Source organism: Amphiura filiformis, chromosome 10, assembly GCF_039555335.1.
Source record: "Amphiura filiformis chromosome 10, Afil_fr2py, whole genome shotgun sequence".
Taxonomy (NCBI): domain Eukaryota; kingdom Metazoa; phylum Echinodermata; class Ophiuroidea; order Amphilepidida; family Amphiuridae; genus Amphiura; species Amphiura filiformis.
Genome location: NC_092637.1, coordinates 21,250,709 through 21,372,604, shown reverse-complemented (window position 1 = coordinate 21,372,604; position 121,896 = coordinate 21,250,709). Strand labels below are relative to the sequence as shown.

Sequence of the window (121,896 nt, the reverse complement as noted above, 5' to 3'; positions counted from 1 at the left end):
AAAAAAGTGACAATCATCAAAATGCAGGGTGTTTTGCCACTTGTTAGTAGTATAGATGTGCTAATAGTTATAGTCTGCTAGTAGTTAAGCCGAAAGTAAAGATAAAATATTACATGTAATTGTAATATCTCAATTTAAGTAGATAAATTAACTTCATATGTGTCAATAGGGCTTCAACTTTATCAATACACTGCTTTTTTTTCTTCTTTTTTGTCACATCCTTCATTTCCAAAATGCCTAATGACAATTTTAATGACTTATCCTTTACTTTTAAGCAAAATAAATTGATATTTTTGTGCACTTTTGCTGTGATAGGGATTTAAATTCCCAATACTATTTAGTTTTATATGATACCAACCAGTCATTTAACCCCTCCCACTCCCCCACCCCCCACCCCAGAAATTTTCACGGATAAAAACCAGTAAATTGTCCTTCAGATGGCTAAAAATGGGACCAAAATGACCACAAAGGATGGTTCTACGATTGACAAAAGTAATTTGTGATGGGTTTAACATGTCAGATGAAACACCCGTATAGGGTAACCCTCGTCAGTAGCGTAGCAAGGATTTAAGTAAAGCCAAATTTTCGTCTCCATTTGCCAAAAATTATGCTGTTACATACCTGTATTTAAAAAGTGCTAATGTGAATGAACTCCGTGATTACTTGCTATATCTATGCATTATTATTTAGCGGCATCTATACGATGTATGTGTTGGGGTTTTCTCTCCTGTTGGGCTTTCTGCTGTCTGGTTCCTTATACGGTGTTCGAGGACAAGCAGGTATTTCTATTGTTAGTCTGTTACCGTAAAAACTCGCTAGCTATCATTATATATGCTTACATCGAGCGCTTTTAAAACATGCATATGAAGAGCCCCATCCACAAAAGTGTAAAGGGTTTTAAGCAAATCACCGATACACATAGTTATATGTGACCCCTCGGCACAACTGAGCCAGGATGTCGCCAGTGCCACTATTGAGATATGCTCCATCGAACTTAACAATAAACAATAGGAAACAAAGGATTTATTGACTGTTTTATTAATTTTTCACTATTTAAATGTCAAGTACTATAGACATGATATACATCATTTTAAAGCTAATTTCAAGCAGAATATTTTGGTTGAATATCTCAAAAATGATGATTTGCGACTTCAGGGCTCAGTTGTGCCGAGGGGTCACATATACGAACATGTAAACCTGCAAATGTGTGTCTCAAGCCCATTAGCTCAATTGGTAAAGCGCCGGACTTTGGTACAATTTCATGTTTTCAAAAGCGCTCGACAGTAAGCACATATGCTAAGTATCGAATTTTTACGGTATATCGGCTTCAATTATTATACATTTAGCCCAATAAAACTAAGAAAAATAACGGAATCCTTTTAATCACCATTAATTTCAGGAAAGCATATTAGACAACACATCAAAAGTCCATTATAATCTAAGTAGTGGAGCAGTTCCTAATTTGCATAAATCCAAAATGGCGGCTTATACAGGGGGTAAAATTTCAAAGTTGTTCAAACCATACCAATGTATGAATCATAAAAATTCAGAAAAAGTAAAGTTTGATCTATCTCTGATATGTATAAATATGATACAGTTCTTGTATAACTTTGGTGTCCACATTCGTCTACAATTGAACAATGCTCCAATTTTAATCCACCCGGTCTCAAAATTGTTCCCTTATTGGCAAAAATAAATCAAAATCCGAAAAGAAGCATTGTTTTGGTAAAAAACCACCTGAGATATGGCAAACTATTCTTTTTTAAATGTTTTTGAAAACGGAGCAATCTGAGGCCATTTAAAAAAAATCCAAATCAGAGAATTTTACAATTTTTGTCCACTTAGAATCCAAATTTTGACATTTCACTTTTCCCATCACTCAAGAAATGTACATCGGATAAGTCAATGTTTTTGTATCAGCTTTTGGGAGATGTGTGCATGTGAAATGGATTCTGTTGCAATTAGTGGTGGGTGATTCATAATTTGACTGGACTAATTGTAAATTTCTTGTTTGACCTGCCTTTTACGAATACACATGTACACGTTAAGCAGCACTGGTTAATCTGAATTATCAAACGTGCAGTGTAATCGATCATATTTTTTACTATTAATAGTTTTCAATTATTCGTTCAGAAACGCATAATCTAGAGTTAAATATCAACAATAGTAGAAAGCAGGAGACAGCAACCGTAGTCAAAACAAGAAGCTAGTAGGTCAAAAATGCTATGAATATAGTAAACAACTCCATTTCATAATATGCACGCAGATTGAGCATAATTGTATTGGTGAAGTGGCAACTAAAGTACTAAAAGCTAGCTTTAGTGATTTTTGTGACTATTAGTATAGGCAAAAACCTCAATTCTGTGACCATTCTCTGGCTAGTAAGGTTTGACGATTAATTTGACTATGGACTATTTAGAAAAACATTAGCCCCCATGTCCCTCGCGAAAATCCCGGAATTTTTCGCTAGAGGGCAAAATCCAAAATGGCCGCAGCCACCATTTTGAACAATTAAGTTTTGAACCAGAGCACCTATAATCATGTAGAAAGACACTTGTTCGGGTATGCCGAGCACAAGGATTCCGATTCTGTCATTCGTTTGACATTACGGCATCATTTTCACCCAGAAATCCAAGATGGTGGCCGGCACCATCTTGAAAATTTAGTTTTGAACCAGAGGACCTAAAATCGTTCACAAAGACACTTTTTTTTGGATAAGTCGACCACAAGGATTTCAAATCTGACATTACTTTGACATTACGACCTCATTTTTACCCAGAAATCCAAGATGACGGCTGCCGGCGCCATCTTGAAAAATAAGTTTTGAACCAGAGTACCTAAAATCGTGTACAAAGACACTTTTTCGGGTAAGTCGACCCCAAGAAATCCGAATCTGACATTAATTTGACGTTATAGCATAATTTTTGCCCAGAAATCCAAGATGGCCCCATTTGGTAGAGCGTAAATGTAATTTTTGAGTGGGAGCACCTAGGATCATAAATTAACTCCCTTTTTTTGACTAATTATGAAATAGTAATGGATATGGAAGCATAGGTATATCATTTCAGCTTTATCTGGGTTAACGTCCCTTATCTGGGGTTTAGATTGCTCTATCTGCGGTTTACGTCCCTTATCTGTGGTTTAGATGCCTTATCTGGGGTTTACGCTCCTTATCTGATGGAAGGCGCCTTATCTGGGGGTTAGACTGCTTTATCTGGGCTTACGTCTCATGGCCGGGGTTAAGGCGCTTTAAATGGGGTTTAGAATTGGTGTGGTAATGTCAAAGTTATGTCAGATTTGAAATTCTTGTTGTTGACTTATCCGAAAAAGTGTCTTTGTACACGATTTTAGGTGCTCTGGTTCAAAACGAAAATTTTCAAGATGTCGCCGGCGGCCATCTAAAATTCTGGGTGAAAATGATGCCGTAATGTCAAACTAATGTCAAAATCAGAATCCTTGTGCTCGATATACCTGAAAAGTGTCTTTGTACATGATTATAGGTGCTCTGGCCCAAAACATTTTGGATTTTGGCCTCTAGCGAAAAATGCCGGGATTTTTGCGAGGGACATGGGGGCTAATTTAAAAAAAAATAGTTCATAGAAATCAAATCAATCGTCAAACCTTACTAGCCAGAGAATGGTCACGGAATTGAGGTTTTTGACTATACTATATGGGGCCTAATTATCTAACTTCATAACTTTTAAACATTAACCTAAATTCCTGTTTGGACATTTAGTATAATTTTGCTTTGAAAGCACATAATACATTTAGAATTGTTTGTAAATATTTTATTATTGCGTGTTAATCCAACAAACAGCGACGTAAAAATGACGGTAACGAATCCACCCCCGCCATATTGTAATATTATCAAGGTTTGTCTGATATTTACAGGATTGTAATGCACTTTAATTAACTAAAATTTAAAAAAATAAAAATGATTATACTCGTAGGTGCTGTATTAGTGATAAAATTCAATATGTTTAAGGACGTGTCCTGTCGTTTTATTCATACGATCAAAATATTAGTCTAACTCATACGCGATGTTGATAACACTGTACGCATCGGGATGGTCAAAACACATCAACAATACCGACATCAGTCACGACCTATAGTACTAGAATCATAGCTTTTATACTTTTTGATATATGACGCTAACTAGTTCGTCTCCTATCTACAACACAGCGCAACCAGTAGGGGTTAATAGTGCCCATGTGTTGTGTGCATACATGTAGGCAACAATAACTGCATGATGTGCTTTATCTAAGCTGTTCGGCTCAAAATCAAAAGAGAACATATCTGGCAATAAAAACGAAGATTTTGTGGAAAAGAAATACGATTTTTTTTAAATAGAAATGTTACAATGTGGCTTTAACCCCATTTTACCCCTCGTATGACTCCCATCAGGGAGCTGCTCTATTATTGTCTCAATTGTTTTGACAGCCAGCATTAACAACCACTAACTGGATTTAAGCAATCACTAGGCCTATATGGTATCAATGGTAGACACATTTGCTAGCACAAAGGATTTGGAAAATCAAATTCTTTAAAACTTACGTATAACATAAAATGTCATCCCTTTCATTTATACAGCGTGATATTGGTAGTCTACAGTGTTTTTATTAATGATAATATATGTAATATGTAATATATATAATATATTGATTTCAAGTGAGAGGTCCTATTTTTCTCATAAACATATTGAAATTAGAAGTTCCAACTCAGTGTATTTCCGAAGATATCATCAAAAAACTGCCTAATTAGTCTCAAATGTGGTATATCATATTTGAGACTAATTCGGCAGTTTTTTGATGATTTCTTCGGGAATATACCGATTTAGAACGCCAAATTTCAATATGTTTATGAGAAAAATATGAGCTTGCATCTGATATCAAAATCAGCATTTTGTTAAGGTAAAGTGTGAGATGAGATTGTCAACCAGGTTACCCACCTTTAAATGTGGAGAGCAAGGAAACAAAAATGTGTACAAAGAACACAAATATGACCACACATTGCATCTACAATCATGCATGGAAAACACTTTGCCTGTATCTCCCCTAATTCAAAGTTGCTCAAAGCCATGTTGTCGTCAGGTCCGGGAGACTTTCCAATATAGAAAAATTGGAATTGGGGAAGAGTGGGATAGAGTGGTAGACTGTGCTTCACACATATTGTATGCATGTTTCACTCACCTCTCTAATTTTGACAGGGCAACGAATATCAATTGTTTACTAAAGGTGTTCCAACTATTTTTCAAGGATTGTGGGTAAATGTGAAAATCAGAACATCCGTTAATCCCCGGGCGTTAATCACGTAACCTCAAAAGTTAAAATTTGTTCCGACTTTCTTATACTTTCTTGTAGTTGAATGTTTTGAAAACGAGTACAGATGTGCTGATGGTCAAACGTGTATTCCAGAATATTATCTTTGTGATCACATCCCTGACTGTGAAGACAACAGTGATGAAGATGGATGCATGTGTGATCCGAGCATTGAATTCACATGCACGACTGGTGGCTGCATTAATAGTACCTGGGTTTGTGATGGTAGAGCAGATTGCTTTGATGGCAGTGATGAAGTCAACTGTACTGAATGTGCTGAAGGATTGTATCTATGTACCAATCATAGCTTTTGCATTCCTGAAGAATGGACATGCGATAATATCACGGACTGTCCCGATAACAGTGATGAAGTTGATGCTTGCGTGTGTGATCCCACCATTGAATTCGCATGTACTGTAGGTGGATGCATCGATGGTACTTTGCTTTGTAATGGTGAAGCAAATTGTGTTGATGGCAGTGATGAAGCAGCAGATTTATGTGGTGAGACAACTATTTTAGAGCATTTGGCATATTTGTACGAGTAAACCAATTTTTGTAGCAGATCATCGCGCCGGGATAATTTTAGTCTTCAATTTTTAACCTGAAATTGGTCACTAGCATTACCCATCTGTACATCGATACTTTCGCCATAACTCGTGTAGCAACACTTTAGTTGCAGGTTGTCGGGGTCTAAAGGTTGAAAAGTAAACATCACGTGGTGTACGAATAAAAGTGATAATGACAGCCCCTTTGAGGGGATAATTATTCTATCATTATAATAGCTATTTTATAAAGCTCACGCAATAGTTCCAGACGGCCTCGAATCAATTTCTTTTCTTCGCGAAGTGATGCTTTTTAAAAGGGTTTCCGTCTGCATATTTATTTATATATTACTGTTCGTGATTTTAATTGATTAGTTCCTTTATCCTATGAATTTCAATGTCTCTTTCACGCAATAGAAATCACTTTCGCCAATCCGGATATTTAAAGAAAATGTCATGTTTAAGAACCAAAAAAAAAACACAATTGCCACGTCAATTTTTTACAATTGAACTGAAGCCAATACCATTGGTACCATAAGCTCAGTCTTTGGTATTATTTTCCCTAATTTAGCCTTTGCTTTATTTAAACCAAATTTCACATGTACTAGATGTATGGTTTCTGCATTTATGTATTTTACTGATGATATAAAATTGTGATTAACATGTAACAAGTCTACATAAGGATGACACCATATTCACGGGTTTTCTGTTATCAAAGCAAACCTATAACAAATTCTGTTGGTGTGCGAGCTAAAAAGCGAGGCAATAATATTCATGGGATGTGACAATTCATATTCACCTCTTGATTAGGATTTGCAAATAAAGCCGGAGTGAACGCATCCTCGAACAAGGTCACTATAGACCGTAACTGCCACGTTTCATCATAATAACTGCGATTTGTTTTCCAAAGAAGAAATAAATAGTTTGGTGTGAAACTAGAGTTCTTTTGTAAATCTGGTGTGAAACTTATTGGTTCTAAGATTGTATAAATCTTTATTAACATAAATAAGTCGGTGACGACCTTGATTCTTATTTCTTTTAAAGATGGATGTGCTGAAGATGAGTATACATGTGCCGATGGTCAGGGGTGTATTGCAGAACATAATCGATGTGATTCCTACGATGATTGTCCAGATGGGAGTGATGAAGTAGACTGTTCTCAATGTAAAGAAGGATCCTATCGATGTTCTGGTGGTGAATGTATACCTGAAAGATGGAGATGTAATTACTTCAGTGACTGTGAAGACAACGGTGATGAAGTCGATGGCTGCCCATGCGATGATCTAATAAATGAGTTTAATTGTACCGCTGGTGGTTGTATTAATAACGCTTGGATTTGTGATGGTTATCAAGATTGCTTTGATGGCAGTGATGAAGCTGAACAATTATGTAACATAAGGCCTACCACTGAATTTAGTACAACAAGTGTGTCTGTGTTGAGTACCTCGACAATAGATTTATCGGATAACACAGTTACACCAAGTACAACCGAAACATGGGCTGCAACAGAGACATTAAGTACAACCGAATTATTGCGCGCAATAGAGGCATCACGTACAGCGGAACTATTAGTCACAGCAGATACCCCAAATACAGCCGAGCTATTAAGCACCACAGAGACATCAAGTACACCATTGGGGAGCACAGATGTATCAAGTACAGCCGAACTCTTTGGTGCCACAGATATAACAAGTACAGAATATTTACTAGACATCTCAGTGACATCAAGTACAGCTGAATTATTGGGTACCGCAGAGACATCAAGTACATTTGAACCATTGGGCACTACAGATGTATCAAGTACAGCCGAACTACTAAGTACAACAGAGACGCCAAGTACAGCCAAGCTATTACGTGCCACAGTGATATCAAGTACAGCTGAACCATTGGGTAGGACAGATGTATCAAGTACAGCCGATCTATTTGATACCACAGAGACATCAAGTACAGCCAAACCATTGGGTGGCACAGGTGTATCAAGTACAGCCGATCTATTTGATACCACCGAGACATCAAGTACAGCTGCACCATTGGGTACCACAGAGACATCAAGTACAACCGAACTACTAAGTACAACAGGAACACCAAGTACGGTCGAGCTATTAGGTACTTCAGAGACATCAAGTACAGCTGCACCATTGGGTAGCACAGGTGTATCAAGTACCGACGAGCTGAGAGGTGACACAGAGACACCAAGTACATTTGAACCATTGGGCACTACAGATGTATTAAGTACAACCGAACTACTAAGTACAACAGAGACGCCAAGTACAGCCGAGCTAGTAGGTACTACAGTAACTTCAAGTACAGCTACAACATTGGGTAGCACAGACGAGCTAATAAACAGAACAGAGAGATCAAGTACAACAGAGAAATCAAGTACAGCCGAGCTATTAGGTACCACAGAGACATCAAGTACAGCTGAATCATTGGGTAGCACAGATGTATCAAGTACAACCGAACTATTAAATACAACGGAGACATCAAGTACAGTCGAGCTGCTATCAAGTACAGCTGAACCATTGAGAAGCAAAGATGTATTGAGTACAGTTGAGCTATTTGGTACCACAGACACATCAAGTACAGCTGAATCATTGGGTAGCACAGATGTATCAAGTACAACCGAACTATTAAATACAACGGAGACATCAAGTACAGTCGAGCTGCTATCAAGTACAGCTGAACCATTGAGAAGCAAAGATGTATCGAGTACAGTTGAGCTATTTGGTACCACAGAGACATCAAGTACAGCTGAATCATTGGGTAGCACAGATGTATCAAGTACAACCGAACTATTAAATACAACGGAGACATCAAGTACAGTCGAGCTGCTATCAAGTACAGCTGAACCATTGAGAAGCAAAGATGTATCAAGTACAGCCGATCTATTAGATACCACAGAGACATTCGAGCTATTAGGTACTACAGAGACATCTAATACAGCTGCACCATTGGGTAGCACAGATGTATCAAGTACAGCCGAACTATTAAGTACAACGGAGACATCAAGTACAGTCGAGCTGCTATCAAGTACAGCTGAACCATTGAGAAGCAAAGGTGTATCAAGTACAGCCGATCTATTAGATACCACAGAGACATCAAGTACAGCTGAATCATTGGGTAGCACAGATGTATCAAGTACATTTGGTACCGCAGAGCCATCAAGTACAGCTGAATCATTGGGTAGCACAGATGTATCAAGTGCAACCGAACTATTAAGTACATCAGAGACATCAAGTACAGTCGAGCTGATATCAAGTACAGCTGAATCATTGGGTAGCACAGATGTATCAAGTACAACCGATCTATTAGATACCACAGAGGCATCAAGTACAGCTGAATCATTGGGTAGCACAGATGTATCAAGTACAACCGAGCTATTAGGTACCACAGAGACATCAAGTACAGCTGCACTATTGGGTAGCACAGATGTATCAACTACAGCCGAGCTATTAGGTACCACAGAGACATCAAGTACAGTTGAACCATTGAGCACTACAGATGTATCAAGTACAGCTGAACTACTAATTGCAACAGAAACATTAAGTACATTCGATCTATTAGGTACTACAGAGACATCTAGTACAGCTGCACCATTGGGTAGCACAGATGTATCAAGTACAACCGAACTATTAAGTACATCAGAGACATCAAGTACAGTCGAGCTGCTATCAAGTACAGCTGAATCATTGGGTAGCACAGATGTATCAATTACATCCGAGCTATTTGCTACCACAGAGACATCAAGTACATCTGAATCATTGGGTAGCACAGATGTGTCAAGTACAGCTGAACTACTAATTGCAACAGAAACATTAAGTACATTCGAGCTATTAGGTACTATAGAGACATCTAGTACAGCTGCACCATTGGGTAGCACAGGTGTATCAAGTACAGCCGAGCTATTTGGTACCACAGAGACATCAATTACAGCTGAATCATTGGGTAGCACAGATGTATCAAGTACAACCGAACTATTAAGTACATCAGAGACATCAAGTACAGTCGAGCTGCTATCAAGTACAGCTGAATCATTGGGTAGCACAGATGTATCAAGTACAACCGATCTATTAGATACCACAGAGGCATCAAGTACAGCTGAATCATTGGGTAGCACGGATGTATCAAGTACAAACGAACTAATAAGTACAATAGAGACATCAAGTACAATCGAACTGCTATCAAGTACAGCTGAACCATTGGGTAGCACAGATGTATCAAGTTCAACCGAACTATTTAGTACAACAGAGAAATCAAGTACAGTCGACCTATTACGTACCTCAGGGACATCAAGTACATCTGCACCATTGGGTAGCACAGAGACATCGAGTACAGCTGAGTCATTGGGTAGCACAGATGTATCAAGTGCAACCCAACTATTAAGTACATCAGAGGCATCAAGTACAGTCGAGCTGCTATCAAGTACAGCTGAATCATTGGGTAGCAAAGTTGTACTATTAAGTACAACAGAGACATCAAGTACAGCTAAACCATTGGGTAGCACAGATGTATCAACTACAGCCGAGCTATTAGGTACCACAGAGACATCAAGTACAGTTGAACCATTGGGCACTACAGATGTATCAAGTACAGCTGAACTATTAATTGCAACAGAAACATTAAGTACATTCGAGCTAGTAGGTACTACAGAGACATCTAGTACATCTGCAACATTGGGTAGCACAGATGTATCAACTACAGCCGAGCTATTTGGTACCACAGAGACATCAAGTACAGCTGAATCATTGGGTAGCACAGATGTATCAAGTACAACCGAACTATTAAGTACATCAGAGACATCAAGTACAGTCGAGCTGATATCAAGTACAGCTGAATCATTGGGTAGCACAGATGTATCAAGTACAACCGATCTATTAGATACCACAGAGGCATCAAGTACAGCTGAATCATTGGGTAGCACAGATGTATCAAGTACAACCGAGCTATTAGGTACCACAGAGACATCAAGTACAGCTGCACTATTGGGTAGCACAGATGTATCAACTACAGCCGAGCTATTAGGTACCACAGAGACATCAAGTACAGTTGAACCATTGAGCACTACAGATGTATCAAGTACAGCTGAACTACTAATTGCAACAGAAACATTAAGTACATTCGATCTATTAGGTACTACAGAGACATCTAGTACAGCTGCACCATTGGGTAGCACAGGTGTATCAAGTACAGCCGAGCTATTTGGTACCACAGAGACATCAATTACAGCTGAATCATTGGGTAGCACAGATGTATCAAGTACAACCGAACTAATAAGTACAATAGAGACATCAAGTACAATCGAGCTGCTATCAAGTACAGCTGAATCATTGGGTAGCACAGATGTATCAAGTTCAACCGAACTATTTAGTACAACAGAGAAATCAAGTACAGTTGACCTATTACGTACCTCAGAGACATCAAGTACAGCTGCACCATTGGGTAGCACAGATACATCAAGTACAGCCGACCACAGAGGTATTAAGTACAGCCGAGCTATTTGGTACCACAGAGACATCAAGTACAGCTGAATCATTGGGTAGCACAGATGTATCAAGTACAGCCGAGCTATTTGGCACTACAAAGACATCAAGTACAGCTGAACCATTGGGTAGCACAAGTGAATCAAGTACAACCGAACCATTACGTACAACAGAGACATCAAGTGCAGTCGAGCTATTAGGTATCACAGAAACATCAAGTACATCCGAACCATTGGGTAGCACAGATGTATCAAGTACAGCTGAACTACTAATTGCAACAGAAACATCACGTGCATTCGAGCTATTAGGTACTACAGAGACATCTAGTACAGCTGCACCATTGGGTAGCACAAATGTATCAAGTACAGCCAAATCCTTGATGAGCACAGATGTACCAAGTACAGCCGAGCTGATAGGTACCACAGGGACATCAAGTACATCCGAACCATTGGGCAGCACAGATGTATCAAGTATAACCAAACTATTAAGTAGAACAGAAACATTAAGTACTGTCGAGCTATTAGGTACCACACAGCCATCACGTACAGCTGCACCATTGGGTAGCACAGTCGTATCAAGTACAGACGAGCTATTAGATACAACAGAGACATCGAATACAGCCGAGCTATTAGGTACCATAGACACATCAAGTACAACTGAACCATTGGGTAGCACAGATGTATCCCGTACAGGCGAGCTGATAGGTACCACAGTAATATCAAGTACAGCTGAACCATTGGGTAGCATAGATGGATCAACTACAACCGAGCTATTAGGTATGTGATGTACTCCCTGAGTGCTCGAAATATTATATTATAATGTAATAATGCATATTACGTGAGGGTAATTACTTTAAAATGTATTATTCTGTAAAATATATGAATCGTCGTCAAAATGATGTTGCCATAGCTCATTTCGTTCATCTTCGTCTTTATTTATCGAGAGAATCGCCGTGTAGGTTTATTTACAAATTTCTCTCGTATAATGTAATAATATGTTGTTAATTGTGACTTTGTTACTTTCGTATGTCTATGAAACAATACATGCACTGTTAATACATACGAGGAGCGGAGAGTATGTAATGAGAGCTGACATTTGACCCCTTATATTGAATATTTGGTTGGAATTTCTTTATGATCACATAAATATTGTACCTTTGTCTCTCAAACCACATTATGTGACAATTATACCATAATTATACTTGATTACGTAACAACATTAGCATAAAATCAATAGACTAGGGATACTGCCAAATCACGCAAAAAGGCGGGCCTTTTAAATTCCAGTAAAGGCATGTGTTTAAAATGTCCGAAAACGGCAAAAGTACATGATTCATGTGGCTAGTTTTGGGAAGCAATAAACAAAATGTGTAAACTTATTTACAGCTGAGTGTGCTGAAGATAAATACAAATGTGCGGATGGACAACAATGTATTCCCGCAGTGTTTCGCTGTGATTATATTAGTGACTGTGGGGACAACAGTGATGAAGTTGATGGTTGTTTGTGTGATCCAAGTAGCGACTTTGAATGTATTAATGGAGGATGTATCACCATGAAATGGAAATGTGATGGTCGACCAGATTGTTTTGATGGCAGTGATGAAGCAAACTATTTATGTGGCCTCGCTACTCGAATACCAACAACGACAATGACCATGGAATTATTAACATCCACTGGTGAAGTATTTTCTCCATTGTAAAGTTCTGACTAAAAAGTGACTCAGCCGTTATAAATACGTCTATAGCTTTAAAAATAATATTTACCTTCACGATATTTTAACATAGAAAGAAAGATTTTTTTAAAGAAAAAAACAGGATTAAAAAGTTGCTTCTTACAGCAACCGCTGGTTTTAAACGCAAGCACTGTGGCGTGTTAAACCCGCCATTATCTTGGCGCTAAATTCATATCAAAAACACTTAATGCTGAAATGAAAACGGGTTCATGTCACCGTCAACCAGGATATAGGCGTATTTATAACGATGAGTTAATTTTTTGTGGTCTTTATTCCGTTCTATATATTTCGCAAGAATGACTCAAAATTATGATTATTTAATTTTGATGAAGCAATGTGATATTTATCAGGACTGAATTACTTTGATATGAAATAATGACCTGTACTTTAATTTTCCGACACGATTTCCTTTATACTTGATAACCCTCGTCCTATTTAGCCATATGTGGTTACAAGGACTCCGGGGTGAGTCAAACACCCCTTTTTAAAGTTAAAACATCTTTAAATGTTTTCAATATATGTATAGCTGTGAGTCTTCTCTATCCAGTGACACCAAAATCAGTACAAACATTTCCCACATAATGTCGCTATGATGACATGATGTGAGCGTGCCGTCGCACATTTGGGAAATTAGGGCTACGTACATGAAAATGATGTACACAAACTCAATGTCTTACAAAAACGATGGGCTAGAACTATTTTGAGCGTTAATTCCCAAACCTCGTCTAATGTTTTGTTTCCAGTATTAGGGTGGAATTCACTTTCTGATCGTTGCAATTATTTTAAAGCACTACTGATGTTTAAATGGCCTGGCGCCATCATATCTTTCTTCCAAATGTAAATATGTATCTGAAAATCATGGCATTAATACAAGACAAGCTGCAGCTGGTCTGCTAGCGTTGCCACCTTGCGCTAATGGTAATGATACCGAATATTATAAATATTCTTTCTCGTACAGTGGTATTGAGGTATGGAACAAAATTAATTATGATGTAAGGAACGCCTCAAATTTACAATGTTTTAAGAATATGTATAAGTTTAAGCATGGAAGTACTAGACGTACTTCCATGGTTTAAGCTATAATATGATGTTAACAGTGTATCTATATATAGAGATGTTCATTTGTTTGGTTTTTGGTTAAATAATAATGTTCCTCTAGTTGGTGCTATATTTAAGTATAGCTGAAACACTGGGTAGCACGCATATATCCCGTTCAGTTGATAATCTAAGGACTATGGACATTATAATGTACAATGATTTATTTGGCACCACAGATACACAAAGTACAGCCGACTTATTGGATACAACAGAGACATCAAGTACAGCCAAACCATTGGGTAGCACAGATGTATCAACTACAGCCGAACTATTTCGTAGAACACAGACATCAATTACAGCTAAACTATTAGGTAAAACAGACACATCAAGTGCAGCTGACTTATTGGGTACCACAAAGACATCAAGTACATCTGAACCATTGGGTAGTACAGATGTATCAAGTACAGCAGAACTATTTCGTAGAACACATACATCAATTACAGCTAAACTATTAGGTACAACAGACACATCAAGTGCAGCTGACTTATTGGGTACCACAGAGACATCAAGTACATTTGAACCATCGGTCACTACAGATATATCAAGTACAGCAGAACTATTAGGTACAACAAAAACATCAAGTACAACTGAGCTATTAGGTATGTGATGTACCCCCATAATGATTATTATTATTATTATTATTATTATTATTATTATTATTATTATTATTATTATTATTATTATTATTATTATTATAAATATGCCTCATGCATATTGTTTTGTATATTTTGGTTTCAAATCAAAGGACCGGATTATATATTTGAAGCGAGCTTTGTGAGTTATGGGGACTCACTCCGGGTAAGATGGCCATGGCCAGCCGAGGTTCCAGTAAATGGCTTTAAGATTGAATATAAATTAAGTGGTACCAACGTGTGGAATATCGAGTATGTCACGGCAGATGAGAGGACGGTTAACTTGCAGGGGTTGGTGACAGGACGGTATGATGTACGGATTTCTATCGTTACGCTTATCACTTCAACCTACCCAGCAACAGCTCCTACCACACCAGTTCCAACAACAGTCCCTACATCAGGTATATGAAGTAGAAATTAATTTAAAGCTTTTGCCCAAGTTTGATATAATAATGGATCGATTGAGCCCATATTTATTGATCGAGCTAAGAGTTTTAAAATATTGGACCAAACGTAGTCGAGTCCAATACTTTAAAACTCACAACGAGACCAATAGATATTGGGCGTAAAGCATCCAATTTTATCATGTTTTGGATCCAATATTTTTACACACATGGACTCATCAGTCTAGCCGTAGCTCGGCTCTCTCATGATGACTTTGGTCGTGCTTTATTTTAAACACTAAGAAGGAATTATATTGCATTTCGCCCTTGATTATGTGTTTCTTTCCTAATTCATGTTCAAACGATATGCCCGATTTACTTAATCGCACATATCAATATTGTACCGCGTAAAATGATTTCTCGTGCTTATCGTCAATTTTTTTCCTTCACATAATTGGCACTAGAATGATATTTCTTTAAAATTTGAAATTAAATTACCACTTCATATGTCCTACTATCCAAAAACAACTTTTTTTATATGGCTTACCAGAAATATAGTTCCTCATCTGATTTTATGGACCGTCCATATCTAATTAGTGCCATAAAATATAACCTTTAATTAACTCCGATGAGACAGATTGTTATTGTTTTTTGTCTTCAATTAAATCACACATGAATTTATGGAATACATAACCAACTTAATATCTATAAAATTAACTGTAGTCAAATCAGGATGAAATAAATTAAATAAAAACTGAAATAAATTGACGAAAGAATATTGATGAATAAGTACAAGTCCTCTTTGTAAATCGCAAACTGTGTTAAATCTAGCCAATTCTCTTTGAATATAGGTCCTACAACACCAGTAGCTACTACGATAGATCCAGGTATAACAGTGGACTTCGGGTATATATATAAATGCGCATTTATAAATGCGCACGTGACATCTACAAGTCGCCATACCGTGTTCAACGATGTAAGGTACCCGGATGTGCACAAATTCCACACGCAAAAGTATAGGCGAAAATGACATGTTACAAGGAAAATTGTTTTTGCAAAATAGTGGCATTGATTGCAAAGGGAAAATAATTTGACCCGAAACATAAACTCTATATGTGGATTTTCCATCACGGAAAAAAAAATAATGACGGAAAAGCTAGATATAGCTGATTTAAAACTTATATTTCATTATTTCCGTGCTAAATGGGCGTGGCAATTGGCCATATTGATGACGAAATGTGATTCTTACTGGCATTAAGGTCAGAACTGAGTAGCTGCCGATGATGTTATTTGATAATTTTTGCACGTGATGATAGGGAACTTAGGGGGCTGTCATTTTTTCGGAAGGAATGGGTCATGGATTTATTTATTTGGGAATCACGATAAATATCCCCCCCCCCGTAGTGCCGCCACTGAACAATAACCCTGACCCTAATTTTAACTCTAATTTTAACACAATTGACGAAACTATAACTTTAGCCCTTTTAGGAATAATGACCCTCTCGAACTAATAGGCTAGATGTCCCCGCCCGACCTCCTCAACCCTAACTTACTCATTCGCTCGCTCACATCACAGATGCTCACATCAAAATTGACAAAAACTAATTCAAAATGTGTTTTTAAGCACCTTTTGTGTCCCCATGCTAAATCGGTGATCTGTACACCTTTTGACCATGTTGACGTACAATTTAGAGTATAAACACGTAGATGACTGTACATGATCTAATCATCCCGGCTGGAAGATGTTGAGGAAGACTCGTATACTATACATCACGCTCATACGTTAAATGACAATTTGACGTACAATCACGTATGTGATGCATGGTTTGAGGTCTATTCAGTCAGTAAGTTAGATCTCGTCATACACATTATTGTCATGGTATTATATTGTAATTGTATACGTCAATTTTGTTCAGTTTGATTCAACCGGCTTATAAAGTTTTACTTTACACGGAAGGGGAAAGTTAGCAAAAAACAATTAATTTGTGAGTGTAAAAGGGGTTTAGGGTGGTTTTGGGGGAAAGGGGGGGAGGCAAATAATATTTATAAAATTATAAGTAAGGCGAGAAAAAAAGAAACCCTGTTCTACGGGCGGACGGACCTTTCAAGTAGGGTCGGTCGGTCGGTTGGTATTTTTTTCAATTTTTTTAAATAACCCAAAAAATCACAAAAATCTGTAAATACATTTCAATTTGAGAAAATACCAAAACAAATTATCCTGAAATTTCCGAAATTTGGGGTCGGCATTCATTTGTACAGGAAAAATTTGTTTCCCAATTTGTTCAAAATTGTTCGTTGTTCGTCGCCTAAGTACATAAATAAATAATTAAATTAATAAATTAATAAATAATAAATAAATAAATAAATAAATAAATAAATAAATAAATAAATAAATAAATAAATAAATAAATAAATAAATAAATACAAATAAATAAACATTAGTTATGTTTGTACATGGGGGGGGGGGGTGATGTGCAATCAACATGATCCTTCGATATCCATGATTTATCCTTGCAAATTTATAGCATCGAACCTCCAGCCAATGTTCCTTGCCAGTGCTAGCCACAAAACAAGGTCACAACTGTAGCCACTCCTTCAATGGTCGCAATTTCAGTGATTGACAGTGATGTAATGCAAATATGGCGCTGGCCATCTGGTCACGTGCGCATTTATAAATGCGCATTTATATATACAACCGAAGTCTACTGTATAAGGTCGCATTTTATGCTATTGTGATTTCTTTTGTTCTATTGTAATGTTGGTCACCACCCTGTACACTTTATCTCAAATGCCAGCAAAAACGGCACATTTACTTTTGTTATCTTTTTCAGATCCATGCAATCCAGATGAATTTGCTTGTTCAGATGAGGGGCCATGCATCCAGAGCAGTTATGTTTGTGACGAATTCCCAGATTGTGTAGAAACAAACAAAGATGAATTGGGCTGTGAGTTTTTCTATTGCCAAAATGACATTTTGTTCACAAATCAGACAATAACTATTAATAAAAGGTATCACATATTTTACAATTTCAGTCAATTTTCCAAAATGTTAAGGTACATAACTGGGGAACTTTTGTCTAAAATGGTGAAAACATGATTACATCACGCGAGAGATTAACGCCAGCACAAAACAAAAGGTCGTAATAATGCGGTATTGACAAACTTGTAACGATGTGTAGCCTTTGCGATTACCACTGATTCTAACACAACAAACCTCCATGCATCATTGACTATCTATATACAAGTAACGTTGTTGAAGTAAACATCTCAAACAAAAGTAACTAACCCCCTTTAAATAGTGACCATTATTCAAAAACGGACAATTGTATTACAAATCTGAAAAATGCGTACATTTGAATCAATGTAACCCAAGATTTGAAAGTTGCAGTAAATTGTATTGATTTTGTATTCAGTATAATGATAGGAAATCTGTGTAATGATATCGGAGTGTTTTTGTATTGTATGTAAGTGCAACTTTCAAATCTGGACCTCATTACATTACATTGACCGGTGTTTTATTGTTTTCTGGGCTATCATATCAAATTAGGTGTCAAAATGCGCAGAAATAATCTCTGCTTCCAACGCATTTTAGTCAGATTTGTAATACAATAGCCCCTTTTTAAATAATGGCCATTATTTAAGGGGGTGTAGTTACTTTTTTTTGAGATGTTTACTTTTGAACTCAACTCTTATAGGTCCATGTCTACAAGAAGATGATTTTCGATGTGCTAATTTACGATGTATTTCCTCTGACCTGAGATGTAATGGGAAAGATGAATGTGACGATAACTCAGATGAGATCAATTGTAAGATGAATTTTACTCATTTTAGTATCATTTTTGATTTACGTATAATTTTATATAATATAGTGCATAATATCAAGAACCGGTCGATGATTTTTTATCATACCTGCGTTGGCGCAATGCGAGTTGTCAGATATCCGACATTTGTTTCAAAAACACATACACACCATATAATAGTAGATGCAAACATGGGGTTATTGTTGCTGCATCTTACACTTTTGGGACGTCATCCCGACAGCGAAAATATGTCCTAACAGTACTGTGAGCACAAGTTGAACTATTGGGACAACCACACTATAACGTAAACAAGCAAACACATCATGTGCTACACGAAATGTCAATCCTCTTAGTTAATGGAAGGTAACATTTGTTTCAAATGTTTGTATCTTACATAATTTTATTTAGATCCGTTTTCAATCCTTCAATTTGTTTTTGTTTTTTATTGTTATTTAGGCTCAACAACACCAGAGGCTACAACGAATCCATACACGACACGGGGTGTCATTGAATTGTCAACTACCACAAGATTCTTAACGACAACTCAAGGTAGATTGTTCTTTTGAGCTTATAATTTTGCTTTCCAACCGATTAGAAACACAAATCTGTCACTACGGAATTTTCTAGAAACACAGTTTACGCAATATAAATCTGATTGAATTTCTTCCGTTCTCTTTTTCACTTATTTTGCTGTTTATTGATGATGTCATATATAAGTTGATTTGATTTATTGGTAATTACTAATACATGTACTACTCGGAATACTTACTTTAGAAAGGCCTATTTTTCTTCTTCCCAGGTCCTTGTGATTTATATTACCGTCCCTGTTCACCTACGGGGCCATGCATTGAAGAGAAATATTTTTGCGACGGATATGTAGATTGCCCAGTTACGAAGATAGATGAAAATGAGTGTGAGTAAAATGTTGTCTAAGCAAGCAGCTATCCAAATACAAACCTATTAAAATGGAAGGGATCACACCATTAAATCAATATCTTATTCCTTTATGTGTTAAAACGTACCGAAGAATTCGTCATTTTCTCTTGGTTAAAATTCTATCGTGCATTCAAAGCACTTATATTCTACCCCAGAACCAGAATTTGGTAGTTGAGCGGCTCGATTTTCCGCAGTGCTACTTTGAACACATTGTAAACCACTACTACTCTCTACAGCACATCGGCTCGACGCCACCCTGTTGTGATTTCATCGTTATGACCAGATCTGGGCGCTGGACTTACCTTGTGTGAGTTGGTTAGAATATTTATAATAAGAAAAAAATATTTCCTCTCATGCAATGCGATAAACGCCGTCCAGATTAGATTTTTATACCATCAGAAACATAATTCTACATAATGTTTGTGTGCATAACCTTTTTTTCAGTTCAGTTTCAGCAGTTTATGAAAGACATATTCCAATGTTTATTTGTGACCGTTCACGGAGAATGAGCCGTAAATTCCTCCCCGGTCAATTTTTGTTTTATTTCGTGTTAAAAAATAAACATCATAAACTTTAAAATGGTATATCATTTGACTTCAAACGATATCCAGAAGCGGGGTTATGGTTTGTTCAACTTTGCTCCTTCAACAAAATAATAGCTTTTTTCGTTTCTACGTGTGTCTCTTTTTCCACATTGCTGGCAATAAATATCAAAGAGTCATAATTGGCGGTCATTTCAAATCATCCCCAAGTCAACGAGGTTTAAGAAAGTTCTCTCATTGTTAATTGTTGGTTATATGCATACCTATACAAAATACAATGCCTGGTAACCCACCACTTGAACAGGATTTAGCAAAAGCAAACAAAGACCAGAGCTATTAAAAGTTTTATAGCCATCTAAGGTAGAAGCTTATTATCCACTTCAACAGTAGGATAATTGATTAGTGTTTCACTATCAAAATGAGATCGATGTCGGGCCAGCTTAAGTTACCGATGAATACGACCTTCGTACACATTTTACACCGTAAATCAGAATACAATTTAGGGAATTTACGGCTCATTTGTGCTGCCGGGTCACATTTATAGGTTAATACATGAGTATGACTTGTTGGGAGTGAAATTGTACACAATAATGCACGTGTACTGAGATGTTGATGCGTCTAATGCACGATCCTCGAAGGAGGAGTGCATTAGACGTATCAACATCTCAGTACAAGTGCATTGTTTTGTAAAATTTCTCGAGCAACAAGTCATACGCATTTATTAACCTACTTTATACACGAGAAAAAAATCTCGTGATTTTTGCTATTTTTATAATAAAATTGTCACTAAAATTGTTGGAAAAAGCAAGGAAATATAAATTCATCCACCCGCAAGAAAAATGAACGCGTCCGAAAGCACCACGCGTACTACGCGGATTGAGCGCCCATGCAATTGTACAATATTTATGCACGGCTAGTAATTTTCTAACGGAGGCTCTGATTGGTTCTAACTATCAAGGAGTGTATGAATACTATTTACAGCACGGTAACATATAATTCAATGTCCAAAGGAGCTGAAATTCAAGAAATAAACTTTGGTGTTTGTATCTATTGATGTGTTACGAATGAAAACGATCTATTAAGGAATTATTGGATGGATTGGATGGCAAAGTCTGCACACTGTAACATGAGAGCATTCTGAATACAAAGAATATCCTTCTCATATAATTTTTTTTTTATTTTCTTGAAATGTTATTGATCGCGTGTTTTGTAATAATATAGTTTTCTGTAGTATAATTCCCAATGATAGGTCGGTGATGAATTGTAAGTTTCTTTAACACTTGATCAGACGAGTAATTTGTAATTTGGTATATATATATTTTGGACATATTATATGTATGGAAGTTCGCCTGCATTTGTCACAAAGTGTCCAATGCCCACAGCTTAACAGCGTTTTTATGGTGAACACGATGATGTACCTTATATACGAAGTTCTGTTGGATGCAAACCCTTATGATTTATCGTTGGAAGATTATTAACAAAAGATGAGAAACAGTTAATTTATTAACTACATAACATAATGTAGAGTCCACACCAGTTAATCATGCAATGACTTCGTTGAGATGGTAACAACTAAACTGCAAACTTTAACTTAAACCCATACAGGTCCATGTCTACGAGAAGGCGAGATACGATGTGATAACATACGTTGTATTCCTCGTGACAAAATATGTGATGGGCATGATGATTGTGGTGATAACTCCGACGAAACAAATTGTAAGCATGCTGTAAAAATGTAGGAAATCAACCCTGAATGAGAACGAATTATAGTACGCAAAACGAGTAAGGTACCAGTTACTTTACTCTACTTAGTGTATATCCTTAACAGAGACAATATGTCATTACTCATGGTTGTTTGATGGCATGTAAAACTGAGTCATTTTGATGAAAAGTTGACCAATGATGGCGCTATTTATCTTAAATCGTGTTTGCATCTTTAGAAGGGGTATACACGGTATTAGAACATCAGAAAAAGACTAACAAATGGCAAGGACTTTTTTAAAAGAAATTTATCATGAAATGTAAGGAATAAGTTATCTTATTTAGCTAATTTAAATTTAAAATATATGTAAATAGCTCCCTCAATGTGCACACAAATGTATAGTTTATAGAATAAAAAATACCACAAAAAAGCAGAAAAAGATGAATAATTATATAAAAATAGAAACGAAAATCTATGTTAAAAATAGCTACAAAATATATGTGTTTAGTGTGATAGCTGTTGGCATTGTCCAGGTCTAGAATTGAACATTATATAATGTTTTGTTAGAAAAATTAATAAATAATCACATCAAACAACCCCGGGCAAACAACCGTGAATTAGAAAGACCAGCCAAAGGCGGCATCTTTTAGCTCGGATTTAAGACCTCATCTGTTGAAATCATTCAAGAAATAAAGACACGATGATCCAAAAACCAAAGGAAGACGCAAATTCAAAAGTTGTTTTTTCTCAAACAAGATAACTAGCGCCTTTTGATTAGCGTCGTGCTTTCACTGATTGGAGCATAAAAGTTCCTTCCTTAGGTGTTAGATCACCGGTTTTTTTTCTCAACCAATTTCAACACATGTGACACACTCTGACGAAACCATTAACCAGTTGCATTTTTGACATTTTACGAGTTCAATATAGGCCCTAAATGTAAGCATTAGGCAATAAGCTTTAAAATGATACCAACATTAGTCCATCTTAATTTAAAAAGTTCGTCTGAAAGCCTTTCCAGTTAAAAACCTAACGTGGAGTGTGGACTTTTTAAAGATTTTTTGATCATTCCAGAAATAAAGCCACGATGATCCAAACAATGTTAAGCTAAAAACAACGGACATGACTCACAAGAGCCAACTCAGCGGTATCATAAAGATGGATCTACAACAACGCAATAATACCCAAAACTGTCATTAGAATTCACCATCTGTAACTTCCTAATTACGTTCCTCGAGAATCTGGAGACACTTGAATCGATGGCCTGGAGTAAGCCGATGCACTACCAATCAACACCGCCCTGTACCGAAGTAGGAATATATACGGTATACAGCTAAAGAGGCTCACCACTTCTGTAAAGTGCATTCAGGTCACCAAGTACCATCTCAGCAAACACTCTATAGATTGAAGCATTCAAACTCTGTGCAAAGAAGGCAAAGCAAATCAGATGGTTGGAACGGAGTTAACTAGATCAGAGACAGACAGGTAGAGCAGACCTTGACTTTAGAAAGAAGCAGAAGCTAATCAAAGACATGAAACCGCAGGAGCACAGGAAGTGCTTGACCGGTTTTGTCAAAGATGTGGATGAAGATGATAATGCTTATCTACCAATATGATTGTGCTAAGCAGGGACAGTGGCTCATGTGGGACTTGGGAATGCAAGTTGACACATCATGGAAGAAGCTGTTGTACGTGTGGACACCCGACCTGTTGTCGTTCCATATTAACGCCATACATGACCAACTGCCAACCACCACGAATCTGAGATTATGGGGTAAAACCAATCTAGGATCCTGCCAGCTATGCCATCACAGCAACTGTACACTAATCCATATCCTAAATGGCTGCAACCTCTCATTTCAAAGTGGTCGATACAACTGGCGTCATGAACATTGTGATGCCCTTCATCGATGAGGCTAACCAAAGGAAACATGGTATGTCAGACAATACAAACTACATCGCTACTATCACATTCCGCACTGCAGATGGTACAGCCTACAGGAACCTAACCTTGCATCTTCTAAAGAAGGAATGTACAAACATCTTACAAACGGCCAACGACTGAGAAGTCCTAATAGATGCAGAACACAAACAAATAGTGTTCCCTTTCCAAAATAGCAGAGGCAGCTAAACGTCCTGACATTACCATCTACTCTGAAAGGACAAGAAGAGTAATTATAATTGAACTCATTGTTTCAATGGAGGAGAACCAGTCCAATGTATGCCTGAACAAAGCAAATATCAAGACCTTATAGCTGAGTGCGAGAATAGAGGTTTTTGCGCCCACTACTTCCCAATTGAAGTGGGAAGCAGAGGCTTTTAAAAATACCTCACTGACACTTTTCAAAGCTCTGCACTAGTCCTGCCTGCTGCCTTACATCACCCAGGTCAACCGTTGCAACGGTGTGGCACTTACTGGTGTAGCTTTCATTCATGGTTTATTAAAAGACACGGTAGCAGCTAAAAGCTGAATTGCTGTGAAATTTACAATCATTAAAAAACAATGATTAAGCCCTGTTATTCATAGGCTTAATTATAAGCTTTTTGATTGTTTGTAAGTACGATCAAAGAGAAGAAACACCGTTCAAGGAACTATTCCCAAGCCACATCCACAAGAGGAAACTACAATGGAGTGCTCTTCATAAAAATGGTGAAATAAGGCCTCGAAGGTGACAGCGCTGGTGTTCTACCAATATGAGCGAACTTTTTGACAATAGCAGACCACCTTTTAATCTCTCAAGGAGGTTTCAATGTGCTAAAGATGAAGAATTTTGTTGAGATTTACGATTTGTGTGGTGGATTTGAAAAAAAAAACCAGCGGAAAAGACGGAATAACGGACAAAAAAACGGGCTAATTTATTTGATGCGGGCTGGGGCTTTGAGACGAACTAGTAAATTAAGATTACTTTTCAATATATGGATCATTTGGTAAAAAAATGCTATTCTGAGAAGTGGCACAATAGTTTTCTGTTTTACACAAGTTTGAATAGGATTATCCTAAATTAGTTAAACTGTTCTCAATAAGTATATTCAAGGATTTGAAAGTCAAATTAGTCCCACAGTCAAGAACCATGAAACTCAGAATTTCAAATTTTGAACTTTTTATGGGGATGTCATCTCGCCTATAACTCAAAAACCTGTCTGGCGACATCGTTCTGGTTTTGTTGGAGTGTTTCACAAAATTAATGAAGTCTTAAATCAGACCTCAATATTACAGGCACTTGCTGCTTGTTTTAATTTTAACATAACTGGTGCCTTCATTCTTTGGCGCAATACGAAAGGTCAAGATTTTTAAATGATCGTCGGCTTTTCATCCGAGCTACATACACTTTATGTGCATATCATTAGATATACATGTATACAGTTTACTTCACTTCGAGGCCTATTAAATATCAAAAATATCAATTTTTAATAATATGCCATAACATTTTTTATTATACCTCGAATTTCAAAAAAATCTAAATTATTTGATATCGGAAGGACATCACTCGTTTTTAGAATGCGATTCGATATGTCTAATGTGCTCCAAAACCACTATTCAAACGTTGCTATCCAAGCCCTTAACAATGAAAATCCGCAGAAGGGATTTGAACCACCCATACCCTTTACTAGACAGTGTTATGTTGGTAAAAAGTAGCCATACGTCTAAAAGATAAACAATTCTGATGTAATCATCGCTTGTTCATTAAACATTAAAGAATGATATGCTTAAGGACTCGGATAGCAACGTTTGCACAGTATTTTTCTAATAATTCTAGGTCCTTTCGGGAAAAATATGTACCTTCAATACGAAAAGTCAAATTTTTAAATGATCGTCGGCTTTTCCTCCCAGCTACATATACTTTAAGTACATATCATTATAAAGTTTACTTTGAGGACTGTTAAATATCAAAAATATCAATTTTGAATATTTTCCCATAAAATTTGTATTATAATGCATACTTCAAAAAATCTACGACTGTTGAATGTCATTAAACTGTTTAATAATTTGCCATTAAGGGTTAAGACCACCCTTAAATCAAAAGCGAAAACAATTGTTTAATTTTTGGATGATTTAATTTGTGTTATTTTTTTCAACTATAAGGTCCAACCACGATGAAAATGGCTACAACAGAATCATCCACAACTGAACGATTAAGTACATCCATGACAACAGAATCTTCAAGCACAGTAGAACTGACAACTGAATCGGGTACTTTTATTATTTAATGTCTTTCATATTACTGTAATGATGTAGCGTTCAATCTGCTAACCATATCACTGTTGTGTTACTTTTAATCTTAAAAATACCTTTAATTTTTCCGATGTATGCAGAGAAGGTTATTAGTTCATTTGCTAGACTTTAGGATTGACAGTTACTGACCAACACCCCCTCTCCGACAAATTTTTACTCAAGTCCCGGGTTACATGATGTTCCGGGTCATATCCCCTGGTACCAAGGTGCCGCAGTTGGCTTTGACAGATGCATAATATCCCATCCATCACATTACATTTATTTTACATTATTATGTACATGAGACATGTCCAGGACCAGGTAGTTTCGATTTTTCATCGGATTGTTGGTTAAATATGAAAAAGGAAATCACTAATCTAATCTAAATATTACGTTTCAACTTAATATTAGTTGTTGGTATTTTGCGAGTGCAAAAGAAAACCCTCCCCACCACTTTCTGCTTTTGTCAGTTTTGAATTATCTGTTAACATTACGGAGATTGAATAGAATAAGCTGGAAATTTGTTCCCAAAAATTGCAAATGTCTGTGATTTCTTATCTTGACTGGGAATATCCCCAAACCACAATTCCTCCTGGCTCCTCTTCTAATGATAACGCAATGCCAAAGTTCATCAGTCTCTGTCCCAGATATGGTGTCATCGATCTAAGGTATGTATTGTGACCGACAATGTGTCAGAGTCCAACAAAATTTGCTTAAGATCTCTAAGCAGTTTTATTACAGGGTGATCAAGGTTTGGTCATAGTTTAGCATACTAATGACAACAAATGTTGTATTGGCTAAACAGATCCTTGTGAGGGAAATCCATGTCAACATGGGGGTACATGCGAATATATATTATACTCCGAGAGGAATTATAGCTTCGACGACTATGTATGCATATGTCCTGTTGGACGGAGTGGATACTTGTGTGATATTGGTAAGTTAGATAGATAGATAGATTGATTGATAGCTTCAATATCTTCAACGACAATGAATACATATTTATGTTGGATGTAGTGGATATCTGTGTAATGTGATATGTTGCAATGGTTTATAAACTGACATTGTCCAGCTATTTTGTTCTATGTTAGTAATAGTTTCTTTAAGTCAAATAGATGACAACATGGTGTCAAAGTTAATCGGTCTGTCTCAGACCACCTTTTTCCACCCCAACACTTTTGTCAATCAGTCGGGTGAAATGCACCCAAGGGGGGGTAGCTATTACGGCGAGCGTAGCGATCCGAAAATTTTCGTTCAGAGTACACTCTTATTTCAGAACAATAGTTTTCGAGTTTAAGCAATTTCCGTTTAAATGCACACATTTCATTTAAACAATTTGGTTTAACAGGTTTAAACAGAGACGTTTAATATCGTTAACTATTCACAAGATAAAGTCTTTAAAGCATGTTCCTTAGCCACGTTATGCATGGACTTCTTTGAAATTTTAAAGATAGATATTTATAGGTTCATTTGCTAGACTTATCAACATTGGAATTGACAGTTCCCGGCCAAAACCCAGTCGGAAATTTTTTTAAGGTCAAGTCCCAGATTACATGATGTTAAGTCCAGGGTCATATCTCCGGACCCCGGGTACCCTGGGGCAGGCGTTGCATTTGACAGTTGCACAATGTATGCGAGAGAGAACGGTTTACACGGAATATTGACTAGATTTTATTTTTTTACTCGGATACATAGAGGGTTGAACAATAAAACAGAAAACAGAAACAAAATAAATATTTTATGCATGAAATTGTAGTTGTTGAACGAATGTCACAGTTGACCAAGATCTAATGAATTCAAATCTATCAAGAATTATGTTTCAGCATCAAATAGAACAGAAATAAACTCGTATTATTGACCCATTCATATGTTTAAGCAATTATTGTTTAAGTCGAGAGTATTTTAAACCAATGTTTTTGGTGGGATGCTTGGGTATGATGAGCATCCCGCCAAAAATACTTTTGTTGAAATCCCCCTTATATCAGTGATCTATTTGATGATTTTTTATGTGTTCTCAAAACTTATTTTACGAGTATTTCATATATTTTTGTACAGATATTGATGAGTGTGCTACAGATACTGATAATTGTGACATAAATGCTGCATGCAGCAATACCGACGGATCCTTCATATGTACATGTAGTTCTGCATACACTGGAGATGGAGTAACATGCCATGGTTAGTCTATTTTGTTCCATATCACAATTTTTTTAAATAATTATTGTTAACTATTATGTCGATTCCAATTAGCTTTTGAAAATAGTGCATTAGTATTATAACTATCTACTTACATAAACGATGCCCCATTGGTACAAGTTTTGTATATTGGGTGCAATAAGCGAACAGGAAATTTAGCATATTTGAACGTTTCTGTTCTGTTTTCCTAAGCCTTTTTAGAGCGTGTTATTGGAAAGATGCCCATCAAATATTTGCCTTTGTCCCCCCCCCCAACCTCAGGGTTGAATATTATTGAACCGTTATAACTACTTCTTACAAACAAAAAGGATCATTGTAACTTAGACTTTCCTTCATATGTTCAATATACTTGACTAACTAATGTTGTAAAAAAGACTAATTTTGTGCATTTTCTTCGTTGTCAGCACGGCATGTTCATTTTGTACGTGCAAAATCTTCAATACTGTACTGGCTAAATAAGCGGCATCGCTCCATCACAGGAGAGTGTTTTTGTATAGATAGACTGGCGTTACGATCACTATGTTTGGAAATCGCAAGCTTTCTGTTATTTTGACTGGGCATTTACAACATATCAATTTGTAAGCGCTCTTTTTAAAAGTCATAGTTCATTGAATTTACAACCGTATGACAAAACAGGCGAAAATAGTTTTTGCAGAAGATTTGCAATTTAAAGAGAATTGGTCATTGCTCATTCAAATGACGCTAGTATATGGATAATATAAGTGTGCTCTTTTATTCAACAGATTTTCCACATTCGCCTTGCTATAACATTGAATTGTGTTATCTGTTGACCTAGTGCCGGAAAGTGTTTTTAGGGGAAGTGTTAGCTTTCGTTTGATATAAAAAAAATTCTGATTGGATTAAGGGAACACTTGAGGTTTCGACAAAACCAATCAAAGAGGCCCATTTTTTAGCTAGAAGCTTCACAGCTCCTACATTGCTATGCACTCAACCGTGTAGTGTAATCAAAGACTGTGTGAAGACATTCACTGCTTGTTGTTCTCTGCTTGGAAGCTCTTGGGACGAAAATGTGTGCTCAGGTGTATCGAGCATGATGCAGTCATGTCTACAGTAGAATTCATCTCGACCTTTGCAGGACTTAAACCCCATTAAAAGCTATTAAACCAAGATAACACCCATTGAAGCAGCTCAACTGATTAAATCAGATCTTCTCTGGTTGTGCACAAGTGTCTGTTTTCAATGTGCGACATCGCAATAAAGCTGGTATTATAGCTTCAGTTGGGTAACCGATTATAATGGAAACGAAAGGAAACAATGGTATGTGTACCTTTGTTCACGAAATGAGACAAAGACCTGCTTTTTGTTAACCAGCATTCTTCAAAATGAGCAACATAATGATTGTTGACTTAACACGGTTTGGAAATAATTTCTTCATATTTTTGGTGTTATCTGTCGTTTACATATCCTTCCTAAAACACAAAAGTGCGACCCTCTCCAAACATCTAAATTAGCTAAAATTTAGGACATGTTACAAAACTATATTTTCTAGAACCTATTTAGAATAGTTTAAATGTAGCTTGTACCGTTTTTTGTGGCATCCTTCAGAACGGAGCGGTCCGTTACCAATATAGCTCAATATTTTCGGTCAAATCTCCATTCAATTAACACGGGGAGTTGGCTAGCTATGAGCTAGCTATGCTTTGCCCTCACTCATATTTTACAAAAGTGCGACCATTTCTGAACATCTAACCTAGCTGTAATTTTAGGTCATGTTAGAGAAACATATTTGCTAGAAGTTAAAGAGAATAAATAAAATATTGGCTGGTTATTTTTCACACAGTGATGTTAACTAGGCAAGTGTCCATTCTTCCAACACACATCATTTGTAGAGGTCACGCGTCAATGGTGAGAGCACTGTGTATTGTGTATAGGAAAACGGACAGTAACTGCAGTATGGGTGGAAAATGTGCGCATGAAGTAGTATAGATACTACCATAGCCCGACCCCTCGACCCCTGGGTCATGACCCTTAAAACGGAAATTATAAAAAATAATCCAAAATACAATATTGATTTTAGGACTATGGTAGTATCTATACTACTCATGATGGTTTATAAGAGAATCGTTTTTGTATAGAAACCCTTCCATATGTATATAATATTACGACTACTACCCAGACCATTACGCGCTTAACCTAATAATATAAACGGCACTATTAACACTTATACTGACATGTGTCCTTAAAGTTGTTCTATATCACGTAATGCATCTTTTAATACACCAAAAAGTGCTAATTCTTAAGAAAAGTAATAGTCATTTCGACAAAAATATCTTATTTTCATACATTTTTGTACAGATACTGATGAATGTGCGGCAGGTACTGATAACTGTGACACAAATGCTGCTTGTACCAACACCGTCGGATCTTTCACATGTGAATGTAATACCGGTTTCACTGGAGATGGAGTAACATGTAGGCCTACGGGTTAGTCAATTTTTCCCATATCGTCATTCTTTTGATTTCAAATAATTGTCACCTTTTCCTGAAAATACTAATAATAGTTCATTCCTATCAAACTTGTCAACTATGATTGCTTTTTCAAAAGAAAGTTGTGCTCTTCAGAAAGAATAAAAGGAGACGTAGCCTAAATGTTATATGCAGCGAAATTAGCAATATATATATTTATATTGGTTAACAGAGAAACACGGGTTCTTTCCTAATTTAGGTTTAAACGCTATGCTAAAATTACTTAACTGCCCGATTTTTATATCAAGATTGTACCGTGTAAAATGAAGTTTCATGCTTATCGTCAAAGATTTCACATAATTTACACTCAAATGATATGATATTTCTTTCATTTTTTAAAATTAAAAACTACTTCAAATTTCCCATTTTCTTAAATTACCCATCGTAAGAGCACCGACCAGATGGTTCGTGATTCAAATCAATTCAGTCACATTTGCTACACAAAGACACGAAAGTGGCTCAAGCTGTTTTAGGACTACATTACACAATTGACCATATCGTCGCGTGTATATCACCGATTCTATTGAATAAATCGTATGTATTAGCTTAAGGTGGTACTACACCCCTTTATAAATTTGTGACTATTTTTGTATTTATCTCAAAAAATAATAACACACTGGTAACAAAAGTTATGTATATTATAGGGGCAAGGAACTCAGTTACTACACTGGAATTTCAGTGACTCAAGACAAGTGGTACGTTGTTTATGATAAGAAAAGAGTTACCGTTAGAATGTACCTCATTTCTTAACATATATAATGAACTACTTGTCTTGAATCACTGAAATTTCAGTGAAGTAATTGGATTCCTTGCCCCTATAATATACATAACTTTTGTTACCAGTGTGTAGTTATATTTTGAGAAAAATGCAAAATTAGTCACAAATATTACCTTGACTACAAAGTAAACATCAATACAATCGATAAGCGACATGTTTTTCTAATATTCTACAACTTAATTGTCTAAATTGTATGATTGTTTTGGTTACAATATGTACATAGCGTTTGTTTATTTTGTTTCTTTTATTATGATAATGCATGATATTTTGTATATTTTGGTTTCTAATTAAAGGACCAGATTTTATATATAACGGGTGGTTAACGGCTTTTTCTGACACACTCGTATTGAGGTGGACATGGTCAAGAGAATTTCCAGTAGCGGGCTTTATGATTGAATATAAAATAGATGGCACTGATGCGTGGAATATCGAGTATGCCACGGCAGATCAAAGAATGATAACGTTGCAGGTGTTAAGTAGAGGACTGTATGAGGTACGGATCTCTATCATTCCGCTTATCGTAACAAGCGTCCCAACAACAGTACCGATACCAGGTATGTAATTATTTAATGTATATCTGTACATACGATACTGATGTTTTGTTCGTAGCTAAAGTTCTATAAAACATATCCATGTAAACATGTAAAAAGTACTCACGTTTAATGGAGACTCAACGATTCTCGATTACTTAGTCTTGAGTGATGACATGATCCAGCAACACTGATGTATTTTGTTCCCTTAAAGATCAGAATGTTATAATATGGCATGTGGTCGAGTCTTTTGCGGACTCGTTCCTGGTGAGGTGGATATGGCCAACTGAGATTCCAGTAGCTGGGTTTATGATTGAATATAAAATAGATGGTACGGATGCGTGGAATATCCAGTATGCCATGGCAGATCAAAGAATGATAACGTTGCAGGGGTTGATAAGAGGACTGTATGAGGTACGGATCTCTGTCATCCCGCTTATAGCAACAAGCGTCCCAACAACAGTACCGATGCTAGGTATGTGATTATTTAATGTATATCTATACATACGATACTGATGTGTTGTTCGTAGCTTAAGTTCTATAAAACATATCCATGTAAAAAGTACTCACGTTTAATGGAGACTCGACGTTCCTCAATTTCTTAGTCTTGAATGATGACATGATCCAGCAACACTGATGTATTTTGTTCCTATTTAAAGATCAGAATGTTATAATATACGAGGTATGGTTAATGTCTTTTGCGGATTCGCTCTTGGTGAGATGGACATGGTCAACTGATTTTCCAGTAGCGGGCTTTATGATTGAATATAAATTAGATGGTACTGATGCGTGGAATATCGAGTTTGCCACGGCAGATCAAAGAATGATAACGTTGCAGGGGTTGACGAGAGGGCTATATAACGTACGGATCTCTATCGTTCCGCTTATTACTACAACTGTCACGACAACAATCTCGATACCAGGTGTGTGAATGTTGTTTATCTTATTTTCCCCTTTTTTGTACGTGAGGGTGGGGTGTGGGAGTGCGTAGGTGTTTGCCAGCAAACGAGTACACACAGACACACCCCCCAAACTACCCCACCACACCCCCCAACACACACACTCGTTTTTTTAATATTCAAACTGTGAACCACTCTGCAACGGTGGGCCGTCCTCGCTTCAAGGAGGTCTGCAAATGACCGCAATTGCATGTAAAATGTATTTGCAAAATACGTCCTTTATCGTACGTGAGAAATAACCTCCGCAGTTGGAAAAATTATACACAACAATACAAAAGGCGGAACACGTCCTCGGTATGTCTATTGAGTACGGATTCAGACGGCCTTGTTTGCAAAGTCCTAAATGGCGTCCACGTTTGGAGGCTATTACACGTGAGAGGTGTGCGTGTCTGGGTGTGTATTTTATAGACCTATACTTCACAAAAAGTAGTATAGTGCAAACTTGTGGTGACAGCCTATTTTCCTGCTTACAGTTGAGTGTGCTGAAGATGAATTCAAATGTGCAGAAGGACACCAATGTATTCCTGCAGTGTTGCGCTGTGATTATTCTACTGACTGTGCGGACAACAGTGATGAAGTTGATGGTTGTGTGTGTGATCCAAGTAGTGACTTTGAGTGTACTGATGGAGGATGTATCGCTATGATATGGAAATGTAATGGTGAACCAGATTGTTTTGATGGCAGCGATGAAGCAACAGATTTATGTCTCCTCACTACTCCAACACCAACAATGACAATGACCATGGAACTATCAACATCCCCTGGTGAAGTATTTTCTCCATTGGATTCCGTATACAGACTTGACAATAAGTATGGAATGGTTTTCACGAAGTGCCAAAGCTAATATGCAAGAAGTCTGAAAAAACTGCATGGGCTAAATGTTAATTGTGGTGTGTCGGGAAAGGGTGTCAATTATTGTTTTGATTAATGTGTTTTACATGACTTATCATGGTGTTCGTATCATGAATTGAAGGAGGCTATATTTGAGCTTTTATGGGTGGGGAGGGGGGCAAAATGTCCGAATTTGGGCAACATTGTTCTGTTGTTATTAATTTTGTGGGGTTTGAGGTGATTTTGCCTTAACTTAAACACAAGAAATGTACACTTATTATTGTACTTAGCGGTTTTCTTATAGCGCGAGTTTATTTGACAACCTGAAATCCACGCAGGCGTTTTTATAATGTAAGTTTAAAACATTTAAAGCTATTTAAACCCAATGTACCATTTAAACTTTCTGAGTACGTTCCACGTATAAAAGCCATATTTAAGCTCCTCCCCTTTTCAAAACTGGTGCAATAAGAGTGAATATCAGCCCTGATGAACCCAATTGATGACGGAGTTTAGAAAATATCACCTCAAACCCCAATAAATTTTATTATAACAGAACAATGTTGCATAAACTCCGACACTTTGCCCTCCAGAAAACTTAAATCCGCCATTTTATGCAAATTCGCTACATCAAAATATTCATTACTTCTTTTCAAGGCTGTATATTGGCGTGTTTTTATATTGCATTCCTTTGCTGGAATATATGCCTCAAATATAATTAAAGACAGAGATAAAAAGAATGTATCGCGTCTGACGCCATCTGTCAATCAAACTCGAGCACGGTTTGTTTTCAAAGATGCAAACCATCTCAAAAGTTAGGTCTTTATATCAGGAAACTTTCTTTGGCGAGGGCAGCATGTCAACAATGCCTAGAAAAGCTGCTTTTTGCCTTGTAAAAGTACGTAATTTTCCCCATTCACTGCTATTCCTTTTCTCCGATCAGCACCAGATACATCGACCTTCCTTTTACGCGCTATTAACTTGTGTTAACCAATCAAGGATCATAATTGACAGTGACATCAGACGCGATAAATTCTTTTTATCTCTGTCTTTAATTATAGTAATAGTAGCATCATTTTTGTGTTTTTGTTTCTATTTAAAGATCAAAATGATATAATATACGAAGGACGGTTAGCGGCTTTCGCGAATTCGCTCGTGGTGAGATGGATATGGCCAACTGATTTTCCAGTAGCGGGCTTTATGATTGAATATAAATTAGACGGTACTGATGCGTGGAATATCGCGTATGCCACTGCAGATCAAAGAATGATAACGTTGCAGGTGTTAAGGAGAAGATTCTATGAGATACGAGTCTCTATCATTCCGCTAATCACCACAACCGTCACAACAACAGCTCCGCTACCAGGTGTGTAAATGTTGTTTTTCCTATTTTTCTTTTCTTATTATTTATACGGGTGTGTGGGGCTGTGTGTCTGAAGGGTGTGTTGGCCAGCAAACGAGGACATACATTCAGTTTTTACATTAAAACCGTTGACCATTCTGCAATGGTAGAGCGTCTTTAGGAGGTCTGCAAAACGACCGCAATTTCATGTATGCATTTGCAAAATACGTCCTCTATCATACATGAGATATAGATTAAACGTCCTCAGTTGCTAGGTAAAATTCCATACACACACAAAATGACCAAAAACGTCATCGATATGTCGATTGAGTACGGATTCACACGGCCTTGTGAGCATAGTCCTAAACGGCGTACACGTTTGGAATTGATTGCACGTGGGGATGCGTGTCTGGGTTTGTATTTTGTAATGTAAACTTGTGGTTTTGATAGTGGTGAAGTCGATGGTTGTGTGTGTGATGCAAGTAGTGAGTTTGAATGTGCAAGTGGAGGCTGTATTGATGCTACTTGGAAATGTGATGTTGTACCAGATTGTTTTGATGGAAGCGATGAAGCAGCAGATTTATATCACCTAGTAAAGTATTTTCTCCTATTGTAGTCAGTGGGTAATATTCAGTCATAAAAAACAACTACCCCGCAAGACAGGATGTTCCTAAGAGTCCGGCATGAAAGACCCGTCCGGCCTGAAAGTAATTTGTCCATAGTATGTTATGTGTAAATTTTGTTTTTGCTGTACTGGTGCTCAAGCGCTGTCATAGTGTCTAGTTATTAGTAAACAACATTTCCAAGATGGGGAAAAGTGCAAAATCGTCCCGCTGACCCACTACCAAATTTGAAAATAACTTTTAACGGGACGTGTTTTAGAGAGTAGAGCATTCCTATGCTTTAATGCCTCAAATGTGTTTTTGTTTCTATTTCAAGATACAAACAATATAATATACGAGGTATGGTTAAGGGCTTTTGCGGACTCGCTCCAGGTGAGATGGACATGGTCAACTGAATTTCCAGTAGCGGGCTTTATGGTTGAATATAAATCCACTGGTACTGATGCCTGGAATATCGAGTATGCCACGGCAGATCAAAGAATGATAACTTTGCAGGGGTTAGTTAGAGGACTCTTCTATGTGGTACGGATCTCTGCCATACCTCTTTAATCACCACACCTGTCACAACAACAGTACTGATTCTAGGTATGTGGATATGTGTTTTTGTGTACGTCGTATAGTTACATAATACCTTTATATCATTTGTATTTATTAGCATATAATATAAACATTAATTTCCATTTATGTAATGTGATTTATACTAGAGCGCTGATAGTGGACTTAATAATCTAATCACTTCCTCCAGGACCGCTACTGTTAGCGCATTTCATGTCTAATAAAAATTGATATTCTATTCTCTAATCCCAAGCTATTGTCGAATATGGAGGATGTATAATATAAACTCGTTATAAACGTATAAACTTTATATAAACCATTTAATTAAATTATGTAAACCATTAAATAAATGACGGCCTATCAGTGAAGACTTCCGCCGTCTAATAAAACCCCTTTTAAAAATTAACACTGCTCAAAATGTTTGAGCTATTATATCCATATACCCCCGGCATATACCTTTTCTCCCATTAAACGGTACCTTGTCCTAAATGTTAAATGTAAATGTTGCTCTGGTGGTGATAAGTCAGCATTATTCTAGATTGTTGTAAACGAGAGGTTGACGAAGGGATCTCAATAAAATCAATAAATAATAAGAGTTTGAAAGAACAATCAGTTGTAAAGTCTTATGTTTCAGGAACATGCAAATAGATATAATTATTGTATTCAACATCTGTTCGGAAAAAACTTGCTTAATCAAATATGATATTACGGAAAATATGACTGTGTTAGATCTTATACTTCGCTTATTGTTTATACCATTTACCTAGAGACGCGACTATAATACCTAGGTACCAGTATTGTGTATACTACTCAGGGATTGTTGGCTCCGCCGATATTTTTGTCATCATGCCATATATTTATTTTATTATTCATTTTAATTTGTTGAACGATTTTTACTGTATTACAGCTCGCTAATTTCTATAACAACATACGAATGATAACGGATTATTGAATATTCAGTATTTGAAGAAACCCAGCTAAAGAAAGTACTTGCACTCGGCCAGACTTCAGGCAGTGGCGGCGCTACGGGTGCAAGGGAGGCATCCCCAATATTAATGTCCCCCCCCACACACGCAAAAGCCCTAAAATTACGTACATTTCCACTTTTTTGTGACAACTTTGTGCAAAATTTGTCGACTTTGCCCCCCCTGAAATTCTCTTTTCCCCAAAAGCCCCCCCTGGAAAAAAAATTCCTGGTACAGCCACTGACATCAGGATTGACTTAAACTGAAAACTCTGTATCAGATGAGCATTAATAAATACTGACTTGAATATAGTCTCATTCATTTTTAATTGTTTATTAACTGGATGAAATTTGAACAGGTCTCTCATTGTACTTGAGAAGCAAAAATAACTCTAGCTTGCAAATAAATGAAGGTTGGTATATAAAATTTATTTGATATTTACTTTAAGTTCTGTTGATTTCACCACTGTGTTGTATAGGATACTGTATCCGGAATGACTACTTTAAAGGAGTATTATGTGATCCTATCAACCTCTTTTAGAATATTCTTCATTGGATATTCACGAAAAAAGATTGTTCGGATGATTCCAATTTTGCATTCGCGAGTTATGCATGAGTATGTGCATTAGACTGCTCCATAGACCAATGTGTTGTAATTTCGTCTTGCTAAACAAAACGTAATGCAAATTTGATTATATTTTTGCCAAGCGAATGAATCTGCAAAAATAGCCAGAGCTTTCTTTTGGAATAAAAATCTCAATATTTTGTGAGAAAAGTGGGGGATGAGGCTGCATTTGGATCACGAAATGTCCCTTAAGATGGTAATGAACTTACGATACCAAGTCTCATTCTCATCTGCAGGCCGAATGGTCCAGCTCCGGTGAAACACTGTTTACATTTGGACGGAGTTAGTGACGTCACGGGGTTGCCGATGCATTTTAATTGCTCAGGTTTTGGAAAGATTATGAAGATGTGCCTATGAGACGTGATGTATATCGTTGCTGGGCAGGAAAAACCTCCTGTGTGTCTTTGGCCCCTGAATATTTAAAGCAATATCTCCTATGTAACCTGTTTGCAGTTTTGCTATAAATATGTCCAGGGGTCAAAGACACATTATGAGGTTTTTCCTGCCCAACGACGATAGTACTAATACGAAAATAGCAACCATAATATTATGCATTTACTATGTCTAGCTGGATGATCGACAACATTCAGAACTAGGGTCAGAAATTGTGGCTCTGTTATAGATCGAGTTACAGTTTAACCGACTTTAAGTCCCATTTCGCTCGCTTTCGTGCGGTATTATTTTATTCCACGATTATTTTTTACTCAAAACATTGTACACTTTAAAGATAATGTAATTCTCTGTTTGTTAGACATCTAAAACTAGGATGCGTTTTCATTGACATTTTAAATTATGTTTAGATTGTAAAGTAGGTATAATTAAGTAGGTTTCATGTGGTATTCATTTGTACTACGATGGGTGTTTCTCTTAGTATTGTACAATTTAAATAAAATGTATTTTTGTTTGTTAGACATCCAAAAGAAGAATGTATTTTATTGGATTTGTAAATTTTATGCGGGTAGGTGTAATTAAGTAGGTGTTTTTGATTTAATTCTTTGGGTTCCAGTTGTAAAAGAAAGGGCAAGAGATAAAACAAAATAAAAACATGAACTAGTCTAAGAACTAGAAGAACATGAAAAATACTTGCTTCAAGAATCCAATTAGCTCTGTTATAATACAACATGAATGATCATGAGGTGTTATTGAGGACAGCGTCTGAGACTAACATCTTTAAGTGAGTTTTTAAACTGGCTCAAAGACCAGGCAGTAGTTTCCTGCGCAGGCAACATAGACCTGTGTAGCTCTTCTGAATTTGGCAGACATGGTGTATTTATAAGAGGTCGGGGGAAACTCTACCTTTACACACATAATCTACGTCTATAATCTGATGCGATCAAGCAAAATCAGTCGGAACTCGGAAATATTGATTTTGAGATAGAGCCAAAGAAAGAAAATATTTCCATTTGTTTCCTCTTTAAAATTACTCATATCTTTGGAACTGGAAGTTCAATTTCAATGGGGTTTTCTTTAAAATCCAGCTTTGTAAATGTTTTTTAATATGCTATAAGAAACTGAAAATTTAATATTTCCGAGTTCAAACTGTTTTGCTTGCTCGCATCACAATTATTATAATTTTCGACCGGGCGAAAATGTGATATTAATTATACAAACTACCTTCATTTTAATTACAGTTAATGAAAACATACCACTAATTGTATATCCATTGATAATAATATAATCATATACATTATTACTCTAAACCAAGAAATAATGGTCTATTAATGATGGTCTATTTGAAATAGAGCATTGCATTGTGCTGCCTGGTCAGGAAATGTTTCCTTGCCTGGCAGTCAGACCGGACTGTTTATTGAATGGTTAGAGCCATCCCGACTGCTTCACTGCAGTGCAAATCCCGCCATTGTAAACACTATATGGAAGACATTTTCGAAATAGCTAAAATACAATGTGGTTGATGTAACTACTGCAAACAAAGGCATCGCATCGTGGTATAGCAAGATGAATTGTGTGTTACTTCAAGAATATACTATTGATTTTTATAATGGTGATTATAGCTGACAGCCATTTTGAAATGTAAATATGGCTGCCAAATTGGTACATCATCTTCTTCAGGTTACGGCTCAACACCCCAGGTAGAGAAAAGCTAGTCGGTACATATGCCTACTTGAAAGCATAATATTAATGGTGCTATGGGTGCAAATGATGTTGGTTATTTTAAAAGTTCTGTCACTTTAAGTTTCAAGTTACAATACGTGCATAGTTAAACTCAATAAGCCAACATATACCAAATGGCGGCCATTTTGAAATTCACTCTTGCTGCCGATTTGGTTTGTATGCCTACCTCTATAAATTTGAATGGGAATATTGGTGCAAAGGATATTGGCTATATATAGCCTTAAGTTTCTCCTTACAATTATGTGCATGATTTGACTTCATAAGCCAAAATACCAAAATGGCGGTCATTTTGAAATTCATTATGGCTGTCAAATTGAACCATCTGAATACCACTATATAGAGATTCATTACTACATCCAGTAATGTACTTCTGAACAAGGTTGTCACCAGTGGAACCCACAATAACGAGTGAAAAACTGATGAAATCAGTAGATTAATGGGTATTTTCCAGCTTTTGGCGGCCATTTTGATTACGTCACATTTGGACCCTTCTCCCAAGTTCAATTTTTCTAAACTTTTGATATGTTATTTGTTAGACCTTATACTGCAAGAAAATACCAAAAAACCTTCTGTTGCAATTTTTTTGGGACATGTGGTAACTTTACTCTACGACTAACATTTTATGGAAAATAAAAACAAATCAATTTTTAAAGAAATGTTATAATATGGCTTTAACTTGCCCAATGGGCCAATGCTTTGGCTTGCAACTGACGAACAACTTGCTTGGATCATTCCGTTTCGTTCAAAATGCACTTCAGTGAGATGTTTACCGTTTTTTTTGTTAATGAACACATCCGGGTCAAAAACAGGATAACAAATTGAGACATAAATTACTGACAATTCTTAAAGGAAAAAAAGACCCAGACATTTTAGAATCGTTCTTCTTAAATACACACCGAAGTGTAGTGTTTGTATTAATATTCAAACGTCAGTCCAGTTCCTGCCATCTTTTCCTGAATATGCGCATCTATGACCTCATTCTGAGCAACTGTAAAATGGGTCCTCCAATCTCCGACTATACCTGTTGGGAGATAAATATATAGGCCTAGAAATACCCATCATTGACTATGTAGGGGCATGTAGAGGCTGATTTTGCATCGCATTACATCCAAGGACCTGATCAACATACTGACACAACGCGGACCGGTCCGAGCTGGATGTGGCATTAAACACGGATCCTGACTCGAAAATACTTCTTGAAACCTTGAAACGCCCCATGTCCTACAACCAATATCCCCTCCTCCACGGTCACCCCCTCCCCCCTCCTCGAGCCTTTATTACATCCCAAAATGTTCATATTTTACGCCTTTACGTCTTATATAAACAATGCTGTTTTGTTAATAATCTGTCCAAAAGAAGCTATTCATAAAAGTCATATAAATTACCCACCTTTTCTCAAAAAGACTCAGTAGTTTTTTCTTCTTCTTTTTTATGTTGTCTGTTGATTTGTTCTTTTTCTGTGATTGAACTACGCGTAGTTGATCAATAAGTATGTTTGGATTTGCCATAGGATTCTTCTCCATGTTAGCAAATGTACAATGATCAACAATATTGTCAATGACTTCATCAGAAAATGTGTACCCTAAGAAAATTCAGACTTCCGCGTTTGTATAGTCCTAAAATATATCTATGTACTGAGGCGAGCACACGTAGGAGTGTGGGTATGTAGGGGTGTGTGAGTGTATGTAGGTTGTTTGGGGGGGTGTTGGGTGTGTGTGAGGGGGTTATGTCACCACAGAGGGAAATATTCAGTTTGTACTAATCTGCGAGAATATTTGCCACATGTGTTTGGAATAAAGCTTAATTTTGATATTGTACGCTTTTACATCTTATATAAACAATGCTGTTTTGTTAATAAGCTGTCCACAAAAAAAGAAGCTGTTCATAAAAGTTGTATAAATTACCCACCTTTTCTCAAAAAAGACTCATTTGGTTTTTCTTCTACTTTTATGTTGTCTGTTGATTTGTTCTTTTTCTGTGCTAGAACTACGCGTAGTTGGTCAATAAGTATGTTTGGATTTGCCATAGGATTCTTCTTCATGTTAGCAAATGTACAATGATCTACAATATTGTCGATGACGTCATCAGAAAATGTGTACCCTAAGAAAGTCGCGATCGTAATAACAACACTCTTCAGATCCTAAAACAGTAGATGAATAAATGTCAATATTATCGAAGATATCTAAACATGTAAATGTGAATATCGGGCTATGTGAATATCTTAATTTTGAACTGTTAACTGTCTATAATATAATGCGATCAAGCAAAATCAGTCGGAACTCGGAGAAATTGATTTTGAGGTATAGCCAATCAGGAAATATTATTTCCTTTTGTTTCCTGTAGTTTTGCGCATATCTTTGGAACTGCTTGTTTTGATTTCAATGGGGTTTTCTGTAAATGCAGCGTTGTAAATGTTTTTTACTATCCTATAAGTAACTGAAAATTTGATATTCCGAGTTCCGACTGATTTCGCTTGATCGCATCACATATGGTGTACACAAAATCAGGGTGAATAATTGGTTATTTTGTACCTTGAATACCAATCAGAAAAAAAACCCACATCAATTATCGGCCTTTGAAACATTGCCGATGAAAAATGTCGTATTATTTACTAGTACCATGATTGAATCCATGGAATTTGGCTGATAATTAAACTCATTTTATATATGATTTATTTTGATATGAGAATTACGAAATCATACCCGGATCATATCTTCGTACTTCAAGAAGAGAATGTTTGGTTCGTGTCGTCTGCTCCAAAAGTAGAGGTAATGATCCCACCAAGGACCACTATAAACTGTAATATTATGAACATGTTGGGTTAGGGACTAAGGGTTAAGGATAATATAAGGGTTATATATATATGTAAAGCAAAGCCTCGCCCATATCGGCTGGATTAGCGACCCGTCTTACCACTCAGCCTTCGTGGGCTAGTGGTTAGGACATGTGCATGGTACGCATGAGGTCCCCGGTTCGAGTCCGGGCGAAGGTTTTTGCTTTACGTTCTTCGTGGGTTTTTCTCTATTCTTGTTCAGTGTATATATATATATATATATATAATATATAGTTAATCAAAACAGCTGAAGATAGTGCTCGATACTATTAGATAGTAGAGCGTGTAATAAAATACATAAAACAACGTAATTATGTTATAACAGCATGATTTATTACTCGGAGTTTCACGCCTAAAACGGCGATCATCAGATAAATAGCTGAACACTGAACTGTAACTCCAAAACAAAACAAATAAATTCACAGCGTTGAAAGCGTACGCGTCTTCACTAGAAAAGCATGACAGCTCGCGCATGGTTAAAAACGAATGTCACAGTATACGCACGCATGTTTAGCGAAAAACGCGATGGGCGCAGCAACTACGCATGCAATGAAGTGCGTAATTATTTCTTTTCATACACGCACGCACGCAATTTTGAAATGCTAAAAACAAATGTACGCATGTTTAGCGAAAAACGCAATAGGCGCAGCATATACGCATGTAATGAAGCGCGCAAATTATTTCTTTAAAATGCGGAAGGCGCAGTAGGCGTAGCAACTACGCAAGTAATGAAGTGCGCAATTTATTTTTTCTTTGCGCGGCTTGGTGGTTTCCGACCGTGTCGGCATTTTGAGATGAGTTCGGTTTTATTATTGAGGGTGTTAGCCCCTTTCGCACGCAGTATTTCTAATTTCTCTTCAATGCATAGGTTGCATTGTCCTGAGTCACGTCTGTGTGTGTTTGATTCTTTCAAGATTTCCCAGTAGATAGAGTAGTTGCTTCCTTTTCTTTTAAGTTGCCATACATATTTTGAGAGTTCTGTTTCCTTCTCATATTTGTCATGTTTGAATGATTTGGTGTGGTTGTTGAACCTCTGTTTAAAGGTTCCGCCTGAAAGTCCTATATAAGATTTAGATTCTGTGTTCGAAGTTACACTGGCTTTATATACTAAAGCACTAGTCATGCACTTTCCACGGAGGGGACAGGTTTCTTTGACTCTACAGTTGCAACTTTTTGTTGATGGCACTCAAACATAGAACAGGAAACGATAATGCATGCTAGAAAGTCCCTCCTCTTCGATAACAAAGGCAATCCATGGGTGAAGAGGGACGCAAACAACGCATTTGATGTCACAATGGGGGGATTTGACGGAGCAGAAGTTTGTGAACTAGTAGGCCTCTTCATCTTACAAACATTACAAATGAAACTCAATGCAACTAGTATCGGGCTCTACAGGGACGACGGTCTTGCAGTACTAAAAAACCTTTCAGGAAGTCAAGCAGACAGAACAAGAAAACAGCTCATAAAGACCTTCCAATCATTTGGACTAAAGATAACTGTTCAAACCAACATGAAATCAGTCAACTTCCTAGATGTTAACCTTAACCTCGACACCGGTATACATCAAGCCTACAGAAAACCCAACGACCATCCAGTCTACATCAATACCCAATCCAACCATCCACCTCACGTCATCAACCACATCCCTATCGCCATCGGGAAAAGAATCTCCACACTTTCGTCCAACCACGACGTCTTCAAGAAAGCCGCCCCCACATACGACGAAGCTCTGAAATCAAGTGGTCACGCTGAGTCCATTCAATACACCACCAAGGAGAATGATACGAGACCATCAGCAAAGAAGAAAAGACGCCGCACCAGAAAAGTCACCTGGTTTAACCCTCCGTACAACAAAGCCGTGAAATCAAATGTAGGGAGTACGTTCATCAAGCTTCTGGCCAAGCACTTCCCGCGTGGACACAAACTCAACAAAATATTTAACAGGAACACGGTGAAAATCAGCTACAGTTGTATGGAGAATATGAAATCAATCATCAAATCTCACAACTCACAAATCACCAAAAAAGCCAACCAAGTGCCATCAACAAAAACAGTACAACACTACAACTGTAGAGTCAAAGAAACCTGTCCCCTCCGTGGAAAGTGCATGACTAGTGCTTTAGTATATAAAGCCAGTGTAACTTCGAATACAGAATCTAAATCTTATATAGGACTTTCAGGCGGAACCTTTAAACAGAGGTTCAACAACCACACCAAATCATTCAAACATGACAAATATGAGAAGGAAACAGAACTCTCAAAATATGTATGGCAACTTAAAAGAAAAGGAAGCAACTACTCTATCTACTGGGAAATCTTGAAAGAATCAAACACACACAGACGTGACTCAGGACAATGCAACCTATGCATTGAAGAGAAATTAGAAATACTGCGTGCGAAAGGGCCTAACACCCTCAATAATAAAACCGAACTCATCTCAAAATGCCGACACGGTCGGAAACCACCAAGCCGCGCAAAGAAAAAATAAATTGCGCACTTCATTACTTGCGTAGTTGCTACGCCTACTGCGCCTTCCGCATTTTAAAGAAATAATTTGCGCGCTTCATTACATGCGTATATGCTGCGCCTATTGCGTTTTTCGCTAAACATGCGTACATTTGTTTTTAGCATTTCAAAATTGCGTGCGTGCGTGTATGAAAAGAAATAATTACGCACTTCATTGCATGCGTAGTTGCTGCGCCCATCGCGTTTTTCGCTAAACATGCGTGCGTATATACTGTGTCATTCGTTTTTAAACATGCGCGAGCTGTCATGCTTTTCTAGTGAAGACGCGTACGCTTTCAACGCTGTGAATTTATTTGTTTTGTTTTGGAGTTACAGTTCAGTGTTCAGCTATTTATCTGATGATCGCCGTTTTAGGCGTGAAACTCCGAGTAATAAATCATGCTGTTATAACATAATTACGTTGTTTTATGTATTTTATATATATATATACATACATATTTCTTTACGAACGTTAAAAAATCTTTTAAAACCTCAGAATATTGCGTTAAGGGAGGTCTAATGAGCGTGAACCTGGTTTGGATGCAGAGGGAGTGTGCCTGTAACAGACACAGCCACCAGAAAAGGACCAGCTCAGATCGCGCGCCAAATAAGTTTGCAGTCCAGAAATTTCATTTTTTCTCAGCCTTGCAAAAAATAGGCAGAGGTGGGAATCGAACCCGAGACCTCGGTGTTGTAAAACCTACTGCGTTACCACTAAGCCAACTGACAATCAGCTATGAGAAGTTTGATAGTAATCCTTGATATTGCTTAATAGAATAAATCAATACTGATAGGTCTATTTATCTAATGTACGATGCTATTCAAATTGGCCTATAAACTAGGAATATAATGTGAAATGACTATCAATCGATCAATCAATCAAGTTGTCAAGTTATCAACAATCAATAATAAACCGACGTAGGCCTCTCATGGAATATTACTAACTAGGCCTACTAACTAATATACCAAATAAATAAAATAAATAAATAAGTCAGTAAATAAATAAATAGGCATAGGCCTAAATAAATAAATAAATACATAATGCAGAATGCAGTTAGTATTTTAGTTGCAAAATTCCAAACATTCTATTCACACATTCTATTATAATTTTCTGCTAAACACGCAAAGGACCTGTGCCTTTAATATGTCCGCACCTAATCAATAATGAGTCTTTCACCATGCTCACACACCATGTTAAACTATTGTATCCCTGCAAGTATTATCTACTGACCAAGTCCTAACAATGAAATGGATGCTATAACGTACCCAATCAAGCGAACATATCAAGGTCATATCAGGGCGTTATACAAAGAATGGTCAAAGGTCAACGTTTCCAAAGAAGTATAGTAATAGATGTAGACACAAGCTTTCGTGCGGGAAACATAAACACATAGTCGTCAGTCGTGTGGTTTTTATGAGATTTGATACGGCGCTGAAGTCTATTGGCTGTCCCAAAATCAGTACCAGACCCGGTTTCCAGACAGCAATGTGTGTGTTGTTACAAGGAATGCAAACTCATTTTATCAATGAGTGAACCACATAGAGGAATACGACATCTATCGTGAGCCAGTCTGCATTCTGTTGCCTGCAAAAGCCGACGATCAGGTAAAAATTCTAAAAGCAGCGTGACTAGATATTTGCGTTAATTTCATGATACGTGTAAAACGCATTGCAGTCATAAAATATATAATATTAGTAAATCACCCAATCGAATGTTTATGTAGGTATGTGGAAAAGAACTGCAATAACAATAACAAACTCTGTGCCCAAAGAGTTGTCTTTGGCATGTCGCTTTTTTGAAATATCACCAAAAATATCAAATTTTGGAAAAACGCCCCAAAATTTAAAACAAACACGAACCTTCCAAAATAAATATATATTAGCACTCGGCGGCCCAGTCACTACCTGCCGCTGTGATTTGGGGTAACTCGTTGCTCTCCCTCTCCAGATACCGGTACTTCAAGGTCGCTCATACCCCAGCCCTTAATGCACTCCGCAACTTGTGGCATATATTAGGACCAGTTGAAGGCCCATTTAGTGATCCCAGCGAAAAAAAAAAACATAAATGAATAAATAAATAAATAAATAAATAAATAAATAAATAAATAAATAAATAAATAAATAAATAAATAAATAAATAAATAAATAAATATTTAAATTAAACAAATAAATAAATACATAAATGAACAGCAGTATGGACAAAGTTGAAGCCCCATTCAAATACATGTAGCTAATTTCTAGAGAAATTCTAATTTCATGTAAAGTGTATTATTTTGTTTTATAATACATGGCTTTCGGCTTAACCACTAGCAGGCTATGTTAGAATATCTATGACATAAACAAAGGTGCCAAAATATGAATTTTGATGATTTTTGGCCATGCGTTTTGAGTTGGGCCAGTAAATAGGTGGAGTTGTTACATGCGCGCGACATTTTAGGGTTCATCTTTTTAATTTTCTCAGTTAATATGCAGCCTATGTAGTTAAATTTGGTGTCAAATTAAAGCTTGTGATGAGACCAATACAGTAAACCTTATAAAAGTTGTAAAAAGTTATTAACATTTGAATAATTTGCATCTAATTAGCATAATGTGCGGGGTGGAGGAGGATCAGGAGGAGGAGGATCAGGAGGAGCAAATTTAATAAAAGTGACCCCCAGGGGTCATAATTATGATGCAAGAGGTTCATTTCTTTTTTCACATTTTTACAATTCACTTTAAACTGCATACTATAACACCATACAATCATATTCCAGGTAATTTAATTTGCTTTGAGAAGCAATTTTGCATATTTTATTTTCCGTTCGGGTTACACATTGAAGTCAATGGGAAAATATGCCTTGAAAGAGGCTGGCGCAAAATCATTTTAATTTTATTGAACCCTATGATGTTATATATGTATTTAAAGCTCTGACTGAGAGGAATTCAAATATGGAACTTTTAAATATGTGGGGTGAAGCTAACTTTTTTTTTTTTTTTTTCAAATTTTACATTTTTCCCCTAAAATATTTGGTATTTTCAGTTTCATAACTCCTTAGTGTTACAACCTATGTCATTTTAAATTGCATTTTTGGATTTCTTGGTTCATTTGCAGCCAGAAAATGTATACTCTCATATATGTTGGGTATAATATGTGAAAGATATTCATATCTAAACGAAAAACATGCGATTTTCATCTCGCGAAAACATGTAACGCATTACCGGCCCAACTCAAAACGCATGGCCTTTTACTATTTTCTGGATGAGCAAATCACTGAATGAACCTATCTCTAGAACTACTGAGCCATATTTTGCACCCACCTATAACCGTCATGTACGGTAAGTAAGAAGTCCATATCCATTGTACAGGAGGGAAATGAAAATCATCGATTTTACTCTAGAAACCTATATGGTGGGCATCACCCTCCCCGGGCCATCTGGTAATAGGTCTGTCACACTACGACGGACTGGATCAACGTACATCACCGAATACAAAAATATTTTATTCGGTGGAAAAATCACCAGTCCGGCAGAAGATTCGGTGGGATTTTGGGTCCGATTCCCGTTCGTCGCTCTATGCGTTGTGGCCGCTAATAATCCTGCAGGCGTCTTATATCCGATCGTTCAACGTCCGACAAATGACCGGATTTGGGGGGCCGATTCCCGTTCGTTTCTCTATGCGTTGTGGCCGCTAATAATCCTGCAGGCGTCTTATTTTCGATCGTTCAACGTCCGTCAAATGACCGGATTTGGGGGTCAACGTCCGACAAATGTCAGGATTTGGGGGTCCGATTCCCGTTCGTCTCTCTATGCGTTGTGGCCGCTAATAATCCTGCAGGCGTTTTATATTCAATCGTTCAACGTCCGACAAATGACCGGCGAATCCGTCGCATGTGGCACCAACAGGGACGTCCACCCTATCAGAAAAATGGGGGAGGAGAGGGTGTTTGAGAGGGTTTTTGACCCCTTAGAGGCAGTGACGTAGCAAGCACTTTTTCAGAGGGTGAACAAAGTGGGGAAAGACAACTTTTAAGGGGGTAAATTTTGACGAAAATGGTCAAATATTGGCTAATAAGTACAAAAGGGCTACAAATCTGATATCAGGGCAACCAGCGTCCGGGGGCAATAGAGGTAAGAAACCTTTGGACAATGAAGGCCCAATTGAAGCCATTTGTCATTTTTTGGATCAATTTTAGCACTATTATTGGGTATTATTTTAGTTTGAAACAGGTGCAAATTGGTGAAACGAAAGCCTAATTGAAGCCATTAAAATGTTTTCACCATTATTGTATAATATAAACAATTGTTTTAAAAATAACACGTGGATGTCCATAGCAGAAGCAAAAAGGAAGACTTGTCCATTTTTGAAAATGAAGGTCCAATTGAAGCCATTTGCATGGGGACTGTAGGGCCTATTTACATTATTAGGCCTAGGCCTAAATTTAGTTTTAAAAATGGAAAATTTGGAAAATTGTTTTTAGTGCATCATTTTTACACTATTATTGCCTTAAACAAAAAACAAAGAAGGCCCGATTTGAATTTACAAAATTTAAAATGTTACACTGATCCACTGACACTTAGATATAAGACTTCAGACTCGTAATTTCAGGTAAATCATGCATGGATTGATATGTTAAAGTCAGGAATAGACCTATAAGTCCGTCTTAAATACTGACTTTGGTGACAAAATATCACGGGCCCTGCATATGGACTGGCCGGCAGTAATTTTCACAGGCTTTTGGGCCAAGGAACCACATTTAAGCACTGTCTATAATAATCACAGGCCTATACTTAGGCTTACTAGTACTACTATCCTGGGCCTACTCAATAACGTATACAATTTAACCTTTTCCATGTTTTCTTCTTTCTTTTTCTTGTCAATCACTAAAACTGGTAGGAATTTGATATTGCGTCCTCTACCCTTCAGAAAGTGCCCCTCCCTCAATACTACTTACATGCATAGGCCTACTACTAAATTACGTGCAATTTAACTTTTTCTCTTCTCTTCTCTCTTCAATTTTTCTCACTTTCGTTTCTTTTTTCTCTCCCCCCTTTTTTCTACTTGTCAGTCACTAAAGTACTGGGGAAATATGATATTGCGTCACACACCCTTCAGAAAGTACCCCCCCCCCCATGATCGATGCACATGTTCGCCATAGGCCTACATCCGGCACAAGCGCCTGCGAAACCTTGCAAACACCCGCGGTATATAAACGAAAGAATAACGAACAAACCCAGGGTATATATACAGAACAGTACGAACACACATCGGACAACGTCCGAACATGTGTATGCGCCACACTCCGTCGCAAGGTGAGCATGCACAAAACTTGAAACGTATCGTCGACGGACTAAACAAACATCACCTAACACGAAACGCATTTGGCAGATAATAACAGGACATATGAAGAACATAAAACACTTTTCTGCAGGCGACAGCGGCCTGGCTATGAAAGCCAATAATGTTGCCGTGCCCTAAGCATTTCCAAAAATTATGTCAGTACCTAAACGTCAGAGCGGTGCCGCTCACGAGTTGACTTGAATTCAACACTTATGCTGGTTTCATACTTTCCTGCCACTTGCCGCTTTGCCGCTCTGAAGAGGATTTTGCTTCACTGCGCAGTCTCACCAGAAACAATAGCGGTAAACCTCCACCGCTTTGCCTAAGCGGCAGCATCGCTGGGAGTTAGTTGAATTCAAGTCAACTCGGAGCAGTGACGCTCTGACGTATGTGAACAAAAATACGAAATAAGAAAAGTACAAGCGGCAAGATGAAGCGTCACACCGCTCAGCGGCAAGCGGCAGAAAGTATGAAACCAGCATTAGCGATGCTGCCGCTTGGACAAAGCGGTGGAATGATCGATATATCGGCTTGCCGCTGGTCACTGCTAGCGTTTCTTGTGCGACTGAATCAAAATTGTCGTCAAAGCGCCAAACGGCAGGAAGTATGAGACCAGCATAAAAGATCCACACACATACGTTTTCCGGAGAGAAAATCATCAAGATATTCATTCCAAGATGAGTAACTGTGCATCGAAGGTACCGTATTGTGGAAATAAAAGTACGACACGGCCAAATCCTTGGGGTTCCTAGCGACATAGACTATTCTAGACTTCTTCTTCATGATGTCAGGTGGCAGTAGATGCCCTGGTAGGTGAGATTTGATGGTACGAGGGGACTTCATCTTGTCTACTATTTCATGGGTTTCGGGGACCTTTATGTCCTGCATGTAGATTATACATAAACAGTTAAAGTGTACATATACTTTTTGTGCGCAGTATATAATCCACCCCTTGTATTAAACTGACCCCCAAAAGGTGATGTTATCGATTTAGTTGTAGTGAAAGCAGTGTTTGTCATGATGATTGTTATCCGTGCTCGATATAGGGGCGGTTTATAGCAATATGTCACGAAAAATATGTCAATTATGATGATGATGATGATGATGATGATGATGATGCAGCAGCACCTTCATCATCATCATCAATTCCATCAATTTCATCACCATCATCATCATCACCATCACTGTTATCATCATCACCAGAAGCAGCACCACCACCATCATCATCAACACCATAAATATCATCATCATCACCATCATCATCTCCATCATCATCATCATCACCATCATCACCATCATCATTATCATCATAATCATAATCATCATCATCATCATCATCATCATCATTATCATCATCATCATCATCATCATCAACATCAAAACCATCATCATCAGCACCATCATCATTATCATCATCATCATCATCATCATCATCATCATTATCATCATCATCAATTTATCACCACTGTTATCATCATCATCAATTTATCACCATCACTGCTGCCGTCATTTACCTCAGTAGATGTTAACACATGGGCTTCCATAAATGGTACACGGAACATCGTATTCGTCAATTTGATAAATCCCCATCATTGCATATTGCTGACATGATTTCTTGGGTCCATGTTGTTCCTGTACAAATAAAATGAGCGGACCTCTGAATCAGATGACTTCCTTCTGGGACATATTAATACTGGTGCGGATTAAAGCCCTACTCTTTTCGAAACGAACTATATTCGGCAACTGTTGCGGAAGATGGGGGCCAAAGCAAACAACCGCGATGACGGCTCTTTCTCTCTGAGTCACTTATATGGTTCACTGCTGAAACAGGTTTTGATAACGAGGAGTTAGATTGCATCCAAACAAGGCGGGAAATGCAATGGACCAGATCACTTGTGATCACGCCATCAGCCAAGTCAGTGAGTAAATATTTATTGCATTTGACCAACAAACTCTAACTAACTCATATAATCACTTTTATCTGTGTGCTCTGGGTTCCAAGCACTGAAAGTAATGGCGATTTTTTTTTCCTTTCATGTTTCCTTTGGTTGATGTTTGCTTTCGATATTGTTTTTACAAAACCCCACCTTAAACATGACTATAGTCATATGATATTCAAAATAAGCCAAAAACGGTATTACCTGCTTTTGGATACGTGATAATAAATGCATCATCAGGTCTAGCTTGCCATGTTTTCATTGCTTCTAATGTCGATGGTGGGACGAGATGGGTTGGAAACAGAATGCCTTCTGAATCGTAATAGTCATTGTTTGAAAAAAAGCTTATCCCGTTTTCCTCAATGAGAATTTTAACTGGAAAATAAAAGTGAAGGATGAAACAAAAGTTGCAACAATCTCATTCGAATTACGGCGATAATACACATTCTCCATATTTTGAAGGATGTATTCTGATGAGCCGTAAATATATTTCTTAGATGTTCGTAGACATAAGCAGAGTATTTAACCGAGTCTGGCATCCTCCTCAGGTCAAGCTTTATTAGGTAAACAGTAAGCAAAATAATTTAGCTCTGATTTAAGACCTTATTTGTTAAAATTTGGTGAGAATTAAAGAAACGGTGATCCAAAACCTAATGAAGATACGAAATAAAAAGTTGCACTTTTGTGTTCTAGTCAATGAAAGCACGGCGCTAGTTTTAACGTGCTAATTAATGGAAGCACGGCGCTAGTTCTCTTGTTCGCGAACGCTTTGTGTACTGGTGTACAAATCAATAGGGCATGCAATGTGGCAAACTGCAACTTTTAAATTTGCATCTTCCTTGGTTTTTTGGATCGCCGTGTCCCTATTTCTTGGACAATGTCAACGAATGAGATCTTAAATTTGAGCTAAAAGATGCAGCGATTGGCTGTTGGTTCCAATTATGACATATCTGCCTTTGCTTAATATTATACAGTGTAACGTAACTGGTACCTTAAATAGTTGGCTTACTGTATGTCACATAGGGTTTAAATTACAAAGCACCAGGGTTAAAGCTGATTAATACTGGTGTACATCCAAATCATGAATGTGTATCGGCAAAGCAGTTTATTCTTTATTTGTTGATCAAATCCCGGAAAGGCATGCAGATTCAGGAAAGGCAGGCAACGGGCTGCTTTATATCTCAAGATAGGACATACAAGAGGGGGCTGTTGCAACCGCCAATATGTTTCTAAGTACTGTTGTTGTGACGGCAATTTGTGTTTGCATAATTGAATATGATTATGCTGATTTCATACTTTCCTACCCCTTGCCGCTTTGCCACTCTGAAGATAATTTTACTTCCGAAGCCGAAGTTTGCTGTGGCGGAGCGGTGCCGCTCTGACGTATGAGAACAAAATATGAGTATGGAGCGGAGCTGACTGGCATGCGTGGTTTTCAGAGTCATGCCGCTGCCGCTCAGCGGTGTGCCGCTCCGCTTGAAGACAATTGCAAGCGGCATGATGAAGCGTCACGCGGCTCTGCGGCAAGCGGTAGAAAGTATGGAACCAGTATATATGTGCATCGAGTGCACGCCGTATGGGGGGCATCTGTGTATCAATTGTGCGCCATGGGGAGTTGTGTTGCTCATGTTTAGATAATTGAATCGACTCTCACAGTGTTCCAATCATCTCCTCCACTGATATGTTTTGCGTAAGCCAGCTCATGACGGGGAATGAATTTACTATTTGACATGTAGAGCACGTCAATTATCAAATTCAAAGATTTTTACCGGATTTTCTTTTCAAATTTTTACTACAATTCAAAAGTCACATCCCTTAGAAATATACCCCAAAAGCAAAATTTAAATTATAAATTGTACTGTAGAAACATACTACTGGTGGCTTCTTCCCACCTTTATCCGCATTTGACGGTCGGCATTAGGTGATGTGTTTAAATGTGTATCACTAAAGAAATGATTAAAATGATGGATCATCGAGTAGCAATAAGTCGTGTGAGTGTGCAAGCGTTTTAGCAACGGGGGTAGATTTGTTAGAAAAAACACAAAACAAAATCGAAATAACCATACTGATTAATAGAGGTTATCCGTGTTCTATAAGTTGCATATCCTAACAGCGACTGCTATACCTTGTTTAGGACTTTCAAAAGAAGTACCTGGATGTGCAACCATGACTGCTTCAAAATAGCCCGCCAAAGTCATGCATTGAATTGGTTTCAATGAGGAATACTAAGGGAATCAGCGCCTTCTGTTAGAAGTCACGCATGAGTAAAGTGGATAACCTCTATAATATTAAAAGGACAGCATCTTAGCATAATTATATGAGTGAAATAATTGCACCTACCTATTTCTTTCCCTAGTACTTCTTCCATAGTGCGTGCTGCTTCGCTAACAGTTAATAGAAATACGTTAATATATATATAGTTTGTTATTTCAAAAGTTAAGTCTAACTTGACATCTTGTTCATTTGTGTGGCAGATTTAATGTGACCTGAATATGATATTATAACGATATTATATAAAACTATTTGAATGTCCAAAGTACGATAAGGTAAATATGATAACCTAATATGCAATGGTGCACAATGTAAATAAATCTGACGGGACAACCGTATAATAAGTTAATTTATTTGCTTGTTTACTACCTATTTCAACGATTATTCCGTTGGATATCAGATCAAGACTAAAGAATTTGAGGAATAAAGAATGAAGGAACATCATTAAAAACAATAAATATTGCGCGACAAAACGCCACAACAGAAGCTATATTTCATCGGCAACCTGCTTGTTTCCCGTAGTTCAGCTTTAGTAATGTATTTCTTCTATGCCACAATATATTCCTCAAATTGCTGATAATTGACGAATCTCGATTAAAGAACATGCCATTTCCACTAACCATGCTAACTAAAAAATTAAGCGGTAAAATTTCCTCATTGCTGATAATTGACGAATCTCGATTAAAGAACATATCCATTTCCACTAACTTGAGAATTTAACGGTAAAATTTCCTCATTGCTGATAATTGACGAATCTCGATTAAAGAACATACCATTTCCAGTAATTTAAGATTTTATCGGTAAAATTTCCTCGTACCATCTAATCTCACTTACCTTAACAACAGCTATTGCCACCTGGTATCATGAAGAAGAAGTCTAGAGTTGTCTATGTTGCAAGAAAACCAAATGGTGCGTGTTTTTTTAAAACCATTTTCATAACAGTATTTCTGCCCTGATAATTTCGAGTATTTCGATAATTTAATTAACAGTTAAGGATGTGAGAACAAATTACTTTGGTCCTGTTTGTAGCTAATTCGAATATTATTTTAATTCTAATATTTTTGTGACACATCAGTTACGTCAAAAGATATTAAAGAAATAAAGAAGTAACCATAACAATATATACCATACAACAAATTGCATGGTATTTAACCCTCATCCAACGAATAGTGGGATTAAACCAAACCGCCACAAGGCTTTTCAATCGGCATAACAATACGCGCGGGTTTACGCCAAACACTTAAGCTAATCGCAGATCCATCCTAAAATTGGTATAGTAAAAAAATAAGGTTGAAATTTCGCCGATGATAGCACTCTTATTTGTAGCAGCAGAGTAGAGCTGATTGATCTTTTTAAGGGCATCAAAGAGGCCAGCGAAGAAAAACACCTTCTCCTGAACACAAAGCAGACAAATCTTTTTATGTCATATTCAAAGTGTTTGGGGATCATCTTGACCCTTAAATCCAAGATGGCTACCAGCGCCATATTGAAAAACATGAAAATCGATATATCATGAAGGGGATAGGCTATAATGTGTCGTTTTCAACTATTTTTGGCATGCAAAACCATTTAAGATCATATTCAAAGAGTTTGGGGTCACCTTGACACATTGTTTGTTATTATAGCCTATCCACTTCATGATATATCGATTTTCATAGTTTTCAATATGGCGCTGGCGGCCATCTTGGATTTAGGGGTCAAGATGACCCCCAAACACTTTGAATATGACAAAAAAAGAGTTGGCATGCGAAAAATAGTGGAAAACGACACATTGTTTGTCAGTATAGCGTATCCACTTCATGGTATATAGATTTTCATGTTTTTGTCAATATGGCGCTGACGACCATCTTGGATTAAGGAGTCAAGGTGACCCCAAACTCTTTGAATATGATCTTAAACGGTTTTGCATACCAAAAATAGTTGAAAACGACACATTGTTTGTTATTATAGCCTATCCACTTCATGATATATCGATTTTCATGTTTTTCAATATGGAGCCATCTTGGATTTAGGGGTCAAGATGACCTCTAAACACTTTGAATATTATCTTAAAATATTTGCCATGCCAAAAATAGTTGAAATCGGCACATTATTTGTCATTATAGCCTATCCAGGTCATGGTATATAGATTTTCACGTTTTTCAATATGTCGCCGGCGGCCATTTTGAAAAATGAGCTATAAATAGATTTTCCCGCCATTTTTGGGAGGGACATAGGAGCCATTGTTTCTTAAAATATGTCCATCTAGTCCAATCCACAGAGAAACAAAGGTATCCTATGAATGAAAATGATTCTACTATTCAGTATATGACTTGATAATACAGGGTGAGTAAAAAAAAAGTGCAATAGAGCAAAGAATCGATATTTATGTAAGAACCAAGTTAAACTTTTCCATTATTGAAAGTTTCTATAAATGCCACACTCAATAGTCACCTTCTGTGAAAAAATGAAGTGACTCGCTTCTACCGATTAATTTTTACGAGTCCTTTTGCTGCGATACCCAATTTCATTATTTGTCCACGAGGTACCATGTATTTTGAATGGGAGCACACAATGCACGATAAATGCACCAGCTCTGAAACTGACTTTAACTTAAATAAGGTTGATTTTTGCGTTATTTTTATTTCTTTTTTTCTGTTCAAACAAACTTTCGAACATTACTTTAAGTCCTTCATACCTCACTGGACTCCAACTCCAGTTTTTTTAATCCCAATATGTCCAACTTATTAGATGCTTTGTAATTCACGCCACTTCAATTTGCGCGTATTTCATTTCGACATTTGAAAAACCCGCCTACAAATTTATATGGTTTTGATAGAGAATAAACATCTTTAAAATAAAGGGAAAATGAAAATAACAACAAATAATGTTTCTTCTCCTTAAACAAGACCAAGGGCAATAACACTTTGGGATGTCCATTTTATTTCAATGCCAATGAGGTTAAGAAACTGGCAGTTGTTCCAAATCTACCTTACACAGAGTGGGCGGACATTCAAATTTTAGGTGTCTCTTGGACAAACATTAAAATTGGGTATCGCTATAAAATGTGATATAAAAACAAAACGGTAAATGCTAATTCCTTAATTTTTTCACACAAGATCACTAATGGATGTGTTATTTATAAAATGTTTTAAAACCTAAAAGGTTCAACTCGGTTCTTAAATAAAAATGGACTCTTTTCACTATTGCACTTTTTTTGACTCACCCTGTAGCAAATAAGGGGGTAGCAACTACCCACTTCCGTGTTACACAAAATTCAATCAAATTCAAGAAACATTTATTTCACAACTTTAATAATACATGTATAATGACAAATGCCAAAATTAACATAAACATATTGTATCCATAAATACCAAAGCAAGCAAGCAAGCAAAAAACAAACAAACAAACAAACAACCCCCCCCCCAAAAAAGCAGGAAAGACAAAACATTATAATAAAATATAAGAATATAAGAGAATTATTAGCAAGTAATGATGCTTAAATGAACTTGTGGGTGTGGTATTTTAGATGGAAATGGGAATGGACTTCCAGATATTGACTCCACGCACTTTCATAGAGTTAGCAGCAAGTTGAGCTCTAACAAGAGGCAGCTAGAAATTATTCACGCGTCTTGTATTATGACTATGAATTGCAGCATTATATTGACAATAGTCATAAAATAGTGATCAGTAGGGCTATACGTATTCATAAATACGCACGTGACTACCTCCGCGCTGCCATAACAGCTTGTTGACAGTATAAGTCTCGAAGTGGCCTTCTTCATAGCGGGTGGTACATTTGAATGTATACAAAGGCGGTAAACAACACGAGACTCAGCAAAATTGTCCATTTTGTTCAACTTTGTAATTATATTATAAATATTTCCGTCGGAAAATACTTTCAATATGTTGTTCTGATAACATATTACAACTTCGGAATCCCCGATGTGTAATAATTTTGCTATTCAATTAATACTTAAATTTGATGATATTTATCTTATGAGTTCCTAACCTTTGGCAGAGTCCCTAACCTTTTCAATGGCATGAGGATTTGGTCACGCTTGCTGGTCTTGTTATGTCGTGCACATGGGTCACTTACAAATATGTATTTATAATATAGTCGAAGTATACTGATTAGGACCTCATAAATAGGGCTCTGTAGGACGAGCGTAAAGTAATGTTAAGTTAACCAAAAGTATAAATTTTAAATGCTCCTCAGCGAGTCTTTTTGAACTAAAATCGGAATATTACGTACAATTGTTGTCAATAGACATTGGCATTGGTGGGGAATATTGAAATTCTTTTTCTATTGCATGTTTATTTTCAGTTCCATTTGGTTTATGGTAGGATAAATTTACCCATAATTTTGGAATAGGCGAAAAAAGTCGAATGTTCTTTTCTTGACACAGACATTTGAAAGTTTACCATATACTGCGGTCAGCATATGACGACTAAACTGGATTAAATAAATATATACACATTTGAAGAAACAAATAACGAACATAGTCACATTTTTATTTTTCACTACCTATTGACGCCTACTAATTGTCTATCGTAAATATATACAACAACAAAAATTTCTGCAGATCTATTAAAAAATATCGCAGAATTATATGGCTGCAACCAAAACTGTCAAGCTTCACGTGGTGTTGCACACACTTCAAAATATGCAGGAGCCAGCGTATTTCCCATAATTCCTTGCATGTTTGGAGACGGAGCGCCCTCTGGAAACGTGAACGTAAACTTACTCATGAGATGAGAGAAGTATAAGAAGAGTTCCATCTGTACCAACTGCTTTCCTAAGCACTCTCGGCGTCCTATAAATAAAAACGAACGAAAAAACAAATTGCACAATCAGTAATTTTTTAAACCAAATTAAACATTTTTCTTTTTTTTATGGTTAATTTTATTCTATAAACTGTAAATTTGTGTGCGCGCTATTTACATATATTTTATATTTAAATTAAGCAAATAATATGAGTTATTCTTTACATTTCATGATGTAAAGTTGTTTTTTTTCAAATGTCCCTTTTCTCATGTACTATTACAATTATACAAGTGTCTATCCGAACAAGATTGAAGATAAATAGCGCCATCATTGTTCAAATATACGATGTAATGACTACAGTTTTACATGCCGTCAAACAACAGTGAACTCATAACTAATCAGTTGCTGTTCATGTTGAGGGATAAAGTGGTCACATGGACTATGATAGAGCACGTATTGCGATGGACTTGGAACTCCGTTCGTCGACGTGAGGTCTGCGACGTCACACTGGGAACATGTGGACGTAGGTGACAGCAGCATTTTTCTTTAATTAGCATAAGTCTCCACAGCACTACGCATATTTTTTTAGGTAGCTTTTAGTACTATCGTGGTGGCAGCAGCATTTTTCTTTACTTTTCCAATATGGCGCCGCCCGTGAATCAATTTGGGTCCCAATGGGGACGCCATCGGACGCCATGTCAGCGCAGGGTAATACATAGGGGAAGCCGACGCTGTCGCCCCTTTTTGTATTGCGCTAGTATATGAGTTGCGCAACGGCCTGGTGGTCACATATTAGTTGCAACGCCTACGAGTCCTGTCAAATATGCAAAAATGTTTTTTTTTTCCTTACCGATTGAAAATGGAATCAATTCTTCTCTGCGTACAACAGACCCTTGTTCGTTAAGAAATCTCTCTGGCCGAAATTCCGCGGGTTTGTTCCAAATGGTTGAGTCGTGATGAATCGCCCAAAGATTTGGCATGACGATTGTACCTCTAGGAATGTCATATCCATTGAGTGTGGTATCTACGTTAGTGGCGCGCGGCGCCCCTAACGGCAGAATACTGGTCACACGTTGAATCTCCATTAGTGTGGCTTCCGTGTAGGGAAGATTTTGCCGGTCCTTAAGACTTATCGGACGGTTTCTACCTACAACCTCATCAAGCTCTTGTTGAACACGCGATTGAACGTTAGGATTCAGCATCATATACAGCAGTGCCCATTTAGTAGTTGTGGCAGATGTTTCAGTTCCGGCACCAAACAGGTCACCCAGGCATCTTATAAGATCATCGTTGTTAAACGCTTTTGCCAAGTCATCTTGACTCGAAATACTTTGCTGATAATCTAAATACATATCTATGAAATTTCGTGGTTGGTTGGGTATATAGTCCTTTGCGTTTTCTTTTACCATCTCTGTAAAGAAGGCTCTATATTCACTACCTGAACTTCTAAGTTCTCTGGTGCCGCTTAGTGGTATGTATCTCAAAATGGGAATAAAATTAACAGCTCCTGCATAGGACGCAATTTCCATTAATCGATATAGTATGCGTAGTAAACGTTGAAATTTGGGATCATCATAATCATATCGTGTACCGAATGCCAAACAGCAAAGAACATTTGAAAACGCCGCTTCGAGCAGTTCAAAAGGACAAAACGGTTTGGATCCGTGTGTAGTAAATTTATTCAGAAGTCGTTGGATCTCAGCTACTATTTGTTCTTCAAAACGAAATTTTCCCATCCCCAGAGCTCGTAATGATGCCATTGCAAATCGACGACGCGATCTCTGTGCCTCACTGCTGTGGACCATTACCAGACCTAAAGTAAACAAAAGAACAATGAGTTCATAAATCTCAGGTACCACTGTGAAAGGGTAAGTGAGCATTTTAAGTTGTTCATCTTCTTTAAAATGGATGATATGATTCGGAAAGGGCTTCATACATTTTGTATTACTATACCTCATAAATATTTATTAGGTAATCCAGACATCTTATTGGTTAATAACGGTAGCGTCCGAGTACGGTATTTTGACTACTTCCCCGCGCATGTGCAATTACGCGAACGCGGGGAAGTAGTAAAAACTTCCGCACCCCTACTACCACACAGTGTCTCGACCCCGCGCGTCACCGTTCCTTCAGACGTAGCATTATGCTACACAACAACGATTCTGCAGATGCGTTTATCGTGACAATGGCGTCTGCTACAGTTATTTTGCCGAGATTACCGATGGATAATAACACGCGAATTTGACGTTTTATGAATCAAAATGTTATTTATGGAAAGTTAAATAGAAACATCTGAATAATGTAGGTCAAAATGTAAATATTGATTGAACAGAAATCCTGCAATAAAATCAGGTAAGCAAAATATTAAGCGTATTTACCATGCTGGCCGGCACGTTGACTGATGTGTGTTTTGACTTTTGTTTACGATTTTACCATGATAGTGAAAATATTTTTTTGAGGTATAGTAAAACAAATACAACATGTTTCATTTCGGGGAAGTAGTCAAAACCACTGGTCCCTCGGTGTTGGATGATTTGACTACTTCAGTAGTCAAATCATCCAACACCTCGGGCCAGTATAGTTTTGACTACTTCCCCTCAAAACATGTTGTATTTGTATAATACAGTACAGAGGTTGGAGAGAAACAGTAATACGTAAGACACGTGAATTGAAACGTTGAGCGCATATATCAAAACTATAGAATCAATTGCCAACTTTATATAGGGCACATAAATACATAAAATGAAGAAGTTCCTGGAAAATACTGAAATGATAAAAAACAGTGTATGTGTAATGTAGGTGGAACAATAAATTGTGGGCGATATAGTAGCGGCTGGAGCAGGGTGGGGGACGAGCATATTTTGTTTCACTTTTACTGGGACATTTTCTACTGGGATAAAATATCAATAATTTCATACCGTTTTTGCTCCAATTGATGTGCGTTTTGCTATTTTGTGGGCCAGTGCCCAAAACGCGATGTTTTTCGTGCTAAAAAGGCAAGTAAAATTATTAGTAAAATTATTGCTTTATGTTTTTCCTCTGTTATGATAGCCATTGTTGTAGGGAAAACAACGTGTTCATGCGCTCCTTTTGAACAAGTGTGTAACACATATCGTCAACGTAATACACAATCATATCAATGACAATGGCAAGATCATTAAAAACGACAAGACAACATATCCGAATGTATAATAGTGTTGAACATTTATTGAAAATGAATATCGAAGTAAGTGGAGCATTTTTACATATTATTGCTTTGAGATTTAATTTTATTCATGGGCATGTATTGTTAATGGATCTGAAAATAATAAAAAAAACGCTTCACAGTAAGGTTTTCAACCAAGACCAAAGGGGATGAAGACAACAATGTTGACCGCCATGACTAATTGAACTGAACTATTGCATTTATCAATAAGGACACATAAACACGTTTACGTGGCTCTACTTTTTCTTTTCCTTTCACTTTTATACATCTTATTAACAAATTTGTATTTCAATTTATTACCTTTCCCTTTTGACAGTTGAGTAAGAACCATATCTGGTCGATCATCAAACTCATATCCCTGTTTCACGAAAGCCTGATGAACTAAACTATAGTCGTTTAAAACAACCACCGGAAAAGATCCGAATTTGAGGCTTATAATTGGACCATATGTCTTCGCTAGTGTTGCGATAGTACGGTAAGGACTGATGCGATCCAAGGTGGCCAAGTGGCCCAATATAGGCCACAAGGATCGCGGTCCTGGTGGTGTGTTCCATTTCTGGCGAGACTTAACAAGTAGATACGCTAATAGGAACACGATGGTTGCCAATAAAATGGTACGAACGTTTGTCGTTTGCCAGTCAAGAGATCTAGAAACAATCGTTGTTGTGAATTCCATGTTGCTTTATCTCACAAACGTCGATGTCTAAAACCAATTGTAAACTAGTAAGCTAGTACAACAGGTATAAACGCTACATACTGTAGATAGTTGATCTTTGCAATCACGCATTGAACATTGATCTCTGCGATAAAGTGGGTCGGAATTAACACTGTATCCTGGATCATGGTGTTATCATGCCTACTCTACGAAAGTAAGGAATTGGTCAAATATTATTGACTGGTATTGTGGTACTAAATAGTGTAATACAATTTAGTTTGTATGGCTCTTTGGTGTGTTACGGGCGAAAAAGCGCTATATTCATCAACGCTTAGCGTATATAAAGTCACTGGAAACACATTGCCTCTGTTCCATTTCTTGCTCGCCTCATCAGCTGGCCTCTTATTCCAATGGCAATCGGACTTTATTTGATATGCACTGTTGCAGTTTTCCCATTCGCCTACCCGCTTGACTTTAGTTTAAAAACATGACACTGTTTAAAGACCCAATTCAGTGATCCCAAGGCAGGTGTAAACAAATTTAAAATTGTTTATAAATTGCTTTAAAGTGAAGGATACATCATTCAAAATGTTGTCATTTGGTATTTTTGAAATGAAAGATTGGGCAAAAAACAAAGAAAACTGCAGTATTGATGAAGTTGAAGCCCCATTCAAATACATGTAGCTAATTTATATACTGTCAGTATATAAATTACAGATTCATGTAAAATGTCTTATTTTGTCTAAAATACACGGCTTTCAGCTGAACCACTAGCAGGCTATTTTAGCACATATATGACAATGACAAAGGTACCAAAACCTGACATTTTATGATTTTTATGATCGTCCGGATGAGCAAATCACTGAATGGACCTTTAAAGAGGCAAGCAGGATCACCCAAAGTGGTATTTTAGATATTGTTTTGCATTGTATCGTTAAAAGTAATGATGATAAGTACATAAAAGGATACATTTTAGAAAGAAAATGATGCAAGTAATCTAACTAGCACAGAAGATTTCCCTGCAAAAATGAGCAGTGTTTGAGAAAAGTGTCAAATTAGATTTTTCATGCCATTTTTTTTTCGGTCCACCATAACACGAAAACTGCATATTTGTGTTCTAAAGACCAAAACAAAATGGGTCAAACATATTTTAAGGCTTAACATGACAGAGCAACAGGTCTCTAGACCGATTCCACAACCATCCATACCTATCACCTGTTTTGCATTATGTATGATATTGTATCCTCTTTAAAAGTTACCCGTTTCGTTTTGAGAGTACCCTCATCAGCCACTTACAGAAACTTATGATGGTTGTAATATTGATCAAATAATACAATGGGACAGTAACTATTACCACAGCTTATTATTATATTATTATATCTATTAATCGGGTAAATAATCCAATTTTCTACAAATTATCGCTATTTAGCATGAACATCCGTGGTCTCATTAAACATGCAAATGATATAATTGATTATCAATCGACATTTGAACATCTTTTCAATCTCTATACGTTCACGAAAACTTGGTTTAGATATAACTGTGATGCAGATCTCATTGATTTGGTTGGTTTACACTTCTATTAATTGTCATAGAAACATTCAAAGAGGTGGCGGTGCATCTCTTGTTACTGATCAACAATGAGTTCATTATTAGAGAAGATCTTATCATGAAGTGTGATAACTGTGACTCAGTCTTCATTGAAATCAACAGCCCTGGCCATATATCGCACAGAGACAGTTAATTTAGGTAGCTTCTTTCCTGATTTTATAATTTTAATAAAATCCGAGCAATTTCGAGTTTTGACCCCTGTATAACCTGTATGACCCCATATTTCTTTCATTGTTCAAGGGTGCCCACTGGGCAGCCGCCATTTTTGACCTTTTAACATGTAAGGCATCGACTTTTACATTAACGGGAAAAGAACAAAAGGCATCTACTCGACTAATAGTAGTTTGTCTTGTTACATGATGCGATAGGCTTCTCGGCAATACACGGCTGGAAATACGAAACGCACACGTATAACGCCACGACCACGAGTGTACCCAGCAAACACAAAAAATGTTTTTAAAATGTTATAAACGAGCTATCAACGTGTCTTGGTTTTAGTCAAAACGTTTTGATACCATTTAAATGTCAGTCGGGTTATATAAAGTTCATGAATACATTTTTAAAACGTTTTTTGTAAAATACAAACCACTATAAATACATTCTAAAATTGTTTGGCAAACATTTTTGCAAAGTATTTTGTAAGCACTTAATAACATTATGATAGAATAAATAAAAGTAAAAGTTCCCACGTAACATCGACATAATTAAAACAATTTTTGGTAAACTGGATAGAGGACTCAATAGCTATATGTTGGTAATATTATAAAACTGTACAGGTGGTTTGGTAGAGAAATCCTGCATGTGGGTTAGTAAACCCCTTTAGTAAATACGTCATTAAGACAAAGGGTTAATTAATTTCAGTCGGCATTGAAGACCAGTGGATGCTGGTCGCAGGCCAACCTCCACAATCAGTGAACTTCGGGTATATATATAAATGCGCATTTATAAATGCGCACGTGACATCTACAAGTCGCCATACCGTGTTCAACGATGTAAGGTACTCGGATGTGCACAAATTCCACACGCAAAAGTATAGGCGAAAATGACAGGTTACAAGGAAAATTGGTTTTGCAAAATAGTGGCATTGATTGCAAAGGGCAAAATAATTTGACCCGAAACATAAACTCTTTATTTGGATTTTCCATCACGGAAAAAAAAATTATGACGGAAAAGCTAGATATAGCTGATTTAATAAGTTATATTTCATTATTTCCGTGCTAAATGGGCGTGGCAATTGGCCATATTGATGACGAAATGTGATTCTTACTGGCATTAAGGTCAGAACTGGGTAGCTGCCGATGATGTTATTTGATAATGTTTGCACGTAGGGAACTTAGGGGGCTGTCATTTTCTTCGGAAGGAAGGGGTCATGGATTGATTTATTTGGGAGTCAAGATAAGTATCCCCCGTAGCGCCGCCAATGAACATAACTCTGACCCTAATTTTAACTCTAATTATAACGTAAATTGAGGAAACTATATAACTTTAGCCCTTTTCGGTATAATGACCCTCTCAAACTAATAGGCTAGATGTCCCCGCCCGACCTCCTCAATTCTAATTTACTCATTCGCTCGCAAATGGACAAAAAACAAATTCAAAATGTGTTTTTAAGCACCTTTTTGTGTCCCCCATGCTAAATCGGTAATCTGTACACCCTCTTTGTCACCCTTTGACGTACCATTTAGAGTATAAACACGTAGATGACTGTACATGATCTAATCATCCCGGCTGGAAGATGTTGAGGAAGACTCGTATGCTATACATCACGCTCATACGTTATATGACAATATGACGTACAATCACGTATGTGATGCATGGTTCGAGGTTTATTCAGCTAGTAAGTTAGATCTCGTCATACACATTATTGTCATGGTATATTGTAATTGTATACGTCAATTTTGTTCAGTTTGATTCAACCGGCTTATAAAGTTTTACTTTACACGGAAGGGGAAAGTTAGCAAAAAAACAATTAATTTATGAGTGTAAAAGGGGGGGTGGTTTTGGGGGAAGGGGGGGGGGGCACAAATAATATTTATAAAATTATAAGTAAGGCGAGAAAGAGAGAAACCCTGTTCTATGGGCGAACGGACCTTTTCACGTAGGGTCGGTCGGTCGGTTGGTATTTAATTTTTTTTTTTTTTTTAAATAACCCAAAAAATCACAAAAATCTGTAAATAAATTTCAATTTGAGAAAATACAAAAAAAAATTGTCCTGAAATTTCCGAAATTTGGGGTCGGCATTCATTTGTACAGGAAAAATGTGTTTCCCAATTTGTTCAAAATAGAACAGGGTTTTCGTTTTTCGTCGCATAAATAAATAAATAAATAAATAAATAAATAAATAAATAAATAAATAAATCAATCAATAAGTAAATAAATAAATAAATAAATAAATAAATAAATAAATAAATAAATAAATAAATAAATAAATAAATAAACATTAGTTATGTTTGTACATGGGGGTGCTGTGCAATAATCATGATCCTTTGATATCCATGATTTATCCTTGCAAATTTATAGCATAGCATCGAACCTCCAGCCAATGTTCCTTGCCAGTGCTAGCCACGCAACAAGGTCACAACTGTAGCCACTCCTTCAATGGTCGCCATTTCAGTGATTGACAGTGATGTAATGCAAATTTGGCGCTGGCCATCTGGTCACGTGCGCATTTATAAAAGCGCATTTATATATACAACCGAAGTCTACTGACAATGTAAGCCGTGAGAACTTTATTTAAATTTGTACTTTCTCGATATAATTTTATATACTTTTTTAATTTAATTAAAGTAGTCAATGCACATGGTTACCTAAGGCCCACACTTTTTTTTTTTCTCGGACTTTCGCCGGATTGTTTTGTGCGCATTGTTATGACAGCGAAGATTAAAATGAATGTAATATTTGCTACTATTTTCAGTTATATAGATTCAAGTACACATAATAAATACAAATTAAACCAGGTATCTGGATTAAATATATTAAATATCTAAATTCCTAAAACTGGAACAATGTAGCTGCTGTCATCCAATTCGCCGTAAGTAATTTGATTTAGGTTAAGGGCGTATTAAGTTAAGAAATGTACGTATACTCTTTTCAGGTTTAAAAGTCATTAGAACAGGTACGGTCAGGATAGATTAAACGGTGCATGTGAGGATATTTTATAGTAATGTTTTGATTTTAATGTAAGGGCAATCCTTCAATTTACTGTGTTTTCAATATTGGATATGCCTGGCCTTGTGCCAAATGTTATAAATAAAAATAAAAATATAAGATATCCTATTATTTATGAAAAAGTGGTAACTTGATAGTTAAATTTGGTTATAAATTCAGTCCACTTTTTGTCAGCTTCTCCTCAATGTGCGCAACAAATTGTTTCCAGCCGTCACCAACAGACCCTGCAATTTGAATAAATAAATAAATAAATGAATAAATAAATAAATAAATAAATAAATAAATAAATAAATAAATAAATAAATAAATAAATAAATAAATAAATAAGTAAGTAAATAAATTTAAAAAAAATAATAATAAAATATATAAATGCATCATGTCAACTCACGATACACAGGACCTGGGGTCTAGTACTCAAATGCAAGTCCACTTCCAGCTAATTTGTCTTGCACGAGGATGTCAAAGGCTTCGTTCTGTGCCACAGTGAAATGATTTTTCCAGTCACCAACTTTACCTGTGTCAATAAGAGGACAAGAATACGAAGAAACTAATAGAGTCAAAATTGGTTTATCTCTAACAACGGGGAGCTGGGAGAACACTTCTTTCAAATACAGTAATTGAACTGTTACCAAATCAAAGTCGGACTTGACAACATTTGCATTTTATGGTTGTGTTATTGCTGTAACTTTTAAATATGAGCTGACACCAAACATTTATGTATCATATTATACTTCTATGTAATACAAAAAATGCAGAGTTGCGACAACAGTTTGTGATAGTAACTGAAATGATGGGTCATAAACTATTGGATGAATTGTACAAATCGTAAGTACTCCACCAGCTTGTATGTAATGGAAAAATGGAAGAATTGCGACTACTTTATACAATTTGAAAAATTGCTTCAAATATGCTAATAATGGTAATTGTTCAATTGACTTAATCCTTACACCTGTATGCGCAAATTGCATACTTTTTTTTACAATTGTATGCTATTGGTGCAATTACAAGTCTACAACACTACAACACTTTCCCACTTATTTCATCTGATAGAATGTTATAAAAGCGGGTATTTGAAAACCACCTTAGTTTTATTGCCCTCTTTTGTTTTTAATCTTATTTAAATGTCGCCTCCAGGCCCGTAGCCAGGAATGTTTTGTGGGGGTGCTGATTTTTTTAAAGTGGACTTTCTTCCCCAAATTTAAACCTTTTTTGACCAAAAAAGCTTTAAAAATCAACTTGTTCGCTACGCTGGCAAATTCTTAAATTATTGGACTTTTTTGTATACTTTCACACCCCCTGGCCACGGGCCTGGTCGCCTCCCCTTACCGATCTCGGTTCCTGGCCAATTTGACCCAACGCCTAATCCAAATAGGCCGCTAAGGAATTTGGTATCAAAACAAACCTTTTCTCATAAAGGAAGTTCTCTCTTGTTTAGGTTCCTCAAGATTAACACCATCGTTAGAGGGATTTTCCTTCCTTCGTTGCTCTAGTTTCTTATAAGTGAAAGCAAATATTGTGTCTGGATTGGTCATGGGGTTTTTCTTCATGCTTGTAAACGAACAATGATCAACGATACCGTTGATGACGTCATCAGATAATGTGTAGCCCACGAACGTGGCTACTTTCTCTACAAATGAAACAAATACAGAATTGCAATTTTGGCAATCTCCTCATATAGGTGGAAACAAGGTAGTAATTAATTAAATCTTGAGTTACTTCGCTCGCGAAAGAGCAAGTTTCAACGATTTGATAGCGCAACTTCAAAAATGTATGTCCAATATAGGAGAAGGTCCTGTGTTCAGCTGACATAAGGGTTTTGATTGTATTGTGCTCAGTCTGGAGGGTGGTATCAGCGGCAGAACGTTATGGATGGCGGAAACCTTCAAAATACGCCTAAGAATACGCCTAACCTTAGACGTCTAAGATGCAATCTTAGACGTCTAAGATGTAATCTTAGGCGTCTAAGAAATTCGCGGTAGATTTAAATCAACGAATCACAGGACTAGAAATCCCAAACAACCAATCATCTTAGGCGTATCCAATTATTGACCAATGAAATCTTAGACGCCTAAGATTTTACACGCCTAAGAATTCTTACACGTCTAAGATTGACGGACGGTATCAAAACGTACAACGGACGCTGTACGTTAGAGAATATTTCGAACAATGGCTGGGTGGTGTGTTTTTAATAAACTCCTTTTCTCTCCATAGCCACCCGCATCAATCCCAAAGAGAAAGGGGTGATGGGGTGGGAGGGGGATAGGGTACACGTTCTCCCACCTTTCGGCACAATGGCCCATTGTTTTGTTCTTTTCAGCCACTTTTTGACAACTCAGGCGGAACAATGTATTTTTACATAATAGGCTTTTTTTCATTTGAACAGAATCTAGCAGTTGATGTTGTTGTTGTAAACTGATAAAACTTTAATTTGTTTTAAATATTTTGTTTTTCTGATGACTTGCAGTTAATGTGAGATTTCTATTTGTGTGGCTATAGTGTAAATGATGATGATAATGATGATGATGATGATGGTGTTGTTGTTGCTGTTATTGTTGTTGATGATGATGATGATGATGATGATGATGATGATGATGATGATGATGGATAATACAAATGATGTCAGATGATTATTAGAGTCTTGGTGGTGATGATGATGGCAGTGATGAGGGATTAAATTTAGTATGAAATTTTCACCCCCCCCCCCGCACCCACCAAGTCAATGTTGTTTTGATACTGAGATAGGAACGGACTGGTATTGGCTCCAACATTGATTGGGGGGAGGGGGTTGCAAGCAATATGAAACATTAATGTTTGCCACTCATGTTACTTGTAATGTTTAAACAAAGAGCACGTGTCTATGGTGTCACCCTGCTCACTTTTTATGTATGTTTTTTCTTAACACGTATGCTATGACTGAGCCAAAATACACAGTTAAGAGACCTCGATACCTCCATTCAACAAGAAAGTTAACCTGACGGTGTAGGGTATGATGCGTTTATATCCAATACGTTCAGAGGTCAAGTTATTACTGCACACACATTATAAGGTCAACCAACTATGTTTTTATAATTCGAACAGCGTGTGACATATTTTCACCAAGGCCCCCGGGCCAAGGCCAAATCGTCTTTTATAATTGAAGAGATCAGATATGCATAATTTTAGTCTGCAAAGTGCAAGAAGACAAGAGGTAAAATTTTCTATGTTAAAAATAGAATCATGGAGGTATATAAATATATGCTAGGCATGTTTGTTCCTCTTTGTTGTTTGTGTATTAATTTTCATCATCATCATCATCATCATCATCATCATCATCATCATCATCATCATATCATCATCGTCGTCGTCGTCGTCGCCGTCATCATGCTCATCAACATTAATACCTGACTACTACTACTAGCCACACCAAAACAGCACACCAAACCACAAAAAAATAAAATCAAACCAATTAATCAATTTTGCTGCAAGTCCTCAGAGAAAATCACATTGGTGATACCGTCCATCACTAAAATATCAATCTTAGACGTGTAAGAATTCTTAGGCGTGTAAAATCTTAGGCGTCTAAGATTTCATTGGTCAATAATTGAATACGCCTAAGATGATTGGTTGTTTGGGATTTCTGGTCCTGTGATTCGTTGATTTAAGTCTACCGCGAATTTCTTAGACGCCTAAGATTGCATCTTAGACGCCTAAGAATGCATCTTAGACGTCTAAGATTGCATCTTAGACGTCTAAGGTTAGGCGTATTCTTAGGCGTATTCTTAGGCGTATTTTGAAGGTTTCCGCCATCCATAGAACGTAGGTCAGCACGCGTAGGGCAGTGCAGGGAAACACAGTGACTAAAACTTTGAAAGTGATGAGCTCTTCAATAGGGTGCCAGTGCAACTGTTTTATGTACGGGCTAGCTTTATCATCTTCACGAACTATGCCTTCTCCCTTTTTTTATATTTTTATTTTTATTTTATTTTTTTTTATCTTGGATAAAAGCTGCTTCAGTGATATCTTCCGAAATTATGGTTAACTATTCTACTTTCGCCTTTGATGTTATTAATGTACATATGATTACCCTTTTCATTTCTTCAAATTTCACAAACAGAACATTGGGTTCATGTCGTAGATTCCAGTAGAATAGATAATGTTCCCACCATGCTCCAAAGGAAACTGCGGAGTGCAAAATTGAATGACCAACATGACCATGAAAATATTTCAGTGTTTTTTATTGAGTGTGGGGTGTGTTTTTGTTTTTTCTCGTGCAAATCTTATACAAAAATATTTTGATATTCCTCCACGTATACGGTAGAATTCCACCATTATTTTTTCTTTTGTTTATTTGTTTTTGTTTTGCCTTTTCAAAGAAAGAGACAAAAGGCAAACTCCCTCCACAAAAACATTGGTCTTACAATAATTCTTGTTCGCAAAGCCGTGTGTATCAGATATATAGTTTATCAAACCCCCAAAAATATTTTTGTGAAGAGCGTCTGCTTTTTTTCTCATTTTGAGGTATTATGGGATTGTAGATGGAAATCTACAGTATTTTGTCTTCTATAGCTTAACTAAGAACTTATAGCTCGGTTTCAGATGTGCCCGACAAAAAAAAAAATGGATAGACCTACTTTTTCCCGTAAAGAAATCTTCAAAGAACTCATTCCACGACTTCGGTGTAGGCAATGATGGGTTCATAATATGAAAATAGTAGTACGATACACACATATCTTTAGGATTCCTGGCAACGTATACTATCCTTGCCTTCTTCTTGAAGACGTCTGGCGGGAGCAAATGCCCTTGAAGGTGTGATTTGATGGTCCTTGGTGACTTCATTTTATTGACAATTTCAAGTCTTTCAGGAATCTGTTTTGAGAGAATATATGGACAGCGTTAATGAAGGAGCATGTATCATAACTTACAAACATGTTACAAAGTTGTACATTGGTACTAATTGCTCTTTCATACTCTTACATATACTTTATATAAGGCTCTTATCCAACCGCAGTTCGACTATTGCAGTGTAGTTTGGTTTGGTCGCTTCAATGAAGATGTACGTAAATTATGTGTTTTACAAAAGCGATGTGCTAGAATAATATTGCGTGCCAAGTACCTTACGTCTTCTGATATAATGTTTCCTATATTAGGATGAGAATCACTTCCAAATCGTGCAATGTATTTCAAATCACTGTTAATGTTTAAATGTCTTAACGATGTATCACCACAGTACCTTATCAACAGCTTTTCTTATGAATAGCATAATGTGAACACCAGACAAGCTGCGTCCAATTTATTAGCTCTACCGCCTTGCACAAATGGTTATGACACTGGAATAAACTGAGTAATGATGTAAGAAGTTCATTAAATGTGCAGACTTTCAAGCAAAGATTCAAGTCTTAAAGAATTGAGCATGTACTTGTTAATGATGTATTTCTATTTTACTTTGAAAATTGTATATATTTCTGTATTTTAATTAATCTCTAATAGTTGTATATTTTATATAAATTGCATGTTGAAAATTGTTGCCTTTTAATGTTACGTAAATGTATTACAGGGCCCCATGTAAGACCAGCTATCGACTGAATTGGGCTACCCTGGATAAATATGAATAAAATAAATAAATACATACTTTACTTTACCCATGAAGAAAAAATCAATCAATTACAATGGGAAAGAAAAGGGTTAGATTATTTCATTTGATTATATCTTTTACTTCCCTTCATGTTTTTGACAATATATTTGTAAAGTACGAATGTAGAGTCAATGACATGTACTGGTAATAGTGTGGTGTGGAAGAGATGCCGTGGCGTAGCTAGGAGGGATCACGGGAGAATTCCCCTGGGACCAGCCTTGGGCGCCATCTAACTGTGGCGCCGAATCGACCAATTTAGCACCACATATATCGACTCTGTGCCACGTTTATCGCGTTTCAAATACAGTTCAGCATAAATATCATGTGAACAAAATCGTTTTAAGACCGCAGTTCCACTTGAATATAACCAAATGAGTGGTATTTGTGCAAATTTTCGCGCACTTATTTCAGGAATGGGGCTTCCATTCTGTAACCTTGCCCCGGGCAAAAAAAAAACACCCAGGGGATGGAATCAAAACTCGACTGGCGGTTGACCACCGGTTCCGTTCGGTTCCGTCCGGATTATATTGTTCTAAACAATGGCAACCGGACGGAACCGCCCGTCAACCGCTGGTCTAGTTTTGATTTCATCCCTAGGAATTCCATTAAAGTGACGGATATTTGTAAATCCCTTTCAGAAACCAGAACGTACACCTGGTGCTGAAAAGGTTGTGGCTTCAATGAACGGTACACGAAACATCGTATGAGACTTGTTGACTTGCTCCAGATCTCCTTTGTTTGCGACGGCTGACACTACTTCTTGAATCCAAGTCGTTCCTGTTATGAAAACACACACACACACACAAATCAAGTTTATGAAATAAATTATTCAGAATACTAGAAGATTATAACATTTTTGCACTCTTAAAATGACACATTTTCACTAATATAAAGTGTTAAACACAGTTGTTCCAACAAATACTTTGGAAACGTATTTTGACCAACAAGTTCATTATTTTGGTTTGCAGTACAGAAGTCTGTATTACATACACTTCATATTACTGATACACAAGGGTTCTTTTATTTTAAATTATTAGGAGAATTCAATGGCCATTTATACTCCTTTTAGGTAACTTGCTTATAAATGAGTAGATTATTTTACCTGCTTTGGCATACGAAACAACAAATATATCATCTGGTCGAGCTTCCCACGTTTCCAACGCTTGTAGCACCGACGGTTTAATAACGTTCAGTGGAAACATCACTCCTTTATACTCGTGCATTGCGATTTCATCCTCTATATTGAACTCACTCTGTTCAATAAGATATTTAACTGTGGAATAATGAAACTGTGTGTAAAGATGCACACAACGTTCAATAACGTTGCAAAGTCCAATATAATCCAATAATATGCAAATCATGTTAAAATTAACCGTATTTCGCCAGGCACAAGAAGAAACTCGTCGGTTATAGTCATCCTTGCTCTTCAACAACCTGATTTTGGATTATTCTGAAATATACATTTTGTTAATTGGGCTTTGTTTTCTCATTTAACACCCTGTCCATAAGAATCGAGCAAGAATTGACCAAGATATGCGCCTCCAAACCCTTAAACCCTAAAATCAAAAGTTGCAATTTTAACAAGTTGCAATTTTAACGCTTCAAATGTGCCTGTTACATTTTGTTCTTTATTGATTGGCCCGTTGTGCTTTTGTGCCAACACAACGACGCGTTCCCATTAAAAAGCGTTGAAATTGCAACTTTTGATTTTGGGGTTTGAAGGTTTGAAGGCGCATATCTTGGTCAATTAACAAAATGTATACTTAGTATTCCAATATTATTGTTTGTTAACAAGCAAAGATATGACTATAACTGACGGGTTTTGTGCCTGGTGTATATAGTAACTTACCGTCATCTACTGTGATAATTTCCTAACTAATTTGAGAAAAAGTACATAATACGGTATGGTTAAAGCATGCATATAAACACATCTTTGGATAATAACATATGATAATGATACAAATTAAAAGGAATAATCAGAAAGGATTAGGGTGATTATATAGCAGATGCATATGATATTACTTCGACCTATAACTTGGGCCTATGAAGCAGAGCAAAATCGTCAGACAAGCAGCTAGCTGAGTTAGGCAAGAATTCAGGTGTTAAAAAGCCTAAAGCTGGTTTCATACTTTCTGCCGCTTGCCGCTGAGCGGCATGACGCTTCATCATGCCGCTTGTACTTTTCTGCAAGCGGAGCGGCACACCGCTAAGCGGCAGCGGCATGACTCTGAAAGCTACTCTTGCCGCTCAGCACCGCTCCAAAATCGTATTTTGTTCTCATACGTCAGAGCGGCACCGCTCCGAGTTGACTTGAATTCAACTCCCAGCGGTGCTGCCGCCGCGGCAAAGCGGTGGAGTAATCGATATATCGGCTTGCCGCTGGTCATCGCTAGCGTTTTTAGTGAGATTGCGCAGTGAAGTAAAATCATCTTCAGAGCGGCAAAGCGGCAAGCGGCAGGAAAGTATGAAACCAGCATAACTCACCATCTGTACTAATATTGCCAAACTAACCCCAAAATCTCCTTTATGACTGGTCAGTGACTTATTACAGCATGACGTGCAAATGCTAATAGAGACACGATTCAGGCAAAAACCTCAATTAGCTTAAAACTGAGCTAGACAATTATCGCAGTAGGTTGTCGTTATAGAGCGGATTAATTTAAGCTATGGAGACCCACACCCTTATTTGGTGGGAAAATGCGTGACTGCAAACAACACATTCAGGAAAATGTACGGCGATGGAGTTATGCGTAAAGAGATAGCAATGTGACGTCATAAGTCTAATTTTTGGTTCCACGGGGAGCGAAAATGAAAATAGCTCCAACTTTTTTGTTTAATTATTCGTTTTGAAAATGGGTCCCAAATCACGTGTTTTTAATTAATCATCAGTATAAGTACTTTTACTCTGCCAAAGGTGATAACTTTAATATGCACACTTGTAGTGCATGTGAACGGAAATCTTTTACACTATATTGAATTTATATTGAAGTTGACTTACGTTTTTCAGATCCGAGGACTTCTTCCATTTTGTGTCTGTAAAGGTATTTTAATAAACATTTAATTTATGATTTTATTTTCTGGAAAAAGAGTATCTTGATTATTTATTATTTGTTGATGCATATTATTCGCTGGTGTTACAGACCCGGGTCCGTACGTCATTGAATTCCGGACCCGGGTCCGTTTTCCTACTTCGGACCTGTTGAATTTTTTGGAACTTTTGTTATTATACGTTCCACAACTGTTTGGAGTAACCTTTATTTTTTTGGTTAAAATAGGTCTATATTTTTTCCCGATTTTATAGTAGTAGTAGTAGTACCATAATGCGATATTTGATTTTTAAAACAGTTTAGGTTATATACTTTTCTTGCGTGTCGCTGACATTTTTTGGAAAAGAGCCATAGACCCATGTCTGTCTATGTATTCACCCCCGTCCCATTTAACGTAACCTTAAATGGAACGGTCCATTTGTCAGTCTTGGATCCCAATGATTTGATAGAGCGCATGAGAAATCACACAGCAAGTTTTAAGTTGTTATAGTACATAGCACCTGTTACACAGCCGTGACGTTAGTCACGGCTGTGTCTTTTTTCTTACATGTTCTTTCTTTTTACCTAGCCGGGACACCGGCTAGGTCTTGTGATGCTATCGGATCTTTCTTTCTTCTGGCAACAAATTTCAAAATGCTTCTTCTCTTACATGTTACATCGTACAATGACGTCACTTGCACATATGCATCGTCTACATCCAGTGTATATAGGGTGTTCACAGATTTGGGGTCAAAGGTCATTAAGGGGTCATTTCCGGTATAAAACCAAATATCTTCAAAATGCTTCTTCTTCCACAAATTACATGTGATGGTAACATGCTTAGGTCATGTGACTTGACTTGGGTTGGTGTCTATAGGGTGTTCACAGATAAGGGGTCAAAGGTCATTAAGGGGTCATTTCCGGTGAGAATGCTAAAATATTCAAAAAATCACTGTCTTTACAAATTACATAGCAGAGTGTTTTCATTACCACACATGCATCGCTACTAACCAGGGTCTTTGGGGTGTCTACAGTTACGGGGTCAAAGGTCATTAAGGGGTCGCTGCCGGTCAAAAACCAAAAATTATCAAATATGTTCATTTTTTAAAATCTCAAAACGTAACCAGACCAGAGTAATATAAACTTCATATATGCATTAGTGTTACCCGATATATGCACGGTATTTTTATTTTGTTGGTCAAAGGTCATTTAGACGTCATTTCCGGTTTTAAGCTAAATAACTTCAAGAATTTTTATCTCCATAACTAAGTATTGTAAATTTTTAAATTTAGACTGTAACAATGCATTTTTTTGGTGTATATGAGGTTTTTTTATATATTTGGGTCAAAGGTCATTAAGGAGGTCAAAACGTCAAATTTGCAAAAAAAATTTTAAAATTACGGAAAAGTAGCTGTATCTCAGCCTATGGAAGATGGATAAAGCCCTACATGCTACAGTGATGCACCATTAATGGTGTGAGATGTCCATAATAGCCGGTCAAAGGTCAAACTTTAAGTTAAGACTGGCATTTCCGGCCCTGGCTAGGTCCAGATCTGTAACCAGATCTAGTTCTTCTTCTTCTTCTTCTGTCAATTTTTACATTGCTCTAGCACTCACATGCTTACATCGATTTTGACCTAACTTAGTCACAATGATCATTCACCGTGCACCTACAAGTTACATGAAACTCATGGGGTCAAAGGTCACGCAGAGGTCATAGGGGTCAAAAACGTGATTTCAACTAAAATGCATCTTCTCCCACAACTTACGTAGGACAGCGACGCCACTAGCACACATGCATTAATATTACCCAGTGTCTACGTGGTGTACACAGATTTGGGGTCAAAGGTCATTAAGGGTCACTTCCGGTATAATACGAAATACCTTCAAAAAATTTTATTAGCTAAACAAACTATAGGGCAGTAACGGTATGTTCACATCTGAGTTGCAGTTACCTAGTGTATATGTGATATTTTTTTTATATGGGTCAAAGGTCATTAAGGGGTCACTTCCGGTATAAAACGAAATAACCTTTAAAATGCATCTTCTCCCACAAATTACGTAGGACAGTGACGCCACTTGCACACATGTATTGTAATTACCTAGTGTCTATAGGGTGTACACAGATTTGGGGTCAAAGGTCATTAAGGGGTCACTTCCGGTATAAAACGAAATATCTTCAAAATCTTTTATTAGCTAAGAAAAACGTAGGACAGTAACGGTATATGCACACATAAATTGTGGTTGCCCAGTGTATATGTGGTATTTTTTAATTTGGGGTCAAAGGTCATTAAGGGGTCACTTCCGGTATAAAACGAAATACTTATAAAATGCATCTTCTTCCACACATTACGTAGGACAGTGATACCACTTGCACACATGCATTGGTGTTACCCAGTGTATATGGGGTGTACACAGATTTGGGGTCAAAGGTCATTAAGGGGTCACTTCCGGTATAAAACGAAATACCTTCAAAATGCCCCTACTGCCACAAGTAACATGGCATAGTGATGCCACATGCAAATGTACATTGACACTAGCCAATGTCTATGGGACTTTCATATATCTTGGGGTCAAAGGTCAATAAGGGGTCACAGCACGGCTGTGTTCGTGGTCTTAGACCACAGCTAAGTCTAGTTATAGTTTTTTATGTAATCAGTTAGGAGCCAATGAAATTGCAGGAAGCGCCAAAGTCAGTGCTGAAAATGTCGTGTTGACTCTAGCAACATATGGTATTTGGAAAAAGAAACAGATTCCTCACCTTTAATATTTTCCTCAATATACTTGAATCCAACGGATTTGTCAACCAAGTAGGAAACACATGCTAATAATAATTTTTATCTGACAAAATTCTTTTGAGCTCAAGTTTGGGCACTTAAAGGGCTTAGACTTTGATCTTTGTCCTGTTTATATAAACGTAAATACAGGGTGTCCCAAAAGTCCCTCTACCATCATATCAATCTGTAAGCGCTCTTTTTTAAAAGTCATAGTTCATTGAATTTACAACCGTATGACAAAACAGGCGAAAATAGTAACTTTTTGCACAATATTTGTAATTTAAAGAGAATTGACCATTGCTCCTTCTAGTGATGCTAGTATTATGGACAATATAAGTGTGCTTTTTCATTTAATGACATAAAATTTGAAAAATATTGTAAGGAACACTTGGATAGGTAAAAATCTGCTTGGATAGGTAGTTTTCAACAGATTTTCCACATTCGCCTTGCTATAACATTGAATTGCGTTATCTGTTGACCTAGTGACGAAAAATGTTTTTAGAGGAAAGTGTTAGCTTTCGTTTGATATAAAAAAATCTGATTGGATGAAGGGAACACTTGAGGTTTCGACAAAAAACAATCAAAGAGGCCCATTCTCCACAGCTCTCACATTGCTATGCATCCAATGTAGTGTAATCAAAGACTGTGGTGGAGACGTTCATTGCTGGTTGTTCTCTGCTTGGAAGCTCTAGGACGAAAATGTGTGCTCAGGTTTACCGAGGTGGAAACTGTGCGCATGATGGTTTATAAGAGAGCCGTTTTTGTATAGAAACCTTTCCATATGTTTGCACATTCATAACTCTAGTATTCAGCAACCAACAACAAATTTGAACATGGTATCTCTGAATAGAGAAAATCAATTATTTGACCAAATTTAACATATAAACCTACAGTAAAAACATTTTAAAGAATACAGAAGAAGACAATGTTTTCCGTCGAAATTTCACTAATAAAGAAGGTGGAGAAAGACATTCAAAATTAATTTTCACTATTATCAACGAAATAGCACACATTTTTGTTCATACCAGTATTGATGTTGCATTTGAGGTGTATTTTTGATGACAGATTAAATTGGCAAAGATATTCTTGGGACACCCTGTATGACCGTCCAAGCTGATATATAAAGTTCTATCTGGTCTTGTCTGAGAGTACCAACTTAAGAGAGGCCGACTCCGATCGCAAAACTGAGGTCTGAGGTGTGAGCTTGGGACATTGTGTAAGAACTGGACGATGTAAAAGAAACTGCCATGCGCAGACAAAAATGTGACTTTGAATACGTAATGAGCTGGACCTTGAACATGCGCAGGTGATTCTCGTATAAATAAAGCAGATGATGCCGCAATAAAAACGTCTCAGACTTTTCTGAAGTTATTTGTAAGTATTTCTTTCATAGATTGTTATAATTGCCGTACCTTTAAAACGTGTGATAGAGTTACTTATTTAGATTTGTTTTTGTATTTTTATTACCGATTTAACTCAGTAATTCTGACTCGTTATGCATAGTGATGGTACTATTTTGTCACGTAAACATACGTGACCGCTGGTACATAAAGAGACTACGATATTGTCCTCAAAATCGGTATAGGCAGTTTGTGTAGGGTACCGTGGGCTTGGTTTTGTTGGTAAACAGCAACTGAGATGCTGATGTTTGTAACAGTCATTTTACGTCACGATAATCAAGAAACATGTTCACACTAAAGATATCTATATCTTCAATACAAAAGGTCAAACTTTTCATATGATGGACGGCTTTTCTTCCAAGCTACATACATTTTAAGTACATATCATTAGATTAATATACTTCGAGGACTGTCAACTTTCAAAACTATCAATGTCTATTAATTTGCCATAAACTGTGTATTATATCGCGAATTTCAAAACAAATCAAAATAATTTGATATCAGAAGGACATTCCTCGTATTTGAATGCAATTCGATATGTCTGATATGCTCTCGGGTCGCACAAAAAGTACGTGAAAACGTCGCTATCCGAATAACCCTTAACAGCATTATTATTAGAGTCACGCGATAGCCGTGACCAGCAAGTTTTAAAAAAAAAGACTGATAAAGAAGACTAATAACAGATGCTCCCGCGAGACTATATTTACAGCTAACATTAAAACACTTGACTTCTATTGTTCGATGTTATTTTTCGCTGGGTACTAAATGTATCTAAAACCATACTAAATGTTAATTACAGTCCCAGGTGAAATATCTTGACAACTCATTAATTCAAAAAGGGCCACCAATCCTACAGTCAATCATTGTTCGTAATAAACAAATATTTTTGCTTCCATTTCACGCGGTATTTCATAGCGAAAATAAGTGGCAAATCATACTGATCCAGAATTTTTAGACACTGCTACAGGTCTACCTGGTTATCACCTTCACACTACTTTTTCAGATTCACTTCCAATTATACCCTAGCAATTTCTGAAATACCGTACATACAAATTCCGAACCCCATTCGCCAAAAAATCAAGTTTTTCACAATTCTTTTGTTCTTTTCGGACACATCAATTCATATAATAAATATACTATTTCACAGTCGAGTCCCGTGGTGTAATGGTTAACGCATTGAAATCCTAATCCGGGGACTCGAGTTCGAAATCCGATGACCACCTTATTTTTTCAATATTTTATTAAACAATAATTTTATTGTCATTAATCAAGGATAACACAATTTTAAACATCCATGATGATATTATTTTTTTTTATCAAAGCAAGATGTTTGATTCTCAGGGATATTATTTATTGCAATTAAGGGCCTATTTAAAAACAACCTATGTATGGTGCATGCAGCCGCTAGCTGAACAAATAATAAAAGAAATCTTTTTATTAATTTCTTTATTTATTTAAATCTGAATAACACAAGAAACTAGATCAGGTTATCAATATTTTTCTAATTTTTAGTTCTGTCCTACCACGGGGCGATTCGCATGATAATAGGACAATAAAACATGTGATATGTATGAATGGTTGTTGAATCGATCTAGAGACCTGTACCTTTGTCATCTTCAGCTATCGTAGAACTGTATTCCAACATGACTGTCATTTCGATTGTTATACCGTTCCGGTTGGTTTATTGCATACACTCTATAGGTGTGAAAAATTATTGTTCCACTAGTATGGAAGGCCATCAGGGACAAAAACGTATCCAAAAAGATAGAACCAAATATGGAAGGCCATTAAAGTCATAGTTACGTAAAGACAAATTAGCAAAGCGGCAAAAATACCCAAATGCCTATTAAAAGGAGGGACTGTCCCCACCGCAGACACACGGAACCCCCGATTTTGTTTTATTTCGTGTTTAGAAAATATATACCATAAGCTTTAAAATGGTATATCATTTGACTTCAAACGATATCCAAAAGCGGGGTTATGAATTGTTGAACTCTGTTCCTTCGACAAAATTATATTTTTATCGGTTCTACATGTGTCCCTTTTTCTACATTTCTGGTAATAAATATCCAACAGTCATAATTGGCGATCATTTCAAATCATCCCCAAGTCAACGAGGTTCAGAAATATCCTCTCATTGTTCATTGTTGATTATACATACCTAGACAAAATACAATGCTTTGTTATCTACCACTTGAACAGGATTTAGCCAAAGCAAACAAAGACAAGAACTATTCTATAGAAATAGGTAGAAGCTCATTATCCTCTTCAGCAGTAGTATTATTGATTGATTTAAACAGCGTTTGATAAGATACTTGTCGCAACGAATTGATACACCTATGAATGCGACCTTCACATACATTTTACACTTTTAACTCAGAATACAATTTGCCGAGTTTACGGCTGATTCGCCGCGTCCACTCACATATTGTGTTCCCGTAGTTCATTTGTACGGAACTTGTGCGACAGGTCAGGCGATCGCCGCACCAGTTTTGAGCAAAGCAAAAAAAAAAAAAATATATATATATATATTTCTCCTATTTAGAAGCAATTAAAAAAAATTAACACTAATACTAAAAAAAGTTGTTGTAGTGTTTTTGCATATACAACGTTTTAAAAATGTGACCTATAATAGCAGTGATCAACAGGCACTCGAGCAAGATTTTCAATTAGTGAATATATGCAACTTTTAAGTAGGCCTATGCATCTTTTTTCATTCAAAGGGTCACCGTGGCAACAAATGTGGACAATTATCAAAGTTTGCAAAACAAAATTGGGCTTCATTTTGCTATTTCAGCTTTAAAATTTGATGGATAGCTTTATTACGGGTAGGCCTATTTCAGGTGCGTAGCCACGGCTCGGATCAGCAGGATTGATCCGACCAAGTTTGGTTTAAGAAAAAAGAACAAAATAAACACTAGTATAGTAATAATTAGTTCTGCTCGGGCCAAATAATACGAAAACAATTCATAGTTAGGTTTAACTGTTTAGAAGAGAAACTGATATGCCCTCCGTAATTACCAAAATTGTATCAACTTACAAAATAATGATGCTATTTATTGGTCATAGTAAGCCTAATGTAGACCAATGCTACTCAATACTAGTAATTATAGTTCTGCTCGGGCCAAATAATACAAAATCAATTCATACTTTTGGCGAATTTTAACTGTTTAAATTCAGATTTTAGATTCACTGATAACAAAACAACGCCATTTTTGAAGGAAAACTGATAATATGCCCTCCGTCATGACCGAAATTGTATTAAAGAAAATGTTGTCACCACAAATTCACACGTATTCTCTGTAGGTTGCACAAAACTATTTCCAGTTCGTTTAACATTATTTCTGCTTTGAACATGAATAATAGACCATGAACAGGGAGTCTGAACAGATAACATGTCTTGACTTTCAGCCTTATCAATAATATTTTGGTTCATACACAGCAAAAACACTGTTTAAAATGTCGCTGTTTAAAACGATGTTGTTCAAACTTTAAACAACATTGTTTAAAAGACAGTCCTTGAATTTTAAACAGTGTGTGTTTAATTCATGAATAATACCGAAAAAAGAACTTTTAAACAACGTTGTTTATAAAAGATCGAATTTTGCAAAAGAGGGGTTTTCTTCCTTGAAATCAGGGTCAGATTCATCCTCATGGCGGATGACTATATGATAGACTTGCTCCAAAAGTGGGAAATGCCAGACCTAATTGATACATTCAAAGGTAAGTGTTTGGTTTAAATATTGTTTGATGTGATAGAGTATTATATGAACACACAGTTGTGTGTTGTACATGCTAAATGATGCAAGCTGTGCAGTAGTATATACAGCCGTGACAATTACAGTGTGAGTGTAAGCTTAACCACATCAAACATTAAACCAAACACTTACCTCTGAATATATCACATTCACACTGCTCATGCACAGATGCATGGGGCTGATGTGCATGTTTTACAGTCAGTTCTTCTTTCCAATTCTCCCAAGTAAATTGATTTCAACAAACAAACATTTTTAAAATTTTTAAACAACAAGTTTAAACAACTATGTATGTTTTAAACAACAGCCATAAACAGCTTTAAACAACTGTTTGTTTTAAACATTTGTTGTTTAAAATACTTTAAACAACTGTGTACATTTAAACAACTAAAGTTAAACAACCCAGATGTTTAAAAACTGTTGTTTAAAAAATTGCTTAAAATTGGATGTTTAAAGTTTAAACAACCCAAGGTTGTTTAAACTTTGAACAGAAGTTGTTAGAGCGACCGGCGTAAACAGTGTTGTTTAAAAATTTTAAACAGTTGTTTAAAATATTTTTTACTGTGTATTGTGATGAACAACCATCAATGTGTATACAAGGGAATTTTCCCACGACTCTTGACTTACAGTAAAGTGAATTTATTTCAAATCAAGATTTTAACTTGAATTTTATGGGCTCCATAAATGCGCGATATGCGTTCAGGTTTTGTGTGGAAATTACTCGTTGATATTTATTCCTGCTATATTAAAAGTTGTATTAACGGAACTTAAAATCATTTTTGTATGGTATGGATATTTTTAAGCACAATTATTTACATGATAATGGTGGCCATTTTTGGGCAATGGGCAGGTTAAATTAATACTGCATGGGCAAAATAATTTACTGGTGCTCATCTTTTTAAAAAAAAAGTAATGTTAGTGGAAAATGGTCCATTTTAAAAATAATTCAAACTTTTTCCAACAAAATTGTACACACTAATAGTGTAACACTAGAGCGGTTACCGCACCATAGCTGAACCATGTGACTTCGGCAGCATATTGTGGTATAGGCCTAGGCCGATCGCAGCAACTTTAAATCTGACCTGGCCTTTGACCTCAGATGACCTTTGCAGTTTTATACTTGTGGGAGTGTCAGGGATTGTTTTCCCTCAGTTACAGCATGATCAGATCAATTTTAAATTTGACCTGACCTTTGACCTTGGATGACCTTTGCAGTTTCATACTCGCTAAGTGTCAGGGATCAATTCAACAAATAAAAAAGGCCTAAATGCATGAAGACATGACAGGAGATACAGCGTGCAGAAACGCCATCACCAAAAACGTGTGCTTCTCTAATGACCATCTTCCTTCATTTGTTATCACCAAGAGTCAGAAGCTCTAAGACTGATTTATTTTCAGTGGACAATATTTAATTTGTCAATATATTTCTTTTGTGCAATAAGTTCAACATGAAAAAATAAGAGAAAAATAAAAAGTAATAAAGAAAAAAAAAAAATTAAAATAACTTGTGCTTGTGCTCAACTATGGTTAGCCACTCTTGACACCCCCGTCATCTTGCGCTCATAAGTTAAGTTGCTTTTAAGATTCAGAAGTGAAACTTACTTGACAATTACAAAAAGGATGAATAAAATAATATCTGAAAAATTGACATTGTTTTGTTGTACCATCACAAAATGCGGTTCATTTTCTACATGTAACCTTTTTATGGGACACCTTGTATATATTGATGGGTCTACTTTCAAATTCTCAGCGGCACCACCCCCCCCCCTTTTTTTTTCCCGGGTTTTATAATGTGAAGTTCTTAATCTGCATATTTACCATTGCAAATTGGGGAAATTATAATTATAGAGTGAGTTTTTCTTTTCCGTGATTCTCGCGCAACCGGGACCTTATTTTGGTGTTAACTTAAGCCTAGAATATCCGCAGATTTGTTTAAAAAACAACAGGAAATGGCCTCTAAGCGCATCCAGAAACAAAAATTTTCCAGGGGCCCTAAAGCGGGCCAATGGACCACACGCCGTTACACGCTCGGCTCGCTAAGCTCGCTACTCTCGAATTGGATAGTATATTTCTAGCGCCGCACCACTTATAAATCCCTTGCGCCGGGCCTGTTGTATGATGTCAAAATGGACTGCGGAACTCTAGGATTGCCAATAAGTATTTTTAAATTATGAATGTAGTATATCTGCCCTCATAGTGCATAGTCATTATTTGCTGAGACTAAAATATCACAAAGTTAAACAACTCAGCTTGTTATCAGCGCTATACACCTATTTTGATATTTATCAAGTTACTAGCACTATCATGTTTTGGCTATAACGTTTTAACGTTATAACGTTATAGCCAAAACATGATAGTGCTAGTAACAAAACTATTTTTAAAAGATCCGACCGACCGATCCTACATCTTGGAGGGAATCTATGGACAGTCTAACAATACTATACTTTTTGAACTTATCAGGGGATTTACATGTATACAGGCCTATATAATTATGTACATGCACATATAACACTGCTAAATTGTAGGCTAATACTTACCGACTGTTCAGTGTCAGAAGTGGGTAAGTGCAATAGCTGCCATGAGAACATTGGTAGTCTGCACATAGTATAGTGAACTTGGACTTTAAACATTGACTTACTTTACATGCATGCCCATTATATTCGTATCTTGTTTGTGTTCTACAGAGTTAAAAACACGTTGGGTTCGAATAAATTCAGGAAAATAATACCAGAAGGTAATAAATCATTTCCTTTTGTCTTTTTATATAAAATGCTAGAGTAAACAATAGCCCACGAGGAGTGGCACAGGTCAAAAACTTATATAGGCACCTGGGCACTATAAAAGACACCCACATGGGCCAATCAGTGGTTCACAGCAGCTTAGGAACAACAAGAGTGAAGGGATATAGTAACTTAAGTATCAGACACATTAAATGAGATGATTATGCACTCTGCTATGATGTTTCAGAACAGTGATGTTCCCTATTTTGTCAACTTCTGGAAGATATGTCAGATTATTCTAATGTGGGTATTATAATTAAGTTTTTTTTTCTCATAAATAGCGTTGTATATTTGTAGGCAACCATTGCTTGTAGAACCAACGGGCAATCCAATGAATTTTGGGTGTACGGGTCAGTGCGGTTGGACGTGATGTATTTGTGTCAAAATTGTTAATATGAGTGCTTTAAAGTTGTTGTCATCAGCCCTCCGTCAAATTTGTAACATTTTTTTGTGTTAATTGTTCTTGCTCAGCTTTTTAGCCTGTTTACAATCAGTCTTGCGTTTGAAATGGTTAAAAGTCTACTCGGGATAGCCACACTGTTTAAGTGCGTGCTATATTTTGCCTTCTTCATGATCTTTGTCCTCCTCTGAAAAAACAATATTCATTCTATCAAACAGTTTGCGGACCACGCCCAGCTGGTGATTAAAAGGGTCGTTAGAAGTAAAATTTGAATACTGGTCTATATTTGTGACTTTTCCTGTTTCAAAACCTGTAGCTTATCAACGTGTATCAAGGTTCTTTTACACTATATAAATTTCATCCACGTAACGTTTCTAGAACCGTATGGTTTAACAGCATAAGGTTAAATACCACTAATTATGTATTACACGTGTTTCAATGGGAAAATGCCTAATTTCGGGTGGAATTTTCTCATATTCAGAACTCTCACAGTTCAATGTCACCAATATCAGGTGAAACTATATGATTTAGATGCCAAATGATCAAAAATTCAACATAGGTTGACCTGAGACTTTTCTTGTTTTAACGCACTGAACCGTAAACACCTTAAAATGACAGTGCGCCCTCGAAGCTGAAAGTTACAATATGATAGGGCGACTATTTTCTAAAAACCGAAGCCGTGCGTATGAATTTTGGTACTATTACATCAAAAATGTCATATAATGAGAGAAAATGTACCATTTTGAAGCATCAAACTCTAAAAAGTACTTTTTGGCTATATAACTTGATCAATTTCAGCGATTTTAATGCAGTCTTTTCGAATGCCATGAAAACAAATAGTTCCTCGTCGTATTTCAATGTATCGCCCAGGCCTATTGGTGGTCTTTAACCATAAGGGGCCTGTGGCTATGGCTTGCTGCTCCTGAAATTCGGAAAAAAGTTCGCGACAACCGGCGACATCGAGCTTCCCATAACCGCATCAAAACACTGCTTGTAGATTTTTACATTCCATAAGTCACGTTTACGATCAGGTGGTTTTATCAAGATGAAATTTATTTTATACAAACCTAATGTAACACTTCAAGAATGAGTTGATATTTGTCATGTGAAATACAACAAAAATCATATCCTTACCCGCTATTTTAAACAATATTATTGCTTTACCATGCATGTTTACAGACAGAAAATGGAAGAAGTCCTTGGATCGGAAAGAAGTAAGTAAAACGTATCTAGACGATTCTGGTAGAAGATCAATACTAAACAATAAATGTAATTAAAAAATACTACTTTTAAGCAGTAATACGTGTACTTTTAATACTTAAAAGTATTAATCATATTTTTTATTTATTTATCGTCAAATAAATACTATGTAAACAAAACTATTACTTACAAATGTGGCGCATGTCAGCACAGCAACCGGCGAATTTAAAGCTCAGTACCAAGGGTTTGAGACGACAACTTGGCAAAAAGCATCATCAACATGCCGGATATTTTCATTGTTTATTATTAATCATGAATTAAGATCGAAAATATTAAAAAGGTTAATATTATTTGCAAAATCTGCAATATCACTATTCCACTGCTGCGATTTTCACACAGTGAAAGAGCTTGTGGAACAGGCCGTGTCTATCCCCCAGACAGAAGAGGAAGTAGTAATGTACGAATATAAAGGAGTGATGTATCCAATGAGATTATGTACGCCGTCGTTGCTACAAGCTATGGAAACATGGGAAGCACGACCAGAGGATATATTTGTTGTTTCGTATGCCAAAGCAGGTAAAGTAAATATCCTCTTTCTACTTTCTTCTCTTATAGAATAAACGATAGGATTATTTTGAGAGAAATGCATAGATAAATGACAGCTAGTGAAAATTTTTTTACTGACCATCCGGGATTTGAACCCGGGTCCCTCGGATCATCGGATCTACCAACTGAGCTAATAATGAGTCAGATGGAGAAGGGCAGTGATGTTATTATTATATGTATAGATCTTTTAGGAATTTTTGTTTTTACTATCCTATGTACCGGTCCAATATTTTAGACCACTGGATTCAACCAGCAACTATGTTACGCAAATTACAGCAGGGGTCCTAGGTGATGAACTCCTGAACCAACGTCAGCGTGAGACTCGTATGTTGAGGGCGGTTCATTATTTTAAACGAACAAATCAAATGGAAAAGTTTGTAATGATTATTTACATTATTGACAATAAATATTAATTTCAAAATTACAATTGCAAAAAGCCGTCCCCATATCAAAATAACAGATTTCTTTGAAAAAATCACTGATGTCTAATGGATGTCGTCTTAATTTACATGATCATTTGGTCAATTATAAATATTCAACCAATCGATAGCTTGCCTCTATTTCTATATAGCTCGCAAACCAGCGGAATTTGTCATAGGTTTGCGTTGCTAGTAGAACAGCCGTGAATTTAGTGTTTGCGAGGCAGCAGGTATAATACGCTGAAATAATAACATTATGATAAACTTGCTTTTTTGTTTGTTTGGTTTCTTGCAAAACAGGGACGACTTGGATTCAAGAAGTAGTGTCAGCCATCGCAAACAAAGGAGACCTGGAGAAACTCAACAAGTCTCATACATTCTTCCGCGTACCATTCCTTGAATTCAAGTTCTTTATGGGCTCAGTTGTACGTTCTTGTTTCTAAAATAAAAGGAATGTCAGTTGGACAGCCCAAAAAATATAATGAAAATTAAGATGTTTACATTTTTTAAGACATGCATAATTGATAACTGAACCAAAAAATGGCAATGGTGAAATCCATCTGGTAACACAAAAATCAGACTTTAAAAATTGGGAAGATTAAAAAGGAAAACTTTCATGATTTTATTAATTGTGCTCAAAACAAGTGCGCCTTTATTTCTTTAAAGTGTTTATATAGAAGAGGTCATATTTTGACATGTCAGCTGATCGCCAGTGGTTATTTTGTGTGTGTCAGATCAACTGTACAGTACTGTTGTACAGCTTTGAAACATATTTGACAAGTTAGTTGACAATGAAAAGCTTACTATACGCGTGCGCAGCACATTAAACGTGTGTGTGTGTGTGTGGGGGGGGCAGGTTGTTCAGTTCCCCCGAATGGAGTCTGATTAGGAGTGTAAGGTGCGGGCATAGCACCCTTCCCCGATTTCCCCCGAATGATCAACACAAGTGGGGCCAGTGCCCCCCTGCCTCCCCCTTTGGCAACGCCACTGAAGCCTCCATAGGCATGATAGGTCATCGTACTTAAGGCTAATAGAAGTGCATGGCTGTAAGTTTCCAATTCCTGCTCGAGTCCCATCTTTGTGTTCGCCTAATTTTCATTATTTTGAATAACATGCACTTTTCTTTAAAAGAAATTATTAAGATTCACCTCGTCTTATTGGTGATTCGGTTGTAGAGGACATTTTGTTCAAATTATTTTTATCAAATCGTGTTTCAAGCCAATACAACATTTTACATAATAACATGAATAATTATGATAATGGATAATGAACAATGAAAAGCGATCTCATCCTTTTTTATGTGTCCAATTGGAAACTAACGATACCACTTATATTCTTTGAATAGGCCCTACAAGTTCCGGAAGTACATACAATCGTCGATAAAATGAAGTCTCCAAGAACCATCAAATCACACCTACCAGGTCATCTACTACCACCAGACGTCTTAGAGAAGAAGGCAAGGATAGTATACGTTGCCAGGAATCCCAAAGATCTGTGTGTATCGTACTACCACTTTCATATTATGAACCCACAATTGCCCACACCGAAGTCTTGGAATGAGTTCTTTGAGCATTTTTACACTGGAAAAAGTAAATCTCTAATTTCATTTTGTTTTGTTTGGGTGAATTTAATCTTTTTTTTACAATTTCCCATTAAGTTAACCCAATGTATTGTGTTGTAAATGTATTGTGTGAATAATATCTGTATGTGGCCGTCGGAGACATGCCACGTGATTGGTTTCAATAATTGGTAATGATTTCCAATCAACAGAGGGGGTTATTTTGTTCACCTACATCACGGCAATACGCATGTGCATCAGTTGTGGCTCATGGGTAATTGTTAGGCAAACACGGAAATTCGGTCCGTACCTAAGACGTAGCATTAGTTGGAGGAAAATATAAAATTTTCTTTGTAAAAAGGAGTCGAATCATGGGATCGAACCCTGGATCATTACCTCTAAAGTGGATATCATAACCGCTAAAGCAGCAAATGTTTGTTGTTGCTTATCTTATATGAAATTAATTTTCATACTTACAGTTACCTTTGGAGCATGGTGGGAGCATTATCTATTCTACTGGAATCTACGACATGAGCCCAATGTTCTGTTTGTGAAATTTGAAGAAATGAAAAAGGTAATCATGTATTAATAATAACATAAACGTTGCATGCTTAACGATAATAATAGGCTTGGTGAACAACACATACAGACGAATCCGAGATATCTATAAACTGCTCTATAATAATGGAACGTGTTTTTTTCTAGTCAGTATTAGCTCTTGATCAGAGCCCTCGCAGTACCTTAGAAGATCCAGTGATCCCTGAGTAAAATAAACCCAAGCAAGTGAATGATTTGTAAAAAAATCCCTGTCTGGTATGGTTAGACCATTCTGTAAAAAAAATAATACCACTCCTAGTACAGAGCTTGCCAAAGGCAAGCTACACTATCGACTAGGCAAGTTACATACGTCACCAACCAGCACCTCCCTGTCACCAACAAGTAGGCCGACTATGCAGTATTACTGTCTACCCACAGATATTGGTCTACCCCACCCACCAACCGCTCAAGTCCACTCACCGAGGCGCAGCCAGTCTTTACTATAGTGTCAGAGGGCATAATGGCATGGTTATAATTTTTTCTTTCAATTGGAAGGAAAATAGGTCGGCTTTTTAATGTAAACTCCTATGCAAAGTTCTGACATCTTTCTAACTACCATTAGATCTTTTTGATACAGTCAGTCATAACTGACGATTTCAACTATGTCTTGCACTAATTGATCCTTGGATTCTCAAGCATATTGTTATAGAAAAACAAGGGGTGTTCTAGAAACGGCATTGTAAACAGATATTATCACAAAATCTAAAATTATGACCAAACTAGAACACATTAACAGATAGAACCGCATTTGTCGAGCCCGCAATTAAATAACCCAGTGCATAAATGTGAATACAACCTCTATGCATATTTTGCACTATAACTCGAAATACAATTTGCCGACTTTACGAGCGGTTTGAGATGGATGGTCACATTTGTCGAGCCCGCATTTAAATAATCCAGTGCATAAATGTGAATACACATTCATTGAGCATACATTTTGAAGACACTATTGGTGGTTATTTGAAACTTGCTCCTTTACGAGATGACTACAGATTTAAATTGCTTAATAAAAATTCAGCAATATTTTTTCATTGATAGAACCTAAAAGCAGTTGTAGAAAAAGTAGCCACGTTCTTGGGCTACACATTATCTGATGACGTCATCAACCGTATCGTTGATCACTGTTCATTTGCAAGCATGAAGAAAAACCCCATGACCAATCCAGATTTGATGTTTGGTGTCGCTCAAAAGCCGCTTGACCCACAAAGGAAGGAAAAGGCTGCTAACGACGGTGTCACCCTTGAGAAGCAAAAACAAGAGAAGGGCGCTTTTATGAGGAAAGGTTTGTTGCAACATTTACAAATCCTTAGCAGCGTTTCTATATTAACCATACGCAAAAAATAAGCTCGAACTTTTTAATCTACGTAAATACAGAAGATGGTGTATTTACTATTATGGTACGTAGCCACTCACCCGAAAGATATATAATTTATGGAAGCTAATGAAAGTGTATTCTTTACGATTCTAGACCCGGTAACACGCCCAATAAGAATATCATATAATTTTGACCTATCATTTGCATCGTTTCATTTTTTATAGGTAAAGTTGGTGACTGGCGAAACCATTTCACTGTAGCACAAAACGAGGCCTTTGACGCATCTGTACAAGAAAAATTGGCTGGGAGTGGACTTACATTTGATTACTAGACCCGGTAACACCTTTATTGGGCAAGATGGCATAATATGTACAAACTTGTTTGGGATGCAGTTAGCAAATGTTCAGACATTTAAGTAACATTTGGTATTACATAAATAACTGAACATTATGCTGTAATTTGAAAAGTACATAAAAATTCGAACATTCTGCCAACAAGTATACGTAGCCTCAAGACGTTGGTTTAAACCTGTTGGAACAGTGTGTGTGATTTTTTCCTTAAAAAGTTACCTTTTTCAGAGTCTTGGTTAGCAGCGACGTAGCTTGCGACACCATCACGGCGTCTTCACTCAGCGTAGTGTTTACAATCATCCGGTCACATGACCACCCGATTGGTGGTCAAGTGTCAGCAGATCATTGTAGATGGCGGGCAGGTCGTAAACACTACGCTGAATGAAGACGCCGTGATGGTGTCGCAAGCTACGTCTCTGCTAACCAAGACTCTGAAAAAGGTAACTCTTTAAGCAAATGTCAAGTATGACAGAGTCCAATATCAGTATCCATGCTGCTAGTGTGTGTGATATTGCATTACTTAAGTTGATGGTATATTGGAGAACCAACCAAAAGTTCAATGGTGTCCTTAAATAGAAAGTCATTTCGTTAGGGGATGTAGTCATAAAGTTCGATTATGTTGGTAAAAAACCTTACAGGCAGGAACTGAGGGAAGGAGTCAGCACCCTATTACCGAAAGCACTTTCAGTTATAAGATGTCATCAAACTTTTGAAATATTCCCTGAGAATAAGCTGAGTAAATAAGTAGATAATGCATTATTCTAAAAAATGGATTGTTATAAATCGAAAAACTTGTTGGCAACACACCCCCAACGTTTTCAGCTGGGTTTTAAAATGCTAAATATCTATGCATGTTTCTCGGCTTTATATTGCACACATAGGAATGTATCGTTGAAATATTGTTTGCAGTTTTTAAAAGCATGAAAATGATGCTTTGTGGTACTAACTTTTTTCAGTGTTACCACTTGTAATGTGATCGGCGTTTTTCTTTTCTTTTTTCCCCTTTTTTGTGATTGAAACACACCGCCATATTGAGTTTATAGTTTTTAACGCACTTCGTATTGTTAACAAAAAATAGAGCACACTTTTTTAGATTAAAATTATTATCCTGCATTGCCAAAAGAAACATAGATAAACCATAATCCTTTGGTTAGTTCTAACTGGCAATAAAAGTCAAATTTTAATATTTGGCAATTAAAAAAAAATAAGGGCCAAAAAGATGCGTTTTAGGGTGGTTTTCGAATGCTGTAACAATCAAGACTTGTACTAAGACTTTTTTTTAGTTTATGCATTCTAATTTTTGGAAAACACATTCTTCTTTTATATTCAAGTAATTATCAACATCAAACTTTGAATGGTTAGACTTGTGCCCAGTCTTTAAATTTTGTGACTGAAATTGTCAGAAATCATGCAAAATTGCACATGTTTGGCCCATTTCTCGTGAAATTGGAAAACTATTCAAATTTGACTTTTATTACCAGTTAGAACTAATTTTAAAATAGTTAGCTGTTTCATATGGCAAAAAGGATGATATATTTCTTAATCCCAGAAAATTAGTGCTGTATTTTTCTGGAATAGGTAGTAGATGTTGTCATGTTGAACCCTTTGGTTTTCAAAGGTTTTCTGCGGCGAAACTGTGATAAAAGCGTTTGGATAGATTGTAAAATAATTGTAAAATGTACTCCCCACAAAATATATATGGTTAGCTTTTCAAATCATCTATATTTGCAAAACAACAACAACAAAATGGGGAGATTTTCTAAAATAAAGTTGACTAGGGAAATAACATAATTTACTGTGGTAAACCTGCAATCGTGAACGGGCAACATGTCAACTGTTACAGCTCAATCATTTATTCCGAATAAGCCAATGGCGCCCCTAGATCAATTATGTGCCACCTTCAAGTAAAAGTCATTTGAAAGACCGTTCCCAAGACCAAAATTCAAATTGATTATAACCAAATTAGTGGTAATTGCGCAAAACTGGTGGGGCGGCATATTATGTATCCTTGTCTCCAGGAGCCACAAAACATAGCCACAACCCATTGTACTTAATTGGAGTACAATTTTACCAATATTTAATTCATTAGAAAAAGTTGGAGGAGATTAACATTTACCCATTTACCCGTGTGTGGTGTAATGACTACGTAAAAAATCACACACGCAAGGGTATAGGCCAACTGCATGTGTCAACTCCTTTCGAAAGCCGTATCTTGCTAAACAAATATATTTTTTGAAATCTGAAATCTCTGAAATCTATTTAAGCCAAAATTAATATTGATTAGAATATGTTATCTTTATGTTTCATGCAAAAAAACTTAAACAAAAAACCGCCTCAGGTACCGATACAATTTTAACCAAGCATTTCACTGTTTCGTAGTGAATCAAGGCGTGCTACCATTCATACTACAGTTCATTCATAAAAATATCAAACTCACTCACTAGTATCGACCATAAGGTATATTCGAGCCAAATTTGGACATCATCCGGTCATTATTCATAAATATACTTGGTTAATTTAAGAATTAAAAACGAAAGTACAAACCAACAAACAAATAAATTATTATTGCAGCAAAAATGGTTATTTCCATGCATCAATTCATTTCTTGAATCTTTCATTTTTAAATATTAAAATGAGGGTACAACGATGTCATACAATTTTTTACATCATCAACAATGTACAAATAATGTCCTGGACTTGTTAAATACACTTTCATGATGGAGAAATTTGTATTTGGAATATGCAAACTCGTATATATTATAAACATTCATAAGTTTGAAAACCATAACAAACCATAATATAAATTTCATCTTGTCAAAACCAAAAGTTATTTACTGACCTGACAGTTTCGACCATCTTGGACGATGATCATCTTCAGAGTGATGTTTTTCTCTCCAACTTCATCTGTTTACCAGAAGTGGGTCGTATACGTGGCTAAGATAACGGGCCCCCTCGTCTCTGTTCATTGTATTCGGTGCTCTCTTCCTTATCCAGATGGCTTCTCTTATACGGAGGGCTCCCGAAATACATTCCTTTTCAAGTACTTGGGCATCTTTCCAGTTAATCACATGATTTTGTTGAACGGCATGGTCCGCGATGGCAGATTTGGACTGTTCGCTAGCCGACTGTTTTCTTGTTTGACGAGTAAATGTTCCTTTACTATGGGCTACTTTCTCAGTTTCTTTTTTATGCTCTTTCAGTCTTGTTTCAAAGCGACGCCCAGTTTCACCTACATAAGTATTATCACAATTTGCACAAGGAATTTCATAAATGCAGTCCGTGGTACTCATGGGGTCTCTTTTGTCCTTTGGATGCACCAACATTTTTCTTAAAGTGGTGTGAGGACGTACTGCAGTGGCTATACCATGTTTGTGCGCAAACCTGATGGTTCTGTTAAGCTACTGGTCTACAGGAAAGCCACACATACAGACCAGTATTTAAATTTTGCTTCTCATCACCCCGTTTATCATAAAGTGGGCGTGGTCCGCACACTTTTGGACAGGATGAACAGTGTTGTATCAGAAAAGGAGGACAAAGAACAAGAAGAAGGCAAAATCAAGCACGCACTTACGCAATGTGGCTATCCCGAGTGGACTTTTAACCATGTCAAGCGCAAGATGGAATGTAAACAGGCTAAAAAGCAAAGTAAGAACAACAATTCCACGGAAAGAAGCAAAGGTTTGTGATCATACCTTATGTCGAAAAAATGACAGAAACAGCCACTCGCATCTTCAGAAAAGATGCCCAAGTACTTGAAAAGGAATGTAATTTGGGAGCCCGCCGTATAAGAGAAGCCATCTGGATAAGGAAGAGAGCACCGAACACAATAAACAGAGACGAGGGGGCCCATTATCTTAGCCACGTATACGACCCACTTCTGGGCGCTGGTGCGCCCTCTGTTGGTAAACAGATGAAGTTGGAGAGAAAAACATCACTCTGAAGATGATCATCGTCCAAGATGGTCGAAACTGTCAGGGCAGTAAATAACTTTTGGTTTTGACAAGATGAAATGTATATTATGAGTTTCTACAAACCTAATGAACCTCTTCAAGAACATAACAAACCATAATTAATATTTGCTTTCGGTATCGAACTGTTTCTTGATTTATGTAGAATGTTGTTATTAAGGCGGCTCAAAGAGAATGACCTAGCGGGGTTTGCGCTCAAATATTGCGACAAATAAAGGTGACACACAAGAGAAATTTTATGGGTTCTATAAAGGCTTGATATAACGGATAAGGGGTGTCTTTTCCGCCCCATGTGCATGATTTTTCGTGGAGTGGAAAACACTTAAAACTTTCATTTTGATATATGTTTGGCTTTAGCTCAAGTACCGCAAGACCTATGGAAATATAAATACAATTATTGACTTCCTTGGCCTATGTCATTTAAAGATCAATGTATTAATATTAACAATTGTTATTTATACCAGCCTTTTGGGTGATAAGTATATTGGGTGATAAGTCTTTAAAATACCAGGATGACTACAATATTTAAAAAAAATCCAGACAAAACATTACGCATAAGCGTTTGCGGATCACATTTACGTATTCTGTCGGTCGGACATCCGGGCTATCTCTAGTCTCGGGCCCAAACTGCATGTGGCTCACGGTTTGTTGTGAACAACAGAAACCGGCTGTGAAGGAGGCTACATAGCGATGTTGCTGGAGTGGCATTCAATTTCGGAAAAAACGACAATCGACCATGGAATTTAATTTTAAGTTTGCCAGTATATAAACGGTAAATCAAGTAAGTTTCTTTCACTCTGAAGACTTAGAAACGGTTGTTTGATTCCACTGACTATTTGCGATCGAAATTTACATAACACCAATGACAGAAATCATCAACAAAAATCAAATTAGGGACTTGTTTTCACTCGAACATCATCAACCGGAAGTGACGTGACACGGACCGACAGAATATGGATAATTCCATGTTAAAATGGGATTTAAAAAAAATAATATTTGTATCTGACAAGGCAAATGTAAGCACAACAATCATAAATGTGGCATAAAATCAAAGTTAAGAATAATAAGGGATTGAATAAGATTTAGTATGAAAAAATGCCGGAAAAGTTGATTTTTTGGGGGAAATTCTGGGCGTTTCACCTTTTCAAATTAGTCTTCGTTACAGAATTGTTTCGCTTATAATAGGTTTTAATTTTAAGCATTCACTAGAAAGTTGAAATTGTATATCAAAATAATTAACTTTACATGATTATTTATTCAAAGCTAAAAAAAGTGGTTAAAATTAAGTTAATTGGTTATTTCAAAAAATGCTGATTCATTTGAAGTTAGTCTATCTGCGTGTTTACACTGAGCACTCTGTATTTTTACCCGGTATTACCTGGTAACCCACAATCCGATTCAAGCAACAATCACCACGTTTCTACAGGTGCTTAAAATAAGGGATGTGGTGTGTACCGGAAGTACTGAAAGTATTTTCCTGACCCCCAAGCTGCTTTAAAGGTCACGATATGATACATAAAATCAACATAAAAGAAGTTCAGCACCCAGCAACCGTTAACCGTTGTGTTTCCACTGACAGAAATACCGGGTGTCACACCACATGGTCTACCTCATGAGGTAGAACACGGTTGCCGGGTGTCCACACCGCATCACTCTGGACCGATATGTTTCCACTGAGCACATTAACCGGTAACACTCTAAACTAAACCGCATTACCCGCCAGCCGTTCCCCACTAGAAACACGCAGTATGCCTCTGGAGTATAGTTCCAGTACTAGGTAATATCCTAGTTGTGTTTACTTCAGTTTTCAACTGATTGTTTGTGGAGAAATGATGAATAAAGAAGTACCATATTGTGTAGCGCGAGTCACTATAATTTGTTTGCTAATAAATGTTGCTAGGGCCTATAAGCTCATATGTAGAGAAGATGAACCAAACATGTTTATTTAAAAAAAAAAAAAAACAATTTTAGTCCCTTTTTAAATAATCGGACTTAAAAAGTTTATACAAACGCTTATAAAGCATATATATATAAACGTCCCTTATAAGCGCCCCTATATAAGCGCCCCTTAAACAAAATGACATAGCAAATTATGCACTTTGGCTATATCGGATATGCAAATATTTTTGACAGTATTAGATAGCACTTAAAAAGGCAGATAATGCATTTTTACTTACGAGGACAGAAAGGTCAAAGCCCAAATTGGTACTTAAGTTCACGGTTTTCGGGTATGAGCTTGGACTTTAAATATTGACAGAGCTTTACTTTACCACTCACTCACCCAGTATTCGTGGCTTGTGTGATCTACACAGTGAATAAAACCCGTTGGATTGGAACAAATAGAAGAAAATAATATAAGGTAAGGATTAGGAATCTTTTTTTTTTCAGTCTAGTACCGGATGTAAAAAAGAACAGACTGTTCCTGCTGTGTTTCTTGAGTTATGTTGTAAAGAGGGCTGAAACAACAACACTTTTTTAAAACATACATAACTCATTTACAACAATAAATTAAGCAAGTGTTCAAAGTATGCGATGTGTAGAATGAACTTTTGCAAAACATCAAGGTGTTATTTTTTAGTAATATATTGATTTAAATAATGGAAATCGAAACCTACTACCCATTCCAGAAAAATACAGCACTAATGTGTTTTGCCAAATGAAACATAGCTAAATCCTGATCCTTAAGTTAGTTTTAACTGGCAATAAAAGTCCAATTTTAATATTTTTGCAATTTGAGGAAAATGGTCCAAAAATATGCAATTTTGCATGTTTTCTTATTGTAGTCACAAAATTGTAAGACTTGGCGCACGTCTAAGCATTAAAAATCTTGAGTATAGGCTAGGAGCTAGCTCATAATTTTGATATTATTGCTAATTGTATATGAAAAAGATTATAAAATGTGTTTTTCTAAAATTAGAATGCATGACTTGAAATTGGCCTTTGTTCACGTCTTTGGGCTTGATTTTCACAGAATACAAAAGGGTTGAAAAAGGCCCTAAAAATGCATGTTTTTGGCCATTATTTCCAAAAATTGATCAAATATTAAAATTTGGCTTTCATTGCCTGATAGAACTAACTAAATGACTAGGATTTACATGTAGCTATGTTTCATTTGGCAAAACAGGATAATATTTTTTAAATCCAAACAAAATAGTGCTGTATTTTTCTGGAATGGTGAGTAGTCCTAGATGACCTATGCAAAATTATTGAGTATGATATGTATTTATATACACCCAACCTATTATCGCATATAGCTTCTCTATAATTTCATGTGTTTGTACCAGAAATAGTCAATACATTGCAGCAATTTTCTTGTCTTTTTCTCCCAAAAATGACTTTTACACCCAGTATATCCATCCAGTTAAATCACATAATAAATTCAGTGACATTTGCTTTGACACACCCTCAAACACAACAAACAACATGGTTTCATACTCTTTTCGTAACACATTATCCTAAGTTAAACGATACTATTATTACTTTTACATACAGAAAATGGAGGAAGTCCTCGGATCTGAAAAAAGTAAGTTAATCACATCTTTAAGATTCCTGGACCAATAAATAATAACAGGGCAGCTGTTCATTATCATACCCATGCAAATCAAGGGCTAAATAGTGCAATTGATTTCAGTACATGCACCACAATCGTGCATAGCAAATTTGTCATATTTGGCAGAGTAACAGTACTTATAGTATTGATTGATCTGGGCTATTGAGGTATCTCAACATGTACCCCATTTAGTGGGCAAAGTTCATTGAACTTTGCACAGAGGGTCAAGTTGAAAATTACTCAAACCTGTTCAAATCTCGCACCATTGTGATCCATTATCAGTAAGGAATCGGAAAATGTATCCTTTGACCTATCTATCTGCGTGTTTCTACTGGGGAACGGTTGGCGGGTAATGTGATTTAGTTTAGAGCGTTACCGGTTAATGTGCTCAGTGGAAACAGATCGGTTCAGAGTGATGCGGTGTGGACACCCGGCAACCGTGATCCACCTCATGAGGTAGACCATGTGGTGTGACACTCGGTATTTCTGCCAGTGGAAACACAACGGTTAACGGTTGCTGGGTGTTAAACTTCGTTTATGTACATTTTATGTATCACATCGTGACCGTAAAAGCAGCTTGGGGGTCAGGAAAATATTTTCAGTACTTCCGGTACACACCACAATCCTTATTTTAAGCACCAGTAGAAACGTGCTGGTTGTTGCCTGAATCGGATTGTGGGTTACCAGGTAATACCGGGTAAAAATGCAGAGTGCTCAGTGTAAACACACAGTATGACGTACGGTTATGGAGTTATGGGCAAAACTTATTTGTCCTGTTGCAAGAAATAGGAAAAAGAATAGATTTAAGGGGGTACAACTAACACCCCTGGCCAATTTTATGCCTATTTTGGCATTTTTCTCAAAGATTTTTCTACAACTACTGTACTGAAAATTCAGCAACTCAAAGCAAGTAGTTATTGATTTATTGATAAAATATTGGTTTTCCCTCATCTTTGACTGCAACCCCACAACTGTTGTCTGTGCTGAAATAAAATTTACAGTGCAGTAGTTGTAGTCCTTGCCCCTATAATATACATATCTTACTTGTATGCGCTATACTTTTTAAGAAAAATGCAAAAAATGGCACAAATTTGGGCAGAGATGTAGTACCCCCCTTAAGGCATCTATAGAACTTTCGGTGCCCGGTTAAGTACCGATGACTCTTAACATCACTCCCTGGAGATGTAATACATTGTATCAAGCATAATATTTCACATTTGCATAGTGTTATTCCTTTTCATTTAAATAAAAAAGAATGCACTGGACAAATGTTCAGGGTACGATAAAAAAAAAGTGCCATCGGTACCTCTTCGTGCACCGATAGCGCTATAGGACCAAAAAATGCTGTACCTAACCTTCTTATTCAGGTAAGACAACTAACCCTGTCAAGATTAAATGGACTCAATAGAACTCAATGCGTATTGTCCTATTTTGATGTGTTACCAACGAAATGAAACATCCTACATAGCGCAAACTATTCTTTTTCTAATTTATCATGGAAAGACAAAAGATTTGAGGCCATTTCAACAAAATCGGAGCATTTTTCATTTTTGGCCCCAATGGAGCCAAAATTAGACATATGACATCACCATTTTCTGTTTTGAGCATAATGTCTTAACAGTAAGTCGTAGATGGCTTAAACTATACTTTATCTTAATCCGGTTTTATGAATAGAGAAACACATTGGTTTTGTTTATTATAAGTCCAAGAAATGTTGAATTTGACCCCTGTGTAAAAGTTCAATGACCTTTTCCCACCGAACAAGTGTGCTGTTGAAATGCCTCCATAGCCTATAATGATCAGCACTGTAGGCACTGTGTCTCTGCCAAACCCTAGAACTACTGAGCCATATTTTGTAACACGGACTACGAAGGGAGAGGGTGCAAACATCTTATACCGTTATAAATTTATATACCAATGTATAGCTATGGGTTTTCTCTATCCAGTGATACCAAAATAAGTACAAACATTCCCCACATAATGTCGCTATGACGTCATAATGTGAGGGCGCTCGTGCACATTTGTAAATTTCGCCTATGTACAGGCAAAATTGATTTTCGGCTAAAAATTCTACAAAATGGGATTTTGACCGAATTTTTTCCTCAATATAGAAGGAAATTACTATTTCAACCTAACTATTTCAACAATAAATACAATTAAAATATTATTGTGGATTTTTCCATCAAAATATGTTAATATCTATAATTTTTTTTCTTTTTGCTTGGTTGAAATTTGCACACAGTTAAAGAACTTCTTGAACAGATCGTGTTCAAGGAAGAGGAAGTGGTAATGCACGAGTATAAAGGAGTGATGTTTCCGCTGGCGTTAGTTAAACCGTCGGTGCTACAAGCGTTAGAAACGTGGGAAGCCCGACCAGAGGATGTATTTGTTGTTTCCTATGCCAAAGCAGGTAGAGTAAGCCATTTAGTATCCCTCTTCCTTCGCCTTTCTCTGTCAATTCACTTCCTTCTATTCCTATCCTCCACTTTATCGTTTTCTTTTACTGTCCTTCCCCCTTCCCCTTTATTCCACCATCAATATCTCATCTTTTCGCACTGTTACACCACTCTTCCCTCTCCTATGCATTATTTCCTCTTCATGAGTATGGTACCTTCGTGATTAAATTACCTAAAGTAAGATAGCCTGATTTATTTGGAAGTACGAATTCTTTAAATTTCATTTAAAACTTACCTATAACATAAAATGTCGCCCCTGTCAAGCATTCATGCGAAGAGAACACATAGATGTTTCTTGTAAATGTGACTAATTCCTCATGGAATTACTGTCATTTATACAGTGTGAAACTGGTAGTCTACAGTTTTTTTTATTAATGGTAATCATCATGACCATTATTTGATATGTATTTTATAATTAACATACTGAAATTGGCAGTTCCAAATCGTTGTATTTCCGAAGGTATCATCACAAAACTGTCAAATAAATCTCAAACGTGGTATACCATAGTCGAGACTAATTCGACAGTTTGTGTTGATTTCTTCGCAAATATTCCGATTTGAAACAGGTTTTTAAAATAATAATAGGAGAATATACCAAAATGTGCATTTTGATAGGGTAAGTGGGAGACGAGTCTATCAATCGGGTCACCTACCTTTAAGTAAGAATTGTTGAAACTTGAATCCTGTACTCCTCACTTCATACATCATTGTGATGTTTTCATACTGTATATATTTATATTTATAAAAAAAAATCACATAGCAGCCAATGGCTAAATTGCATGACATTTACATTAAAAATGCCATTATGAGAGAAACATGCATTGTAAATAAAAGGGTGGGAGGGGGGTGGGGGTCGTGTTGGATCGGTACTCACTTGGTAGGAACCAGGTTGACAACCTCACAGGCCAGGCGTGCTTGCTTTCTGGGCAAATTCCTGCAGATGCGTGTCCCGGGGTGTGTCCTGATGAAGTCGGAGACACATCTGATTAAAGCTCAGGGAACGGCTACACCAGTACTGTGATAAGTACCGACGGCGTATACTCGCTGAAGTAATATAACTTAGAACGACGGACAGTTTAGATCATGAAGAAATTAACTTGACCAATAGGACTGACATAAAGTTTAGCACGACAGAATACATGTATTAAACCTATACCATATTAATTAAGCCCACATATTTTATATATTTCCCTTCTGGTATTTTTCTTTACTATTAAAGCCATAATGTTTGATTTGCTCTACAGCGGCGCCCTCAATTTTTCTCAAATGTATACTTTTTGTATGATTATAATGCTTAATGGTGTGCCAAGATACTAAGCCTGAAGTGCATGAATTACAGAAACATTTAGGTCTTGATAATACACTCGGAGATCTTCACGTCTCGTGCACGTGTATCATTGAATCAGTGATGTATAAAATGTGTGCATATCGCTATTCGTCCTTAGTTATACGTCTAATTTATACATGCCAGCTGCGTGAAGTCCGCTCAATATCAATCAGACGATGGTGGACTACATTATTCACTGTGGCAACAGCCAATATCGTAAACAAAACAGACAATATGACGGCAACACTGCCTGGACATTGGACACCCCGTGCTGAGTTGTGTTTTTAGCTCTATTGGCCCCGTTACAGAAAAAAAATGCTTAAAATATATTTCTCAGTGAATGTATAAATGTTCACATAAAAATAAATATTTTGGATTCAAAATAAATGTGAAGAAAAAAAAATTATAGCCGGGAGTGAGCGGGACTCGATCTCGGGACCCTATGCACCGCAGGCGAGACCCATTACCATTAGACCACGCGAACCGTGATACACAATGGGGGAAATTTTAGGTATATATCATAAACATACCGTGCGTTATTCATACAAAACATTCAAAAAACAGTACTTACAATGAGGTTCACTGGCGAACCTCAACGGATTTAGACTGATAAAATAGTGCTTAATAACATACGTACAGTTTTGGAATAATTTGAGACATTTTTGTGTTTACGTGTAAAACCAATTGATGACAACGTCAAAATTCAGCCAATCTTGGCCGGCCCCCCCTGATATCAATCGGCGAGCTCAACACACACATTGACGATAATTATAGGCGTGGGAATGAAACAGCAATTGTATTCGTTTTAACTAATTTTTAGGTTGAAATCCAAAGGGACATCATTGAAAACTAATATTTTATGCAAAACAAATAAGAATCTATTCTTCATGAAAATCGATATTATTGCTTTAACCACTTAGACACTTCAGGTGATCTAACAGCATTTCTGATTGGTTGATAACTTAAAATGCTCATTTCAAGTGCCAATTATGACTAGGCTTTCAACTATTTAGGGTCAAACTTGCATATGCAGATGATCTTATTAATACCTTCCTTGGTTGGTTCAAAATTGGACACAACATTCATATTGGCTAATTGGCATGTAGTTCTTATAAGGTTAATCATATCGTCACAATAAGTTCTTGTAGGGGTCGACGTTGTCAATGCGAAGCCGTTTTTGGTAATGATACTGAAGTCATAACGATATCATAAACTGCTTCTTTTTTTGCAAAACAGGAACAACTTGGATCCAAGAAGTAGTATCAGCCATCGCTAACGGAGGAGATTTGGAGAAACTCCACAAGACTCATACGTTCTTCCGGGTACCATTCATTGAAGCCACATTCTTTGAAGGATTAGATGTATGTTCTTGTTTCTTATCAGTTGGTAATCCATAAACCAGATAAACCTAAAATAATTCCACAAAATTCAGATTTTCATTTTAAAAATAAACATTTGCCACGATTAAAACAATCGAAATAAAAATTCCTTTAAAAGGGATAGGGCGGGCAAATGAAAAATTGTCAAGAGAAATGAAAGAATGAGTAACCCTTCACAATTAAAAACAGGGAAAATATGACACAACATCGATTTCCAATGGGGGAATAACACAAAACGTATAAACAAAGTTAAAAGACGGAGAAAAGAGTTTTTAACCGTATTCGTTTATGATATTCCCCCATTGGAGGTTGTGTCATATTTTCCCTGATTTTTAATCTTATCAATTGCTTATCCTTTGGTTCTTTGCTGGTCAGTTGGAACAGATTTTCTCTGTTTTCATATCAACCCTTTACATCATAACAGAAGACGTTTTATGTTAACATTTTATATAAAACATTGTTATAAAATTTTTGTAGATAATAGTTAAAACATTTTCGTAATCATACCTTTTCTTTTTCTCATCTTCTCTGGTGAGACAACAGGGTATCTTTCCATATCAAAGTTTCAAAATTTGTCATATCAATTTCCTCAATATGTTGTTTTGATACATCTTATGATATTTCGATATTATTTTTTAACTTTGTAACTTTATCATGATTAACTTAACTGTATTTCAAAGCCTCAAACTATATCATTATTTTGTCCCAACAAATATAATCCAGGGAATAAAATATTCATTCATATGTTTATTTATTTTATTCAACCTGGGCCATTTCTACTGGTGCTACATACATGCAGGACAGTAATTCTAATAATTTGTCTATAATACATTATATAAGCATCAGCAAGCACAGTTTGTCACAAGATTTGAAAAGTAAATAGCCTATGTACACACTGAACACAATGCACAAGCTGTAAAGTACATACCGAAGCTGTCAGTATAAAATGATATATATGACCTTCACGATGCTATTAATTTAGCCCAAAGATTAGGAAAACTAGCACAACTGGAGAACTGGTACTGTTCAAATAAAAACATCTGCAAATCTTGTGCAATTTCCAAATAGTATTTCTATTACTTAAATAATTATTTTTGTTATTTCTTTTAATACAAACACATTACTGCCTATGATGACTTTATCGTATTACTTAAATATCAAAATCAAGTAATAATTACAAAACTCGCCGTAAACTATGACCTCTGTGGGTTTTTAGGTATATAAGCAGCACGAATATTTTTGTGCAACACTGCATGTGAAAAAGTAGGTCAATAGTCAGACTAATATAGGGCGGGTGCGGCAAGCCGCACCCGCCCAAAAAGACACAATCTGACATAAAGATTAAATCATGGCCAATCAGGTGTTCGCCAATGGTCATTGTTCTAGCCCGGTATTTTGAGCGCGTATTATTTGTCGAGGGCCCGTGATCATGCATCAAATCAAAACAGGATAAGGCTATTGCACAGCTCATCAACGTGGTTGAGTCCGGGGGGGGGGGTCAACACAAATGACTATACGGGTATGTTCCCCCGGAAAGACCCCCCTTTTTGGAATTCGCAGCTCCGAAAGACCCCCTATATTTGAACAAAATAGAGCTCAGCTCTAAAAGTCCCAAAAATTGCTCATTCCTCATATTTCTGTTTTTTCAGGCGATTTACAACCAAAAGGCCAAGAAAGACCCATGATTTTGACTGTTCGCAGCTCCAAAAAGACCCAATTTTACTTGTTCGCAGCCCTGTTCGCAGCTCCGAAAGACCCCTTTTAACGATACGCCGTAAGCTCTCACAGACCAACCACCTCTAAATTCCGGGGGAAAATACCCACCAAACATTTTTGATGTGCCCCCTTGGGATTGAGTATGGGTGGATCAGGTGCATCATGTGCAGCTAAAGTGATACATAATAACAACCAGCAAACTCTTAAACGACACCTAGCCCGATTAAAAAATTTGTTGACCATAATACCTATAAGATCGGCATAAATTAACGCATACCTTCTATTCCATTAATACAGACTCCTGAAATGCATGAACTTGTTGACAAAATAAAGTCCCCAAGAACCATCAAATCACACCTTCCAGGACATCTGCTACCACCAGACGTCTTTAAGAAGAAGGCACGGATAGTATACGTTGCCAGGAATCCTAAAGATCTCTGTGTATCATTCTACTATTTTCATATTATGAATCCACAATTGCGCACACCGAAGTCTTGGAATGAGTTCTATGAAGATTTTTCCACTGGAAAAAGTAGGTTCTAGTATTTCGTTGTGTGTGTAGTTACTGTTTTCACTGCTCAACCATAAATGAATTAGGGATGTGTATGTCTGTGCAACAGCGGTGACATTCTAATTCACTAGTGAATGACTGACTCATACCAATTTCGACTTGAGCAGTCTTAATTTGTCCTAATAGTCTAGAGCGATATGAATAGCTATCAATGTAAAAAACCGATACCATTAGTACAAAAAAGTGTACTATATAGTACTAGTGTATCAATTTCGTTTGTGTCACATACGTAACACTAATATTATGCGATAAGTTTAAACTTCTTTTAAGCAATGCTACGTTTTTCTCCAGGGATGTTTTAACCGGCTTCGTAACTAACCTAACTCTACGTGTTTTTTTTAATTTAACATAAAAGGCATCTTATTTTGAGCTTTTGAATTGCGTTTATGAATAGATTTTCATCTTCAGTATTACATGTAAATAACATAGGGATTTTTCTTTTGCTAAATAAATAAACACAAAATACGACAGTCCCCTGAATCCTGGTCGAGAATCGGACTTTCACTTGCGGATAAATTCAATCAAACTTAAATTTCCTTAACAGGACCATTTTAACTGTTATAAAGACAAAGACTGGTGCGATTTTAAGAGAAAGCTTAAGGAAGATTATTTCAATAAGCAGAGATATCGAATCTAATACCGAATACTGTAACGTGTAAACCATGTCCAAATTTGGCATGACAAAGTTCGTTGCATTAATAATTTAGCGTACACATCAGAAGCGCATTCACTGTGTAGGAATTGACAATCCACAAACGTCATTACGAGACTAAAATGATTATCCCTCAGTGTAGCCATTTTGTGAGTGGCAATACAGCGGTATCTACTCAAATCATAAATCCACAAACAAATTTAAAAAAAAAATTTAAAAAAAAATCAACTATTCCCTTGCTTTATGTAAGTAATTAATTTCCATACTTCACAGTTACTTTTGGACCATGGTGGGAGCATTATTTATTCTACTGGAATCTACGACGTGAGCCAAATGTTATCTTTGTGAAATTTGAAGACATGAAAAAGGTATTCCGTAATGTTAATCAAATAACACCAACCTTGATATACTTGACTATAGACGAATCCCATTTCACGCATTCCTACACCTCACTGGCAGCCATAACTGGGTCCCCGTCTGCTACAATGCACCCAAAATGTGAAATGATTCGGCCTTGGCGGGACTTTTAAACTGCATTCCATCACCCGTTTTACACCTGCGGCGAAAACGCACGTAGACAAAAGAATGATGAAAGTTTACAACACAATAGAATTCCCTTCGAAAAAAAAACCAGCTTTTGAAATTAGGTTACCAAAAATGTCTCTTAATTGTGCAAAAAAGAAAGGGGGGGGGGGGGGTAATTCTGTTGGCAGGCAGACAGGGGAGGGCAAACCGTAATTGGCATATAGTTATTGAATTGTAAGTATTCCCTCCACCTGGGCCCCTAACGTGATTTAACACATGACTGTTAAAAATTCCTTGTTGAAAACAAAATAATTTGTTTAGATAGCACCGCATTCGTCGAGCCTGTTTTTATGGAACATGTACTGTTTAATTGTTTCATTGATAGGATCTAAAAGCAGTTGTAGAAAGAGTAGCCAAATTCATGGACTACACATTATCTGATGACGTCATCAATGGTATCGTTGATCACTGTTCGTTTGAAAGCATGAAGAAAAACCCCATGACCAATCCTGACGCATTGTTTGATCGCGGTCGTAAGCAAATGGGCCAACAAATGAAGGAAAAGAAGGATGGTGCCCGTGAGGAACCTAAACAAGAGAAGATTTCGTTTATGAGAAAAGGTTTGTTACATAATATTATACCAACATCCTTATTAGCCTCTATGTACAGTCAGGTGACTTTTAAGGAATATGTCATATGATGAGGAGCTCAACCAAGTTAAATTTTCATTTATGAGGAAAATCATTAGCAGTCGTTCTGTATTAACCTTAGGGCCAGATCGGCAAAACGAAAAAAAAAAAAAAAAGATGGTTTACCATTTACTGCAATGAACCCCCCCCCCCCGGAAAAAGAATACTTTCCCCTGACCAAACGAAAAGGGTAAAGGTAGAAAAAAAATATGCACAAGTAGTGCATGAGATTTATAGAGAGTTTAACGTAATTATACTAGTTTGGACGATTTAACGGTACTACATAAAACAAACATAGATTTGATGCTCATGTGCAAATGACAAAGGTTAAAACGTGACAGCAATCAGGGGCGTATCGGGTCAATCGAGCTAGAGGGGGGTGCCAAATCTTACCGTTGATCTGCTTTAAAAAAATTACTTTACCTGGATAAATGTGCACGAAACTGTTTCTAATGAGCCATATTTTGTAACACGAACTTCGGAGAGGGGGTTGCAATTCTAAACGCCACATTTATTTTATACCATTATATTTGATAAGGTATGGCTATAGTTCTCTTCTTTCCAGTGATACCAAAATATGTACAAATATTCTTCACATAGTGTCGCTATGTAAAAGGAAAGTAAAAAGTCAGTAGCTCTAGGAATAAGTTCACATGACCGAAATGAAAATCAATGGCTTTACTGTAGAAACCAATGTCGGGCCTCAACCCCCCTCCCCTTTGATGACCGGTCCTACCACCGGGTAAGGTGCTGGGGTAAAAATGTTAGCACAAAAATGAGCGCAAAGGATGGATCTACGATTAGCTTAGGTCATTTGGGCCAAAATGGGGAAAATTATGGCCTAAAAACGGGCCAAACCCAGCAAACACAAAAACGTTTTAAAAACGTTTTAAATAAGTTATATTTTGGCTTTTGGTTTAGGTAAAAACGTTTTAATAACATTAAAATGTCGGGTTATATAAAGGTAATGATAACGTTTTAAAACGTTTTGTATGAAAACACACTACAACAATATATTTAAATGTTTTCAAAAAATTTTTGCAAACATTTTGCCAAATATTGTGTCAATACTTAAATAACATTATGTTAAAATATTTGAACCCAGCAAACACAGAAATGTTCTTAAAATGTTTTTTTCAAAACCTTTTAATAACATTTAAATGTCGGGTTAAATAAAGGTCATGAAAACGTTTTTAAAACGTTATTGTGAGCAAACATTTTTCGCAAAATATTTTTTCAACCCCCAAATAATATTCTGTTTAGAATGTTTTGTATCAAGTTTTCAAGAATGTTTTTGGAATGTTATTAAAACGTTTTTACACCCTTTATATAACCCAACATTTAAACGTTTTCTGTAAAACGTTTTTGTTTGCTGAGCAGTAGATTACCAAAAAATGTTTTTTAAGGCTATGACAACGTTTTATACTCTTAATATACCCTTTATATAACCCGACATTTAAACGTTTTCTGACAACCTTTTATAACCTTTTGCGAATGATGTCGAAAACGTTTTGTGTTTGTTGGGAAAGTCAGTTGAACACTTGTGATCAATTTTGCGGTGTCTCGAGCGGAAAGCTCTAAATACACATAACATGCATTTAATATCGGTGAATCTTGATCTTATCGTTTGTTTCTTTTTTTCTTTCTTTAATAAGGTAAAGTTGGTGACTGGAGAAATCACTTCACTGTGGCACAAAACGAAGCCTTTGACGTCTTTGTAGAAGAAAAACTTGCTGGGAGTGGACTTTCATTTGATTACTAAACCTGGTAACACCTTCATATCCCAAGCTGGCATAACATGTCCAAACCTGTTTTGGATGGTGTTAGCAACTGAACATTATGCTATAAATTGAACAATGTATTAAAAATGCTAACATTCTGCCAACACCTGTTTACAGGATATTACGTAACCTCAAAACGTTGATTTCTGTCGGACCAATTGCGTGTAATATCGCATGTAATATGTGTAAATATTTTAATTAAATATTGGACAAAGTTGATCTTTTGAGGTTGGAATTTTTAATATTTCATACTTACGTTACAGATAGAGAGGGAGGGAATGGACCAGTCTCCTGACGAAAGCACTTTCCGTTTAAGACGTCATTTAACTTTTGGATTGTTCCCTTAGAAGTAAACATGTAGAAGATGCATATTTTTGAAAACAACACTTTCTGGCAACACTGGTTAAACACATATATAGTTTTTCACCTGGTTTTAAAAAGGCTAAGTTATCTATGCATGTTTCTCGGCTCAAATAGATTGCTTATAGGAGAGTAATGTTGAAATATTGTTATGTTTGCACGAATATGGTACCTTGTGGTGGTAAAGATTATTTTTTAATTTTACCTATTTGAAACTACTTGGTACTCTAGGTCGGTAAACATGAGTGCGATTTAATCTTCCTCTAGAGAAGTCCTTTTCAGAAGGCTGAGCTTTCGGAACTCCAGCGAGTGTCATCTCCAGAGCCCTGAAGATGGCACTCGCTGGAGCTCAGTCTTCTGAAACGGACTTCTCTAGGGGAAGATTAAATCTCACTCATGTTTACCGACCTAGAGTACCAAGTAGTTTCAAAGAGGTATCCCATCCCTTAATGATGTTGTTCAAAAACTGCTTAAGTTTCATGTATAATAAATAGGGGTTATGTACAATTGATTATAAAATAGCCTGTAACTTGACATTATGCAACTAGAGACGAAATTGTTACTACTTCACTATTTTTTTTTCACTTGCGTATTAAAATTAGCAACTAAATAATTTTGGCAGAGGATAGCACTATTATACCTATGTCAGGATTTAGTATGAGGTTTTCAGGCCTCAATCACATTCACGCCCTCTATTGAATTCCTTAACATTTCACTGTGAGGATATTGAAAGCCTGTGGGATATCTTGCCTCACTGACTATTGCCTTGTTTGTTCCAAAATACGTTTAATATCCGTCATATTTTGACTGTGTTCTATCGGGTTTGTATGGAATATCCTTCACTGTTCGCGTATTGCCTTTGTATGTACCATTTGGTTGAACGGTGTGTGGATACAGTGGATTGATTCTGTTATTGTATCTATTTTTAGGCCAATTAAAGGTAAGTAAGTTTTAACTCTGATTATGAATTCACGAATTAACGAACTAAACTATATCGATCGTGGTGCCCATGCAAATATCTGTGCGAAAATCGTTTGCCCTGCATTTCCTGGACCAAATAAAGCACATTAAAATGTACTTTATCTGCACTTTATGGGTACTTTAACTGTACTTTCTGGGTAATTAGTACATATAAATGGTACTTTAAATGTGCTTATTTTTCATATCCTGGAAAAACCGTGTACTTTAAAGGTACTTTAAATGTGCTCTATATGACTTTAATTATACTTTATGAATATTTTGATAAATATGGGAATTTTGTTATGCTTTAACTGTACTTTATTTGGACTTTTTCCAGTGTCAGTGAGTATACTTTAATTGTGCTTATTTTGGACTTAACCAAATTTTGAACATCAGTGTGTACTTTAAATATACTTTATCAGTACGTTATGTATACTTTATCTGGACTGGTTTTCTCCGGTGGTATTGTCAGCAATGTAAGCGTACTTAAAATGTGCTTTTCAATGTACTTTAAATGTACTTTAATGCGGTCATGTGATGTTTACATAATAAGTCACACTGAAGTCACATGACTACATTCCTCTAGATTTGAAAAATACCAACGGCCATCTTGTGCTACGGTAGTATATTGTAATGGATGTATAAAACTGTTCATATTTATAGAAAATGAAGGACTAAAATGGACAAATACAGGCTTGCATGATTACAGGAGATAAATTTAGTTACTGGTAATGTATGCTTGTGAACATAATTATTGAGTTACCAATACTTTGATAAGCTCCACAAATGTGGCAAGCTTATAATTATAAGCTTACTGGTGTACGTTATCGATTGTACCGTTTATGTTGGGCATGGTATGGAACCTCGATACCTCGTTAACACAAATTAAAACGGTCAGGCCTCACATTTTAGTGTATGTTAACAGGATTTTGTGTTATCAGGTCTTACTTGTATAAAATATTCAGGGGGCTTGAATATTTACGTGTACGTGTTATCAGGAATTTTGTATGAACAGATTTCATATTGTTTCCACTGCATGCACATTTAAATGCATCATATAGGGGGGTAAATATATGGCATTGTACGAGCGTACTTTTATAATTTTTGCTAATTTATTGGCAGTCACGTAGAAGGTTGGAGGTTCAGCCCTTGCAGTATATAGCATTTGTTTGTTCTTAATATTGAGTTATTTGCAATGAGTGGCATCGGTATATTTTCAACATGTTTTATGACAAATCAGTTGTTGTTAATGACCTGTTCAACTTTTGTTAATTGCCGATACTTCCCTAGAACTTAAACTTAATTATCTGCCATGCACCAAATAGCATAAAATCGTGTTCGCTTAAAGCCATATTATAACATTTCAGTAAAATAGATTAGTATTTATTTTCCAAGGTCTACTACTACTACTACTACTACTACTACTACTACTACTACTACTACTACTACTACTACTACTACTACTACTACTACTACTACTACTACTACTACTACTACTACTACTACTTCTACTACTAATAATAATAATAATAGTAGTAATAATAATAATAATAATAATAACAATAATAATAATAATAGTTGTATTTAATATTTCTGACTGATTAAAGTTCCTATTCTGGTAGTCTAAAGGGTTTTGGTTTTGTTTTTTAGAGTAATACACACTGCCCAGGCAAAAATTTAGGCATGAGTCATGCCCATGAACATGCCAAGATCTTGCCATGAACATGCCAATAACATGCCCTATTTTCGCTAGCAACGGGCATGAATTTTCATGAATTTGGGAAAATTTGATGGGTTGTTCATGCTCACCCATGAATATTCATGCCCTTGCATGCTTTTTTGTTTGTCATGCGTGTAGTCAGAGCCTTGACATGTTCAGGGCATGTTCATGGGTAACTCATGGGCATGAATCGCGGTCAATGTCAAATTCTCTCTACTTTCATGCCCATAAATGCCTTATTCATGGGTAACTCATGGCATGAATCATGGTCAATGTCAAATTTTCTTTACTTCCATGCCCATTAATTTTTATTCAAGGGCGTCAATTACAATTTTAATGGGTTCAAATTTAACGACCCATGAATCCTTGATAGAGGATTTTCATGCCATATACAAAACAAAAGAATCAGAATGTCTTGCCATGTTCATGGCATGAACATGCCATGTTCATGGCATGATTTGCATAGCAACCAGTAGCGAATTTTGGGAATACCCATGAATTATTTTTGCCTGGGTGCCCTTGACCTTATCTTTTGATGTAAGGTCAGTAACCATGGTAACGGAATGTTTGTTAAACATGTAAACTAACAGGTCTTCAGAGTTTAATAATGGTCTATTAAAGGAAACCAGGCCATGTAGTTTGACTGTACTATGCAGCATTAAAACTATACAAAATGTGGATTAGTGGTTTAACAGACTGGAAACAAGTCTTTTCTGGAAATAAACAAATAAAGAAAGAAAGGTCTTGTAAATGTATCTCTTTTGATTTTCATTGTATGATGAAGAAAGGTATGAGAATTGAAAAAAAAAAGCATCAAGAAAAAAGTTATTCTTATGTTTGACTTTGTTTTATTAGGATTTCAAAACCTATTTCTTTTGTTTTTCATTATATTATGAGGGAAATTATGAGAAATGAAAATAAGCATGTAGAAAAAAAGTTATTCTTATGTTTGGCTTTGTTTTATTAGGATTTGTAAATCTTTTTCTTTTGGTTTTCATTGTATTATGAGGAAAATTATGAGATATGAAAATGAGCATCTAGAAAAAAGGTTATTTTTATGTTTGACTTTGTTTTATTAGGATTTGTAAATCTATTTCTGTGTTTTTCATTGTATTATGAGGAAAATAATTAAAATGAAAATAACCTTGTAGAAAAAGAGTTATTCTTATGTTTGACTTTGTTTTATTAGGATTTGTAAATCTATTTCTTTTTTGCATTATATACAGTGCACAACTTATAAGTTTCCCCTAATGCTTTTTGAAATAAATCGAACATTATTTAACGAAATGTAAAATTGTAAAAAGTTATGAGTAACCTTATTTGTTTTACAAATATGGGCCAATTTTTAGTGTCACACATCATTGCGTTTGGCCACAATGGTTCATTATGTAAAAAAGAGGGAGTTTTAAAAGTTGCACCTGAGTCCATAGGAGTCAATTGTCAAATAATACAGTATGTTAGGCCTGTCCATGTGTTTGTATTGGAAATAAAACTTAAAGTCTAGATGTTTAGTAGGGGATGTGTCCTCCTGCACGGTTGGCAAGTGCATTGCAACGTCGCCGCATGCTGTTTATTAAATTCCGGACCCGTTGCTGGTCCATGTTGTTCCATACATGTTGGATTGCTCGGGTTAGCTCTTGCAGTGTTGTGTTTTCATTGATAAGGTGGTCAACCTCATTTTTAACATGGTCCCAAAGATGCTCAATGTGGTTCATGTCAGGAGATGTTGCTGGCCCATACGACGAGCAATTTCTTTCACCAGTACATTTTCATCCAGCAAACCTATTGCTCTACCGCGAATAAATTCGGGCAAACGCGGCATTATTAAAATGTGACTTTTCACATGTGATGAACTACTGGCGATGTGGTCTATTCTCACTGCAGTACATATCCCTTCCATCTCAGACATTTATCATTAAAAAGAAAAGAATAAAACATCTGCTTTGCCTTTTAAGAAGAAGAAGAAGAATACCAAAGATTGTACGTTTTCTTTTACAAACACATGAATATCCCTGGCCTACTGTATTGTTTGAGAATTGAGTCCTATGGACTCAGATGCAATTTTTAACACTGTTTAAAACGGTCTCCTTTTTTTACATACTGAACCATTGTGATTGAACGCAATGACGTGTGACGCTAAAATTTGTTCCACATGTGTAAAACAAATATTACCCATATCATTTTACAGGTTTGCATTTCGTCAAATAGTTTTCGATTTATTTTAAAAAATATGTAGGGGGGAACTTATAAGTTGTGCACCCTATATTATGAGGAAAATATGAGAATTGAAAATAAGCATGTATAAAAAAAGTTATTCTTCTGTTTGACTTTGTTATAGTAGGATTTGTAAATCTATTTCTTTTGTTTTTCATTGTATTATAAAGAAAAGTATGAGAATTGAGAATAAGCATCTAGAAAAAAGGTTATTCTTTTGTTTGATTTTGTTTTATTGAGGATTTGCAAATCTATTTCTTTTGTTTTTCATTGAAGTATGAGAAAAATTATGAGAATTGAAAATAAGCATCTAGAAAAAGAAAAAAAGTTATTTTTATTATTTTGTAAATTTAACACATTAGTTAGGTTTGTCTACTCCATAGAGTTGTACACATTGTTGATTTTGCATGTAACGACTCTTAATGTACAACTCTATGGAGTAGGTAAACCTAACAAATGTGTTAAAGCCATCGAGACCCAAAGCCAATATCTCTCAGAAATGTTGTCCAAGGACATATTTTCAACATTACTGAAGTTCATGGTGGGGCATAATGTCTGACATTGGTTTTCAGGGGGGTCAAAATATACACAAAATTTACAATTGGGGTTTTGCATGGGTATTATCTCAGCTAATAGTATTCTAATAGGCTCAATATGGAATAAGAGTAATGTCCCACCAAAGGGCTTTGACTGACCAAAAATGGACATTAAAATTATTCTTACTTTTGGAGTTCTGACACAAAGAAGTACCCTAGGATACATATTTTTAAAAGTTGTATGGGTTCCCTTTATACATTTATGGCCCTCCAAACATCGTCTTGCTACCACGGGAAAACGAAATGGAATATGAAGCTCAAATTTTCAGGATTTTACTTTCTCACCAATATCTAGCACCACACAGACAGAGAAAAAAATGAAGAGGTGTTGCGGTGCACATCCATGGAGTTGACATGGACTACCTCTTATACTCTTTCCACAAAACATTATCTTATAACATTAAACGATACTATTATTACATTTACTTACAGACTGAAAATGGAGGAAGTCCTCGGATCCGAAAGAAGTAAGTTATTCATATCTTGAAGATTCCTAGCCCAAATTATGGTTCATGACTATAAAGATAACTTACTATAAACCTCGAGGAAGCTATTCATTATTATATTCTGAAATTACTTAGTATCCATCAAAATCAAATAATTATGTATCATTCGTGTATTCTTTTATGCATTGGAATGTAGATTAGATTAGATATTAGCTAATAGATAGATACGTTTTTAATTTACCACGTATACATATACAGTAAGCCAAAAAATTAAGGTACCAGTTATGTTCACCACCTGTATATCCTAAACAAAGACAGATATGTCATAATTGGAACCAGCAGCCAACAGCTGTATCTTTTAGCTCGAATATAAGACCGCATTTGTTGAATTTGTTCTGCAATAAAAGCACGAAGATCCAAAAATCCAAGGAAGATGTCATTTTAAAAATTGCAGTTTGCTCCATCGCATGCCCTATTAATTTGTACACAAAGCGTTTGCGATTTGCTTCCATTGATTAGCACGTTAAAACGTGTGTCGTACTGTCATTGATTAGAACTTTTAATTTCGTTTCTTCATTAGGTTTTAGATCACCGTTTATTTAATTCTCTTTTATTGTTTTAATTTTGACATACCTGTCTTTATTTATATAGGATGTACAGGGGTGAACACAAGTGCTTACCTTAATTCTTTGGCTTACTTTATAATTATGTGGTGTATAATGTGTATTTAAATTTAATTTAATTTAATTGAAGAAGTTACATCCGGTTGAAACAATAATCAATACAAATTAAAAGTAATATAATTATGATATTCTATCATTCTTATCTTTCTTGCTGATATTGATTGATATTTTGCACACAGTAAAAGAGCTTCTTGAGCAATACGTACCCAAGAAAAGGGAAATAGTAATGCACGAGTATAAAGGAGTGATCTTTCCATTGGGCGTATTTAAGCCATCTGTGCTGCAAGCTTTGGAAACGTGGGAAGCCCGACCAGAGGATGTATTTGTTGTTTCGTATGCCAAAGCAGGTAGATAAACCATTTAGAATCTCTCTTCATTCGCCCCTTTTCTTCTCTATCAATTCACTTCCTACTTTTCCTCTCCTCCACTTTTCTACCCACTCTTATACTCCATTACACCTTTCTATACTGTTGCACCACTTCTAGTACAGGGCGCTATGGGTTGGAATTTTATTATCCTACATTAGTGGAACCAATGATTTGACCAAAAATGATTGGTTCCATTTTTTTCTATGCTACTGTGGTTCCCACGAGGGGTCGAAGGTCACATGGGGCCAAAACTTAACAATAGTCTCATCATGTTGTAATGTGTCTCAAATTGTTCAACACAGGGAGTAAAAAAGTTATTTATCATATTTTTCTGCAGTGCTTAGTTCAGGAAATATATATGGTCGAGTAGGTCAAAATGTAAACAAATTTCATGCGCAAAATTACAAATGGTCCGATTTCATTGAAACTGGTGTCAAGTTACTCCCTTTAACATAAGAAATCTCAAACATATAATTTGCTTAATTCACAATTTTAGTGCACTTTTGTATTGTCATGTCCCTCAGAGTAATATTTTTACTCAACTGTTGAGCTGTGACCTTTTTACTCATTGTGGAGTGAAATATTTTTTGCAGTGTATTATTTAAGTTATTTTTATAATTAGGAGCCCTGGGGAGGGTAAAATGGGGGGGCAAGAACTTTTTGGTTAGCCGAAAGGGGGGCAACCAATTTTTGACCAGCCGAGAGAGGGCAAGCGATTTTTGGCACACATTGATGGGGCGCCTTTTAAATAAAACGTTCTAAAAAGGCTTAGGAAAACAGTACGGAAACGCTTTAATATGCAAATTTTCCTGCTCGCTGCGCTCGCAACATATATCTAGGCCATTTAAGGTGCCGAAAGGGGGGGGCAGGGCGATTTTGGCAGGTCGTGTGGGGAGCCATTTTGGCAGGCCGTTCGGAAATTTTACCCCCACCCCCGGCTCATAATTATTGCACATCCCCTTATGGCCTCTTCCTTTTCACAAAACAGGAACAACTTGGCTCCAAGAAGTAGTGTCAGCCATCGCTAACGGAGGAGACTTGGAGAAACTCAACAAGACTCATACGTACTTCCGGGTACCATTCATTGAAGCTACATCATTCTTTCAAGGATCAGATGTACGTTCTTGCTTCTTAAAGGGAGTATTAGTTGGCAACCTAAATAATTCAACATATTATCATTTTGAAATCAAGCATAATAGTCCAAATGGCAAGGTGAAAGCAATTGTGTTTTTGAGGTGTACATAGAAGATAACATGTGTTCTCCTGACCAATTAATCAGGTGACGTGAGGTGTTCGTCAATGGTATTTTTGCCCGGTATTTTGCGCGGAAATAAATTTGGTCGAGGGCTCATGATCTTAAAACTCGTGCCAAATCAAATAGGCTATTCAACAGCTCATGAATAGGGTATATTATGGATGGAATGCTGTCCAAGTGTATAAATGTGCGGCCAAGTGATACCATGATACGTAGATCTGCATTAACGCATAACATCTATT

General features: G+C 36.5%; 5 protein-coding genes, 1 long non-coding RNA gene and 1 pseudogene across 7 annotated transcripts in view; 4 read left to right on the top strand and 3 right to left on the bottom strand.

Annotated features, from left to right (window-relative positions):
* Positions 1 to 22,081: 22,081 nt before the first annotated feature.
* LOC140162155 (uncharacterized) lies at positions 22,082 to 27,291 on the top strand. The gene is made up of 3 exons (XR_011860203.1): positions 22,082 to 22,179; positions 26,247 to 26,354; positions 27,181 to 27,291. It is a non-coding gene; the product is annotated as an uncharacterized lncRNA (long non-coding RNA).
* A 4,933-nt stretch (positions 27,292 to 32,224) lies between these two features.
* Positions 32,225 to 35,527, top strand: LOC140161733 (uncharacterized). Its single transcript, XM_072185030.1, has 5 exons — positions 32,225 to 32,390; positions 32,581 to 32,841; positions 33,026 to 33,289; positions 33,799 to 34,089; positions 35,256 to 35,527. The coding sequence occupies exons 1-5, from the start codon at positions 32,225 to 32,227 to the stop codon at positions 35,525 to 35,527; spliced, it is 1,254 nt and encodes a 417-aa protein (XP_072041131.1).
* A 5,553-nt stretch (positions 35,528 to 41,080) lies between these two features.
* LOC140161732 (sulfotransferase 1C4-like) lies at positions 41,081 to 55,355 on the bottom strand (annotated as a pseudogene).
* A 4,514-nt stretch (positions 55,356 to 59,869) lies between these two features.
* Positions 59,870 to 63,886, bottom strand: LOC140161730 (cytochrome P450 2U1-like). Its single transcript, XM_072185029.1, has 3 exons — positions 63,511 to 63,886; positions 60,856 to 61,818; positions 59,870 to 60,054 (listed from the first exon to the last, which is right to left on the bottom strand). The coding sequence occupies exons 1-3, from the start codon at positions 63,884 to 63,886 to the stop codon at positions 59,870 to 59,872; spliced, it is 1,524 nt and encodes a 507-aa protein (XP_072041130.1).
* A 5,165-nt stretch (positions 63,887 to 69,051) lies between these two features.
* On the bottom strand, positions 69,052 to 73,883 carry LOC140161729 (sulfotransferase 1C4-like). Its single transcript, XM_072185028.1, has 4 exons — positions 73,854 to 73,883; positions 73,255 to 73,489; positions 70,047 to 70,271; positions 69,052 to 69,158 (listed from the first exon to the last, which is right to left on the bottom strand). The coding sequence occupies exons 1-4, from the start codon at positions 73,881 to 73,883 to the stop codon at positions 69,052 to 69,054; spliced, it is 597 nt and encodes a 198-aa protein (XP_072041129.1).
* Positions 73,884 to 89,579: 15,696 nt separating this feature from the next.
* On the top strand, positions 89,580 to 94,419 carry LOC140163246 (sulfotransferase 1C4-like). Its single transcript, XM_072186644.1, has 7 exons — positions 89,580 to 89,607; positions 89,993 to 90,169; positions 90,919 to 91,043; positions 91,964 to 92,207; positions 92,656 to 92,750; positions 93,812 to 94,055; positions 94,313 to 94,419. The coding sequence occupies exons 1-7, from the start codon at positions 89,580 to 89,582 to the stop codon at positions 94,417 to 94,419; spliced, it is 1,020 nt and encodes a 339-aa protein (XP_072042745.1).
* A 19,762-nt stretch (positions 94,420 to 114,181) lies between these two features.
* LOC140162640 (sulfotransferase 1A3-like) overlaps positions 114,182 to 121,896 on the top strand; it is a 10,974-nt gene continuing 3,259 nt past the window's right edge. Inside the window, exons 1-4 of one of the 2 annotated variants that reach the window (XM_072185914.1) lie at positions 114,182 to 114,352; positions 119,335 to 119,369; positions 120,211 to 120,378; positions 121,388 to 121,515. In XM_072185914.1, coding sequence (XP_072042015.1) covers positions 119,342 to 119,369; positions 120,211 to 120,378; positions 121,388 to 121,515 — 324 coding nt within the window. In that variant the 5' untranslated portion in view covers positions 114,182 to 114,352; positions 119,335 to 119,341. Of the gene's footprint in view, positions 114,353 to 115,021; positions 115,101 to 119,334; positions 119,370 to 120,210; positions 120,379 to 121,387; positions 121,516 to 121,896 lie in introns of those variants that run through there. The other variant, XM_072185916.1, reaches the window with a different exon arrangement.

Excerpts from the sequence above, each read along its gene's own strand:
- LOC140161733 (XM_072185030.1), top strand. The coding sequence starts at position 32,225 with ATGATTGAATATAAAATAGATGGCACTGATGCGTGGAATATCGAGTAT. Across the intron at positions 32,391-32,580 it reads AACAACAGTACCGATACCAG|ATCAGAATGTTATAATATGG; the intron begins GTATGTAATTAT and ends GTTCCCTTAAAG. Across the intron at positions 32,842-33,025 it reads AACAACAGTACCGATGCTAG|ATCAGAATGTTATAATATAC; the intron begins GTATGTGATTAT and ends TCCTATTTAAAG.
- LOC140161730 (XM_072185029.1), bottom strand. The coding sequence starts at position 63,886 with ATGGAATTCACAACAACGATTGTTTCTAGATCTCTTGACTGGCAAACG. Across the intron at positions 61,819-63,510 it reads TCAACTGTCAAAAGGGAAAG|GTCTGGTAATGGTCCACAGC; the intron begins GTAATAAATTGA and ends TGTTTACTTTAG. Across the intron at positions 60,055-60,855 it reads ATTGATTCCATTTTCAATCG|GACGCCGAGAGTGCTTAGGA; the intron begins GTAAGGAAAAAA and ends TTTTATTTATAG.
- LOC140161729 (XM_072185028.1), bottom strand. The coding sequence starts at position 73,883 with ATGCTATTCATAAGAAAAGCTGTTGATAAG. Across the intron at positions 73,490-73,853 it reads TAAGAAAAGCTGTTGATAAG|ATTCCTGAAAGACTTGAAAT; the intron begins GTACTGTGGTGA and ends CTCTCAAAACAG. Across the intron at positions 69,159-70,046 it reads AACTTCCTTTATGAGAAAAG|GTAAAGTTGGTGACTGGAAA; the intron begins GTTTGTTTTGAT and ends TTATTGACACAG.
- LOC140163246 (XM_072186644.1), top strand. The coding sequence starts at position 89,580 with ATGGAAGAAGTCCTTGGATCGGAAAGAA. Across the intron at positions 91,044-91,963 it reads AGTTCTTTATGGGCTCAGTT|GCCCTACAAGTTCCGGAAGT; the intron begins GTACGTTCTTGT and ends TTCTTTGAATAG. Across the intron at positions 92,208-92,655 it reads GCATTTTTACACTGGAAAAA|TTACCTTTGGAGCATGGTGG; the intron begins GTAAATCTCTAA and ends TCATACTTACAG.